Below are 136,169 nucleotides of genomic sequence, written 5' to 3'. Positions count from 1 at the left end.
GGCCTGTAAACAAATTTAAGCTGAATCAACTATTGCTTAGGAAATTAACACTGTTTATACATACACACCCTTTTGCACACATGCAGATATGTATATGTTCCTTAAATGCTATTATAGCTTTCTTTAAATAGCTTTTCCTTAAATAGTATCTGTGATACCTTGACTCTACACGGCAAGAATGAATATATCATTAAGGTCTTTTCAAGTTAATATGCTTTGACATGATTTCAGCAAAAGCTTATTGTGTTAAACAAATATAACCAAAACATTAGCATACTGGTTTGTTACTTTCAACTAGTACAGAAAGGTCACACTTTTTTGTTAAGCCATATTAGATTGAAAACATTAAGTACTTAGTCACTAGCCGTGCTAGCACCTAAATGCTAAGCCAAACCATGACTAATTATGAACAAGCAAGCATGCATCTCTCTGGAGCAAAAGTTGTGGCCTCTTTGCTCCTCCCTGGTTTTGCTCTGCCATGCTTCCTGGTTTAGTATTATGTTCAAAACTGCACTCATGGTTTGTCTCATTCCAAACAAATTGCAAACTGTAGCCAAGGTTTGCTCTTAGTTTACCATTTGTGATTTCTTTGGGGGAGACAAACCATGAGTCTGGATTTGGATGTAACATTAAACCAAACCATGGCTCAGCTCCAGATAGCAGAGAAAGAGCAAGTGGCTATGATTTTCGCTCTGAGTACCTGCATGCTTGCTTGCTCACACTTAGCCATGGTTTAACTGAGCATTATGTGCAAACTGTACAATGGTCTTGGGCTGAACTCTGCGTGCATTGCAGCATTTTCAGGTCCCCTTCCCAAAGCAGTTGCCATCCCCATGCCACTCCACAAAACTGTACAATTTGGGAATTGCAGTATGTTGCTGAATGAAGAGCCATGTTTTATGGAGAGAGGAGAGAACCAAGAAAACCCTGGTCATGGTTTATTTTAATGAGTCTTCTCTTATGTATCACTAAGTTTGGATCCAACAAAATGTACCTGCTGTCTTACTGCTACACCATCCAATAAGGGAGCAGGTGGCGCTGTAGCCTAAACCACAGAGCCTATTGGGCTTGCCAATCAGGAGGTCAGCAGTTCGATTTCACACAACGGGGTGAGCTCCCGTTGCTCTGTCCCAGCTTCTGCCAGCCTAGCAGTTTGAAAGCATATCAGTGCAAGTAGATACAGTACATAGGTTACCACTGCAGCAGGAAGGTAAATGGCAGTTTAGTCCTGCTGGCCACATGACCTGGAAAGTTGTGTATGTAGACAAACGCTGACTCCCTCTGTCTGAAGTGAGATGAGCGCCTGAGCGCCGTACCCCATAGTTGTGTTTGACTGGACTTAACCATCCAGGGATCATTTACCTTTTACCTTTTACACCATCTAATGTTTCTTAAAAGCTTGTATATTCCTGCAGTATCCATAGGTTGCCTGTTTAAGTATTGGTACTACTGTTCTCTGCTACCAACACAAACATCATACTGCATTAAATAACTGATTTAAATAAGCTAAATATTCACAATACTGCTATCTAGCATGCATATAGCATTTTAGCATATTCTGAGCAATTCACATACTTAGCCAGCATTACCGGTAGTTTAGCATGATGTGAGAATGAGCCATAGTGAACCATGAGTGGAAAATATATGATGCCACATGACATTTTAAACTATTATTTATTTGGATCAAGAGAATATATTACTGATTTTTAGTATTAAAATTGAACATGAATTTTTAAAAACAATTTTGTTTTCTTTTGAAGGCTCAAACTCAAGATATTGTTCCCACGATAGGATTCAGTGTAGAAAAATTTAAGACATCTAGGTAAGACCCTTTTATTTCATTATGTTTATATTCTATATGATTATGTATTAGACAAGAGAATTGTCTTTCTAATAGGCTGCATTAACTATAACATTTGATTTGGCATGGAGATGTAATGCTATGTGTAGTATTGTCATTGTGACAATCCTGTGGGGATGGGATCACAAATTGCTAAGACACAGATTTCTTGTAGAAAAGGTCTCACATATTTAAGTAGTACTGTTGAAATTTTATGCCTTTCATATTAATGATTTTGGGGACCCAGGTGGCGTTGTGGGTTAAACCACTGAGCCTAGGGCTTGCTGATCAGAAGGTCGGCGGTTCGAATCCCTGTGACGGGGTGAGCTCCCGTTGCTTGGTCCCAGCTCCTGCCAACCTAGCAGTTCGAAAGCACGTCAAAATGCAAGTAGATAAATAGGTACCACTACAGCGGGAAGGTAAACGGCGTTTCCATGTGCTGCTCTGGTTTGCCAGAAGCGGCTTTGTCATGCTGGCCACATGACCTGGAAGCTATACTCCGGCTCCCTCGGCCAATAATGCGAGATGAGTGCGCAACCCCAGAGTCGGTCACGACTGGACCTAATGGTCAGGGGTCCCTTTACCTTTACCTTATTAATGATTTTAAGTGTTGGAGAGTCTCTTTAACTAGATTTAAAAGCAAACATTGTCCAGGAGCCAAGCAGCTCCCAGGTTGAAGCTTGTCCAGCAGAATTGTTGACTTTTCCGTTTGAACAACGTGCCCCATGCCATAATAAAATTGCTTCTGAAAGTTGCCTCAACTTCAAGAGTGTCTTGCATTATAGCAAGGGTGGGGTACCTCTGGGCCCCAGGCCTAATTAGTCTTGGTATCAGCATGTTTACTTAGTAGTAAGTCTCACTGAGTTCACTCAAACGATTTAGTTAGTCAGAAAATAAATAGTTGCACTAGTGGGAGCCAGCATGATTAGCCTTCCTAGTGCAATGAAGGTATACTCCACCAATCAGCTCTGGGGGGTTGGGAGAACCCCCAGAATAAAGTGTAGGGGATAGAGAGAGTGATCTCCTTAGTGCTATTTTGGATTCAACTGTTGGTTTAAGAATCAATAGTTACTTTTTTGTTTTTTAAGTATCCAGTTTTGATATTTAATTGAATATGATGTGTTGGCATACAAGTTAATATGAAGTTTTCTGTTATCAAAAGCGTATCAATAAGTTGTTCAAAATGAGTCAGAAGTGAGCATTACTATGTTCAGTAGACTGGATAATAATTGTACATTCAGTCTGACCCCTGTGTTTTCCTCCCTCATGGTTTGGATTTATGGACTACTTAAAATGAGGCTGCATTTTAAATTTTAATATTGTATTTTAATCTGTATTTTAATTATTTCTTTTCTTTTCTTTTATGTCTTATTGTAATTTTATTGGTGTTAGCTGCCCTGAGCCTGGTTTTGACTGGGGAGGGCAGGGTATAAATAAAAATTTATTGTTATTATTACATAGCCATCAAAGTATTTCAGTTTTAATTTTATATTTTGTTTGTTTATAGTTTGTCATTCACTGTGTTTGATATGTCGGGTCAAGGTAGATACAGAAATCTTTGGGAACACTACTACAAGTAAGTTCTTTTTTATTGTGAGACTGAAATTTGCAGTATTTGTACATATTTAGAAACTACAAGTCTCTCATCATTTCTGTATGAAATTTATGAAGGTGAATTGGAGTAATTGCAAAATATGATAATGATACTTCTGTTGTGACTTAAGTTAATATTCATAGGCTTGAAAAATAAAAAAATGAATACTTATGCATAATTAACTTTAAGTTAACTGGTGTTTACAGCAGTCTTTCCTAACCTCATACCTTTCAAAAAATTTGAATACAATTCCTACAAGCTCCAGCCAGCACAATCATAATGGGAATTGGAGTTCAAAATATCTGCAGGGTACCAAGTTCTGTGTTGAAGTACCCTTGCAGCTCACTTGATATGAAAAGTTGGTCTGCCTTGCTTTAGAAGTACTATGTTTATAAATCTAAGCAAAGATTCATGTTTGTTTTGAAAATAGCTTGTGTTCCAGCATATGGGACATAATGTTTTTTCTAAGAATCTAGAAGGAATATGCTGCTACCAGTTAGTACAATAACAAACAACACATTGAAGTAGGATTCTGTTAATTCATTTTGTTACTCAACATTTTAGGAAGCATCTAATTTGCTTCTTTGCTTTCTCTAACACACAGAGATTGCCAGGCCATTATTTTTGTCATTGATAGCAATGACACACTAAGAATGGTTGTGGCCAAAGAAGAACTTGACACTCTCATGAATCATCCAGGTGAGAAGATCCTTTATCATTCACTCAGTTCTATTCCTACTATATGTCTTTGACATGAAACAACTATTTTCTTGGTAACTTTATACAGTATTTGCATATAAAACCTCCTTGTTTTTCTCCCCAGTAGATAACTAGAATAAAGATTTCAGTATGTTTTCTGTTAATAGGAGTATCACAAGTATAATTCAAGATAAAATTAATTTAATATAAGGATGCCAGAACAAATTTCAGAAATAGAGATTAATTGAACTTGCATAAATTTTAAACTTTAAGTCCCCTAAACCTAATGTGCTGTAACAGCTTGTGGGCAATTCAGTAAAAGATTTTACCACATTGGTTTCCGACAATTTGCACCAACAAGGCAAATACCTTTAGGTTGGGCCTGAGACACATCCCTGCAGCCCTCTTCACACATAGGATGCATCTCTGGCACCATCCTGAGCTTGCGTGACTCCTCAGCTAATCCACTTACGTCTGTTTGGACATCTGTAAGGGAAAGCCTACTACATCCATCCATTCATTCTGGAATCCCAATCATGCATGGTTCCAAAAATTCATGGAAAGCCTTTGTACATAGAAATCTACACATGCAAAGTTTTTCCTCCTGAGAAGTCATGTGAACTTGGTGAGGAGGCTGAAGTGTGAAGGGAGCTTGTGCTATACTTACTGTGAGAGAAAACAGTGACTTTGTTTTTTTAGAGGAGAAATTGATTCATGTATAGAAATATAATGAATGTAATGTTCACTGTGTATATTAATTTGGAAAATATCTATAGAAGGAAAACTACTGTTAGGCTGCATAACTTGTATAGATATCAGTGGTGTGTTACTGAGCCTCCCATAAATGTTTTTCACAAATCTTAAATTGATATGTTACATGGGATGGGGTCCAATGTAGTTGCTGAAATAATTCACTTTTATCTAACTGAACATTGAAATTGGGCAGGGGAATAATCTAACAACTGTATAATTCTGTATAAAACTATACTGGAGATAGGATTTGGCTTTTATATTAAAAATAGATGCATTCAGCAACAGCTGTAAGTAACAGAATACTGCCATATATATGGTTGTATTTCTATTCCATAATATAGTTATTTTACATCTGTGGAAGTAACTTCTCTGATGTTAGTAGACTTAATAAAAACCATGAAATAAGATTGATGTTGATGAAATTGTTATAGAATATTTATGATATATTGTACCCTATACTGTATATTGACTGCAAAGCTATAAACAAGATTATAGGTTTTTTCTTATCAAATAATTTTCCTGATTCTGTATTATTGATTGGAATATTTTCACTAATTTGTCTTCAAGTGCAACTTTAACCATGGTCAGATCTCAGCCCCAGAACCTTTTTTCAGAACAAGAATCGAATCCTCACCTGTGTGAAGTAATACAGTACTGCTATTACTACACTAAGTGTGTCTTTTCATGTGCCTTTTCCTCTCTAATGAGCAGTTGCAGTTAAGCATACACTGAGAGCTCAGTAAAACTGACTAGCAGGGTAGATGATATGGCTCCCAGACAGGCTCAGTGTCTCCTTGTTTTTAAAAAATAATTCCCTGCTTTTAGTACTTGCTAGATATAATCCACAACAAGTTTAGTATTTTGGTCAGTTCATATATCTTGTTACATTCTTGCTGCATGCAAATGTGCCACAATCTCATAGGAGATTTTGAAACCCTGTATCATATCTACAGCTTCTGAGGTTAAGTTTGAAAGAAGAGCGTCTTAATGAAACACTTATTTTAAAAGAGTAAGGATATGACAGTGCATACTTAATTATAAAGGGACCCAGGTGGCGCTGTGGGTTAAACCACTGAGCCTAGGGCTTGCTGATCGGAAGGTCGGCGGTTCGAATCCCTGCAATGGGGTGAGCTCCCGTTGCTCGGTCCCAGCTCCTGCCCACCTAGCAGTTCGAAAGCATATCAAAGTGCAAGTAGATAAATAGGGACCGCTCCGGCGGGAAGGTAAACAGCGTTTCCGTGCGCTGCTCTGGTTCGCCAGAAGCAGCTTTGTCATGCTGGCCACATGACCCAGAAGCTGTCTGCGGACAAACGCTGGCTCCCTCGGCCTATAGAGCGAGATGAGCGCCGCAACCCCAGAGTCGGACACAACTGGACCTGATGGTCAGGGGCCCCCTTTACCCCTTTACTTAATTATAAACTTTGCAGCCTTAGACATACATCTTTGGGGATGGGTACTTTCGGAACTGTACTGAAACATGCACTAGAGATGCCATGGCCCAGAGTCTCTATCTTAGTAGGATAAAACCTTCAAAAGATGGCATTAACAGGTGAGCAGTGTAGGTATATTGTCTCCTTGTAAAAAGGTGTTTATATAAAAGATGAATGGGTTAACAAAACATTATGTTACTCCTAGATCTTAAACACCGACGAATACCAATTTTGTTCTTTGCAAACAAGATGGACCTCAGGTTTGCTGTGTCTTCAGTAAAAGTATCTCAGTTATTGGCTTTGGAGAACATTAAAGACAAGCCATGGCATATCTGGTAAAATTGGCTTACTTTCATTTTGTCCTAAAATTTGTTTTAAGTTACTACCGGTAATGCTTGTATTGAGTGAAGAAAACTCTGTGATAACCAGTATACAAATACTGATTCCAAAAGCAAGCTGTAATCAGTGTCATGTTACACAGTTGTATAATGGTAATATCTATTTGTACAAGATTGGTGTTTGAATTTGCAGGATTGTTTTTCTAAGATAAACCAAGAAACTGACAGAATCTTATTAATCTCAGCAGCTTGGAATAACTCTGGAAAGCTACCAGTGTTAGCAAATTACAGCTTTCCATTTGCTTGATGTAGAGCAAGCGTCAGCAACCTTTTTCAGCTGTGGGCCGGTCTACCGTCCCTCAGACCATGCGGTGGGCCAGACTATATTTTGAAGGAAAAAATGAATGAATTCCTATGCCCCACAAATAACCCAGAGATGCATTTTAAATAAAAGGACACATTCTACTCATATAAAAACACCCTGATTCCCAGACCGTCTGCGGGCCGGATTTAGAAGGTGATTGGGCCGCATCCGGCCCATGGGCCTTAGATGCCTACCCCTGATGTAGAGCAACAATGGGTGGGATCAAGCTGTGTTTGCCCATCAGTGGAAAAGACCCACTGAAGCAATGATATTTCTCCTTCCTCACCTCCGCCTGCAGCTCTTACACCCCACCCCCCCACCCCCCAAAAAAACCTGCTCCAGAAGACTGTGGGCAATGACAAAGGCATAGAATGCTATTATTTGGAAAGTTATCTTTTCACCAACTTGTTGGCGAGTGTGCAACATTTCAAGTTACGTCAGGCTTGTGCAGGATGAGAAACAGAGAAGTTGGTTTCCCCCCACTGCTTCTGGAGGCTGAAACGTGAGCATGGGGGCTGCCTTAAATTATTTGCAAAACCTCTGTTTGGAGAAGCTAATACTTCCTCTTTAAGTACAGTAGTTGGTGGCAGCAGCAGTGGGGTGCGGGAGAGAAGTCCCCTAGCTACCCTGCTGCCATCCACTTACCTGTCCACTTGCCTATTTAAAGGAGAAACACAAGTTACTTCAAACAGTGCTTTTGCAAAAGGTTTTATTCCCCTACTCATCAGCTGATGAGTGAGGATTAAATCCTGCTGCTTTGGCTGAGCAATCCAATTCACTGGTGGGCACAGGGCATGCAGCCAAAGCAGGATTAAACCCTGTCCTCTTGTCCATCAGCTAATGTCACCAGTGGCATCAGCTGATCATCGGGTGGGTGTGGTTTGGGAAATGTGGCCTTGTGGGCTAAATTGGACCTCCTAGTGGACGAAGATGGCCAATGACCCAAAGGTTCCTTACCTCTGTAGTAAAGACTTTAGGGAAGAGGCAGATGAAATAGGAGACAGAAGCAAGGGAGCCAAAGGGAGAAAGAGATCACGGGTCAGAGGAAAGAGAGAGGGGTCAATATTGACAGAAATATGCTAAGAAATTGAGCACTTACAGTTACTTCTCTACTACTGCTACAGCCCTTGTAGTCTTATTTTCTCATATATTCCTATCGATTTGTGAGGATCTTGCTAATTCATTTAACTTTTTGTATTCTCTTCTGAACACTGCAAACACTGCTTCCACTTTGTTAGGCATTCCTTATAGGGCAGGAAAACGGAATGTGATGGTGTCATGTTAGATTTTGTTTTATTGCAAATGGTTGAAAGAAAGAGGAAATTGAGGTTTGCTGCTTTGGGCAGCAGCTGAGTATCTCAGCATCTTTCATGTACACTAACAATAAATATACTTCTGTGGGTATGATTTGATCTTGACTAACTATAGAAAATGTAATCACTTTTTCCATTAGTGTTTTTTTGTGCCATTAAAAAAGTTTATTCTTTTCTCATTTTAGTGCTAGTGATGCTCTTAAAGGAGAAGGTTTGCAAGAAGGTGTAGACTGGCTTCAAGGTACATTTCATCATGCTTTGCATTGTCAGCTTCCCTTTTCCATTCATTTTATAATCTTTTCTGTCATTTCATTTTACTTTTCCCTCAATCTATTTCTGCTATCAGATCAAATTACACAGTGAGTATACTCATCAAACTTTATATTTTTAGCAAAAAATACCTCCCTTTAAAACTTCCCATTTCAATTAAGCAAATATATGGGCAGTATTGTTACTCCTAAATTAAGACTAAGAAATAGTGCTTGTGGTCTGAGTACAATGCTATAAGCGTAGAATGTATGATTCTTTTATTTATGTTTACAACAGAAAGCAAGTAGCATTATGATGTAGATTACAAAAAGCTAAAGCATATTTAGTAAAATATGGCAGCTTTTATGCTGTGCATACCAGAGAATTTTCAAAATGACTAGATGATTTCTAAGTCTAGAAATACTGTAATTGCATTTTAAAGTCTCACTGTCTGGTCTCGTTGACTGAATGAGTCTTGATAAGTTTTATGCAGCATTCAAGCATCCCACATTATTATCCTCCACTATCCTTTGGTGTAAGTTACCATAATTAATGTTTAATATCTACTATTTTGGGGGCTTTAATAGTGATACTGTCTCTTCATTGAAATAATAATAATAATAATAATAATAATAATAATAATAATAATAATTTGATTATTTAAATGCTGCCCTTCTGACTGGGTTGCCCCATAACACATTATTTAGTAAATAAATTAATTTCTATAATCAACATTTATTTTTATTCCAATGGTTACTGTTTTGGAATGGAATATTCTTATAGGAAATTACTGGTTTACATAGTTAGAGTGGCCAACTCTTTTGCATGCTTTTTAGAAACTTTGCTCTAAGCTTTGGCCCTTAGTTGAGTACAGTGTTTTATTTAAAATACACCGCTAGATGTCAGCAGAGACTAGAAGATGAGAGGCAGAGAAGTGCCATTTATTATATTGGCTGTGTGAAGATCCCATGTTTACACACTGTAGTGCTGATCCATAAGAACATTTCTATGAAGGAAACACAGGTTATAGCTCATATTTCAAGGCTCTATAAAATAGTTCAGAAGCCTTAATACTACTGGAATTCTGTAGCTAGTATAATTAAATAAAAACAGCATTTTAACATCAACTTTATTTGTTTTACTTAGATCAGATCCAGGCAATGAAGACATGAAAAACCAGTGAGTTATGAAAATGTCATAAAGATAATTTGTAGATGTACATGGTGACCTCTTGAAGATGAAGACTTTTTATAGGTCTGTTTTCTTCTGTTGGCTTTTATAAAAGCCCAATAAAAATAATAATAAATATTTTTTGTAACAAAATGTAGTAGCTCAAATGCACATTCATGATACTGAAGGAAAAAATACATGTGGTTTGATAGAATAATAAAATCATTGTATGTAGTCTAAAAATGCTGGTGGATTTTTGAGTTGGGGGCTCAAGAGATCACATTTGACTTCCTGATTGTGCTCACCACAATGTTTCATTCAAAAATATGCAGTGAGATCAACCTTTACCAGAATGTAAAAGTTTTCTCTTGCTTAGAAAACAGCTACTTAAAGTTTACACACCATATTTCAGTAAATATTTGGTTGAATGGGTTTACTCTGAGCCTGCATGCAATCCTGTATTTTTATAAGCCGTTGTGGATGTTTATGAATAATATGTACTGTTGATATGTACTGGACTATATTGTGTTCTGTAAGAAGTGAAACAATATTTTCATAAATAAAATATGTTACTAAATGCCTGCTGTGCTTTTAAGATAATACGTTGAATATCAGCCAAGAACTAAAATAGTCTGTTACACATATTAAATCATAAAAAAAATTCCTTCAGTAGCACCATAAAGACCAACTAAGTTTAAGGTGCTACTGAAGGAATTTTTTTATTTTACTTCGACCCAGACCAACATGGCTACCTACCTGTAACATATTAAATCATATTTTTGTTTTATAAAATTTTGCAGTGTATTATCCATTTTTATGCTTGATTCCTTTAATGTTAATATTTCATTCATTAATACAATACGTAATCTGTACATCTTGACTTTTACATTAAACTAGGCTAGACCAAAACCATCTATTTAGCACTGTACAATTGGTTCTGGATGAGCTTCCTACTATGAAAGGAGAAGGTTCTAGTTCCAGTCCTCTCTTCAAAACAGTCTAATGTACACATGATTTTGTGAACTTATTGAACTTCGCACATTTTAAAGGTACGTCAAACCTGTGGTTACTTTTGATTATGTCTGATCTCTTCAAGTGAGATAGTTTTGCCTGGATTTCCTCACCCTCGCCCCAGATCCAGCCAGTGGGGAATCTGGTTTCTGAATCCACATCCAAAATAGTAATGCAGGTAACCAAATATATGTTGATATATAAATTGTGCTCCCTTCCTGTAGCTTATATATACTGGTATGATGCTTGATTAGCTACTGGACAGTTATGCCCTTCATTTTACCTGGTCACTGAACTACCGGTATGTATATCATTTAGTATTGTGTTTTCTATTTTGGGGTAAACAGAAGATGCAGTAGATGGAGGTATAATGGTAGATGGGGATCTAATGGTAGATCTTTATGCAATATTTTTAGTAGATTAACAAGGGTTTCTGGCCCCTTTACAATGAAAAGAACTATAAATTTCCTTTCTCTCCTTAAATTACACTGCTGAAATGAAATTAGGCTGCTGAAATGAAGAAAATTTGAGGTAAGCAGGAGTGAAATTTGTGTGAATGTATTATTGAACTCGGTTCAGTTCTGATAATGAAAACATATCCCTATGCTCAGAGGTCCTGGTTTTTAATTCTAATAGTATGTCTTCTGCACCTGGGTCTTGTTACAGATCTTGATGTTCTTCTAAAACACCAAATTAGATCTGACAAGCTTGACGTCTGGCCTATGATAACTTTTCACCAGTGCTTAATGCATAGTATGTTGATTAAACTAACCATATCACTCTCATTGCTGTGGTCTTCGTTGCCCACCTTTAGCTTTGTAACTGCATTGGCACAACTGCACAATAGTAAAATATAAACACTTTCTACCAATGCAACCCAACTTCCGATAGCTGGGCAAATGTAGTGTGGCAACTAGTTACCCTGCATTGCAAGCTTATCTCATGTCATTGGGTCCAAGGATACGTTTGTGGTGTTAGGTACTATTTCTTTGTGGATAATAATATTAATCCAATTTTTTTTAAATAATGCATTTTCCTTACTGCATAGGAAAGTTGTTCATAATAAAAGCTGTTCCTGTCTGCCTTCTCCAGCCCATAAGGCATTTGGTAACAGTTACCACTTAGTATATGCTTCTCAAACTCTCTTCTGATATGTAGAACAGAATTTTGACTTTGGGGGATACATAGAAATTGTATGGAAAGTGGGCAATGCATAGCAGAATGTTACTACAAAAGGCACTGTTCAGAGTCCTTGTAAATATTAATCACAGCAAATAAACATGCATAAATACATAATTTAATTTGCATGCCACCTTTCCACAGTTTGACCGCACTCAATGTGGCTTAAAACATGAAAAAGTACATAACTCCAATATAACAAAGGTAGTAATAAACAAATAAAAACATTTAAAAATACAAAGCCAAACTAAAGAATTTCTATATAAATCACAACAAAATCTAAAACAAAGATACAAAAAACCCCCAGCAACAACCACCAAAAAAAACCCCAAACAGCATTCCAGCCCAAAAGTCTGTTCAGCAATCAGCCTCAGCTTTTGTAGCTTGCAATCAGTCAGGGCTCCACCCTCCCAGGCCAGGTGGAAAAGGTCTGCAAGCAGGTCTTCCAGGACTCACAGGCAAGATGGTCCATATTTGAGCACCAAAGGTAATTAACAAAGAAGTACTGGATGTTGGCATGGAATTTTAACCTTACATGTAAGCTGAGTGAACAATTATGTTTAGACCAGAAAAATAAATAGGAATTTGCTGTTGCTGTTTTGAAATGTGTTGCTGTGATAAGTTCAGTTATTACCCTTACTTTCCAAAGGACAAAGAAGTCTAACTAAACATGTAGGGCATTTTGAAGCATTGTAAAACTGCCACAGCCTACCTGTCTTTAAAAGGGAGGAAGTTTATCTTCTGAGAGCTACTACAGACTGTCTTTCCATATCACTTTCCTAACTGCAAAAAGCAACAAAAAAAAAGTAAAGTAGATCTGTTGTACTAGGGAGACAGAAAGTTCTAATTGTAGAATCCTAACTTGTGGTAAAGGTAAAGGAGCCCCTGACCATCAGGTCCAGTCGTGTCCGACTCTGGGGTTGCTCTATAGGCCGAGGGAGCCGGCGTTTGTCCGCAGACAGCTTCCGGGTCATGTGGCCAGCATGACAAAGCTGCTTCTGGCGAACTAGAGCAGCGCACGGAAGCCCTAGACTCTGTGGTTTAACCCACAGTGCCACCTGTGCTTTAATTTCTCCCATAAAACAGTGCCAGCCTGGAGGCACCGTGAATTTAATGCTTGTATTTCCTTAATTTTGGCTATTGAAACATAATTCTAGGTTGTGACAAAGCTGTTCTTTAGGTGTATACACATTTACTAACTCTTCCTGTGTAAAACCCAAAACCTTATATGTTATATCTGGGTAAATGTTTTCTTCTGTGCTATTGATCCAAAGCATGATTTTCTGTCCCAAAGTTTGCTGGAGGCCTAATACAAAATCCTATGTTTTGCTGCTGGTGGTAACAGAGTATGGGCTCAAGCTAAAATTGGGCTGCAATTGACTATTATTTATTTCAGAAAATTTATATACCACTTGATTGTAAACCATTTTAAGGGTTTAAAAACAACAACAGACTACAGTGGTACCTCGGGTTACAAACGCTTCAGGTTACAAACTCTGCTAACCCAGAAATAGTACCTCAGGTTAAGAACTTTGCTTCAGGATGAGAACAGAAATCGTGCTCCAGCGGCATGGCGGCAGCAGGAGGCCCCATTAGCTAAAGTGGTGCTTCAGGTTAAGAACAGTTTCAGGTTAAGAATGGACCTCCGGAATGAATTAAGTTCTTAACCAGAGGTACCACTGTATACACTATCATTATCATTATCAATATCTGCAGCACAGTCCTAAGTGTTTGTTTAACAGTAAGGCATCCTGATAAATGAGCCTGTACCCTTTTTTTGCCACTGACCCAATTGGTAAGGAAGGGGAATTCTGGGGACATAGCTTCTCTTTCTGTAACTTTAGGGCTCCAGCATGTAGCTGGATTTGAAACCACATGAATAGCAAAGGGTGATATCCAATGTTTGTCAAAGCAGACCCTACTAAGGATATATGCATGAAAGCTTGCTTCTGCATACTAGTAACTAATTTGAAGGAATAGCAGGAATTACTACTAAATAAATACATATTTGTAGCTTTTAATTAGAATAAAAAAGTTTTGCTATTTAATTATAGCTCTCTCTGACTTTATATTTTATTTAAAATTAGGCAAGTTAAAATTTATTTTCTCAGTAGTATGTATTTTTTTTAAAAAATTCTTACTCAGCTTTGAACAAGCAACTTAAAATGTTTCAAAGGGCTCATGTGAGATGAATTTTTTAAAAAAAAAAACACAATCAAGATTATTTAATTTCACCATCTGTTCAAACTGCAACAGCAATCAGCCAGGAGGTCTCCCATGTGTGCAAACCATTCTAGTCTGAATGGCTGCAGAAAATAACAGCATGTCATGTAAGTTCAGTGTTCTTTGTCATTTGACAAATAATGACTCTACTGAAAACTAGCAAAATGAGCTGAGATACTTTAAAGGATAAGATACATCCTTACATCCTGAATTTAGTTCTGCTTTTACAGACTTACTGTCTTGGGCCATATGTTGTTACATCATATTCTCTGCACGTGGCAACTTAAGGCTTCATTACCATCTGCTTGATTTGCATGCATTTCCATGGTCCTTAATGTTGACAGCTGTGTTCAGAGGCCATTGCCACCTGCCACATGATAAATAACCTCTTATGTGGAAAATATGAATGGATAGTCAACAAATTTATATTGCCACATCTGCCTCTGTCATGGTCTTTTGATGACACAATAGGACAGAGGGGACACCACCTAAATTGGCCACTGTTTGCCCAGCCTAAATTCATATTCCTAATACCTATCCTAATGTTCACTCATTCATATACATACTTTTTTTAAAAAAAAAAAAAAACCTCCAGATTTTGGATGCAGAAATAGTCTAGCTGAGCTGGCCCAAATAATTAATCCATTTCTAATTAGTATTGGAATGGTGTCTTTTAGGAAAGGCCACTCCTTCCAGACTTTTCAACTGGATTTGAAGTGAGCCCAGTTGCATAAAGAATGAGCTTAGTGTGGTTGGGGGTGATGTATAAGAGGGGTTACTCCAGAATAAGTACTTTGAACAAGAAAGAGAGTAAAAAAGGCCATCATTAGGAGAACAAGAATTTAATCCATGCTACGTAGGACCATTGTACAATGTTCTGGGTTTAAAAGTTGAGAGAATGAATGTAGTGAGTATTATTTTGGAAGTCTACCAGCTACTCCTTGGACCGCAAGGGCTTGAAGTCATCCTTGAATGTTCCTGCATCTTTTGTATTTACTTATACATTTTTCAAATCAAAGGCAGTATAAACTATTTTAGGTTGCAGCATGTACAGTTTCAGGACTACAACTTGGAGCTATGAGAGGAATTCCAAATTGTGCACCTCAGGAATTTAATGGGAGAAAGGCTAACACCTTCACACACTAATGAAATTTGGATCATGTTCTTTGTTTTCAGTCACTCATTGATGTGTTCTCCATGTATTGGCTTGTTAAAAATATACCCTCTTCCATTAAGTGTGATGAAAATAGTAATCATAGTTAAGTGTTGTCATTTATCTACTTACTTGAGAATAAGCTCCATTGAACTCAATGGGACTTACTTCTGAGTAGATATATGCAGGATTATACTGTTATAAAAAACAATCCACGGGTCACTTTAGTCACAATCACTTTATTTGTGAGTGTTTACACTATACTCCAAATTGGTGGACAACAAAGCATGGAAACAATTAAAAAATGCTGAATATTGACATGCATGCCATATGCCAACTTTAGGGATTCTACCTTAACATGAGATTGTGTTTAAATCTGAAAACCAAGAATTTAGGCTGAAGAGTCCTGGCTCATTCTCTTCCTACTTATGAGTAAGAAATCAATTTCTATGGAAAGCTTTTAATTTTTTATTTATTTATTTTTTATTTATTCATTTTTTGATCCCAGGCTACCAGTAAGTATTCAGTAATGTACTGCTTAGAATTTGTAAAAGGAGTGCAACCCTTTTGAAGTGTGTTATGTATGCAGGTGGCGCTGTGGGTTAAACCACAGAGCCTAGGGCTTGCCAATCAGAAGGTTGGCGGTTCAAATCCCCGCGACGGGGTGAGCTCCCGTTGCTCGGACCCAGCTTCTGCCAACCTAGCAGTTGGCACGTCAAAGTGCAAGTAGATAAATAGCGGGAAGGTAAACAGCGTTTCCGTGAGCTGCTCTGGTTTGCCAGAAGCAGTTTAGTCATGCTGGCCACATGACCTGGAAGCTGTACGCTGGCTCCCTCGCCCAATAACGCGAGATGAGCGCCACAACCCCAGAGTCGATTACGACTGGACCTAAGGGTCAGGGGTCCCTTTACCTTTTTATGTATGCAAATTAAAAGGGAGCTTTGTAGTACCTCCATCAAATCATACACACACGTAACACAATTAAGCCCCAGTAAACTTAATGGGACTGACTCTAAGCAAGCCTGTGTGGCGTAGTGGTTAGAGTGGTTAAAGTGCAGGACTAGGGCTTGGTGACTGGGTGACCTTGGGCCAGTCACAATCTGTCAGCCTAACCTACCTCACAGGGTTGTTGGGATTAAATCAGAAGGGAGAGAACCATGTAGGTTGAGCTGCTTGAGCAAAAAAGGGGGATATACTGTAAATGCAATAATATAAAACCTGCATAGGATCCAGGTGCATATTTTGGCCAGTGTTTTCAAGGCCGGAGCAGACTGTAGTTCACCAAAAACCTGTGCCAAAACCGAAGCATTTTAAAGTGCCACAAAGCTCTTACAGGTAGGTAGCCATGTTGGTCTGACATAGTCGAAACAAAATAAAAAAATTCCTTCCAGCAGCACCTTAAAGACCAGCTAAGTTTTTTATTTTGGTATGAGCTTTCGTGTGCATGGTGTATCTGAAGAAGTGTGCATGCACACGAAAGCTCATACCAAAATAAAAAACTTCGTTGGTCTTTAAGGTGCTGCTGGAAGGCTCTTCTTGTTTTCTTGTCCTGCTTGCCTGCAAGAGGCTGCAACAAGACTGGCCCTCTGTGAGGAAAAGTTGTGTGGGTGTGGGTTTTTGTTTTTTTAAAAAAAACACATTTCAGTTGGGCGGCTGAAGAGCTGTTTGGGAGATGGCCCACTTTGCCCCCGAGCGGAATGCAAGTCGCCTCCGCGTTCCCGCTGCCGTCGAGAAGCCCACGTGCTTAGTGGTAACCATTGTTTTCTGTGCTGAGGGGAGGCTGTAACTTGACCGACCTGAAGCTCTAGGCAGAAGCGAGAGAGGGAGGCGACTGCAGCAGCAGCACCGGGAACGTCCTGCCCAACCCCTGGCCGACGAGCCCACGCTCCGGCTGCCTGGGGAAAGAGAGGGCGGGCCGTGGAAGAAGGGGCGTGCTCTGGAAGCGGCCATGGCTCCTCCTCGTGGGCCGGTCGGCCAAGGGAGCCGTGCAGCGTTTCCCGCCTCCACAGGGGGCAGAAATCAGTGGCTGGCTGCTGCTCGGCATACAGTACTTCCTTTTCCCCGCGTCCTGCAGCTGGAGGACCGGACTAAAAACTTGGGAAAGAGGGCTGCTGCTGCGGCGAGCACCGGAGGGGACCGAGGGGGGACAGCCGCCCCTCGCAGCCGCCAAAGCACGAGGAGGAGGAAGGAGAGGGCAGCAGCAGCCCTCCTCGTTTTCTGCCGGTGCCGGGGAAGATGTCCGGCGGGAGCAGCCGAAGGAGAAGCGGCTCCTCCTGGCACAGCAGCTTCTCTCGACTTTTCTCCAGGAGCCCGTCCAAGGAGCAAGAGGCAGCGGGCACAGCAGCAGCAGCAGCTGCTGCTCCTCCCCAGCAGCCGGGCGCACGCAGGTAGGGAAAGGGCGCGAGCAAGGCCGGCAGCGGCAGCTCGTCTCTTCCTCCTTCCTTCCTTCCTTTCTTCTTTGCTCGGCTGAAGAAGTTGCTGCCCTTCGCCGTGCGGGTGGTTGCGGCTCGGGCGCCTCAGCCCCTCCTCCGCGTTTCCCTCGTCCCCGGCCTTCCCCGCCGGTCCCAGCTCTTCTCTGTCGCGGCGCCCCATCGCTGGGCGACAGAAGCAGCTGTCTTGCTGCTGGGACTGGCGGAGGGAAGCGCGGCTGTGGGCGAAAGTGGCATTTCCTGGTTGGTACAACACGGCCAAACCGTGCGGAAAGGATACTTCTTCGCCGCCTTTCTCCACACCCCGCAAAAGTGTGTGTGCTGGGCGGCTTGACTGAGACTGGATTCCCCCTGGGTCACTCGAGTCCACTGCCTTGTTTCCTTTCAAGCTCTTTCTTTCCTCTCCTGCTTTCCCAAAGAAATCAGAGTTGGACCCTACTTAATTTCGATTTCAAGCACTTTCTCATTTTGGAACAATGCATTTGCCATGAGACATTCTAGTCAAAAGGCACTTAACGTGGCACTCCAGATGTCACTTGCAAAAAGTGAGTTCGTGGGAACTGACAGGGCAAGCGATGTCTTTCATATCAGTATATATATATATATTGGGAACTGCCTTTGGATCGTGAATTGTGATGGGCAGTAAGTAAATATTCTAAAAAATTAAATCTATTACTCCAGCAGTTAATAGTTACTGGCAAGTGCATCTCTGAGATTGAGCAATCTGAAGTTGATATTCCATATGGATGCCCTTAAAGTTCATTTCCTATAGAAGCAACTTCCCTCCTCTTCTCCTACCAAGCAGTTTTGACCAAAGAAGTACAGTATAGCTGCAATCCTAGACATGCTTTCCTGGGAATAAGCTCCATTTAAAGCTGTGACTTGCATCCTGCCTAACATGCGTGGGACTGTGCTGCTGCAACATAACACGGCTTTTAGTAAAGTACCATAATTTTGAATTTCTGTTAGGAATAACTTTTCTCACATACAGGAAATGCAGAGGTTCTCTTTAGAAACTAATTACTGTGCAATTATTTGTAATCACATTCCAGAGTCTGAGTTAACCTAGTCCTATTACAAACCTCCTGACCAAGCCCAGAAAATACTGTACCATGAAACTGCTTTACTTTAGCATACAGTAATCCCTCATTTCACATGCATTTGCAGTCAAAGGTGGGCTGGTTGAAATTGTGCGAGCCAAGTCCCAAGGAAGGCAGAGAATTTTAAAGTTCTTTTTGAACCAGGTTGCCCAAGCAGTGCGAAAGGAGCTTTTAAGCTCTCTGCCTTTCTTGCTGGGAAAGGCCCACTTGGTACACATTGGTGCTGGGAGTGCTCTCTTTCCCTTCACCCACTAGCCACAGGGCAACTGAAGAGGTTTGGCTATATGTGATTTACATGCATACGTGGAAACCGTGGAACCGAACCTGCACATAAGATGAACTGTATTTCAGACCTCTCCACTTTGCTTCATCTGGTGAATAAGCAGCTGTATATATTTAAATGGCGTTTTAAATGTTTATTCTGGATTTTAGCTAAACCATAATTAGAATCAAGTGTTTTTGTTGGTTAAAATGAAGGAATAATTCCTTCACAGAAATATATTTTTGTTTCTGGCTTTGGACATTTATTGTACAGGAAGTTGTAAGCCATTTGGCATCTTGTCTTGGTTCTTGTTGAGCAATGAGTTGTTAAGGTATGGCAAATAATAAGATGGAAGATTTCCTAGATTATTAAAAAATGTAAACAAAAACATTGTTTGTTTAGGAAACAGGCCACAGATTGGCTTGTAGTATTGAAGCTACTCTAAGTTGGAAAATTTCCCTTGTGTATAAAATAGAAGAATGTGGAGTAAACTTGTTCTGAATTGCACTGGACATATTTCTGCTTAAAATTATTTTTGAAACAAACTCTGGTTGCAGGTTATTTAGGGCTGCCATACACCTGGAATTTCCGGGACATAGCTGGAATACGGCAGTCAGAAAGAGTGCCTGGGTAGAAATGTCAGAAATTTCCTTTAAAAAAAAAAGAAAGCTCAACAACTTTTGTGTCCGGATTTTCACTTAATCTCTTATATCCATCAAGTTCATTGTGAATAGGATGCACGTCTATCTCAACTACGTGTAAATCTCCCTGGTTTACTGATTACTATCTCCAGAAGCAAATAGTCTTGACACCTTGCTGGGCTCCTTCATGAGGAAGGACAATAGTATAAAGTGAATAAATGAATAAGAATAATAGTACAGCGGTACCTCGGTTTAAGTACACAATTGGTTCTGGAAGTCTGTACTTAACCTGAAGCGAACTTTCCCATTGAAAGTAATGGAAAGTGCATTAATCCATTCCAGACGGGTCCGCAGGGTATTCAACCTGAAGCGTACTTAACCCGAAGCATGAGTGTAATTGGTTCTGGAAGTCCGTACTTAACCTGAAGCGAACTTTCCCATTGAAAGTAATGGAAAGTGGATTAATCCGTTCCAGACGGGTCCGCGGAGTACTTAAACTCAAAGTACTCAAACCGAAGCGTACTTAAACCAAGGTATGACTGTAATATCACTGCCGTGGGGGAGAGAGTTAAAGGTTTTCATTTATTTTCATTGACCAAATGCAGCCTGCAACTGTATATGAATGTTTAAAGTGACAGAGTATGAATACTGAACTAATGAATACATTAGATGAAAGTTTTAAGACAATATGTACAGTGTTAATGAGCCCTTTACAGTCTTGTGAGACAGTCATTTGATTCAGATTGTGATAATAGATTTTTCACTGTATAGCAGGTTTGGATGTGGTAAACAGATGTTATGTACATGAGCTATGCTTTTATAATTGTAGCATATGGCTGATGTAGACTGATGTGGGCTTTATTTATAAATATTTCTAGGTGGCTTGCAACATAAAAATACAAAAGCCATTAAGGCAACAGAAGATAAACACTACCGAGTATTTATGAGACAGTGCTGTCTTAAATTGAATTTTAAAACCGTATATGCATTTAATAACTGTTTTATTAGAATAAAGTTTATACTATTGGATTCTAGTTAACTATTGTTGTCTAATAAACATTTTCATTAATGGTTCATTAATGGTTAATAAACGTTTTCATTTAGGTTATAGTTACAGTTAAATGCTCACCATAATCTCTAGCTATCCTTGATTCCCCCTCCCCTCTATTGTCTATTTTTTATCGTAAGCTTTTTGGGAATGGAACAGTCTTCTTTTTCACAGTTTGCTACATGCACTTAAATGGATGTGCTGTACAAAAAATTAACAGTGCCCCACATCTATTGGCTGATATCCAACATTAATCTTAAGAGTACAGTGGTACCTCTGGTTGTGAACGGGATCCATTCCAGAGGCCCGTTCGCAACCTGAAGAGGCCACATCCTGAAGTGCCGCGTCTGCGCAGGCGCATGATGTAATTAAGTACTGCGCATGCACGAGCACCGAACCCGGAAGTAACCCATTCCAGGACTTCCGGGTTCGGCCCATTCGCAACATGAAAAGACGTATCCCGTAGCGAACGTAACATGAGGTATGACTGTACATCCATTTATTCCAGCAGGTCTACTATGACTATAACTGAGTTGGATCTCACCCTTAGAGTAGAATAATTTAGTTACTGTGCATCAGATGGAATGCCCCCCCCAAAAAAAACCCAGATAAAGTGGTACCTCAGTTGTTGAATGTAATCCATCCCAGAAGACCGTTCAGCTTCCAAAACGTTTGAAAACCAAGGTGCAATGGGCGGTCGGCAAATTCCATTGAGGAAATTGAGAAACGCGTCTCAGAAGCAATTCGACTTCTGAGGTGCGTTCAAAAACAGAAGCATTTACTTCCGGGTTTTCAGTGTTCAAAAACTGAAATGTTCGGCTTCCGAAGCATTTGACAACCGAGGTACCACTGTATGGGGCAAACCTTGCCCCCTTGATGCTGCTAAACTACAATTCCCATCATTCTTGGTCCCTGGTCTTGCTTGCTGGGGCTGATGGGAGTTGTAGTTCAGTCACATCTGGAGGGTTAAAAGTTTCCCACCCCCAATTTTAAAACACATTTCTTTAGCTCATGGTTGCAAATAAAAGAGCATAAATGTTGGCTTGTGTTTGGCTGAAGTTTAACTATATGGTTTAGAAAACTGACAATAGTGAATAGTGAAATGAAGTAGCAGTCCCATGGAGCTAGCACACTAAAGATCTTAGTGGTTGTTGCTGCTACTTTGCTGTGGAAAGATCTTGCAGCATATCAGCTGATGATCTTCACTGGCGAGTGTTCCTGTTTGCTGGCTTCATGAAGACAGCTGGCTGAAGGACCTAGCAGTTGTGAGGCTGCTCAGCCTTCAGAGATCTCTGTGTCCAGCAGTTTTGTGACAAAGCCTCTATGCCTGCTCTTTGCTGGAGAAGGCAAGCAGAATACTGTAGCAGAGAGGGCTTATTACTTAGGAGAAGAGGGAGGAGTTCTTCTGACAACCTCCACCAAACATATACAACCCTTTTCTAGCTGTCCCAAGGCAAGCATGTGTATATTAGACAACGTTTTGGATGATTATCCTGGTAGCCTAATACTAGTACTAACTATTAGACAATTCAGGGACTTGGTTTGGAGCAAATATGAGTTTGATTTAATATTCTGGGCAAGGTTAGGATGGTTCCTCTGGTAGAGATCTTCCAATGCCTAACCCCCTCCTAAGATTTCTGTCTCATTTGTCCATTCAGTGCAGATGAACCAAGTTTGCAAAAGGTCACTTTCTGTAAATCACTCTGCACTTTTTCGGACAGACAATTTTGAATAAATATGATGCTTGATTTATCCCCTTGAATTCTGGAGTTGCGTCTACAGGGTAAAGAAGTACAACTGCAGAACTTTCTGTGACCACTGGGAAATGAGTTCTAACATCTTGTAGTGCTGAAATAATTTAAATAACTCTTATTTATTTTGCAATGCCAGCTAGGATTTTCTTTTGCTATTACTGTAATTTATAGTCGAAATGAAATTGCTTCTTGACATTTAAAATTGCTACTGCTTAGATTTCACCATAGACATTATTTTCAACATCATAAATATAAGGGTCACTTTAAACATGTACATAATCCTGTTTTAATCTGCTGGATCTTTGAGCATATGCAAACATGGGCCAGTATCATGTGCTCAATATTTTGTATGCAGTATTAAGGTCAATATTTTGTTTTCAAATACAATATATTGCTGCTCCTTTCTTTGTGAGGTAATTGTTTAAATTTAATCAAAATTCAATATTCTCAAATGTGTTGCTACAAAGTAGCAGAAACATTACTTTTAATTTGAAAATCATGTTGGAATCTTCCTATGACCTATTTGTCTAATGTATAGCCTGTATTAATATTAGTTGCTATGTTTGACAGATGACAGTAGGAAAATCTCAGTGTAATCTGCCATAATCCTGATGCTCAATATTGACCTTGAGCTCTGTTAAAAAAAACAACATTCTGATGTTCATATGCACTGCAGATTAAAATTTTTGCTTTGCGTAATATTAGTCAACAATATGTATTTTTAATGTAACAGTTTAAATTTGGTGAGAGTTTTTTCTGCAATTCAGAGCCTTTATGGGAAGATTCTGGTGTTCTCAGTGGTTGTAATGTTCCTGTTTTTCCCTCTTTCAACAATCCTAGCATCAGTTAAGATTATTTTCATGTAATCTTGAAATATACCATAGATTGTCTTGCATGGATTTACCATGATTTAAATAATACCATGGATTTCAATAATTATTTTTGCGCAATTAAAACTTCCATGTTTCTCTTGCAGTCATTAAAAAACGGAGCTATTTAAGTTTTTAGTCCAAATTGGTCAAGAAGAGTATGCATTTTATTTTTGCATTCCAAATTGGAGCCCTAAATCAGAAATATATTCATCCTATTTAGTTCCCAGGTTGTGAGCCGTTATGTGAAGCAGAAACGGTTTCCTGGTTGCAAGCCCCTATGAAGGGGTGGTTCTTCCTCACCCTGTAGCCACCTTCCAGGAAGGTCCTGTTCTGGAAGGTCCTCCAGAAATCTTAAGATCTTTGAGAGGCTGCAGAGGAATCTGAGAAAACAGCACCCCCCATCTTCCATTTGCAGAATAAAGGCCCAGAAGTGAATAGGCCTGAAAAACAGCACCAAGCAGCTGATTGCTTTAGTGAAACTCAGCAGCTTAGTTGCACAAATACATAGCTGGTTGCCTTAGCTGTTAACCTCAATAGCAATAATTCTTTATCCTTTCAATATTCCTAGAACTGCCTTTTGCATTATTTGAACTTTTAAAATATTCCTAAAGTCAGAGAACTTCAAAATGCTCTCAGGAGGAATCTAAGGGAGAACATGTGTGAATGTAGCTAAATTAGAGGTACTTTCTGTAGTAGCTGGTATGGCAGATGCATCCATAATTCCATGTATCCCTGAACTTCTCCCCGTATCCTTACTATCCTCTGTCAGCCCCCCCCCCAACCATTGTGCTACTTAAATTAATGAGAGATACTGACACTAGTATTCTACTCAGTCCTAGCAGGGTTTAAAATCTTTCGCTGTCAAGCATCATTCTTGGAATGACAACACCCTTTGAAAGTCCAACCCAGAACCGCTGTCTTCCAGTTTTACCCCTCCCATACTTACCCAACTGCATTGTCTGTTCTCCTGCCAGTGCTCCGTTTCCTTCTAAGTTCCGAGCATTGGTGCCTAATACGGCAAACAAATGTTTGTATACATAATGTGGGTGGGGTGGTTCAATAAAGGAAGAGAAGGGATGGGCTTTTTCTTTACACATACAGAGAATTGTGGTACAAACAAAGGTAAGGAAATGCACTTGGACAGTCTTTGAAGATTTGAGTTCTCTTGTATATGGTTTGCACAGGCGATTCAATTCGATTTTCAGGTTATGTGATTGAACTGGGCCACTTTAGCAGCTTGGAAATAAAGTCTATTATAACATCTTGTATGTTCAAAATAAAAACTTAGTTGGTCTTTAAGGTGCTACTGAAGGAATTTTTTTATTTTGTTTCGACTCAGACCAACACGGCTGCCTACCTGTATCTTGTATGTTCTAATTGAATCTCACATTTTTCTAAATCTAAGGCTCTGCATTAAGACTTTAATCATTTTCAAAGTTGGTTCATATTTCTTACAAATTCAGAATACAGTATTTCAGAATAACTAATTTGGCTCCTGCCGTTTTAATGAAAATCATAAGCAACGTATATAAACAGGAAGATTGCCTGTAACTTTTTCCCACATCAGTCTTTGTGACCCTGGGTTCCAAAGAAGTTGGCTTTGAGTGGGGGCAGTGGGTGTTCCATTCCATTTTGTAAGAAGCTGAATTTTCATTTTCGCAATAGTATTAAGAGTACACTATCTTTTCGTTCTGTTATTGGGTGAATGTAAGGGAGTGCAGTCACATCACCACTTGCAAAGGAGAATTGGAAGGCGGGAGGTGGTGCTCAGCCTTTCCTCTGCCTCCCTATTCTTCCCTGCAGTCCTCCCCTCTCCCCCAGGTCTTCAAGTCCCAATATGAATTTATTTCCAATCTCAGAATTGGCTGGAGGAAGAGAGAGCAGGGGAGAATTGGCAGAATTGCAGGACAGTTTTAAGCACTCGTTTCCCACCTGCCAATTCTTATCTGCAGATGCCATCTCACCTGTGCATTAGTATTAAATGTAGTAACATGTTTTTCCTCAAAAAACTTATCTGAGTTAGATAGATTAGTTGGGCCAACTGGACAGATCAGTTGGCATAAATAGGAGTTTTACCTGCAGTGCAAATAGCAGGTGTGGGAGGCCAGATCAGATCTAGAGGGCAAAAGGTTAAAAAAAACCACCCTACCACCAATCTGGATCAACACCCTCCCCCATGTCTGTTTACTTTTTGGAAAGTATTCATGCAGTTGCTAATTGCAAGAATGGTGTCTTGTCTAGATTACCTAAGAGACAATTTAAAGTTAATTTTAAACAAGTCACTTTACAGAAAAGTTGTTGTTGATGGTGCCCATTGCGTACATTTATTTGTTTAGCTATTTCTGTTATCTTGTAGTGTTGCTAATTTTGTTGTTCCTGCCATTGTGTGTTTGTTTTGTACAGTTTCTTATAAATGGATGGAATTTATGAAACCAGATCGTTTCTACAGTGTATTACATTAGCTGTCCTCTGGTTTTAACATTCTAGAGTACAGCTTTGTTAACCTCTAAGAAAGGCTATAATTCTGAATAACCTTTCTCATTTCAAAATACAGGAATAACTTGCCTGTTCTTCTAAATATATTATTGGCATCAGCAGTTGTACGCTTATTGTTTACAGCTCTAGAAGGCAGAATCACTTAATGGGAAAAAGTAGAGTTTGGAAATAACCAACCTAATCACCTTTTTTCCTACACAGAGAATTTTTGGATTTAAAACAGTTCGTTTACTTTTTGTGTAAGTCATCAACTAACAAGAGGCCTTGTACAAATAATGGCAAAAATCCAGCATACAGTGTTGTATGTACTTAAATCATAATTTATTTCATTGGGTTTTAAGTACACTTGACAGCTCTTGATTAACAGCCAATGTAGATAACCTGACCACCCAGTTCTCAAAAAATGTTCTTGAAAAGGAGAAACTGTGTTGGCACAAGTATTAGTTGTTGTTGTTGTTTAGTCGTTTAGTCGTGTCCGACTCTTCGTGACCCCATGGACCATAGCACGCCAGGCACTCCTGTCCAAGTATTAGTTAATGAGCTATAAACCAGAGAAAAAAGCAGAAATTGTCATGTAGACCAGGGTGAAATAGAGATATGCTGATTTTCCATTAGTCCATCAAGGGTGTTAACTCCTTCCCCCTATGTGATGCTTTATATAAATCTTCCTTGTCATCTAAATATTCATTTAAGGTATTTTTGAAAAGTACTGGTTTTTAGATTCTAAAACCACCTCACATTGCTCTTTCTTTTTATGTATTACTTCTTAGAATAAATAAAAAGCAGCTAACTTCAGTTTTGCTACACAAAATATACATTCACTGAAGAAAACATTTTTTACTTACCATAACACTGCAATCCTATGCATGGAGGTAAGTCCCAATAAATAAAATGGGCTTTAACTTGCGTAGGATTGGGCTGCAGTTGTATCTTTTTTATAATATCAGTAGCAGAATTATGTGAAAAGTTTTTATTAACTGAATCGCACCACACATACCAAATTTACTGTCGGATTCTAATTCTTATGTTGGTGCATCCCTGCAACTGATTCAAACTCAATCCTGTCCTATTTATACTTGGGAAAAGCTAGCAGAGATAATGTCATTACACTGAAAACCTATTGCATGTCTTTATAAGTGAACTTACATTTTATACATCTCAAAATAATTGTCGTATGGCATGCTAACTTTCCCCATTTATCTCCATTTTTCTTTGTGAAGTTAATTTGTGAAATCCATGTGTAATTTTTCATGTGATGATTATATATGTGCAGCAGGTCTACATGCACTGAAAAGCAAGGACCATGGGTACATACATGTAAGAAAACCCTGCATATAAAACATCTTCTCTGAGTGTGTAACTTCAGCCTGTTTGAGTCCTATGGTGCTTAAAAAGGTAAAGGTACCCCTGACCATTAAATCCAGTCGCGGACGACTCTGGGGTTGCGGCACTCATCTCGCTTCACTGGCCGAGGGAGCCAGCGTTTGTCCGCAGACAGCTTCTGGGTCATGTGGTCAGCATGACTAAGCCGCTTCTGGTGAACCAGAGCAGCGCACGGAAACACTGTTTACCTTTCTGCCAGAGTGGTACCTATTTATCTACTTGTACTTTGACGTGCTTTCAAACTGCTAGGTGAGCAGGAGCTGGGACCGAACAACGGGAGCGCACCCCGTTGTGGGGATTCGAACCGCTGACCTTCTGATCGGCAAGCTCTAGGCTCTGTGGTTTAGACCACAGCGCCACCCGTGTCCCTCCTATGGTGCTTAGGTAGTCTAAAACTAGCAAATATAGTAGTTAGAATGGGAAAGCGTTTCTTTGTTGCAACCATACATATTCAAAATAAAGCAGCACTTACCCACAAAAAGCTAAATGGGTAATTAATTTAATGCATGAACAATGCAAAAATCCCTCTGAGTCAAAGAGAATTCTTGCTTGAAAGCTTTGTAGTCAGTTGGTCCAAACTTCCCTTTAACCCAGGAAGATACTGAAGACAGTTAGGATTGCTTCTGTGCCAACACCTTTACTCACTAAGTGACAGGACAACCACAGCAAATGGCAAACTTATAATTTGCTTAACCCTGCAATCATGATAGGCATATAACAAACAATACCAGAAATACAAGAACGGATTCCTCATCTCATTGGCAATTAACCATGCATGTACATAATATAAAATTACCCTCTATAAGGTGATAAAAGCACAGAAATATTATTCAGCTTCCTGGCAGAGCAAGTTTCAGATTCCTCCTAATACCTCTCCACTGAGTGACTCTACCCTTCTGTCTGAACCAACCCATTCATGGTGCTTACATTTTGAATGGACAAAATAAATATGAGGTTGAAGACCGGAACTGACAAAACAGTTCTGAGGTTATAGTAAGGAAAGGTTCAGAAATCAGTAGTGCTGCTATTTCAATGAAGCCTTTACTAAAGAATAGGGAAGGTGTAGAAATTCAATTCAGTTTGCATTTTAAGGCAAAGCTACCCAGTTCACACTTTCCAAAACAGTATGTGAATCTCAACACACTCATGAATTGAAAATAATATTTTTCTGAATTTTGTGATGCTGATTCTGTTCTCCAGCCGAATACTGCATATGTTTACTTGAGAAAAAGGTACATAAAATTCACAGTTAGTGAAAATAATGTACAAAAATGGTTGATAATAGGGATAATTGATTTAGAAAATGCTGTATATTAGGGGAAATTACATACAATATTGTATATATTAGGAGAAATTCACACTAAAATGCTGGTTACTTTTCATGAGGACTGGGGGGGGGAGGGATTGCAGACTGATGTGCATAACTGAACTTAAGATTGGAAAAATGAGAAATGGAGAGAAACCAAACCCATCACCTTCACCCATCCCTTCTGAAGAAATAGATTTAAGGAAGATTTTGAAAAGCGTAAATAGGGAAGCTGTCCAGACAGTGAAACAGAAAAATAAAGTTAGGATAGTGCGCCCCATTTCACCACTTGGGGCAAAATGAGAATTTTTGTTCTGGCACTGCGGTCACACACCCCACCAGCACCATTGCCCACCACCTCTGCCACTGGGAGGACAGGTGGGGTGCCCGCAGGAGTACCCTCTCAGGGGCTTCCGCCACTTGTGGCAGCTGCTCCACCCCGCTTCATGGGTAAGCCAGCCTGCAATAAAGCAAAAGGAGCTCACCTCTACTTCTGTTGTTGGAACTGTTTCACAAACTTTTAAAATAGCTTAACTTCTCTCTTTCTTTTTCAGCCTTGAAATCGATCAAAATGAATGTACTAGTGTGGCATTTCAGAGAAAGCAGAGCACCCCTCTCCCAGAGCTGCTAAAGGTCAGATTTGTGTTTGCTAATTTTAAAGGAGCCTTGATTGATATTGAGTCTCTAAAGCCACAGCGGGCACTGTGATTCTCCAATGGTTTGATTTTTCCACTCTTCCATTGTCTCTTGAGGCAGATGGATGCCAACAACAATTAAATAAGTATGGAGAAGGCAGTGGAAACTGAACATATGTACTTGTAAACATAAATTATGATAAGTTATGGTTAACGACTCAACAGGGTCGAGAAACATGCTAGTACACAGATTGCCAAACGTTTTGGACCAATGGGCATATTTTGAATTTTGAGAAAGTGCTGTGATTGGCACTCAACAAATTGCTGCCACAGGGGTATGCCATCATACAAATTTATTGCTGCTTCACTCTGCTCTCTTATAGCCTCATGTTTGCCATAAGAAGTCACCTATGTCCTTCTAGTCCTGACTGTGAAGATCGCACAAATACTGTCTTCACATCCACCCATCACCCCCAATACTGTGGCTGTCTAATAATAACAACAGGGAGCATTCCCAAGTACTGTACCAGGAAAAATATACTGGGTGACCACAGCACACTGATGCACACTGTCACACAGACACACACTCATAGAACATATACTGGCCACAGGCATGCCTCTTCCTCTTCCTCCTCCTCCTCCTCCTCCTCCTCCTCCTCTCTTTCTCACTCACACACACTCATATACTTTCCATATACGCAGCCACACATTTATCTCTTCCCCTCTCACACCACATGATCTTGAAGCCATGGTTTATTCTTGGCTTGTTGATTGTGGTTTGTTGGGGGAAAACACATTGGGGTCGCTGTTAAGACATAACAAGCCAAAAGTTTTATAATTGTTGCTCCTGCCAGCGAGAAACAATGCAGGAATGATTGGGTGGCATACTTTAGCACACTGAGCTATCCCAATAAGCCATTAAGCATGACTTATTGTTATGTACAAATGGGGTCAAAGAGTGCCTTTTAAAAATAAGCCTGTTGTTTATACCAGAAACTGTTACAACATTGTGGAACAGCAAAAAGCTAACATTTAAAAATCTAGCATTTAGGAAAGAGGCCAGGTAGAAGCTGCCTGACCGAGAAGAAGGACATGAGTAGAAAATCCAGAATGGATTAAAATGCCTCTGTATGTCCAAGGGCATGACTTACTTAGTTGCAGATATTAGGGACAGTAAGATTAATAAATGATAATTACTTGACCCTTCAACTCACTCTAATAATTAAATGCTAATTAAATGTTAATATTGTCACAAGTTTTGCCAATATTCAAACTTGCATTGTTTTTCAGACATAAATGTTCATTAATCAAATGGATGAAGTTTAAATTGCTTATACTTAAATCACAGGATTTAACTAAATTGTGTTCAAAGCACATAAGGAATTAATGTGCCAGCAGCTTTTCATTACAGTGGTGCCTCGCTAGACAAAATTAATTCGTTCCACTGGTCTTTTCTTATAGCGAAAAATTTGTCTAGCGAATCCCATAGGAATGCATAGAATTTTTTTTAAAAAAATTTTGCCCATAGGAATGCATTAATTGAATTTCAATGCATTCCTATGGGAAACCGCGATTCGCTAGACGAATTTTTCGTAAAACGCATTCATCTAGCGAGGCAACCTCCGCTCGAAAAATCCTTTCATTAAGCGGAAATTTCGTTAAGCAGGGCATTTGTTAAGCGAGGCACCACTGTATTAGAATCAGAGAAACAATCAACAAGAGTAGAGGAGTTGTGGGTGCTACAAAATAGCATGCTAACCCAAACAGCATCCTACATGGAGCAGATCCATCCTGCTTTATCGGTTTAAATAACTATATATGACACATTATTTGTTCCTACGGTTGTTTGTGCTCTTTATGTTCCCAAGTATTGTTCGTGTTGATCTATATGGTTCATTGGAGCCTTAAGTGCCTTTAAGAATATATGTCATCCACAGTTCACAATACGCCACATATGCATCCATTTCTCATGTTGCTGTTTTATGTGATGCCATTATAAGGCTGGTGACAGCAGTGCTTGTTCCTGGGTGAACGCCACTGATACAGATAACTGGTTCCCCTAAAGTTCCAACTTTCCCTTCTGATGCTATTGCAAAAAAACAACAACCCATAACTGGCTGAGGCTTTGTGCAGAGTTGATGGTGCCTGATTCTGAAAACTTCTTTTGGTAAGAGGCTATAAATATTTAGAAAATAATAACAACTCTTAGAAGATTTGTAGCAGCTTGGGCGTGATACAATATAATCACCAGGGGGAGGAAAACCATTATTCTCTCTTAATGTAAATGGGGGCAGAAAAATATATATTAGCCAAATAGGAAAATAGTGCATAATTGCAGATATTATAAAAAGCCTGAGGCAGATATTACTGAAGACCATATATATGAATCTTCATTTTGCCATGCTACGCAGGAGTTACTGAAAACATAACAAAGCAATTACGATGCCCATATTTTTGTTTTAAAAAACTAAGAGTATTTGAAAATATTTTCAAACTGGTTACTTTCACAGAGATTAAAGGTAATTGTTTACCTCTGATTTGAGGTTGAATATTCCCTCTTATATAACACCTTAGCTCAGGTATAAACATTTTATTTCCTGAAACCAAAGTCTTGTCTTGGTTATCTTATAACTTGACACTCCCCACTTAGCTATTTTTAAATAGCATCCAGTATGCTTGTTTCAGCTCTTATTTCTTCAAATAGAAACAGGTCTAAGATACAGCCATCATTTCTTTGTGAAAGAAAGCTGCTGAACAACATAAACCCATACACTTGTGCAAACATACTACTACTTACATGTTCATTCCAGAATGTACTGATCTCCTAAAGTGTTTCTTTTGCTAGAGTTCTGAAATGTGTGGTTTGGATGATTTTAAACAGAAGCATGATGCATGTCCACTACAGAGTAAACTGGATAAAGGATTATAATAAATAGGGTGTAGAATGAAAATAGCTGCTAGTGCTGTTCTGTAGCCAGTGTTGCACAATAGCTTCTACAAGAGTGTATGTGGTGTAATAATATCCGTTGATACTGAAAAGCTGTCTGATTTCCCACCACCACAAAAGCAACCCTCGAGGCATCTTTTCCCTTAAGCCTGCTCTAAGGAAGTTACGTTTCCACCACTGATGGAAGCAGAAAGGAGTCTTGTCAGTATGAGTCATGTTACAGTGCATTAGCCAAATTGCTAGCATTAAAACAGTGTGTACTATACATGCACTTCAGTTTAAATGGGCAGAGATTTGGACTTAGATATGAGAGTCCAAGCTTCAAATTCTTGTTCAGTCATAAAGCTCCCTGAGTCACCATCTCTCAGACTAATCTTCTTTGTTACCAACCTCTCATAGGGTCGCTGCAAGGATAAACAATATAATTTAGTTTCTCTCTCATCGTTATTAATAAAATACCTCTTTCCTTACAGATTTCAGTCTGTGACAGTAAGAACCTCTCAACTGAAGAGCTGAGCAGATCCACCACTCAGGAGGAATTAAAGAAAGCTAATAGCCTTCCTAGTTTAGTTCATGAAGGCAAAAACGCCAGTAATGACAGACAGCCACAGCCCAAAGAAGGATTTTTCCAGTATCTTGGGAGTTTGTTTGGTATTGCTTCAAAATCATCCTACAAAGAAACTGAGCAGTCCAACCTTGGGGATGGATGCCACAGAACTGGCAAAGACTTTGCAAGTCCAGCTAGTCATCAGGAAGGTGGACATGCAGACCATCAAAAACCAGAAATATTTGTCATTTCAACACCTGGAGGTGAACAGACAGCAACAAACAAAGAGGAACAGGCTAACTTTGTTAAAAGCACCAGTCCTGGCTCACAGGATTTACAGAAAGCACAGGAGCAATCTGCTGAAGCATCCAAGTAAGTTTTTTCATTTGTCTCAATAGAAAGGTATGCTCAGTATTACAAAATGTTTTAAGATATCATTGGGACATCCTTTTTTCATTTCTGAAAGATGCTTACAAGTGGCCACAATATTAGAATGCTATGGTAATTATGAGTTTTAATGGGTTAGTAACCATAATTGGAATTTAATGCACACCCTAGCTTCTCTTTTAAATTTTCCAATGAATGTCATAAAATGATGTGATCCTGATTTGCATGATTAAATCCTGGCTTCATAAGCCACAAGGCAGAATTAAGAAATCAACTTCAAACCAAAGTTGACTTCTAAATCTTGCCTTGTTCAGAAACCATTAACCATAGTTACGCAGGTATTGTGGTGGCAATCCATTTATCAAACTCCCCTTGGACTATCAAACACTGCTATTATTCATGTTTTGGCACTGGGTGAAGAACACACTTATTCACCCAGACATTTGGAGAGGATTGGCCAGACATGGCCAGCAGTAAATGAGTTGGTTGTAAGTTTACTATTATATTGTATTCTGATATTGTATACTTTTAAAATCAAAACACAAAGAATGGGTAGTTATAGTCTCCTGGGCTGTTCAACTGATGAGAGGAAGGAAGCAGCAGCAGCAAAGGGATTGTGTGTTAGTTCACAAAGGTAATGCATATCAAGCCAATATTTGATTGTGTGAATGTGTCCAAAGAGTTGCTGCATTCCTAAGCATTCAGTACAATAATTAACCTGTTTACTTAAAGCTAGATCATGTAGATTATTCTACATAGGAAATATTGTTTAAAAAGTTTGCCTTTATTCTATTTTTTAAAGCAGTAATATTGTAGCAACATCTGTGACAAAGAAAAACCAAACCAAAGATCATATAAACATATAAGTATATAATGTGAAATATAAATATCTCCTAAAAACTAAACTTTAGTTTAGCTCAAGAAATTCTCGGGCAGATCAGTCCAAAAGCCTGGGGAAGGAAGGTAAAGCAAGCCAATCGTATGCAAGTGCCATATTCAGAGCCCTGCAGAGGAATAGCGGGTGGAGAAGCATTTAACCTTTCCCATGATAGTGTTGAGGGGCCACATGAGGTCTGATCCCCTTCTCCAAGGGCAGACCTCTCTCTCCGCTCCCAGATATTCTGTGTTCCCTGGGACCACAGGACTGTACAATTTAATTGTAGAATATTTATGTTGCACTTACTTGTCAAATTGCATCCTTACAAAACTATTTTTCATTAGTTTTTGCAACTGCCCTTGAAATGATCAAGAAACCAATTCCTAAAGAGTATGAGAGGAACAGTTACTTAAATACCTGGGCGTGATGGGGAAAAAAAGTGAGGCCAAGGTCAAGGGGATGAAAGAATCACCATTGTTTCCACCTTGTCTTATTTTGTTAATTATTGTAAAGTTCCAAGACTTTCAATGTTTCCTTCTGCTTTTGACTTGGTGACTAGTATTTTCCATACTTTGCTGCTTTCTAGACTTGGAGATTTTCCTGCAATGCTTAAAAGAGGGGTTATTTCAGGGGAGAGGAATGAAAAGCCCAGAATGTTATAGGAAACATATTTAAGTTTCATTTTATTGGAGAATATCAAAACATTACATCAAAATTCCTGGGCGTATTGGATGTTGGAACCATCTCACTAGTATTTAGCCAATTTAAATGGTGCACAGTATAATATGCATAGATAGCGAGTAATTTAAATCAGAGATGCAAGGGGCATTTGGCAAATTATGCAAAAAGTATTCCTGAAATGTAGAAGTTCTTGAAAACCACTTTTGTTGTAGATAGAAAGCAACATTGAGATCGTGAGTTCTCAATTCTCTAATGGCCTGCCCTAAATGAAAGTGTTTTGCTTCTATAATCAAAACTTTGCCGAGAGAGTTTTGGCTAACTTTAGTGAAATTGGATCAGTGTTGTTTTTTTCTGTTTAGTCCATCTCTTGAAAACATGATATTTATATCCTGCCACACCCTGTGCAGCTAACTATAGTTAAAACATTAGGGAACTACAGTTCTGATCATTTGAATAAACTTCTTAGAACACAAGTACTGATTGCATATAACTGCCAAGTACGAAAACTAGTTTGGCAACACATGCCACATTAGTGTGTGATTTATGACTGGTTTTCATGCCATGTCGATGACTGCGTAGCCCAAGTTAGTCTTAATTTATTCCGAAAGTTCATGTAGCATTCCTGTCAGTGCTGTGACAGAAGGAAATGCTGTGCAAATGCAAATCAAACCCTTTCGCTGCATTATAGCGAATGGAGAAAGTAGAGAGCGGTTAAGTAAAAAAAAAAAAACAGATGAAAATTCTAATAGCCTGAGCATTTCTAGTGTGTGAGAGCAAGGGACAGAAAGATGGAACGTTAAGAGGAGTGGCACAAGATGGGTTGCAGATGGAGGAGGAGAGAAAGAGAGCTGTCAGTATATGAGCGTGTGCTTTTTTACGGCACAAAACCAAAGTTAAGAGATGCTATTATAGTAGAGCTGTAGGTTATAATTCTTGAGACATAGGAATATGTTTTATACTGAGTCGGGCCATTGTTTCATCTAGCTCAGTACTCACTGCACCAACTGGCAAATCACCATGATTTTTCTCAGTCACCAGAGCATGTGCTCTACCACTGAGCACATGCCCCCCACCATTTCATTGCCATGCTGCGGCAGGGGGTGGGGGAGAAACTATTGCTTTTCTTTTATGCAGTTGTCACTCAGATGAAAGGCAAACGTGACAATGCTTTTGTTTTAGTTAATATTGGGGTATGAGGGGGTTCTTGTTTTGTTTGTTTACAGAGCATTGGTGGTTCACTGGTAGAATTCTCGCCTGCCACATGGGTGGTCCAGGTTCTTTTTCCGGCCAGTGCAACTTGCACTAATCTGGAGTAGCTCAGGTCTTAATCTCAGGGTTATGGGTTCGAGCCCCATGTTGGGTAAAAGACTCTTGCGTTGCAGGAGTTGAGCTAGATGATCATTGGAACTCTACAATCCTGTGATCCTATAAGTTTGTATCCTGTTTTTCAGTCCTCTAAGGATCCTTAATGCAACATGTTTCTGTCCCTGGAAAGGATCATTTAGATTAGAAAATGTCAGAAAACCTTTGGTTCTGGAGCTGATGAAAGTGAAGCTATTACAAACATAGGTGTTTTTAACAGGAGGTTTCAAATATTTATTTCTACTAGCTTTTCAAATTTATTGGCATGTTACATATAGTAACAATTAAATAATAATAATAATAATAAAATACCCCGCCCATCTGGCTGGGGTTTGCCAGCCTCTCTGGGCGGCTCACAGCATATATCGCCAGGGATGGATGGCACAGCAGAAATAACATAGAAGGATAATCCTACACAAATATTATTGTAGTTTTGGTTTTGTTAGTCTAGATCAGTGGTTCCCAATTAGGGGTCCAGGGACCCCTGGAGGTCCGTGGAACACACCCAGGGGATCCACAGCCGCATCCCTTGCCTCCCCTCAAACTAATTCTTTGTCACTTTTGCATGGTAATAACACAAATTTTATGGTCTGTGTTTTTTGTAGTATACCTAAAATCGTTTGCTTATTAGGGGATACCCCACATTTTGTTCTAAAAAAATGCTTTGCAGAGGTAACTACCATAGAGTTATCAAAATTCTCAAAAGTAGGGGATCCGTGGCTTGGCTTTTGAAAAATAGGGGTCCTCAGTAATTAGCTAATTGGGAAGCACTATATTCTGTGGTCAGTGGCACATCTCTTTAACACCTATGCCCTTGAAGTGCCCCCCGCCCCCACAACAGAACTAGAAAATCCAACTACTGTGTGAACCTTTGCATTCTGAGGTTAATTTTGTAACCCCTGTTGGAAATGACTCTCTTTTCCAGGCTGTGAGCCAAGGAAGGTGGAATTCATGAGTTCAGCCTGCAGTACATTGCAGGCGACAGATGACAATATATCCCTTGAGCAAACCCAGCCAGTTGATTCATTGAAGCAGTCACCCCTGACAAATGTTTGACACTTTTTATTAGCTGTTGTTAGTCCAATGACTTATTGTTTGAAAAACTGGACAGTAGCGAAAGTGTTTTTCAGAACACTTCTTAGAACATAATTCTTGGAAGAGGAGTACCAGTATTTATGATGGGTTACTTGTGAGGCAGGTTTAGTACCATTTAATTATCTGAAGTCAAAATGTTTCCAGTCAAATGCTATTGTTCCCATTTGTTATAAATGGGAAATGTAAATACAGTGGAACCTCGGTTTATGAACATCTCGGTTTATGAATTTTCGGTTTACGAACACCGCGGACCCATCTGGAACGGATTAATTCACTTTCCCTTACTTTCAATGGGAAAGTTCGCTTCAGTTTATGAACAGACTTCCGGAACCAATTACACCCATGCTTCGAGTTAAGTACGCTTTAGGATGAGTACTCCGTGGACCCGTCTGGAACGGATTAATCCACTTTCCATTACTTTCAATGGGAAAGTTCGCTTCATTTTATGAATGCTTCAGTTTATGTACTCTGCGGACCGTCTGGAACAGATTAATCCACTTTCCATTACTTTCAATGGGAAAGTTCGCTTCAGTTTATGAATGCTTCAGTTTATGAACAGACTTCCGGAACCAATTGTGTTCATAAACCAAGGTACCACTGTATTTAAACATTGCTATAAACATGACATGCATCTTGTAATAACTCCTTTCTTAGAGGAACTTCAGGTGTTGTTATATGTTGCAAGGTTCCGGAAATATAAATGGCTTGTGTACTGCTTTGCAATGTACCGTATTGGCCTGAATATATGCCGCACCCGAATATAAGCCACACCTTTAAAATTCAAGGGGGGGAACAATACCTCAATATAAGCTGCTCACTTAAAATTCCGCAGGCACTCACACCCATTCCATTTTTTTGTAAGGTCGCGAATTTAAGCCACACTTTAACTTTTCACAGTTGGAATTTGGAAAAAAAAGTGAGGCTTATTTTCAGGCCAGTACAGTATGTATGTAATGATATGAAGTGGAACGTATATTATCTGTTCCTCTGAAACTCTTTGTTGTGGTATGCGTGTGCTACCAGCAAAAACAACACTTCTGCGCACATTTCTACCAGACATATACAGGGGCTCCATTTGAAACATTAGAAAAAGCTGAGAAAATAGCAAGTGTGATCGGCTTGCACTTCCTGTAATAACTTAAGTATAAATAATAAAGATTGTGTATAATAACAATCAAAGCTGCTCTCTTATAGTACTGATTGATAAGCCAAATGTGAAATTATAATGTCTTGCATATCCTGATGAAAGTCATGAATCGCTAGAGATAAGTGGACTGGTATAAGATGAAAAGTTCAGGTTTTGTATTTTATGCTTGCTTTCCACAATTAAGTTTAGAGGTTAACTTTAACCAAGAGTCAGAGTCATCAAAATGCCAACATTATGAAACATCAGCCACTAAACGATCTTGTACAATGTTATTCTTATTCCCTCTGAACCATTTGGTACAAAGGAAATCTTGATAAGGTTTCTTCTCTAAATGTTATCTATCAGTAGCCATTCCATCTGGTTGCTGCAGGGGAAGAGATAGGAGAGCAAGGTCTTTTCCATGGTCTGGCTGAAATACTAATCCAGAAATTTCTTTTTCTGTGGGCTACTAATTGAGTTTTTTAAAAACTCATTATGTGATCTTAAACACCATCACTTGGAAGAAAGTCCTGTTGATTTCAGTACAACTTGCTTTCAGGTATTTTATGTTTTGTGTAGACTGCTTAAAATATTTTGATAATTAAGCAGTATATAATTCCTGTTAAATAAAATTAAAATATGAAAAAATCATAAATAGGTTAAGAAACAACTCTGAACTACTTTCTTACTTAAAGCCCAAGCCTTTAAGAAAAACAAAGAGCAACAGCAATTCACAGATCACTATGAATGCCTGTAAAACAAGCAATAATTCAATTAGGTTATGTGTTGCATCAGCCCTTGATTTCTTCAATAAATTTAGATTATATTTATATTTAGGCAATTTTCTAAATGTCTGAATATAAAATATAACTGGAGAAGGACCGGCCAGTTAAATAGTCAGAGAAGCTGAGGACTTTCTCTCCTAAAATCAAGCTGGATAAGCATTAAGTCACAAGGGGCTTAGCTATGACAAATCCTGCCTCTCTGTCATAGATTATTTGGCACCTCCTCTTCTTCAGCTGCTCTCTATCAGCAGCCATGCCAGTTGACTTACAGCAGAGGGAGAGATGAAACACCAGGGCCCACTCCTTCGACTGGAAGAGAACAGCGGCCATTTAGCTACTGCTCTCCCTGAACTCTAGCTATTCAAGCTGATGTTTATGAGAACTATACAAAATGCAAAACTGCTGCTTGAGTCTCCTTGTTTTCTTCTACCCTCCCCATCCCTTTTTCCTTTTGGAACATGTATTAAAAATAAAAACAAGGTTTACAACAGGCATACAATTGCTTAGCAAATTTTAGGTGCTATAAAACAAGACTGTGAAAGTCACAAAGCCCATCTCTTCCAATGTATAAGGTTCATTAATTGAACTTTTAACCGCCTCTTTTACAACATACAATTATCTGCAATCTCGTTGTACACATATACACCTTGATCCTGTTAGACAAATGAGGAAGTATGTGCACCAACAGATAGTGCATGCCTGTTCTTTTCCCTGATCCAGCATTGAAAATTGTACATGCAGAGCCATTCCTAGAAAGCTAAAATACCCATGCAGTTTTTATGGCAGAGAAGTGTAGGACAGAATCCACCCAAATCCTGCTTCACCTTCTCCACCAAATGGTAATGATTGGCAGGACATTGATTTTGTTTTCTTTTTCAAGCCTCTGTGTGCTAGGTTGAATCAGAGTCTTAACCTCAAATCTTCAGCATGCTTTTATGTCATGTGGTGTTTACTCACAGAAATGAAGATCTGTATGGCTGCATTTCACAGTAATAGGCTGTGATCCAGGAAAATTTATTATGCATGTGCAAACACGTTTTCACACATGGAAGAGCTATTTTCCTCATGTATGTGGTTTGCCTAATGAAAATCAAACAGTTTCCACATGCACAAGCCATTTGTGTTCTAATTGTCTACTTGTTCTCCTTTGTTCCTCGTATCCAGTTGTATTTACGGTAAGTGGTGTATTTTGTGCACATAGTTTCCTGGGTCATGTGCTATATTTACAGATAATCTAGTACAGTAGTTTGAAACTTCGGTTCTGAAGGTTTCTCATTAATTTAACTATGACTCTCTTTTTTACTTTTTTTGAAGGCATAGCATCTTATTCTATTTATATCGAACTATATCTTTTGTTGACTTAGGTAATAAATACATTGTAAGTGAACAGTATATATTCAATAAACTCTATGACTCAGAGCATTTATTACTGGCTTTTTGGCTACACCTATTCTTTAGTACAATTTTAAAGGTCATTCAACAATAACTGGATGTAGGTTGCTATGAAATATTCAACAATGGTGCATGGTTGTTCTGTTGTGAAGCATCTGAGTCAGACAATGTAGGCAGAGCTTTCTTCATGATCAGGGTTTTCTTTCCCACGTTACATTGTTGACGGCATCATTCAGGGCTGCCATGACATAGCTTTGGCTATGAATTGTGCTAGATGCTCATTTCCCCCTGTAAACTAATTTGCTCCTTCCCTGCTCGAGGTAAATAGAATTTGTCAGTCTGAACTTTAAATTCTATACTGTAATTCCCTTTCTTGGTAGCTCAGAGCAATTGTTCTTTTATTAAAATAGATAATATATTTACAGAGTGTATTGAGCTGATTAAGTTTATGTGATACTTTGCAGGTTGGTGGTGGCCATGCCAGCGTTTCCAGTCTAAAATTAAATATGGTTCTTTTTTTCTTTTTCATGTGCACATAGCACGAGCGGTTACACTCCTCCCCATCTCCATGTGTAGTCTTCTCCATTCTGGGCACTTTGAACAGCAGCTGCTGCTGGAAATGGAAAGGAGAGAGCAGTCCTTCTTGTGGATCATTCACCTCCTCTAGGCCTTCACCCAATCCTCTTCAGATAGGCTTTTTCCCTATAAATTAATGTCTGTAGTCTACGATTACTGTGCTACAGTAGAAGGCTGTAATTTGGTGTATCTGTTCTCAGTATTGGTGATTAAGCAAACAAGTAAATGAGGATGGATGCTTCTCTGTACCTCACTGTAAGAAGTGCTGAGTAATACGGTAAACAAGTACAGTATAAAGAAACTTAGCACTCCATGGTTTGGCCCTTGTCTTAATGCCAATGGAGAATTGTGCTTTGCTTTCTAGGAATCTCAGCAATTTAAGTGCATTGATTTACTGTAAACAGAATGAAAAATGAGTCTAGAATAAACTTTCTGGTCATGGCATTGTAGATAACTTTTTGTGTACTTTAAAATAATAGTAGAATATAGGTTGTGAATTGAATCATGAATACAAAAATCTCTGGGAACAATAATAATAAAAACCTCAATATCTTTTTAAAAAATACCATGCCATTTTAAAGGTATTAATCTCTTTCAAATGTTAGCCTTTTTGTATTGGTGCTGTGGCATTCCACAAGGAAGGCAAAATCTTGGCTATAGAAGACTTAAACGTCTGGAGCAGCTCTGAAGTGGATAGACAGATGGTGCAGTTGGAATATATAATCTGCTTTTTTCCCCCTGGAGACTAAGAATGGCACCTGAATAATGTACAGATAATCTGTCCCTGCTGCATTTGTATTTTACCGATTAGAATTAACTGGGCTTTTAAACTGTATGGACAAGAAGAATGTCATATTTGCTTCATATCCCCTTGGTCTTATAACACGTTTAGTCCTTTAAAATTCTTTTTTTTTCTTGAGAGTGAGAGATTAAAAGGCTTTAATTCATGTATAAAATGATATTAGCCCCTGCTTGGCAGGGGATTGGATTGGATGGCCCTTGTGGTCTCTTCCAACTCTATGATTCTATGATGATTCTATAACCTCTAAAGATTACATCCAGATGGCAAGTATACATAGCAGAAAAGCACCAGTTTCTCTGTAGCCTTCCTAGAGCTGCTGATTCATATGACACTTCTAACATGCCACATGGGGCTCATGATGAGGTTTGACTTTGTTCTGAAGTGGCCATCTGATTGCTTCAGGCACAGCCAAATTGTAGTTTAAATTGCAGTGCTTCTGCTCTTGAGTTTACAGTGATATGGTGAGCCATGCCACAGGCTGGTCACAATGTGTAGTCGTCAAATGAATCCAACATTCACTCCAATTGCAGTAACTCTCTCTCTCTCTTTTACATGTGGCATCACTTCCCTCAGTTTCACATCTGGTGGGACCTCAGTTCAAAGACACTTGCTCATCACTCAGTAATTTACTGATGGCTTGCATGTATACAATTAGCACCAGCGATTAAATACTATAGACAGGGCTTTTGTATCATCTCATACAATAATATTAAATAGAGTCTGTTTTTCCACGAACTGGTCATTGAATGATACACTGAAGTGACAAGATGCTGTGTAGCATATATGTATGTGTGAATCAGTCCTGAGTTAAATGGTAACGGAAACGGGCCTTACTTACAGATACACAGTCATCATATACTTTTAATTAAAATTTTCAGCGGATCATAAATGCCCATGAACACAACAGACTGTATCTGACATTTGACCAAGTCCAAGTATTCCACTTATTTCCAGGAGGAAAGACTCAGAACTGTATCTGAGCTCTAATGGTAGACCATTACTTTAAATCACTACATGAATCGGGTAGGGAACCTGAGGCTCTCCAAGTGTTGTTGGACTCCAGCTCCCATCAGCCCCAGCCAGTATGGCCAATAGTCAGGAATGTTGGAGGTTGCAGTCCAACTTCCAGAGAGCCGCAGGTGTCCCAGCCCTGACATAAGCAATTAGGGTAACATGAACCTTTTCAGATAGAGACAGGCAAGTGGTACCTTTGAGGATTCTGTTGACCGTTTTATAATCTAAAACAGTGTAAAGTGGATAAAGTGAACTACTTTCATCTGCAAACCTCATCCAAGGGTGCATATCACTGGAGTTAGGGCACAATTATTTGACAAAAATAGCTTAACATACATGTTTCTGCCAGGGGTTGGGCATGATGACCCACAAAGCCTTCTCCTCAGTGGTACTATGAGTCAATAGCTATTTAAAAATCTCCACTAATTACACCTGTAATGGCATACCTATATATTATACATTTGAGTATTTTGACAGGTGGTGGTGGGAAATAACTACAGTACTATTCATGATGGCTATAATTCCTTCAGTATCAGAGGTAATACCAGTTGCAAGGGGCCACAAGTGGGAGAGGGCTATTGCACTTTTGTCCTGTTTGTGGGTTTCCCATAAGCATCTGGTTGGCCCCTGTGAGAACAGGGCTCTGGCCTAGAGTAGACTTTGGTCTGATCTGCCAAGACTCTTCTAAAGTAGAAACATTGCTTTAGATTTTTGAAATAAGAGAGGCCAGTGCCTATTGTACTAATCTCTCTGTGTCTGTTTATAGCCGAGTAATGCCTAGGAGCTTTTGCTAATGTTCCAATAGTGATATTTTTTTCTGTTCCAGGAAAACAGAATGTGAACTGGGTGCACCTGCAGTTACTTATGCAACATATCGAGGTTCTGCAAGAATTAAGCAATTGCTTAAGAAACAAGCGGAATTGGAGCAAGAAAAACAAACCCCAACTAGCATTAATAGCACTACAGTCAAAAACAAAGAAAATAGGACTGTAAGCCTTCCAAACTCAGAAACTACTACAACAAAGACAGAATCCTCGTTGAAAACAAACTCGGGACCTAAGACTAAAGATGACACAAAGGATTCACAAGCCAACATATTTTTGGCAGAAATGGATTTTGGGGGAAATTCTCTGGAAGTCTTGGGCAATTGTGAGCAAAAAGAACTGAAGAACAAAATTACCTCGTTGACAGAAATGGAAACAATCAAAAATTGCATTGAGGAACTGGTTTCTGTGAAACATATGGCAGTTTCCAACACACCAGAACTTAATAGGAATCTTCTGTTGGAGCCAACACTGTTGCAAAAGAAAGCCAATTTCAGTTGCCAGAATACAGATGCTGTTAGTATGAGTTCAGAAAATAGCAGATTGCTTAAAAATAGGGAGGAGGTGTTGGGGGAAATACAAATGGAGATTCAGTCAATCAATGCTACCACTGTTGGCTTTCAAAAAGGAATGCAGTTTTGCCCTTTTTCTAAAACAGAAACAAAAGAGACAATGCAAAAGGAGTTTTTTTCGCACCCCAAAGTAGACTTAGGTGATAATGAGCAACACTTGCTAGAAAACAAATGTTCCTGCAATAGTTGGACTGAGGATCAATTCAAACTAAAAGCAGAGAACCAAACATTGCATTTGAATAGTATTATAGGTAGCGGACAGGCAGTTAGCAGGGTAGAAAGTGAAACTGAAGAATCATACCAAAAAGTGACAGAGCAGGAGAAAAACATGCAGATCATTTCACCAGATGGACACTTACCTCTCCACGAACAAAAAGTTGGAGAAGAATTGCAGTTGGTGTTGCAGGATACAAATTGCAAAAAAGGTGATATATCAGCAGGAGTCGGTATGCTTGCTTCAGTCCAATCCAAAGAAATGGTTCAAGATGCAGATATATTTGGCAAAAGCGATCTAAAGAGTGAAGAGGCCACTGAGTTCATGGTACTTACAGATATACCAAACAATCATAACTTCCCCATGATGTCTGAGAATGGAACTAATAATTTTACCAATGATAATTTGTATATGCCTGTGACAAAATTTGACCATGTTAGAATGACAGGTGCTTCTCCTAACGCAGCTGAGGGAAACTATGCCAACACATCTTTGTTAGCTGCTGAATATGAAAATGTGGTGTCTCGGGTGGCGTCAACTGCCTTAGAAACAGGTGACACCAGCACTGAGGAGGCTGTGGGCACTATGGATGGTGCCCCTCTTATCCTTGGGGCTAAAGATGACAACTGCCATATTTCTCAGAGAGCTGAGGATGAAACTCTGATCGAAACATCAACCGGTTTAGAGAGTCCTCTTCCTCTCGCTGAAGACAAAACCAAGCCCATCAAATTAGAGAACTCGGAACTTAAAAGCAACACAGGCACTACTACGGTGGCCAAACCTATTCCATCACTTCTTAAAACTGCAGAAGTTGTGATATCTGCACAAAAAACCGATCCATTAGTTGATGAAATAAAAAATCAAACTGAAGCAAAAATGGCTTGTGAAACTAAAGAGGACATCACAATAGGTCTACCTCCTGCCGCCTCTTCTAAAGAGACATGCTTGCCTGAGATCTCTCCTCCTGTTGTGAAATCAGAAGAAAATAGTTATTTACCATTTCCTCCTTCTCCGTTACGTGTCTTGGTCGGTAACTCTTTCATCTCTGGAGATAGCAAAATCATTTTGGACCCTGTGTCTAAACCTGTCCTTAATTCTGAAGATCACAGTTTGTTGGGGGCTTTGTGTTCTTTGGCTGATAAACAGGATTGCACTAACCAGTCTCTAAGTGATTCTGCAGGGACTATCAATGGTAAAATATGTTGTTCTGCCTATACATGTGAAAATAACCAAGTTATCTCAAAGTCAGAGGACTGTGGACCTGGGAGCCGCCTTATTGCTGCTGAATCTGGGTGTGCAGGTCAAGTTCCTGGTACTTTTTTGGAATCTGAAAGCATTCCTGAAACTAAGATTACCTTTGACACTGCTGAAATTGCTGATAGTAGAAGTGAGATTTTACTGCGCTCTGAAGAAATGAAGAATATGTCTGCATCTTGCTTGGTAGACTCTAGATCTAACCTGGCAAAAGAGGATCTTCTTGTTTCTACAATTGAAAATTTATATACTTTCAAGCCTGTGTCACCCATTACTTGCTTTAAAGATAGCTCAAAGTTTAGTTCTCCTGCCTGTGAAACATCAGATTTTGTTTTAGACAAGAATCATGCTCTTCCTGTTGATTCTGAAGAAAAGAAGGGCAAGGTTTTACCTAAATATAAACCAAATACTCTACACTCTCAATCTGTGTCAGAAACAGATTACCCAGTCCCATTCTTGTCCCCAGTTGCCTGTGATGTGGAAGCTACAGAACCTGTAAAGATAGTACTAGGATCGTCTTTCACTACACAGCAGAGAAAAGAGGAGCAAAGAACTTCATGCCAGCGAAATCTTCACTACCTTGCTGTTGCTACTACTTCAAACACTGTTGAAATGGGTGATCAAGCAATTACAACTTTGTTTACAGAATCAAGCAGCCAGTTTTCTGAGGAAGCACTGGGTGATGTTGAAACAGGAAGGCAAGTACAAATTAAATCCCAAGACTTAACTGTTTTGCTCAAAAAGGCTGATGAAATAGTTGATGCAGTTCTGCGTTTAGCCATAGAAGAAATAAGATCAAAGCAAGCAGCTGGCGTCTGCCAGACTAATGACATTAAGGACAATTTATTAGGGCTCAGCCTTCAAAAAGATCAGAAAAATAGAAAAATTCTTTCAGAATCAAAAGAAATGCAGTCAAGGAATTCATCATTAAAGCATTTTAATGAGGGTTGTATCAGAAAGCTTTCTGAAGTTAAAGCAAAAGACACACTTGGCACAAATATTAAAGATGAAAAAATACCATTTGACATTACAGATAAAATTGACCTACATAGTTCAATAGCACTAAAAGCAAAAGAAATAATTGATGATGTTATTAATGCAGCCATACAAAAAGTGACATATAATCAGCCTGAGGACCATCTGAGCAATGGCATTCTTCAAAATTCAGCCCTTAAGTCCAACACTGAAGCATCAAAGAAGCTTACTACTGATACCGAATTAACAGCTAAACTTCCCAAAATAATTGAAGAATCTTTAAATTTAAGTCCAATATATGGAACTTCAGTATGCAATATAATCAGTGACGGTAAAGTAGCAAACTCCTCAGCATCTTCGGATATTAATATTAAAGACGACCGCAAGGAAATAACAGGTGGAGAACAGAAAAATGAAATTGACTGGTCTGATCCCTCAGCTACAGTAGAATGCAGCCCTCCTATAGTCAATGGCAAAAACAGTAAACATGTCAATTGTACTATGTGCATGACAGATGCTGGTGAGGAAACGAAGTGGACAATTGATGATGAATCTGAATATTCGTCATACTCAATAAATGAAGATACTGTAATGGATGAAGTGCATTTGCCATCATTTGGACCTTTAGATTCACTTGGAAATAATGTAGGAAAGAATCTGCCTGAATATGTCTTTAAAGAGGGTGACCCTGCAGAAGTTGTAAGAGAGGAACCACGTGAAAAATATTATGAAATAGAAAGTGAAAAGGTCTGTGGTAAAATGACGAAAACTTACACAGTGCCACAGAATGCTTATAAATTTGGCACCCAATTCAGTATGTCTGAACAGTCTGTAATGAACAGCTCAGCAAAGATTGGCTTGAACTCAGATTTTTCCTTTGAGGAAGAAGCAGTCGTTGAGACAGGTTTAACAGTGCTCAAGGAATATTATCGGGATGATGATGATGATTGTGGAAATGGAGAGAAATCCCCCAAGTTATTTGCTGATTCTGCACCAGAAGTGTTGGACAGCAGTTCTTTCATCATTTTGTATGAAGGTGCTCTTCAAGATGAAAGCTATTTCTTTTCAACAGAAGAACCAGATCATCCCTTATCATCCCTTCCTGACCAATCCCTGGATAATAATCAACATTTTCTTATGTGTGAAACTGTAAAAGGCAAACTTGAGTCTGTCCACCCTTGTGAACAAAGCAACCAATTAAACAATCTTTCTTCAGAAGCATTCGTGACAGTGGAAGCAAAGCGATTCAGTGTTTACCCTTTCTCTTTGTCTCCTATATATGAAGACGACAGTTCTCAAGAGGACTTGCTGTCCGCTGAAGTCTCACCAGAAGGTAATCCTATTGAAAGAGCCAACCAGTCCTTGTCAGTCTTATCACTTCTTCAGTCAGTGTCTGAACGGTTAAGATCTAGCAGCCAATGTAATGAAGAAGAGGAAGAGAGTATTTGTGAAGAAAACAAACTAGAGGATGAAAAAGAAGCATATCTTTCCAGTCAGGGGCCAAACAGCTCATGCACAGCAGTCCTAGAAAACATTCATGAGAGGACATACTCACATTTTCTTTCTAAAGAGGCACTTAATGCAGAAGAGACCTTATCTTTAAGTTCAATGCCTTCAGCTCAGCTTTTACAAAAATCTGATCGTGAAACAAGTTCTTCTTCAAAGAGTATATACTATGAAAGTCTGCAGAGTTCAAGAACTTGTTCAAGTGAGAAGGGAACTCGATTTAGGAATGTTTTGGTGCCAAAGGATCAGCAGCCTGAAAGTAGTGCCTTGCAAAGACCGGCAGCTTTTCAAGTGGTAAGGTGCTTTTCATTCATTTTATATGTGTAACGAAACTATTGACTGAGCATAGTGGGGTGGGGTTGTAGGTGTACATACATACATTTAGAGTATCCTGTTGCATGTATTTGTGTGAGCGTGTTCAATTTTATTTGTGCCAGATATTTCAGTTTTGGTTTTGTTACCAACACAGTTATCGTTGAGGTTATGTTCATGTAATAATTAAGCCGAGGCAATAGGCATAAACACCAATCTTTGGGATAAACACATTGTGGAGAGAGAGGATTTCTTATATTCATGGGCTATTGTCTGGGAGCAGCTTACAGACATAGTGTGGGAAATTACATTCTTTCAGTTCACCCAGTGTAGAAAGGATTACAGTACACTAGGCAAAGTAGAACGCTCATCTCTTTCTTGCCAGTTCTTCCCCAGCAAGGTGAGGTAGGGTGAGGGAAGGAAACTTCATGCATGAATCTTAAAATAAGGGTAAGAATATATTGACAAGTATGTTTTTGTTTCCATGTGTGCTGCTCCAAAGACGCTGAGGACCCCTCATCTTCTATTGAATAATATGAGGAGAGTGTTTTGTATTAACATAAACAGCCACACAGATCCTACTGTCGGGAATCATAGACTTACTAATGTTTAATCAACATTGGCTCCAGACACCTTTATGACCATTTTTAATGATGTCTTAAAAGTTCATTCTTTCTTAGGGCATCATCCATGTTTGTGCTGAAAGCTTTAAGATCAAGTTTTTATTTTATATACGAATCTTGTATTTTAAAACATTTGTTGTTGTTTTTAATAATTCTTATTAAGATTTACAATTTTATATTAATCATAATAACATTACCTCAAAGAAAAAGAAAAAATACAGTTCCCATATCCCCCCACCCCCGACTTCCCTCAACTTCCTCTTCTGGTTCTTTACATATTAACTTCTGCTTATTTTATTATACCTTAATATTACATTCTTTAAGTTAAATATTGTTCTGTTCTTCTCCTTTTTATACCATAATTGTTTTCAAATTGCCTCTTTGTTATTTTCCAATTTTTACATCTTAATCTGTATGTTCATTTTGTTAATTGTAAGTTTACTCAAACTCTGATAGTAAGTCCACTTCTTTACAATGTTTCTGTAAGTACAGCATAAATGGTTCCCAGTTGTTGTTTTTTGAAATCTCTATTGTCTTTGTCTCTAAGTTTTCCAGCATTTCCGCATAGTCCATCAGTTTTTCTTGCCATTCTTCTGTAGTTGGTATCTTGTTGTCTTTCCATTTGGGGGCTAGTAGTATCCTAGCCCAACACTTTTAATAAGTTTCCACGCTAGTTTGTCAGTACTGATTTTCACCACTAGTAAAAAATATTACTGTTTAATTTAACAGAAAATGAAAAGACAATTGCCCCACATATCCACCAACTGGGCACTAGCAGTTGGACCTGATGACCCTTGTAACATATGGGTATCCAGTGCAGATGTTTTAGCAGAGCATTCACATGCCATCAATTATTTGCCTTCTTCAGCAGTGTGTCTGCCATTGTGCAGTAGCTGTAGCATCTGGGCCAGAGAGAATTGCAGTATCAAGGCTATCAGTGATTACAGTGGCTGGGCTATTCTGTATTCCAAATACTGCCATAGCTGGCATACCATATACACCTGGTAAAAGGCACTCCTGTCTACAGAGGACACTGTTGGCCTATCTTACAAACAAAGGAGCCACCTACCCACAGAGGCTTTACCTCCCCAGAATTCAAACTCAGTTCATTTGCCCTCATGCACTGGCTAGCACAGCCACACACCTAATTCAGATGCTGTGGAGAAATAGATCTGTGTGTCATCCATAGATGTAACCCCATAGAGCAGATGCAAGTGCGCCAAGGAACATGTTCCTAAATCTACTCTCTGGAGTCGATTGCACAGTTACAAATAGAACCAATGTAACATAGTGCCTCTGATACCTATCCAGGAGGATACAGTAGTCAATACGTGGTACCTCTGGTTACGAATTTAATTTGTTCCGGTGGTCTGTTCTTAAGCTGAAACCTTTCTTATCCTGAGGCGCGCTTTCACTAATGGCGTCTCCCACTCACATCCTGGGGCAAAGTTTGCAACCAGGAGCAACTACTTCCGGGTTAGCGGAGCTCGTAACCCGAAATGTGCATAACTAGAAGCGTTCGTAACCAGAGGTACCACTGTAGCATCAAAAGCCACTGAGAGTAAGAGCAACAGGGTCACACTCCCCCTGACCCTCTCTCAATAAACGTAATCCTTGCATCAGCCAAGGGCGATTAACTTCTAAAACCAGGCCTGTGCCCAATTGACGTGGATCCAGATAATCAATGTCATCTAGGACCACTTGCAGTTGCTCTGCCACTGTCCTCTGCACTACCTAACCCTGAAAAGGGGTATTTGTATCTGGCCAGTAGTTATTACACACCATTAGAGTCCCATAGCATTTAGAAGCCATGAGGATAGCTATCCCTACCTTAAAGTCATACTGCTTAAAATATCTATTGTTAGTTCATTATATTATAGCACTTAAATAATTATTTCCTCATTTCAATTTCAGTGTCCTGTTGGCAGGGAAGGACTCAAATGCAATCCAAGACCTGGGAAAGTGAGTGTGACCTTTTCACCGTATAAGCAAGTATGAGATATTGACTATTTTGCCATGCACATTTGAGTGAAGCAATGGAAAGTAGGTAGGTAGGTAGGTAGGTAGACAGATTCTGCATTTTCCTTGGATGTAATTAAGATGATTGGCTGCTAGATTCTACTTTTTCCTTGAATGTCATTGTTGGCTAGAGCAAACAACTAATAAAAACATTGATTAGTTAATTTAATATGAAAAGTATAATCCAACTTTCACTGATTTTGCTCCATTTAAACCAGTGATAATATACTAGTGTACTGTAAATGATTTGTGGATGACCCATTTGATTTTTTGATTTGGTTTAGACTGCAGTCCTATATACTTGGAAGCAAGTCCCATGAAGTAAACATGGCAAAGACCTTAAAGCCTTTATAAAACTAAACACAACAAGCAGAATATTTGTTATATATGGGAAACTGAATTTGCTAGTGTTTCCTTAACACCACCGCATGTCATTTCAGATGGTTATTTGTGATGTTCACGGCAACACAATTGAAATTTACCATGATGTGATAGATGCTACAGCCTGGGTATTTTCAAAAGAAGCACTGATCAGAGTTGTCAGAGGATGGTAAGGAACATGCACTTTATGGGTGAAGTGACTGTTATACCATGTTTCCCCTTTTTTAAGACACTGTCTTATAACTTTTTTCCCTCAAAAAAACACACAGCGGCTTATTTTCAGGGGGTGTCTTTTTTTAAAAAAAGTGCTGGTACAACTGGGACCCACTGGCTCAGGACGCTCAGTGCTCTCTTCTGCGCGCTGCTGGGCGCGTTGTTGGCGCTGCCAGTTCCGAGCGCCTGCAGGGTGGGGTGGGGGTGGCAGTGCTTTAAACCCCCAACCCTGTAGAAAGCAATGGAAGTTATGGACCGTAACAATCCTTAAGAGGCGCAGGTCTTAAAAAACCCCTGGTATCACCCTTGAAGCACAGCCTTCCAAAGTCAGGGGGGAAGAGGTCTGTTTAGACAAAGGAAAGGATTGGGGGTGATTCTGCGCCCTGGGACCCACAGAACTACTTTAAAAATCCCAACCTGGGGGGGGGGGGGTCAAATAGTGAAGCCCCATAGCCCTGTAGCAACAGAAGGCACATTCTGAAGCACCCGAGCTGTTCGGTTCCATAAAAAATCCAGGAATTGTAAAATTAACAACAATAATGGGGGGCACTCTATCCAAAGAGTTAAGAAGGAATGGGAAAGTGTTGAGTTATATATGGAAAAATATGGAAAGGAAAGTTAGTTAAAGATAAAAAATAAATAATTATCGCAAGGGAAAAAATAACATCATAAAGGGTAATAATATTAAATATAAAATAGACAACACAACAGAAAAAGCAAGTATATGACTAAATGAGATTGCACAGGAGTGAGGGAAGTGGGGAGAGAGGGAGGGGGGTAAGGAATGGAAGGAGGCAATGGTTGGAGGAGGGTATAGGGGGATGAATTAAAGGAAAATTAAGACTGAGAAGCGCATGGTTTTTGTTTTTTAAAGATGCAAAGACTTGCAATCAGCCAAAGTATAGAGCCCAACTTCCAGGAGACTGCGATCTACTTGCGGATTTATAAACTGGAGGTGATCTACCCCCGTTTTATTGGTGTTCAGGTCAGAGTTGTTTTTAGAGAGAGGAAATATCCCATTTTTGAGGTTAAAGTAAAAGTTCCTGACCTTTTTTTTATAATGAGGAAATGCTGCTAAAACTCCGTTCTTCATTCCACGAAGGGGAGAGGGGGCGGGGCCGGGTGCTCAAAGACAAAAGAAATGGAAAAGGAGATAGCGATCAACTGCAGCCTCCTGGGGATCGACCAGCCTCGCATTCATGCAGCCGCCGGGAGAGGCAGGGGCTGCAGCCGAGTGCTGCTTCGCAAACAAACGGGGGAAAGTGCTTAGAACCCAGAGAATCCAGCTGAAAAACATGAAGCAGCAACAGCAATTGCACACACACCATCCCAAGCCAGCACAGTAACCAAGTCCCAAAAACAAGAAAGGACTCAGCAAACACTGCTGCGGCTGGCGTTGCTGCTGCTGACTTGGGGAGCTCAGTGCTCTCTTCCACACAGCGCCTATCACTATGGCTTATTTTCGGGGTACGGTTTATATTTCTCAAATGCTTAGAAATGCTGCTATGGCTTATTTTATGACTACGCCTTAAAAAGGGGGAAACACGGTATATGTACCTGATTGTAGTGAAGATAAATCAGGTTCCTGAAGTATGCAAAAGTTAACAACAAATAGATAGATAGATTTAACTGTAGTTAATTGTGGTCCTATGGTGAAATTAATATTTTAATGAACATTTGCTGTTTTTCCATTGTTTGAATAAATACAATTTTGTGGATTTGATAGAGAAATGTAAATGCAAATTAACCAGTTAAAGCAGGGATAGTCAACCTGTGCCCCTCCATATATTGTTGATTTCCAGCTCCCACACACCAGCCACATGCCTATAGTCAGGGATAATGGGAGTTGCAGTCCAGCAATATTTGGAGGACTGCAAGTTCCCTAATTTAAGGGAATGTTCATTTTGAATGCTCGGTTTTTAAAAAAGAAATCTGAAATTTAAAAATATGTCTTATCTGAACTGTATAAAATACTGTTACATTTCTATTGCAAAGAAGAGAAAGTGAACAAGTGTATGTTAAGTTATAGAACACCATATTTTAGGCATGTGAATATATTCGGGAATTTTGAAATTTTTTTTTGTAGTGGGTTCATGTGCAGGAAAATGGTTTAAGGTATCCAGGTACACCTTTGAAACATAATAAAAGAAAGAGTATACATATTGAATAACAAGTGTTGGAAGTGTCATAAAGAAGTGTGTATTTATTTCCATTTTTGATGGTTTTGTAAGTTTACTAAGCAATAGAAATGATTACTTGTAAGAGACCCATATTGGTTCCTCTATTTTTATTTTTACTAAAAAAATGTTCCTCTGGCTCCACCCGCTGCAGAGATGTGGGCTCTGAAAGCTTTCCACTGAAGTAATGTGGCCCACAGTCTGAAAAGTTACCAACCCATCTTACATGATTATAGCTACAAGACTATATCATCCTAAGCTCTGGAAAACAATATCTGTTCTTAATATTACTGAATATGAAGCTGAACTGTATTGATACACATAATGATGAAATTACAAAAGTACCAAAAAAATTTAAAAAAATTCCTTCCAGTAGCACCTTAGAGACCAACTATGGTAAGTTTGTTATTGGTATGAGCTTTCGTGTGCATGCACACTTCTTCAGGTACAGTGTAATAAAATGAACCATGGCTTCTTACTAGTATTGGTGCTATGTTAGCTACCTCTTGGTACATGATTACAGTGTTGTGCTTATTTTATTAATATAGCTGGATTATGTATGAGAAACCAGGATTCCTGGGTGAGAAATATGTTCTAGAAGAAGGAGAGGAGATGCTGAATGATCTATTGAATCCTCACAGTGAAAAACATCAAAAGAACTTCAGAGTTGGTTCAATCAGACAAGTAGTGAAGGTGAGTGCTCTCTGAAAAACAGATTCTACTGGCAATGACAGTAGAGTCCATTTCAATCCTCTCTGCTCCCATCCACCACCACCTGTTAATTCCTTTATTTTGGTTTAGGCCACATCCACACCATGCGCTTAAAGTCATGGCTTTCCACCAAACAATACTGGGGAATGTAGTTTGTTTTAAGGAGGGTGAGAGTTGTTAGGAGACTCCCCACAGAGCAACAGGTCCCAGCACCCTTAACAAAAGCACAGTTCCCAGAATTCTTTGGGGGAAGCCATGACTGTTACCATGTTCTAAAGATATGGTGCAGGTAGCATCCCTTTTAGAGAAGACTCGGAATTTCAGATACCTTTCTCAATCTTTCTTAATGCTGCACCTCAGACCTCCCTTTCCATATTGCCCATGTTAGGCATCTGCTAATGCAGTTGCTTTTGTGAAAGTTGGTTATTTTATAGTGCTTATTGTCATCACAGTCATATCCGACAACTCTTTAAAAAATGACCTCGGTGTAGCTCAGGGCACTGAAGCAACAATGGTTCCCCACCATTGTCAGTACTTCTCTCTGCTGTGTACCATTCTTAACCTCCCATTTGAAGCCCTTTTCATGGAACCATGTTTTATGGGATGTAAATAAATACAGTCAAGGGATGCATAGCTCATACAATCATGTTTCTTTTTGTTATCTGATGTGTTCTGCAGGATTGCAGTGTTCCTGAGATTGAGCTTTACCCACAAGACAGCACAGACCATGTTCCTGTCTGCATCCAGAGTGCAGTTGCTAATTTAGAAGAACTGGAAGTCAAACCACATACTCTTTTTGTGAAAGCAGGAGTGTGAGTGCAGGTTCCATTATAAATACATCCGTTTGTGAACCTATAAAATGATGTGGCATGTAAAATGTCAGCAATCAACAGTTGCTGGCTGTTTATAAGGAGAAGCGAAGAAACAAAATAATGGGGTGTTTCAGAAAGCAGCAGTAATTTCCAATTTATAGCATAAGTTATTATTTTGCTTATACTCTCTAGGGGGGAAAAACCCTCATAAATTTAGGTTACATTTTAATTTAACGGGCTTGCACCCCAAAAGGCATTGTCCTGATTTTAAAATAACTGCTTTTCTAAAGACAATTTCTGTTGCCATCAGTGTAAAATAAACAGATTTGACTAAAATTAATTCTGTTTGCTAAAAAATTTCTGTAATAATTCTGTACAATTATGGCTGCACCAAATCTTCATATAGCATACAACGTGCCACAATATTCAACTCTGAAATGTTCTTCCCATCAGTTTTTTTTGGCATTTCTTTTTCATTTTTTAAACCTAGTCATCAGTTTGTTTGTTTTTTGGCATTTCTTTTTCATTTTTTAAACCTAGTCATTGCCCCTCGACAGCTGCCACTGCATAATTTTTCTTTTAAAATGAAAAGTTTCTGGCAAGAATCACTTTTCCAGCACATAGCCACATATCCAGTTGGAATTGGCACCATTATTATTTTACAAAGTCACTTCAGAATGAGGGCAATGGGTTTTGGGAAGGAGGAAGTGCTGCAGAAACGTTTGGCCCTGTTTACTGCCTGCCTCCAAATCACTGAAAGAATACATATTTGCAAGTCGCCTCCACTTTCAGCTCAGCCTTAAATACAACTGTCATGTTGTCTAAAGCCATTGCTTTCATTATTTTTTTTAATATGCTATTTTGTTAATGCTATTGCTTTATTATTGTTACCCTTAAAAGTAGCACAAATAAAATCTGCCTCGGAATCTTTAGAAGGGGACAACTGGCTTTTTGAGTCCGTCAAAATTTTCTGCTCTCTTTTTCAGCTATTTGAATTTCTGTGTCAGCACTTCAAGCCTTAAAGTAGCCTAACTATACACAGAATCATGGGACTAATACAGTGGTACCTCGGTTTTCCAACGTAATCTGTTCTAGAAGACCGTTCGAGTTTCGAAATGTTAGAAAACCGAAAACTCAAAACGGAAGCCTCAAAATAGAAATCTTAATACAGAAAACTCAAAACAGAAGCCACATTTCCTGTTCGACTTCCGAGGCACGTTCGAAAACCGAAGCATTTATTTCCAGGTTTTCGGCGTTCGAGTTCCAAAACGTTTGTCAATGGAGACGTTGGAAAACCGAGGTGCCACTGTTTTTTTCTAAATGGTCAACTATTTACAGCAATTATGCTGTTGAGTGGGTTCAGCATGGAGAGGAGACAAAAGCCAATATGATAGCCATCTTAAAATATATGAAGGGCTATCACATAAATGATGGAGGAGCTTTGTTTTCTGTTACTACAGAAGATCGCACCTGAAGCAATGGGTTCAAATAGTAAGAAAAATCATTCATACTTAGCAATTAGGATGGGGAATCCTGATGGTATGAGCACTTTGACCATGGAACAAACTGTTCCAGGAAGAGGTGGACTCTTCTTCATTAGAGGTTTTTAAGCAGAGACTAGATGGAAGCAGAGACCTTTATGGAATTCTGTAGTAGTGAACTTCCTGCTTTGGGAGTTAGACTGGATGGCATTTAGAGTCCCTTCTAGCGCTCTCATTATATAATTATTTTTTGATGCTAGTAGTCAAAATAGGGCATTGGGCCTATTTTGTGTTCAGGGGCAATACACCTCCTGAATACTGAATTAAGCAACAGGATGAGTGTTGTTTTCCTTCATGCTTTGCTTATGGGCTTCCCAGAGGCATCTGACTAGCCTTGCTGGAGGCAGAATGCTGGGCTAGATAATTCTGCTGGTACAGATCAAAGGTTCATTTTTATTAATTAAACTGCACATGAATCAGCACTGTTGATTAATTTAATTGGGTTAATCAGCCACTTTCTCCTCATTCTAATAGATGGCTTGCCTATTCAGACATTAATTACAAAGGAGAGGTGATGGTTTTGGAAGAAAACCACAGCCCATGTGAAATTTCAGCAGCTGATGTAAAATCTCTTCATCCGTTGAAAATGGTGAGGCAGTAATAGTTTTTCAACCAATTATACACCAATCCATCCCCTTCTGCAACAATCGTGCATCTAAATCAGAATCTATTCCATGTCTGAGCACCCACATTGACTGAGATCAGCCCAGGGTACAGATCTGATTCAGTACACCATCTTTTGAGTCTTGAAAAAAAGCTAAGAATTAGCCTTTTGGTCAATAATTTCTCTAGATTAGACTTGACATTCTGTTTGCCTGGTGCTCCTGAAATGATCAGAACTAGATTAGAATAGATTTATAAAGTATTTATTCAGATTAATCATTAAAAAAAATATAAGATTCTAGTACCTAGTAGTTACTGCAGAGATCTGCACTATAATAGCCTCTGTTTGCCTTTATGGGATGTGATAATAGGTGGGGTTGGTGTTCTTAATATTCCCACGAAGTTTCCAGAAATGAAATTGCTGTTGTATGAATGAAATTAGATATGTAGTTGGTTTTGGATTCAATAGAAATCTAATTCTCTATATGCCCTATGAACATTTTTGCCACTGTCAGCAGCCATCTCCCCTCAAAACCTGCCAAAGATAGGAGTCCCTTCTGCAGGAAGTAAAGATGTTCAGGCCATGTGAATGCTGTCTTTCTTCATATTCACATGTTGAAGAATTCCTAATTCTTCTGGAACAATCAAGCACTCATAAATGTGTTTCTTATTTTGGAATCAATATTTAATGCCCTTTTAAAAGGCATGTTGATGATAACAACAGTGAGAGGAATAAAAAAGGTTTTATCCACTCTGAGCATGGAGAAGCTCTAATCAATATTCTTCCATCCTTCAGCAAATTTTGAGGGCAGTTTGCAATAGCACTTATACATATTTGCATAGAACTAATGGAACTGAAACATGCATTTGAATTTTACATACCTGATAATTTGTTATTTTGTTTTACACTATAGGGTGGCCTGAAGGTTCAGATGCCTACGAACATTAAGGTAAGTATGGATCCTGGCAACAGTAAACTAATCTGTTTTTAAAGACCTTCAATATCATAGAATCCTAGAACTTCAGGGGTGTCTCTTATGCCTAACTTTGCTATTCCTTTCTTAAAACTATGGGGTTGAATCTAGAGGTGCCCTTCCACAAATGGGAGAGCTTTTTCCATTCACAGATGTGACAGTGAGCCAGCGGAGGCTCCCACTTGAGAGAGGTTCAGGGAGATAATTTTTGCCATTTTCTTCCTTTCCCTCTGCAAATCCTCCACCATCTCCCACTCAATTCTAGAGGGGCCCAAAAATTCATAAAGCACAGGAAGCAACAGAGGGAAGTGGGGGGCGGGGAATGGCAAAAAGTGTATTCCTCCTGTATGAGCAGAATTCTTTTCTTGGGAACTCTGGATGAAAGCCCAGGTATTCATACAGAAGTTCAACTCAGATTAATTCATGCCACTTCAGATCATAACAGAACACATACAGAGCAGATGTACCACAATTAAGGTACCCGGGGTGAAAAAAGCATCAAATGATTGAAAATGGATAAGTAAGGATAATTTCATAGACTATACAGAATGCAGACCTGGATTTCAGAAATGTATTTTAAAGGATCAACTATTTCACATTCTGCAGATGATAATATATGAGACCCCATACTTTGGAGGATGGCATAAAGAGCTTTCTGAAAATACTGATTGTTTTCCAAACCTTTTTGAAAATCCTGATGATTTCCAGGGAATTGGATCAATACGTGTCATTGGTGGAATGTAAGTACAATTTCGTTTCCTCTTTAAAATTTCCTTGCAAATGTTCTCTGTGGCTGCCTTACCTGAGGCTCAAAAGTCCCTCATCTCATCTGTTCTTCTGCGAGCATAGGAAATCCCAACTCACCTAATTAACCCTGTGCCCTGAAACTCATCACAGTAAACATTAACAAATTCATTTTCCATTGAAATTGATGTCACCACCCATTTCTATTTACTTTGTCATGTGTGTCACTTTATTTAGAACATTTGGTGAACCCTTTAAAAAAATTACAATCCAGAGTTGTTTACAACCATGTTTACATTAAAACTGTTTAACTTTATAAATAAGAATGTTATTAAAACAGTGGATAATAAACCATTTGGTACCACAACATAACAAGAGAAAATGCCTGGGTAAATAAAAAATGTAGACAACCTCACTGGGGAGAGTGTTCCAGAGATGGATTACCACATCTGAAAAAGCTCTTTCCATAATTATCATCTAACTCACTTCAGCTCAGAAAGCAAGGGGACCTGGAGAAGCATCTCTGAGGGGATTTTAGTGGCAGGCATTTAGGTACTCAAGGACCAAGTAGTATAGTGCTTTATAGGTAAGTACCAACACTTTCAAATTGTGATTGGAAATGGATCAGTAGCCCCTGTCATGTCCACTGGCAAACATTGAATCCCACCCTAAGTATTAGAAGTACAGCATATGCCATTCATAAATGAATGGAAACAAGCAGTCTGGCATGTGATATTTATGTACAAAGTAATAAGTATGGAATAGTAAAGTAAATATGAAAAAAATGCATCGAAAGGTTGGTATAAATTAATTGAATATTAGAATGTAAAACTTAGTATAAAATACAAGGAAAGTGGTTTTTAGAAGTAATAAAAGCAGAAATTGAGGAATAAAAACTGACATATTTTTGTTATGGTTATGATTTTTCTTTTCTTTTCACCTGGATTCCCTCTGATATTGTTTAAACAGGAGCTTTTTGTTACATGCATTAATACATAGATCATTTTGCATACCAATATGTTATTTCTCAGGTTTTTATTTTTATTTTAGAAAAAGCTGAAGCCACTAGATCTGTTGGAACATGGTATTTTGTATGGATGGATATCAAAGTTGAATACTTAATGATTGTTGATATAGTTGTAGCACTCATTTATAACTATTATACTGTTTTTGCCCTGTGTGTTTTGCAGATGGGTTGCCTATGAGAGGGAACGATATAAAGGCCAGCAATACTTATTAGAGGAAGGAGAATTTGAAGACTGGAAATCTTGGGGTGGAGTGAGAAGTGTTCTGCTGTCTTTCAGATTTTTGCAAGCTGTAAGTACTTCTTCTGGTCCTCGACTATTTCCTTATTCAACTCACCCCCTTTCATTGGCATTGTAGATGAAGGCATACAGATGAATACATACAGATACATTTTTATAGTTTAATGAGCTTTTGTGCTTGGGAGGGTTGGTGTGATAGTTATAGTTATTTAAGTGATAATTCTTTATTCTTGAGTAAATCTTCCACATCCCTTGTAGAAAATCTGTTTCCATTTAACAGTTCTGCAAATATCTTAACTATTTCAAAACAGATTTTTCTGAGACCCAACGGTCACTAAAATGATTTGGGGTGCAATTGTATTATCAGATCTATTCCTCCAACATCAGAGAGAGAGCTCTAATGTAAGAGAGGGAGGGCTAGCATTGGAGCCTCCCCTCTACGATGTCACTGGCTCAACCAACTTCGGCGCTGGGGCTGGATAAACAGTCTAATGCATGGCACCTTCGTGAGAGAAAATAGTTGTTTGTGTTCTACATAACTCTTTTTGGAGACACTTTGACATACCAATTATTCTTGAAAAGATGGAAATAGACAAGTTCCTAGGCTGAACCTGACTCAGATGTTTGAGTTAAACACCTCTGTGGCAGGCTTGTTGTTAACAGTTCTTCTTATGTAATGTTAAATGAGGCTGCAATCCCATCATCACTCATTTGGACCTAGATCCATAACATCTAGTGTACAACTGGTAGGTAAGTAGCTCTGGAATGGTGCCATAATCTTTCTTTTCTTTTCTAGCCACAGTCTTGAAATTGTGACTGCTGAATTCAAGCAAAGGGAGAGGAACACCATGAATAATATAGTTCATTGGTCTCTAGCAGGGGCAAAATTGTTGTAGATATTCAAACACTCATCTTTCACATATAACTGATTTCATTTAAGAACAAGGCAAACTTGCAATCAGCTACAGAACTTTTACATAAAGACTGTCAAAGAATGTTAGCGATGTCAGAGAAAAACACACAAGCTGTATGTTAAGAAGGTGCTGTTAACATTTCATTGCTCAGGAACAATAATGGCATTTAATCTGCTTAGGAAAATATGTGTTAGCTTTGGATAGGGCCATTGTGATGATGAGCAGAAATATATGGAGGTGGAACTTGTTCAAGGAAATTCTGCAGGTCAAGAGTTGTGTGGCAACTATCCAGATGACCTGATGAAAGATTCCTCTTTCTTTCAAAACGAAGTCAGCTCTAAATGTATATCTGAAGAATACTGTGGGTTCATTATTAAGTAACAGCTTTATGTTGTTTGAAGAAGGGGGAAAGAGAATCTTGTATCTAATGCTCCCTAAAATTTGGTTGGAAATTCCAGGACTTCATGGAGTCTGCAATAACACTTTTTGAAACGGATGAGGAAAACGGCAAGTCGTTGGACATTTCCAATCAAGAAGTTCCTGATTTGGAACAGGCTGGATTTGGCCCAGTCACAAGATCAGTTAATGTGAAGAGTGGAGTGTAAGTTGTGTTTCGAATCTTTGTGCAGTAATAAATAATTAACTTGCTTGCATTCCAAATCTTTATTTCTTTCTCTTCATTTAGTTATCATGCTCTGCTTAACCTTACAGGGAAAGTTACCTATATCAATGGCTATTGGTCACAGTGTCTATATTTTGCCTCCACTATGTGCCAGTTAAGATGATATGATATGATATAATATAATCTTTATTGTCATTGCCCCTCTGCGGGAACAACGAAATCCACTCGGATAAGGGCACTCCACATAAATTTAAAATAACTACTGGTACAAAACATTAATTAAACAATACAATACAAAATGACAAGTAAAAATAAGATGACTTCAAAGTCCAGACTTTCCATTTAAGGCCAAAATTGCTCTAGAGAAGAAACTGGGAGAATGTTGCTATGCTCGGATCCTGCTTTGAGGCTTCCCTCATCTGACTGGCCACTGTGAAAACAGGATGTTGAACTAGATGGGTCACTGGCCTGATCCAACAGATTCTTCTTCAGTTCTTGTGATATATGATTGCAAATATAATGAACTTTTTGGCTTCATCCATAATGTATTTTACTTTCGCTTTATAGGCTAACTGGGAAAAGCTGTCCAGTGTCAGATAACATTGAACCACAACGCATAAATTTTAAATGCCTATTTTAAATTCATATTTGATGAACCAATGAAGAATGGACAATTCTTTTAGAGCAGTATATTAATTACTAGTATATTTGACTAGCAGTCTAACGAATTTGAACCTCAGAAATTCTCTTGTGTGTCACATCTAGATGGGTTGCCTATCAGCAGAAGTTCTTCTGTGGAGAACAATACATATTGGAGAAAGGAAAATATAAATGTTTTTTTGACTGGGGAGGATCTAGTGAAACTATTATGTCAATTCGTCCAATTAAGTTGGTGAGTTATCACATTTGATAGGAAATGGTGTATCATTCGCTAAAAATACTTTATTGTAATAATCCATAAACCAATGAAACAAATATTTTAAAGCTCTTGTATAAAAATGTAATAGTGAATTCCATCTACCACACATAGGACTCGCACTCCCTTTGGTTTTGAAAATTATTTACAATTTTCCTATCATACGGTACTTTGATTTCTGTTGTTGTTGCAGATTGTTCTGAGGTGGAATCAAATTTAAGTAGTGTCAAGATGTGCTGTCATGAGGATATTTTTTAGAGAAGAATAAATTGTTTGTTTGGGCTAAAGGTCTTGATAAAATTTATGTTTCCTTCCCCCCCCCCGAAAGTGTGCAGTCAATCCCTAAGTTGTGTAGAGGGGGGAATTCAGTGTGCATACTCTGCATCAAGGGCATATCAAGCCAACCTTGTGGTTAAATCTGCTAATGACTTACAGAATATCAGTATTTTTGTATTGGTTGCGTGCACACACACACACACACACACACATTGAATAAGCTTTCCCAAGTACCTGCAGCTTATCTCCTTACAGAGGAGAAAATCAGAACAGAATATGCCATGTACATATTATGTGTATCTATGAATCTCATTTCATTTGTGTAAAGTATGCAAGTAGAAAATGAAGTTGAGCTTCCAGCTTCTCAATAATATACTCATATTTCTGTGGTATATATTTCTGCTTTTTCTAGGAGCCACTAGGAAATCTTGAACCCAAACACTGGGTAAGTGCTTGTGAAATCATAATTATTAGCACCATTAATTTTGTGGGATATTGGGGTTAGATCAAGATTTACCCTTTTGTGAATGGAAGTTGCCCTCTGGAGGAAGCAGGTGCGGCTTTGAAGCCCCCCAGCACCACCACCCCGTGTATTCTGGGATAGTTCCCCACCCACTGAGAGCAGCTTTTCAGTAGTTAAGCTAAATAGACTGTTTCAAAGGAAGGAAACTTGTATTTAAATATTACACACACAGACACACACACACACTGAGTTAAAACTAAACATGAATGGTAATTCCTAATATAAAACTAATCCTGGGTTTATTTTTGCAAGCAATTTCCTCTTTCTTTTTACTGGAGAGAACTCAACTATTGTCCACTATTTTTTAAATCCCTGGTTGCTTTTCCAGTTTCTCTTGCTCTTTTGCCCCTAAGGGTTGGTGCCAATATTTTTTTAATTATATTTTTTTGCATCCTTACCAAGTTAAGCAAGTTACATGCTTACATCCAAAACTGCTGTGTTCTCTTGCTCTCTAGCAAACTTACATAATGTTTTTCAGTTGTACTAATGAGTCCATTCTCAGTTGACTAGCATTTCCTAGTCTACCCTGCTGGAGGCATACCCTGTGATGGAAGCCTACCACATTTTGTCAACTTCCAGGCCTAACTAGATGGTATATACTTTTGTTGCCAATTAGGCAGTGTACTAGAAAACTTCACTTTCTACCAAAATCTTGATTTAGGCTGCTTAACCTTAATTGCATTTAATTGGGAAAAATTATATTGCATACTGAGGGATGCGAGTGGCGCTGTGGTCTCAACCACAGAGCCTAGCGCTTGCCAATCAGGAGGTTGGCGGTTCGAATCCCCATGACAGGGTGAGCTCCCATTGTTCGATCCCAGCTCCTGCCAACCTAGCAGTTCGAAAGCGCCCCCAAAAAGTGCAAGTAGATAAATAGGTACTGTTCCGGCAGGAAGGTAAATGGCGTTTCTGTGCGCTGCTCTGGTTCGCCAGAAGCGGCTTAGTCATGCTGGCCACATGACTCAGAGACTGTCTGCAGACAAACACCGGCTCCCTCGGCCTATAGAGCGAGATGAGCGCTGCAACCCCTGAGTCATCCGCGACTGGACCTAACAGTCAGGGGTACTTTTACCTTTACCTTTATATCGCATACTGCACAGCTGTATTCCATAAATACAAACATTGCTAATAGTTTTCATACAGGCAACTGTTGTATCAACAAGTACATACTTGTTATCAGCAATCTTAGCAGAAATATCAGATCAGTTACAAATCAGCCATAATGCTATAGGGAAAATAACATGTTTTAAATACAATTTCTTTTTCTTTTTAAAACTTCAGAATGATAAAACATTGCTTCGCTGTGACAACTACTTATCATAATATATACATTTGTTTTCTAGTTTATGCATTTATGTGTTGAATATTTTTTTTAATAGCTTAAAGCTTTCAGCAGCACACATTTCAAGGGATCGTGTATAGATGTTACAAGAGAAGTTGCTGGTTTTGCATCATTTACACCTTGTTCTTTTAAGGTTCTTCGGGGATGGTGAGTTGATCTATTCACAATTTTTATTTTTTTATTTTTAATTAATTTTTATTAGAAATAAAGAAAATTGGTTAGAAACAATTGACATCCATACATACAATTGACATACATTCAATTAACAATTAACATACATGCCTCTTTCACCCTACAAATATCATACATACTCAAAATTATAATCAAGAAATCCCAATCAGTTTCATCACCCTCCACCGTCCACCCTTTGTGCTTGACTTCCAATCATCTAATCCATAATGTACATTTCTTCCCTATGTACCTCTTGCATATTGTATCCTTCATACATACATCTTACATTCTTTTTAATCAACATTTCGTTACATCTTACTTCAATTATTACACCATGTTATTTTATTTTCATCCTCTAATTTCTTATCCTCCTAATTTCTGATTTCAGGACTCCTCTTAATCTGTTATCAAATCTATTTTTTCAACATAATTTTTAAGATATTCCTTGAATTTATTCCATTCTTTTTCTACTTTTTCCTTCAAGACCCTTCCGATGTTTCCCATTAATCTTATCGTATTGTAGTATTCTATTAATTTTTCTAACCATTCCCATTTTGTTGGTACTTGGACGCTCTTCCAATTTTTTGCTATAACAGTAGCCTTGCAGCTACTGTTATATACAGATATAATACTTTGTCTTCTTTTTTCAAATTTTCTGGGACTATTCCCAGTAAAAATCCTTCTGGTGTCTTCTTAACATTCCCACCAGATATGAAAGATGGAGCCTACCGCTAGGTTGCACCGCCAACATGTATTACTTCAGTTTTTATTCATTTTGGCAATCCTGTCGGACATTAAATACCACCTGTGCTGTACAGTATTTTGAAAAAGTTTTTTTTTAGAGCATAACAAGGAGTCCATTTAATATCTTTCTGCCAAAGCTTTCCCCATTGTTCAAACATTATGTTCTTACCAAAATCTTGTCACCATTTGATCATTGAGGCTTTTACTATTTCATCTTTTGTTTAGTAGAATTAACAAAAGATGTATTCACAATTTTTAAAGCAGCTTGGAAAACAATTTCAATCAATTTTATTTATACCTTGAAAGTGAGAGGATTTTCAAGGCAGTTTACCAAAAAATAAATAAATGATAATGCTCTAATTATAATATTTGCTTATAAAATGTCTTGAAAATTATCTCTCTTTTAAGCTGTTAACTTTTCAGTAAGGGCATTATATAGTTGCTAAAGCCTACAGTCAGATTTCATGACTGCTAGTATCAAACTTCGTTGTATGCATTTATTTTCTGTTTATATACCACCAAACTTTTGTGTTTAGTTGTAAGTCCCTAGAATGAAATCAGTGTGTGTTGACAGATTTGTCTTCTGTTGATATTTTATTTGGAGAAAAACATAATAACCTATTACGACAGCTGACCTTTTCTTGGATTTATCCTTCTAGTTGGTTACTGCATTACCAGGGGGAAACTGCTGAGGATCAGTGTGTGCTGGAAGAAGACCTCTACCCTGACCTTACTTCCTGTGGTTGTCCAGCAGCTGCAGTCAAGTCCCTTAAGCCTCTTGAATATGTAAGATCTGTATTTAAAAGGTCTGTTTCATAGCCAGCCATATTCTGGGGAAGCCTATTAAATTCCCTGTAATTCGTATTCAGGGAAAATAGCATCTCGCAGAGAAACTGAAGAGTTGGGACTGCATATGTGCACAGATATTAGAGAGAAAACTTAACTTACTGAATAGTACTTTGTTTGGTGTGGTGGCAAGGGGATACTTTTTTAAGGGCAAAGTCTAGTGCACAGACAGGCATTGTTTGCAGTAAGTCCTGCCAGGGCCTCCTGCGTTGTGCTGACAATGGTCCTGTCCCAGTTTCATGTCTCTGTCAGAAGAAAGTGGTAATATGGGTAATTGACAGGGGTTTCCCCTCTAATTTTATTTACGGCATGTCTACTGCATGTTCCGGTGGCTCCGTTGTCCTGCATTTGGAGCAGTAGCAGCAGTGCAGGCAGGAAGCAACCATCTAATGAAATATTTGTTTGGATGTAAACAAATGATCTCCAACCTACAATTTGTGTCAGTGTAATTTGTTGAAAGGTTGCCAGGTCCGTCCATCCCCCAATTTCTAACAGAAAAAAAGTTCTGCAGCTTACCAAGTGATCCATAATAGCAAGAACAGTATTAGGTTATGATACAGCAATAGCTACACTTGTGTGGCGCTGCAAGATTCTCGTGACTGGCACCAAAATCCTAACTTATGTCTAATCAGTCAATCCTACTGAATTGAGTGGGGCTTACTCTTCGGTCATTGGGGTTAGGAGTGAGTGCAGCCTTGTTTAATGGGAAAATGATGTGGTGGCAAATGCAAAGTGGGTAGCAGCAAATATATACCAGGTTTATTATTTCCCTGCCATACTCACAGGCAATGATATAGGTTACCTGACTCGAGCCATTTCTAAACCTTCAGGTTAGGGGATAACTGAAGTTTTTATACGTTAAGTTGCCCTTAGTATGTATAAATTGCCGCAAGTAGACTAACTTTAGTACCATGTGGATTGCTAATCTTAATAGCTCTAAAAAGAAACTGGGGAACTGGTCCCCTTTGTGTTCAGCATTGTACTAGATTAGTTTTACTGTCCCTGAGTGTTTAAAAAAATGTTTTGAAATAGCTTTATAGCTTTCACCAATGAATAGGCTAATTCTTCTCATCTTATCGCCTGCCTATTCATGATTGTCCCTTCTCTTAGAGAGAGAAGGAGAATGGTAACATTTAAAGAATCAGTCTCTCATTTGGTCCATTCCTTCTATGTTTCTAGTGTGCAACTATATTGTCTTTTGGCTGTTTTGCAATGTCATTTTGCACTTATTAAATTCATACTGCTAGAATCCAGCTAATTTGAAATTCTTTGAAATTCGTTAAAATTTTAAGAGAGACTAGCATTGTTAAACCATTGTGTTGTGTCCTCAAGGGACTCTGTGGCAGGAAATTATGACCTCTGTACAAGGAGGAACGTCCCCTGGTTTCATTTACAAGCAACATGCAATTTAACAGTATCATGCACTTGCTGTTCTAGAAAGCTGCTTTTAGTAACATAGTTAGATGTTGATCTGAACACTCAAGAATGCAGTAATGGGCAGACATTATTTACTTCTGTGCACAATTGTTTTGAGCCTGTATTTTATACATTGCTTATTTTTGTGTTGCACTTGTTTTTATTTGCCGAGATGGCTTCTTTGCACGTGTCTACTGCAAAAGTAGAAGGGGACAACAGAGGATGAGATGGTTGGACAGTGTTCTCGAAGCTACAAACATGAGTTTGACCAAACTGTGGGAGGCAGTGGAAGACAGGAGTGCCTGGCGTGCTCTGGTCCATGGGGTCACAAAGAGTCGGACACGACTAAACAACAACACTGCAAAAGTACTTCATTTTGGCTAGAGAAAACAAAAATGATTCTTAAGCATCTCAGTCCATGCCCAGTTCAGCTTAGCCCATCCCCGATGGCTGATTGTTTATTTTATGAAGTGCTGATTAATTGATTATGCTTATCAGTACAACCAGCTTTTATTTGGTTTGTGTTGCCAACAGAATCTAAGGTCACATCACTTTTTTAGTTGTTTTAGTTGGATTTTTATTTTATTTTAAATCTGGCTAGGATTGAAAGTAAACACAAAATGATATAACAAAAGATATGTGATATTAAGCGTATTCATAATTACGGTACTAGAAGCTGTCACATAACAACTCATGATATAGCTTTGTCAATTTCTCAGTCCTTAGGAAAAAATAAAAGGATAGTTTGAGGAAGACTGTATGGTCCAACTCTCCAATTCTCTGATTCTATGAAAGTCTGTCATGTAGGTCAGAGTTAAATAGAATGTTATCTGTGGAACTGTCACCTGAGCATAAAATAATAGCCAGAGCTGCTCTTGTGCCTTTGGCAGAAGTGTAATAAGCAGGGATTAGCAGGAGAAGCTTTTCATGGGATAGAAATGATCATTGTTGTTGTTTAGTTGTTTAATCGTGTCCGACTTCATGACCCGCCAGGCACTCCTGTCTTCTACTGCCTCCCACAGTTTGGTGAAACTCATTTTAGTAGCTTCAAGAACACTGTCCAACCACCTCGTCCTCCGTTGTTCCCTTCTCCTTGTGCTCTCAATCTTTCCCAAGATCAGGGGCTTTTCCAGGGAGTCTTCTCTTCTCATGAGGTGGCCAAAGTATTGGAGCCTCAGCTTCAGGCATAGCTGCCAAGTTATCTCTTTTTTTAAGGGAAATTCCCTTATGCTGAATAGGCTTCCTCGTGAGAAAAGGGAAAACTTGGCAGCTATGGCTTCAGGATCTGTCCTTCCAGTGAGCACTCAGAGCTGGGACCTCCTACTGAGTGCTAATCAATTAGGAGTTGAAAGTGCAGATACAATGGCCAGTTTAAAAATTGCCGGCCCTAATTGTTTGACAATTCCACTCTGTGGTGGTGAAGAAAATTAGCTTTGTCAACACTACTACTCCATACTGATAATGGAATACATTAACTTACTAAATAATCAGTAGGTCCCTAATACACTGTATGATTATACCCCTCCTAGAAAATTGATGAATATCTTTCCTTCCAAAGGTTTCATTTAGCTTAGCAATCAGAATTCATAGTGACCCTATCCTCCTATATCTTACCTTTTTGCACCATTTGCTGCTTCTTTGTAAAGGAACCAAGGTCCTGTCTCTCTCTCACACACAACACAATCCTATGCACATTTACTCATTAGTAAGTTCCATGATGTTCAGTGGGGGTTACTCCTAGGTAGGCGTGCCTAGGACTGTTCCACAATCTCTGTTGTTGCTGACAAGCTTGCCAACAATTTTGAAAACTGTTCTGATCCTCTAGGCCAGGCTTCCTCAACCTCAGCCCTGCAGACGTTTTTGACCTACAACTCCCATGATCCCTAGCTAGCAGGACCAGTGCTCAGGGATGATGGGAATTGTAGTCTTAAAACATCTGGAGGGCCGAGGTTGAGGAAGCCTGCTCTAGGCTGTGCCATTGTTTGGCTATCTTCTACTTTCAGATTTTTTTCTCTGCTAGCCTTAAAATGATCTAGCAATCATGGTTAGCATGGTAAGAGCAATCCAAATATCAGTCTGTCATACTGGACACAGTTTGGATAAGTTGAAGATGTTCATGTTTTGAGCTCTAGTGGTGGTTCAGGGCTCTGCCACTATGGAATTCCTGTGTTCGTGTAAACCATGGGGTTAGTGGAAGCTACCGCTGGTAGTAGACAACATATTTCTCCCCCCCCCAAAAAAACCCAGTGTTTCAGAGGCCAGGAAAGGGGTAGAACTGGACCAGCCAAGGATATGCTGTATCCTAAGCTTGTCCAGCTTCTGGCAGGAAGCCAAATATGGGCTTCTTTGCTGTACTAGTCTGGACCTGGCATAGCAAAAAGGTGGTTTCCCCGCCTGCCCCCTTCCCCACCTTAAGCCCTTGGCATCATGAGTTGTGGGGCCCCAAATGCAGTTGTTCTGCCACTCTATTAAGCCTCACTGCTGGCTTCTAACAGTTTGCAATGTTCCTTAACTTGATTTGTTCAAAGCCAAATGTGCAGTGATACCTGTCCCTGGAGGGAGTTGTCACATTGCAAGCAGAGACACTAGTGAAATGGGGAAACTACCTTCACATTGACATTTGCTGTGCAGATGTTACCAGCTTTTCTCTTTTCTGTAGGTTTTTGCCGAGCCTTTGATCAGCCTTTTCGCTTTGGAGAATTGCGAAGGCAGAGAGCTGCACTTGCAAGAAGCAGTCAGTTCAGTTCTGAATAAGGATCTTCATTTTCTTACCCAGTCTATGTGGGTGAAAAGTGGACTGTAAGTATCACTTTATTCTACAGAGTAGAAGTCCTAACATTCATTGTGCCTAGGGTAGAGCAAGCTTTGGTTGTTTCTCCTTTGTTCCTTTACCCAGGACAAAGGGCAATAATCTCCCTCAAATAGTCCCAAATACCATAATGGCCCTGGATAGTATTGGATGGCATGGCAGAGTCATTCTGATACTTTCAAATGTTAAGTCAGGAACACACTTGCTAAGCTTTCTGTGTTGGTGGTCATATTTAGAGAATTTTAAGTTTCATGTGTCTCATAACAAAACTGGAAGTTGAGTCTGCGTGAAGAAGCTAAAATGTAGTGGGCAATCTGTACACATAGGAAAATAAATGTGAAGAGGGTTGAAGCAGCTTATATGCAAGCCTAGTTTGCTATGAGGGAAACTTAATGATCAGCAGCAGAATTTATATGAATTTTTGTTTCCCTATCAGATACCATGTCTATTTTAAAGTCTTCAGTGGACAATATCCAGCACCATGTCAGTCAATACAACAGGATTTCTGCCCCCCTCCATCTGGCCTACAGAGTCCTCCATTCCTCAGGAGCAATGGGGGGTTGGGGGGGGGACTGCAAAGTTATTGCACAAGCAGGATTGACACTGTAGAGCATCATCTAGTATTTCCATAAGAAGGAATAAACTCCATGGAATAAATACTGTATTAACCCAAGTGCTTTTGGGGGATACACACACAGTAAATGTGCATATATGTAAACTTCACGTAGTGAAATGTTTAGTCTTGCAGCACTTTATTTTGTAATGGCAGAAGTGAAGATCAGAGGAGTTATTTGCTAACATGTTTCAAGCAGGACAGAACAAGCAAAAAATGCAAGAATAAATGGCTATCTTAGATAAAAGCATTTAACTTGTAAAACAGGAAACACACAGCCAGCCTTCTTTTAGAATAGGTAGAGAAGAAAAATGAAAACCTGCTATATAATAAATTTCAGGTTTCGAACAACTATGATGCAATGTCTGTTGTAAAATAAATGTTGCTCTTTAAACAACATAAGGCAATATTGTGCCTTGAAAATACCCTTAGAAGTTACAAGTATAGGCTACAATGCCACATTACACATCCAAGGTATTTTTAAATGATGGAAAGGGGGAGTGTTCCATGAAGAAGAAAGCAAAAGTCTGCTGAACATATGCTAGGCTGCAACAACTAAAAAAGATTATCACTTAGAATTCTGGGGGAATATTTTTTTTAGGGTTGAATTAGAACTGAAATTAAAGTTGATTTGAATTTCTTCTGCCCATTCCCTTTTCCTTCCCCTATGATAGGGAGACATTAGAAAGATCTCTGGGGAAATGCCAACTTGCTGCCCAGAGCTGTTAAAATAACCAGAATCCTATCTGAATGGGAAGGTGATACTCCTTTGTGAACATCTGACGTGGTACAGTTTGGTCTGTTTCATTATAGTTGAAGTTGGTAAAGGCTGCTTGCTGTCTTTCCACACATAGGCTAATCAAATGTTTGGGTCCAATCTTGTACAGTACATGTCTATTTGGAAGTAGGCTTCCCTAAGATGTGCATAGAACTGAAGCTTTAGTGACTTAAAACTCAGCATCTAGTATAATGGGAAGCATGAGTATATTTTCAGTTAAAACACTTTACTGCATATTTTTGTCTAGTTGAAATTTTACTGCATTAACATAGTTAATTCACATTCTATTTTGAACCAGATGGATAGCCTATGAAGGGTGCAATTTTTTAGGGAAACAACTTCTCCTTGAACCCAGCAAGATTTCAAACTGGACTCAGTTTAGTGGCTGGAAAGTGATTGGCTCCCTTCGTCCTGTAAAGCAGGTACCAGTTGCAAAGTCTGTTTCTTCTCGCAGAATACATGTTGATCCTACATTTGGTAAATACAGGGAGTTCTTTTCTGCTGAATGGAACCTAAACCATGTCCAATTCTAGTATGCATTTAGTTGTGGAAGTACATTACCATTTTTATGCATGTGGAATGCAAACAGAGGTTGTATGTTTTCATCAGAAGGAAAAATGTATTTGTGCAGATTTGTAATAGAGATACATACTTGTCCCTGAAGTGTGTGGTAATTATTCTTTTCTGTTTCAGCCAGCAGTGTACTTCAGAATAAAGAACCGATCCCTAGACAAATACCTGACAGTTACTGGGAATCTAATGGATGCAAGAGCTACATCATTATGTCTTTCCGCATTAAATGGCAAGACTACTCAGATCTGGCGCTACTGTTCTGGACTTCTCAAGTCTAAGGTATTTTGCTAGCAGCTGAAACAGCAATGTCATGATCCTCAATTTTGTCTGTTTAAAGCCCGGCCATTTCTTCTTCTGCGCAAGTAGGGACCAGGATAATGTGATGGGCAGTGGAAACACTTTAGGTGCTTAGGAAAGCCGTCTAACCCTTCTTGCCTTTTTCCTCTCACAAGTCCATAGCTTGCTTCTTCAACAGCCCAGGTTCCAAACTCAATTTTCCATTGCATCCACAAATTAATGTTTCTAATTCATATGAATAAGGCTTTGAAATTGCAAACTTTCCAGGGTGAAATGAGGTAATGTATTTTAAAAACCAAACAGAGAGCACACTGTGTCACAAAAATATGGGTTTTGGTTTGTTTGTTTGTTTGTTTGTTTTAAATAGCAGCCTTCATGGGAGAACAATTATTTTGACTTCTGTATCATTTTCAAGTTCAAATGCATTAGCTCTGCATGTGATACATTTCCTTGCATGAATGTCTCCCTGGGAGAAGAACCTCTCTAAAAGTTACTTTAGTGTGTTTTTTATCATTGGAGTGTGCTAATTTGTACCAGACTTCTCAGATAACCTTTATCATGCATCTGCAAAAAACAATTGAATAAGGAAAATCATGCCTTCTAGCGAGTACACTACTAAAGATGCAATTGCCACATTTTGCTTTATGGTTGGGCCAAACCTGCCGTAATCCCCTCCTTTTTAAAAAGTTTCCTTCTTGGCAATTGTCCTGAGTTACATATGTTGAATTTGATAGCACTGTGATCACTGTCTGAGTTTGTTCAACGCTTAGAATTTGCGCCAGGTCCTGGGCACCATTTAAGTCCAATTGCCTTAATACAACTAGTAACAGATAGACCTGTGTCTGTAGAGCAGGGATGGCGAACCAGCAGATTTCCAGATGTTGCTGGAGAACCATGTTCCTCTGCCCCAGTCAACATGACCAATAATCAGGAATGATGGGTGTTAGGAGTCAAGCAACATCTGGAGAACCACAGTTTCCCAACCCCTGCTACGGTAGAGCATACCCATGCCTAACAATGAACTTTTTTTACTCATCATACTGTGCTTTAAACTGTCTAGCAACAACAGTGATACCCTGTACTCAGTGAATCAGTTGTTTATTTTGGTGGCATGATGGATCCAGCCTTCTTGTTGCTGGAGACTATATTTCTGCTACTGTACTTTTCTGTAGGGCATATCTCCATTAGAAATATGTAAATATTAGAGCCCACCAAGGCAACGAACAAATTCTTTCCCCCCATTTATCTAGGTTAATGATGCTTGCCTTGATGTCATTGGAGGCAGAGATGTTCCTGGAGCTAAAGTCGCATTGTGGGTAGAGCATGGGAAGGCAAGACAGAAGTGGATGCTCAACAAAGATGGGACCGTCAGCTCATACCTCAGTGACCAACTGGTTCTCGATATCAAAGGTAGACTTTAGCTATTGTTTTATATGCCCTTTTAACTTGGTACAAACATACAAGTCTTCACGCAATTGTATCTCACTCCCCTTTTAAGGCTCTTAAAATTGTCCAAATAATGTTTATAATTTTCCAACTTAGAGCAGGGTAGAACTACGCAATGAAAGTATTTGTAGGGGATCATGACAAAAATCCAAAGAGGTGAAAGCACAGCAAGTTAAAGGGTATTTGCCAGAAATTGTGACCCCATGTATAGGTGTTTATCCAATTATGCTAGAAGCCTATAAGCCAGAACAAGCAAGCTGTAGTGCTTGGTTTTAAAGGGAAGCATGGTGGAATGGAGAGAATCAGTGGCACACTATACTGTATCTGGGTACAAACGCTGTAGGAAAGCCAGGGGAGGGTTAACTGGAGGTGGTGTCACTGTGAAAATAAGATGCTGTGCTTAATTAGATGGGCCTTTGATCTGATCCAGCAGGACTCTTTGTTTTTTGTCTTGCCAGTAACAATGGTATCTAAAAGAATATTACTTTGCTCTGCTAGCAGCAGCAGCAGCTGCAGTTTCCATAAGCATGCAGTGAAACCAAATCAAAGATTCATAATAATAATAATAATAATAATAATAATAATAATAATTAATTTATACCCCGCCCATCTGGCCGGGTTCCCCCAGCCACTCTGGGCGGCTTCAAACAAAACATTAAAATACAGAAATCCATCATTCATGTGTTTATAAACAACTAGTATCTTGAAGCCCGTTAAATTAACGGGTGCTAGAACATGCAATTCCCCCCGCCCATTCCCCCCTCTCTCCCCCTCCCTTCTTTTCTTCACCCACACGTGCCGGGACTCTCCTGGGCTGCCACCGGCGCTGCTCCTCTGCCGCTGCTCCGCCTCCTCCTCCTCCACTGCTGCGGTCCATGCCTAGGCAGGGGAGGGGGGGAGGTAGGGGCGGCCAGGGTCCTCTTTCCTTCCTGCCCTCCCCCTGGGCTCGAGCCTGCTTTTGCGAAGGGTTAGCGGGGAAGAATGAGCAGCATCCCTCCACTGCCACCGGCTTCTTGCTGAACGCAGCGGAGGCACGGGGTAGCAGAGGAGATGCTTCACGGAGCAGGGAAAGAGGGGCGGGGGGCGGGCGGCTGCCACCCGCCCCTCCTTCCCTGCTCCCTGTCAAACATCTCCTCCCCCCGGGCTGCTCTTCCTCCCCCCATGCGCTGTCCCCGCTTCTGTCTGCCTCTGACCCTGCACCGTGAGGGAAATGGTAGGCAGAGGGGGGGGAGAGAGAGAGCGTGTGTGTGTGTGACGCCCGCTTGCTGCTGGTCGTCGGGGGGGGGAGCGTAGGAGAGAAAAAAGGGGGGAAGCAGCCTCCTTCTCCTTGCCTTTCCCAACCCACCCAGAGCTGAGCCCGCCACACGCCGGGTGGGGGGAGGGGTTGGGATGCGGCGATGTGGTGGGGGTGGGGAACGGCGGCGGTGGGGTCACGAACGCCCTGGCGGCGGCGGGGAACGCACGCTCGCGTCTCAATCCCTCACGGTCCCTTCCCCTCTTCCCCTTGCGCCATTAATCGGGAGGCGAGGCGCAGAACGACAGTTTGGAGGGGAAGCCGTTGAGGGAGAGAGAACTGCATTCCGCCGCCCCCCCGGCTCTGTGTGTGTCCAGTCTCTGCGTCCAATCCCTGTGTCCGTGGGGCACATGCTCAGTAGCGCGGAAAACGGGACACACGGAATCTGGATGCAGAGACACAGGGACTTTATTATATAGGATGATAAAACACACTATTTTTTTTGTGTATCCAATATTGAATTTGGATAATCCATTTAGCTACAATGATCATATTTTGCTTTGCTTTTGGGGGGATACTCTGCAGTGCTGCCTTATAGAGCCAAACTTGGCCCTCCAGCTGTTTTGGGACTACAACTCCCATCAACCCTAGCTAACAGGACTCGGGAATGATGGGAATTGTAGTCCCAAACCAGTGGGAGGGTGAAGTTTGGCCATCCCTGTTATAAAGTATGCCATTTCTGCCTGACTTTGAGGTCAAATTTTTCATGTCTGTCAGTGTTTGCGTTCCAAATTGCCATGCATACATTAGAATCTCAGCTTAAGAATACAATTACCGACACTTAATAACAGGGCCGGGGCATTAACAGAGTCTGGACAGACACAGGCGTCACTGCAGCTTTAATAATAATAATAATAATATATTATTTATACCCCGCCCATCTGGCTGGGTCCCCCCAGCCACTCTGGGCGGCTTCCAACAAAATATTAAAATACAGAAATCCATCAAACATTAAAAGCTTCCCTGGATCACGTGAATATATTGTCACCATCCTTGCTTCCAGTTTAGCTTGAAAGAGGGTTTTCCAAAGAAAACAATTTTTAAAGTAGTTTTCAGGTGTTAACATATTACAAGTACTGCACATTTAGTACAATAGAAAAAAATATGCTTATAATCAATAATGAGTTGACGTGAACTATTGACCTTTCTTCTCAAATGTCTCTTATTTTAGGGGGATATTATTATGACAAGAACCACATTGTTGTAAACCAGCTCGATGCCCGTGAATGCACACAGATATGGGTCTTCGAAATACTGTGAGTGTGTCTCACTCCACTATAAAGGCATTTTAAACTCTGAACGAATGTGGGATGGAAACACTGTTGAACAAACTACTGAAGTCACACAGCACTGGAGCGTGTTATAGAATGTGCCTGACTCTGCTAGTTAGGGAATCCAAAACTGTCACGTGTTTTAAGTGGCAATGGAATGCTAAATATTGTCTTGCATATTCAGCAGAGTCCTATTAAGCAATAATGCTACAGTGGTGATTATGCAAACATTCTCTACTTGCTAATTATATGTTTTTTACCCCCTTTTCCTTATCATGAGAAAGCTAAAAAACAAAACTTTAAGCTGAAATGCATCTCCCACAGTTTTAAGCTACAAGTAGAAGCTTTTTGATTATTGCACTGTTTCCTCATTGAGTGTTTTGCCTCAGGTAAATTTCATCATTGTAACCCAAAATGGCGATAAAAGAAATGCTTTGAGAACTGTATATGAAAAGACAGCTTATTTAATGTTAAGCTTAGTGCTAATTCTCCATTCTCAATAGTATTTTATTGTAGAGGAGAATTTATGTAAGAGATCTAGCGACTAGTTTCAACTATTCACTAAGCAAAATTTGAAATGGAGCTTGGTAATGCACAGAGCATTGCAACAGAGAAATATTGGCAAATCAGATTTAGTATAGAAAACTTTCTGCTGCTGTTCCAGTCTACCTACTGTAGCCACAATTCCAGCCAGTTAAAAATCAATGAGATTTAAAAGTGTTGAACTAGGGAGATTAAAGTCTATGATTGGTTTTTGCCGTGATTAACTTTGGCTGGATTGTGCTTTGGTTTTCCCCCCTTCCACTTATGAGTTACTAAAATCAGAACGTCCAAAGTGTTCGATAAACTTAACAAAGCTCCAAGCCTTAGCGTAGTTCATCCACTAGAGAACAAGTCAACACAACGCATTCAGCTGTTTTCTGGAAAGTTGCACCAGCACTATTTGTACCGCTTTACTTATGCAACTTTGTTTTTTTAAAATAATAATAAAAAAAACTTTCCAAAAATATGGAAAACCTAAGTGTAAAAGGATATGCAAATTCCAGTAGAAGATAAATTCAGACTTGGGGCTCTGCTTCTGCCCATCCTGTGAGAACCTATCCTCTTTGCTCTCATGATAGAGATTGTTTTGCACAATTCCAATTTAAGTTTGAGTTTAAAACTAAATTTTCAGTCTAATACTGCAGATGTTTCTTGCAGTTGTTCACTCCAGTGTGTCTGGAGCCCCTAGTATTTAAAATCCTTCTGACTGGCTGCTTTGGCAGGAAATGAGGAGCCACAGGGACTGAATTTAGCAGAATTTTAACCACTTTTAAAGGGCTTGAGGTATGCAACCTCTTATGTTAATAAATGAAAATAGTGGCCACATGTTCAGGGCTTGTTTGCACATGGAGCTTTCCATGCAACTGTGTTATGCACCTGGAAGCTGGATCTTTTTGTTATTTCTGTATACCTTAATGTATTTTTTGGAAACAATTGAACATCACGCTTGAATAGCTAAAACCAAACGGTGTAAGACTAGATTTCTCATATTTGCTGCAGCTGCACAGTTATGCTGTGAACTCAAGGAAAAAGTAAGAACTTTGGAGGAAAAACCTCTATTTTTATAATGAAGATATGGTATTCTTAATATATTAACATCTACCTAAGGGCTTGAGCCACAACTCTGCTGCATGGTGCCATCAACCACATACATTATGGAGACACAACAGACCTTGCCACATCTCCCGTCACTGCTTGCAGGAGCAGCAGGGGCTCCCTGGGCTGCAAACTGTTGCAATAGCTCAAACAGCAGCCTTGACTGGCTCTTGCACAACCTCTACCAGCAGTTCAGTCTTTGTATCCTAAAAAAAAATCCTTGTTTTTCTAGAGCCAAGGGAGCTGTGCAGGGTGAAATGCTGCATATGTGTGTGCACTGCATCCTAATAGCACTTTAGATTGTAAAATAAATAATACACCTACTTTTTCATTTTTACATCACTAGGATCTTTAAATGTATTTTCATCTGAAGCACTTATTTAATAGATGGAATTTGTGTATGCTAAATTCAAACAATTCTGAAACTATATTTAATACTTTTTTTAAAGTGCTTTCAAGCCTATGTAAAATCCAGTCAACCTCAAATAGGATGCTCTCATTTGGTATATCAGTGTTATGTAACTATGACTGCAAGAAAAACCCCACTTAGTGGGAGTAAGCCTGATTCAACGGAAATCTAAGTAAGCGTGAATGGAGTTGCACTCTTAAGTGCAGAAGACTTTTAGGATACAGTCGTACCTTGGAAGCCGAACGCCTTGCCAGCCGAATGTTTTGGCTCCCAAACGCCGCGAACCCAGAAATGAGTATTCCGGTTTGCGAACATTATTTGGAAGCCAAACATCTGACATGGCTTCCGATTGCATGCAGAAAGCTCCTGCAACCAATCGGAAGCCATGCTTTCGTTGCCGAACGTTTTGGAAGTCGAACAGACTCCGTTTGGCTTCCAAGGTACGACTGTATTTTGCTCTAGTCCCACCACAGGCACAGCTCCCAAAAGTGAAGGACTTACAGATTGGTGCTTTGAAAGACCAGTAACTTCATTAGACATGGTGGTATTAGGGACCAAAACAGCTCTATTGCACCTGTGGGACTATTTCTATCCACAAGGCTTGTACCTACAGAGAGACAAAACTTAGGTTGTAGCGTTTAGAGGGTCATTCTGACTGGAATGTACGTATGTATATTTAATGTATATAAAGTGTTGAAGGGGTAGATTGCCTTTATCCTGTTCATGGTATATTTATCGCAAACTGCAATAATCTTTTTTAAATGATGCAAGGGAGAATTCCCCTCCCCCTACAAACCAGAATGCCAGTTATCACATTTTGTCCAAAAGTGACCTCATACATAGTGTATATAGTTGACATTTCTCTGTGCTATTGGATTAAAAATACTTCAAAATAGTATCCGCAGTTTTATTTTTGTTACACAAGATGCATTGCTTTGTTTGCTAAATATCATTTCAAACCTTTCATTATATAAAGGTAGCTACCTTGTGGTGCCAAGCCATTACAAGGAAACTTGCATGATAAGTACAATATCACAGTATTTGGGGGTGGGGGGGCAGTCACTCTAAATTGTAAAGGATAGCAGCAGGCATAAACAATAGAACAGACAATGCTTTGCATTTGGGGGTGAGGTGGGCAAGAATGTGGTAAAGGCCTCCTGGGTTTTGTTCACAACACCAGTACACAATTTTAAGGATGAAGCAGCATTTAAAACGTATACTCACACCTGCCCCACGTACTCATCTATGGGAGGTGCTGCCCAGATATTAATTGATCAGTGAAGCAAACTGAACCACATGGTAGTTTTCCATCCAGTTGTTGCCTGGCTAGAAAGGAAGGCAAATGATAAAGTGTGCAAGAACCACAGTTATTTCAGTCTCTTTCTAGCCTCCCATGGTGCAAGCGCACACAATAGGCAAACGGGAAAGACACAACCCACAACCTTAGCCTACCAAACAAGGAGGAAGCATCACAGTAAGTAACAACGTTCCGTTCTTACTTATTGTGATGCTATACTGTTATCACATATTTATGTGTGTCTGGTTCTTCTCAATTTATACACCTTTAATAGTTACACTCGGGTAATTCTGTATCATATAGCATGGGCAGATAATTATAAACTGGCTTCTGCTCCTTTGTGCTTTTACTGTCGATTATTCATGCAACTAATTACATGATGCATCGTTTATGAGATGCAGTGCAATAGGTTGGCTTTTTCTGTACAACAAAGCACACTTTCACCCCCAAAAAGGGCCGATACTTTTATGTTTGCAGCCCATGGCACTATCCACAATTTGGGATGTCACTTTTAGAAAGCAAATTACTTTTGTATGGCAAGACCAGGCCTCCTTCCTTTAGGTGTACAGTGGTACCTCGGTTTAAGAACAGCCCTGTTTACGAATGATTTGGTTTACGAACTCCGCAAGGCCGGAAGTAGTGTCCCAGTTTGCAAACTTTACCTTGGTCTACGAACGAAATCCAAACGGTGGAAGGGCACCGGCGGCGGAAGGCCTCATTAGGGAAAGTGTGCCTCAGTTTAAGAACAGTTTCGGTTTAAGAACGGACTTCCGGAATGGATTAAGTTCGTAAACCGAGGTAGCACTGCATATATGTCACTGCTGACACCAGGAACAGCATGAACCATTCATTCCTACTTTGCACCAGGGATGCTGAACTTGCAGCTCCCCACATCTCCCGTTGCCTTGGGAGTCCAACAACACCTGGAGGCCCACAGCTTCTCCATTTACCCTCCTGTGTGGTATTTTTATGTTCAACAAACCTAATAGTACCCTTACTACGCGTACAAAAACTATGTAAAAAGCCTTTGTATGCCTGAGGTAACATTTTGCTGTTTCTGTGCAATGGCAGATTTAAGCACTTTTAACTTTGGCTGGCTCATGCCTTAGGTCCCTTCTATTTTAATTAAAGGCCACACTTGATTCTCCCAGCAACATCTAAGAGACCTATGAGTACTTAACTTTGGCTGGATCATGCCTCTAGACTACTTCAATGAGCGATTCACTCCACAATGATACCACCAAGTTCTCTTTTTCTGCATCTGAAGTCAGGTTCAGTTCTTTAACATGGACAGTGTTACTGCTCCAAATTTGCTTCAGCGCATCCATGTGTGATAGCGGAAATCGTAACCCATGAGTCTATAAAGAAAAAGAGTGTGTGTGTTATTAACGCCATATTGAACTAAACATTAGACACATTTCATACTCGCCAAAATGAATAATATATCCTGGGTCAGTAGTTACTGCTGTTATACAGATGGACACAGTTGTTATAATTCTATCAATACATGTTTCTATACTACATTAACTAGGCTAGCTAAATGAAACCTCCAGGCTCAGAGGCAGTATATGCTGAATATCAGTTACCACCTTCATACCACACCTGCAGGTTTTTGGGAAGGATCTGGCTGGTTACAATTGGGACAAAGTAATGGAGTAAATGGGTCCTTGGTCTGAACCAGCAGTGTTCTCATATTGCCAACAAAATGTACACAGCTTTTAAAATTGACAAACCCAAACAGCTGTTTGGTAAAAACTTAATGTACTATTGACCAGCACCAGGTGTGGAGGGGGCTAGAAGAAACAGATCTGAAAATAAGAAATTTCCACATGGACTTCATCAATAACTGACGTAACAAGCAGAATTAAAAACAAACCTCTGCTTTTCCATCCTCATTCATATCCTCATCCCCCATCATATGGGCTTGCCTCTTGTTCTTTAAAGAGTGATAGACAAAAACCATTTCTTTGCAAGACTCTTCCTAAAAAACAAGAGAAAAACAGATAAGACACTGCAATTTACCAGTCAACATCAAAGCACTTGCAAAACTTTAGAAGCCTTACCTTTTTTATTTTTAGCAGTAGTAATTAGGAAATTCCTTAGCTAAGGCCAACACTTGGTTATATTTCAAAGGCTGTCTTTGAAACTCCTACAAAACACTAACACTTTCCCTTTACAAAACAGAACTGAATTGCTATAATGTCAGAGCAAATCCCAGTCACATGCTGTGGGATTCAAGCAGCCTAAAAATAACATACACCCAATTCCTCACTGAGAAGCAAGTCTCTACAAGCACTTCCTCTGTACTCACCAAAAGGTCTGGTTCCACTGTAATTACTGTGTAGTCTTTAAACCGTAACCTGATTGTACTGTCTATTTTTGGTAGTGCTCCACCTAGACAAGGAAGAATAGCAATTAGTTCAGCGAGAGGAGCAAGCTAGCCTGTGCTGCGTATCTCTCTCTTGACTAAGAGCAGGTGAAAAAGTTAGTGCAGTTGGCTAATTCTTGTATATAACTCCTTAGTTCAGTCAGCTTGTATGTACAGTATAACAGCTTAAGCAGAGTCATGGAAGATCACAGGCTATTTCCCTAATTAGGAAAAAAAATGCAAAATGCCATCTATCACTGACATAGCTGCTGCAGTATTATCTAGGTCCCTCTCAAGATGCTATTTGAAATATCAAAAAAAGGAAAGGGAAGGGAATCTTCAGAAATGTAACATCTGCACAGGCTCTTTGAACCAATCCACACATTAAACTAATCTATGGCCTGGTTCCATATGTAATATATGTAAATAACTGGTTTACTGCTACATCTATGGAACAAACTGTCTTCCCAGTCCCCACACTTTATGAAAAGCACCCTTTGCAAACTTAAAATGTTACCTGGAGCCAGAGAGTCAAAGCTAGTCCCCAAGAAAGGAGGTAATCTGTTCATAATGAGGTCTTTTTTCATGTCGGATGACCTCAATTCTCTACCATTTTCCAGACGGTCTGCAAGGCATCTCAGGAAGCCACTTAATTGCTTGGATGAATCAGACAAATCCGCCTTCTAAACAAAAAGACCAAAAGGAATTTATGCTAGTAGTTAGAAACACGATCCCAATTTACTTGAGAATGCAGTCCAAAGATCTCCAGGCATTATAGATGTTGGTTCCCAACCTTATTTTGGTCATTATAAGCTGTTTTAAACAGTTTAATATTGTGCAATATTGTGTTTTAATATTAATGTTGTGTTTTTATTGTTGCAACTCAGCCTGGGATCCTAGGGTGAAGGGCAAGTAACAAATTGTAATCATCACCACCTACTGTGCTGGGACAGAATTGCAAAGGCAAGATTTTTTGAACAAACAAGTGTTCTGCTGTTTAACTCTTCTTCCTGTTGCCACAGTTATGGGAAGGCAGCAGGGAAGGCAGCAGGGACTAAGTTACAGGCAGCAGGAACTAATGCCACATTATGAAATCATAAAAATTGCTATTAATTTGGATTTAGTGTTCTTTGAAAGCTACTGGGTCAAGCTACAGATGGCAACTGGAAGGCTAGCAATTAGCTCTCTTTATTACAAGACCCAGAACAAAACTCTGCCTGCACTTTTGCCTACACTTGCTGGGACTATTATAGGTGCCAGGGTGCAGCTTGTGCACTGTTTGGTTTAAAAAGCTTTCTGGCTTAGTTTTGCAAACAAATGTGACTGCACAGTAAAGAAGATCTGCTGCTAAGAGACAAGGCTGACCACTTCCAACATTATGAAACTACTAGTGGAGATTATGGGAGTTACTGTGTTTAAAGTGGTGGCTATGAACTTTTCCTCTGACAGCAAGCACACACTGCTTTTCATTTTCTTTAGCTCTGCATCTTTACCATCAGTAACTGCCTTGGAATGCTCTTCCGAAAGTCAACATCCTCTTTCGCCGTATCCAACACTAGTCCAGGAACCACGTCCAGCAAAAAATCTCTCCAAGAGCTGCCATACAAGGGAGTGGGGGGGGGGGGAGACACACAAAGGCATTAATGCCAAGCCAGTTAATTCAGAACAATGTTTCTGGCTGAGGATAAAGAGAAAGCAAAACTGGTTTTGAATGTCAAGGGCTCATCTAGCACATCCTATTAACCCACATGGATTGAAACTGAGTAAATTTAGGAAAAATACTATCATATGTGTACTCATATCCTAGGTGATCAGGAACTTTGGTCTAATTCTTTCAGGGCATCCTAAGGAAGCATAGGTCATTGACAGGCTGCTAGCTACAAGTGCCTGAAAGATGCTCCACTGGCATTGCTTAGGATAGTGTAACACAGCTTCAGTGTGGTCTCCTGCAGAAAAAGCAGGGAGGTGAGAAACAGCATGGAAAAGTATAATGGATTAAATTGTCCACCTCAACAGAGGTACGGTAAATAAACAAATAATAATAATAATAATATTTATTACCCCACCCCTTTTCCCCTGATGGGAATCAAGGCCACTTTAAAACACAGAAAAGTATTCCTTAAAATACAGTTAAATATTGATAGAATTAAAACTGTCTAACATCTGTTTAAAACATACCAATAATTACAGTGGTACCTCGACTTACGATGGCGATCCGTTCCGTGGCGCTCTTCATAAGTCGAAGTCTTCGGTTGTCGAAGCGCCTGTTTTGCGCATGTGTGAAGCATGATTTTGCACTTTTGCGCATGTGATGAAAAGACTTCCAGGTTTGTCGACTTTGGAAGTCGAAACCTTCGGAAGTCGAGTCGTTCGGATGTCGAGGTACCACTGTACAATAAAAATAGCATGGCACCAGCCCTTTCATTAAAAGCAGTCAATTCCCCAAAGCCTGTTGGATCAAGGAGGTATTCACTTGCTGGGGGGAGGACAGTCTAGCTTCTCTAGGGAGGGAGTTCCAGAGTCTGGAAGCAGCCACCGAGTCCCCGCCAAGCATGCCTGTGAGGGTGGCAGGATTGAGAGAAGGGCCTCCCCAGGAAGATCCATCTGAGGGAATCTGATACTTCAGATAGCTTGGACCCAAGCCATATTGGGCTTTATAGGTGATAACAAGCACTTTGAATTGTGTGCTGAAACAGACCAGTAGCCTGTGGAGCTGTTGTAACAAGGGAGTCTCCTGCTCCCTATAACCAGTCCTGGTCAGCAATCTGGCTGTAGCTCTTTGAGCCAGTTGACGTTTCTGAGCACTTTTCAAAGAACATGATGTGACTAAGGCTGTGACCGAATCAGACATCTTTTAAGGAACAGGTGCAGCTGGTGCACCAGCTTCTAACTGTGCAAATAAATGCACTCCACCACAGAGACCTGGGCATCCATATTCAGAGCTGAGACCAGGAGCAAACCCTAACTGCAAAGCTGTGTTTTGGGGGCAAGTGTTACCCTATCCAGCATGGGCTGAATCTCTGTTGCCTGTTCTGCCTTCCAACTGACCAAGAGCACCTCTGTCTCCTCTGGATTAGGTTTCAATTTGTTCACCCTCATCCAGTCCATTAATGATAACAGACACCAGTTCAGAACCTTGAGAGCTTCTTTGGATTTAGGTGGAAAGGAGAAGTGGCAAACACCTTAATCCAGGGAATGTGATCTGATCAAGCCAGCATTATAGATGGGTATCCCTCCCAGGGATGGGCCATTAATTATTATTATTAATTAACCACCCTTCACCGTAAGGTTCCAGGGCAGGTTACAACATCAAAACACATTATAACTCAAGATTAAAAACAGTTTAAAGTAACATACAACTACAAAAAATAAGGCGGGCCATAAAAACATACACCTCAAGTGTCAAAAGGCAGGGCAAAGAGGTGTGTCTTAAACATTTGCTGGAAGTTATATAATGAATGTGACAGGCACACCTCTGTAGAGAAAGAGTTCCACAACTTTGGGGCTGCCAGAAAATGCTCTCTCCTGTCCTCCGTCCTTCTGAAGGAGAAACTACCCAGAGGGCTGCGTAGGAGTCTGTATCTAGCTACAACGACCACAGAGTTGCAAATGCCACTGGCCTCCACAAAAGAAACAAAGAGTTTCGTGACAAGGCCAATCAGCGCTGTGGCTATTCTATATGAAGTTCATGGTACCACAGCATGGAAATCTCTTCCTGAACATATTCAGTACAAAAATGTGCTTTGGAGCGAAGTACCATGGACTTCAAAAACCAGCTGTTCTGTTGCTTCTGGTCCCAACTTAACTATAGTTCCATTTGCTGCTGAGTCAGTCTGATTTTTTTTATTAAAAAAAATCACTTTGCTGCCTGAACATATAACTCCAGCTATGTTCACTACATGAACACAAAACCCCAGCATGGAACCCAGGATGTGACTTCATTATTCCCCTACTTCTTCACTGCGTCCCATTCTTGTCTCTAAATCCCTGCTTAATGTAGAGGAGATTCTTGCTCCAATTAAGTATTTCGCCTATTGGAAAGACATGAGGGATGATGGGAGTTGTAGTTCTGCAACATTTGGAGGGGCAAAGGTTCCTCACCCCAGATTTTCTAAGCTAATATATTTCCCTTAAGAACAAAACAATGAATGTAATGAATGTTTTATGTTGCTTTATGTAAACTGGTTAGTTTGGGTTAATTAAGCGGTATAGAATATAAATCTTCTATAGCTAAAACCAAATAAAAAGAAGCTTGCCAGATTCATTTAGTTTAAAGTCACTGACAAAACTCATACTAGAACAGGCATCCCCATACTTTGGGCCCTCCAGATGTTTTGGACTACAATTTCCATCATCCCTGACCACTGGGTCCTGTTAGCTAGGGATCTGGAGGGCCGCAGTTTGGGGGGTTCCTGTACTAGAAGAATAAGGCAGAGTACTTACTTGTTCTGACAGGTGCTGATGGTCACATGAGTAGAATGTGATATCCCAGGAGGTGTGTCAGCTTGATGTATGGTCCCCCTTGGAAAATACAGCAGGTCTCCTGGCTGGAAGAAAATGCGGGCAGGACAGTTAAAAATAAATTATTTTGACAGTTTATTAAGGGTACGCTGCTGTGCTTGCAAAATAAAGAAAAATTACTCTCTCAATAACAAAAACACAAACAGCTGAATAGACAATTCTGTCATGTTACAGAATTTTCCCCATTTTCATGTAGAGCTGTACTGCAGACATCCAAAATCCTACAGCTAAGCTACATGGACTGTTAGAAACCTACTTTTTGATAATGATAATAATAAAGTGAATAGTATTTAAGTTGCTTACAATGATCAATAATACTAAAAAGCCAGAGCAGCAGGTACTAGGCCAAAACAGCAGATAAAACACACTGCACAGCACTAAATAACAAATACAGAAAGCTCCAGAAATGCAAAAAACAACGAAGTACGATTAATTCAGACTAAGCAATAAAACAATAAGAACTCTAAGACAGCAGCAAAGCAAAATGAAACAAAGCAATTGTGTCATTGATAGATATTAATCCTGGAAGTGTGTAAATTTACATTATATTCACTGCAGTTTACTACAGACGCATGAATCATTGCCAGTTGATAGAAGCTCACAATACTACCCAAATTTAAATCAACTTCCAAGCAGTGGAAAGGCTTGTATGAAGTAAAGCTGGCAAATGTGACTGAAAGGAGAGGCACAGCGGGATGAGCCATGTCAAACAAGACAACCAACCCCTCTCTTTTGAGACCTAGAGGGGACAGGCAACCTTATTCGCCAACACTGAGCTAACCATGTCAAAAGTCTTTGACATCTCCATCTATAGCTCAGGCACCCAGGGGTGTTTCTGGCATGAATACCTTTAATATGAAGTCGTGTGTTGGAGTCCCTATCTTCTCCTCGGGCTCAGTGTTGTATTCTTGAGCTAAATGTGCAGTAGGCTTATAGAGTTGCCAGTGCTTCTTTCCTTCCAACTGTAGGATAAACACCTGCAAAGACAGTAAGTCAACAAGCATCAAAAAGCTTCACCATTCCTCAGACTTTCAGCTAAGTTCACTAAGGAATAAACATTTGTTGCAAGTGAGTTCTTTATTTAGAACAGAATACTTGTAAATGTTGAAAGTAGTACTAGGTTTTATTTCAAACAGAATCCACATGTGATATGCACACACATCTTCCATGTAATATTGTGGACGGATCTAATGACTTCCACAAAATTAACTTTATTTTGCTTTGCGAAACTCTTGTGAACAAGAAACATACTGGCAATTGTGGGTCCTCTTACCTCAACATCATCGTAGTGTGGTGGCAGGCCTTGGGACCCCGGAGGGGTAATGTAAATGTTAGATCCAACCAATGAGCCAAAGTAGCATTCCAGCTTCTCCTGGATTCTCCAGAGCTCATCCTAAAAAGAAAAAAAAGGAGAGAAGAGACAGAGAAACGGTTAATAATGCCAAGGCAATCTCCATTATTCTCCTATCATATTTACCAATTATATTTGCACTCTAATTGTTCCAAAAACATGTATCACTCTAAACAAAATGTCCACCTGACCTGCTTTATAAAAGGTCAGAAGAATAAAAGAGTGCAACTGTGTCTGTTGCACACACAGGCATTCATACAGCCGCTACATTATCTGAAAATGTGTCAGCAAGCTAGGTGAGAAGCAGGCAGAAAACAGAAGTTCCAACACATGCTAAATTCAGTCTCCTTCCTTAGATCCAGCTTAAGTGGTTTCAAGACACCTGCCAATACAAACCTCAATTAAGCCACTTATATGGGCAACAATATACAACTAAATACTGTTTTGCATAGTGTTGCTGGGCCATTCCTTCCAGCTAAGCAAATCCTCGATCCTTTTCACTTTCCCTTCAAATAAAGTTATTTTTATTGAAATGAATTGAGTTGTGCAAGCCAATGACTGCTTACTCAATAAAGCTTTTCCAACCACAGACATCCCCTGACTCTCCACTCCAACTGTCAGGAAAGGCCTCGGATGTGTGGCATGGAAGACTGACTATAGTATAGTGGGAGCAGGGAATCTGCAAAAATCGAGTTTAGCAGCTTGCACAAGCTCAGGCACCAACACATTAACTGCAGTGTTTCCTTATAAATCTATTTGTTTAGGAACTTCATTATACAGATTTTTTAAAAGGGCTCATTGCTTCATTTCAAAAAATAGGCTACTGGGCTAGGAATATGTAACATTGAGTTCATAGAATATTCTCGTGCACTGTCATAATCCCATAATCCACAAATTGAATTTGAATAGCAAACAAAAAGCAATTGTTTGTACTATGTATGTATCTTGTTCCCACTCATCATGTTACACTTCCTCTTTACCCAACAGCAATCATTATCATATAATTTATATATTAGATAATCCAATGATGATATCAAACCAGTATTTCTAGTATACAATGGTTCAGGATGTCTTTTGAGTTAGCATCCTCAGGGAAATCCCTAAGTTTGCTTAAGCAAGAAGAGAGAGAAAATCCCTAGTGGTCTACCAAGCACAGAGTACGCTCAGGAGCTACAAAATGCTGGACAGATGTGTGTGTGTCAGAAAACCTGGGGCAGAGGAGGGGAGAGAAATGACACAGAATGCCCTGAAAGACGACTAGGCCAGTTAGACCACACTGCAACATTTTATTTTTGGTCCCACCTGTTATACTTTAATCATGATTCAGTAAGGGAATTCTCCTGAAAACCATCTGTAGTCCATACACAAAAGGAATACTAATTTCTAACTCACCTCTTCCAATGGTGACTTTCCTCCTAAAGACTCAAAAGGACATCCAGAACCATTCTTTCTTCTACACTAGAAATACTGGTTTTATATCATCATTGTAGTTCTGAAAGAGCCCATGTTTTCTGCAAGACTGGCACTCAGTGGTACCTCCTTGGAGTACAGAAAAATGAATCAAGTAAGTTTAAGCTTAAATTGTATCATTTCCCCAAGCCAATGTTAAAAGCAAATGTATCAGAGGATGTTTTAACTAACAGAACTATCCAAAAGTCAATACTGTATACTGTTATGCATTTGGTTGGGAATAGGCTGTTTACCAGTTAGGACTGATATACAACAAACAATATAAAAACGGTTTTTTCTCTTTCTTCTTAGTGTCTTAACAAATGAAACTGATTTGCAAAAATGATACATGTTAAAATATGAGAGACACTGCACACACCTTTGTAATTCAAGAAACCTTTAATAAAAAATATTTTTTTAAAAAATTAAAAAAATTATGGCTTCTCAGTCAGTTTAGCAGTGTCCCCGGACTCTTCAATCCAGATTGGCAACAGCTGATTGTAAGAGAGGATAGGCTCATAGTCCCACAGCCTACTCCCTAAATTTCCAGAATCCCAGATTAAAACTCCAAAAGCAACCAACAACAACAGACACCTGATGGGTCATACCTTAAATCTCTGGGGCTGGTGAAATTGTATTGTAGCCTTTTTCTGGTCAAAGTCTTTCTTCAGCTGTTCATAGCTAACTTTGCCATGTTTGTTAAAAATCTTTTTTTTCCCATTCATACTTCTGCAGACATTAATGTCCCTTCCATAGTACAAACCCTCTTTGACCATGTCTTTCAGGTCAGTTAAGTGAAAAAGAGATTGGTAGTACAATGCCACAGAAGGCTCCTCTCTCTGAAGCAGCAATGGCTTCTGTTCCCAATATTCTCTGAAAAATTCATCTTGTTTGACAGGAGAGATCAAACTTTCAAATATGCTCTCTGGATGGTCACATTTCATAAGCCAAGGGCAGGTTGCTTCCACTTTTGCTTGTTTACATGGCAAACTTTGTTCCTTCTCTGTTGCAGCTCGTCTTCCTCCTTTCTTGGGCATGATCCTGCATACAGTAACAAAAGCATTAAGGGTGCCTCTAGATCATCACTATTTTGCAGAAGAAATTCAACTTTAGCTTGATGCAATTAAAGTGGATTAAGGCATTCTGTTACGCTAGCAAAAGGTATCCACTTAAAAACAACAACAAAACAGACTTTCTGCAGTTAGGAAAGTGAGAGGAAAATGCACTGAAAAGTGTGGGGTGAATGATTAACAGAAAGTGTAAACACCTTGAAAGTGAAACAGGATGAATGTGTGCTGTATAACTGCCCCATGAACAAATGCTCAAAAAGACCAGATATAATCTAACTTCCAAGTAAGCTTTGTGCAAGCAAATCAGGATAAATGATGAATAAGCAGGAGGAGGAGCCCTATGTCTGAGGTAAGACCAAGTTCAATCACACTTATTCCTAAGCGTGCACAGAATTGCAGCCTGGGTAAACCTGCTGAGGACTGGACCATCAAAAGGGGTGGTCATGTTTGCACCTGATATTAAATTGCTCAAAGTCCTTAAAACAAAAAGATTGTGAAGGGTGCCAAAAGGACCTTTCCAAACTGAGAGCGGTAAAATGGCAAATACAATTCAATTCAAACAATGTACAGTCATACCTCGGTTTAAGTCTGCTGCGGTTTGAGTACTTTCGGTTTGAGTACTCCGTGGACCCAGAGGTTTTTACTTCTGGGTTCCACAGAGTGTGCATGCGCAGAAGCAATCTGCGCAGCGCACTCATGCGCAAAAGTGCTCTATCGACGCTTCACACACTATCACTGCTCCGTTTAAGTGCTTTTCGGGGAGCAAACAGCTCCCCAGAACCAATTGTGTATTTAAACAGAGGTACCACTGTACAGTGATACATGTAGGATAAAAAAAACCCACTTAATTTCACATATACGTTCATTAGGTCTGAACTGATGGTGATAGCTCAATGAATCTGACACCAAATCTGTATATTTAAGGGTAAGTCAGTATCACCTTTTTAAAATATAAGTCAAAATTATCTCATACTACATACAGTGGTACCTTGACTTACGAACGACTTGACAACCGAATTTTTCAACTTACGAATGGGGCAAATGGCCGCACGCTTACGAATTTCTTGACATCCGAACGGAAACCGCGACGGTTTTAGATAGGGTTTTTTCAACTCACGAATTTTTAGATGGGGTTGCTTCGACTCACGAGTTTTTCTGTTTCCAATGCATTCCTATGGGAAATCGCGTTTCCAATGGCGCTTTTCGACTTACGAGTTTTTTGACCTACAAAGGTGCCTTCGGAATGGATTAAATTTGTAAGTCGAGGCACCACTGTATATGAAAGTCAGCTAACTGGAAACTCTGGTCCTTTCCAGAGGCAAATACAGATTGAGAAGACACTGTAATGAACATGTATGCATAGATTAGTCTTAACTGGTTTGCTTCTGCATGATATATTCCCTTTAGCATTTTTTCCCTAATACAGCTCACAGCTCCTCTTCTGGGTTTTCAAAACACAGGCTTTCTGGAAAAACTTAATCACATCTCAGCAGGGTCACCTCAGCTCATCAAGCCTCCATTATCAGATTGCATGCATGTTAGTTTTAAGATAAAGCTTTTAAAATGCTGCTCTGTTTGAGTCCCAGAGATCCCATGACATTTTCTGTGACAATGGCAATTGCCTGATGTCCTCAATCCACCCTCCCATTCTCTCAGCTGGGAGAACACTGCCTGCTTGTTAGCAGCTGGTTTCAGCTAGGGAGTAGCGTTAACAATGCCACAGAAACACATCATGGAAAGCATGTTGAGTTTTTGGAACTCAAAGATATTACACACACATCACCATTGCACCATTTAGCAACCTATGTGGTCCCCTGGGCAGGCAAAGTAATTCATTAAACATTAGTTCATTTTCCGTTCCGCTACATCTTAAACTAAATATTTTAATGGGTACCACTTTATGTCCCCCTGCGTTTAAACCTACTTAAAAGCTGCAGGAAAACGGGGTTAACAGGAACAGACAGATGCAAATGTAAAATAGGGAGGGAGAAAGAAGACAGCAATGATGTTTCCTTGCACATCTTTGAGGAGGCCCAATCAAAACATTAATAAGCTAAGGATGAGCATCACTGCTGTGAAGTATTTGGAAACGGGCTATTTCAGAATAAGCAACACTCAAGTGTTTTGAAACAGCCCTTTCCAAAAACAGCAGCATGTAATTCTTACGAATTTATACAGCACTTTTCATGTTCAAAGAAATTTATTTACGGTAGTATATTTATTTGCTACCCTTCTTCCATCCCAGAATTCAGTCTGTTTAGTCCTGTCCAAGCACTGATCAAGCCCAGGTCTACTTAGCTCCAACGAAGAGTGTGCATTTTTGTACATCATTTCAGTAAACCTTGCAATTAAGATGTATTGTTGCACCATATTGCAAATGGGTGAATGTACTTGCAGAAGACCACACAGCAGGCTCACTTCTGAGCTGGCATTTGAACAGTGAAACGGAATAGGTAACACATGTACCCATATTTTCCCCAGGATAGTCATAAATAGCCAAGCAATGGTAGCTATCTCCACAGCGAGTCGAATCAATTTGTTCATAACCAAGTAAGCAGAATACAGCTGATTTTTTAAGGGGAGTTGGGGAACCTATAGCACACACACCCCAATTTTGTTGGGCCTGCATTTTCCATCATTCCTGACTACCGATGACGCTGGCTGGGGCTGATGGGCATGAAGAAGGTGGGAACCTAGAACAAGCTGGTTCCAGCCAAAGGCTCATGTAATCCACTATTCTGTTCTCTCAGTGGCCGACCAGATGCAGAGTCCGAGGGCAAGAGCGCTCTCCTTGTGTCAAGTCCAGCAATATCTGGAGGGCCTCAGGTTCCCCCATCCCCAAATAAGGAAGGAAAGCGACTGCTGTGTGGCGGAGGCCCACCTCCTTCCACACCGCAGACCCTCTTGTTCTCATGCCCCGCAGAAAACCTCCTCCCCTCGCCTTAAAAGACAAACAAACCCAAAGGTTTTCCCCAGCTGCATCCTTTTCTCTTAGCGGCACACGGGAACACAATTCCCACAAGAGCAGCGGCAAATTGACAGCATATTCGAGCCCCTCGAGCCAATATCCACGTGCACCTGCCGCATTCCTAACTGGACACCAGCAGAAAGGACCGCCGCGCCCTCGCCCTCCAACGAAGGGGCGTGCATTTCAATCACCCTCCTTGGAATTCATGCAAAAGCTCAGGCTATGCTTCCAAAACGGGAATTTTCAAACAAATGAGGCGGCGGCGGCGGCGGCGGCAGCGGCAGCAGCTACCAAAGATAAGCAAAGAGCCAGCCGAGAATCACGCGGCGCGGCAGGAGCTGCTCTTCTTAATGGGTAGTGGGGTGGGTGGGGGATATTCTAGATTTGCAGCACGTCGGGAAACGGCCATACAGAGTACCCAATGCTGACGGTGCATTAGCAGCAGCGACTAGGTGCAAGTTACCACGTTGCTGTGGGATTTAGGCTGCTGGAATGGGCGCCCTGCCCAGGAAGAGCATGGCCGGCCTCGCTTTACACTGCAATAGATAGAAGACGGAGAAGAAGGGAGCGGAGTCATTTCTGTGGCGGAGGGTGGGGAGACCCGCAGGTGCTCTTCGAGAAGCTAGGCGCCCCTCATTTAGTTTATACCGACCTGCTTGGGCGCGCGGAGTGACACGTGCGTTGCAGCGTGAGCAGAAGCTGGCCCTCCGCGTGTTTCCTGTGCGGGAGGAGGGAGAGTCGCCTTCCTTCCCTTCTTCTCCCTCCCACCCGCCTGCCTCTCTCCTATCGCGGTAGACTTGTTGCTTTCTGCCCGCCTCCCAAACAGAGCAAGGCGGGGCGGTCGCGGAAATACTGTAAGCGTTTTCTTGTGGTGGCGGCGGTGGCGGCGGTGGCGGCGTTAGGCCTTGTTCCCTTGTGCCGGTTTAGCCGCCGTGTGGATGCGCAGGAATTCTGCAGGGAAAGCGCAGCCTTCTCACTGCACCCCCTTCAGGCTCAGGCTCTCTGCACCGGTTGTATTTCTGCCCCAAGAGGAACGAGCTTTGCGAAGGGGAGACGCTCGTAATGAGATTTTTTAAAGGCTGTGGGCGGGGTAGGAGAGAAGAGCACCTTAGCTCCCTTCCCCCGCCCCTCACGCACGCGTACGCCTGTTGTAGGCACCTGGGATAATACACTCTCATCACTGCGAAAAGGGCCTTGCAGGAGCATCAGGCAAAGGCTAAAACTGCACAGAAAGAACCCACACCAAGCAAAGTTATGTTGTGTAATGCGATGATAACTCTGTGCTGTTATTAAAAGTGTCCCTTTTGGCATAACAAGGTGTTATAAGAATTTTGAGGTCATATATATATATATAATAATTGTTCATAAAACATGTACATGAATGTACAGAAACATGTCTGAAGCAGCACAGGAAAACAGGCCTGACTGACACCATTTTGACTCTCTCTGACCAGGTGTTCCTCTGCAAGGAAGAAGGGGGGTGGGGGGAACCTTCTCATTGTCTCAGGAATTAAAGTGATAATCCCTGGCATCCTGATACCTGACTGCCAGACAAAAGGGTGTGATTAACTTGGCTGGGAAACAGGGAAATGTAAATATCTCTCAATTTTGTTGATTAGGTTCTGGGGGCAGGGGGCAGGGTCCAGGGTGCTCAGATTACTGCCACCAGACCTCCCCTTTCATGATGTACCTATGATGAATCTAGGGAGGGGGGGGTCTTGGGCTACACCCCTTCTGTGACATATGGATGATGCTTCTGGGGGGTGGGCTGAAACCAATTTCAAATCTCTTTTTAAGGGCAAGACATCTTTGTTTGGGGTTCCTTCCTTGTTCTCCTGTGTGAGAGGAAGGACCCTGTTGCAACAGCAAAAATAAAAGTGCCTTGCTTCGCACGTCCTGGTTTGGTCTCTGTTATTTGGTGGGCAGGAGACGCTTAAACTTTGTCTGCTTGCCAGGATACCTGGACTCTTCCTGGGTCAAGGATCCACTTAATTCTAGGGCCGTGTAGCTCTGCAAAATTTTTACAACAGTTTGGCGACCACTTCGGGGACCCAGTTTTGCCTTGAGCTCCGGGTTCACTGAGGAAGGGGAGCCCAGCGCGCCCTTGCCTCTTTTGCAGGGGGGTAAACCAACCTCAGGACCCGAGGCACTTGGTAGTAATTGAGAGTCCAAGCGGGACCCCCAGGACGAAGCAACGTTTAAAGGGACAAGGCTGTTTTTTTTTAGGAACCAGTTGGAAGCTGGAGACAACGGGATTCGACTGAAAGGATCGGTCGTGAGTATTAAAAGGGGACACCTTGGGTGAGCTAAGAACCACAGCAACTAAAAATCTATTTCTCCACTTGGACTATCCTTTTCTACTCTCCTCTTTGGACCTTAGTTGCAGCAAGGCTGCCAGGCACAGTTACAGAGTAGAACTGAGGTCCCGGGCAACAGTCTTTACGTTAAACGCAGAGCTTAGAAAGACTGTCCCAGCTCCCTTCTGCCAAACTGAGCAGAAGTCTGAGCAAACTGTCGCTTTTCTACCAATCTGGGAATCTGGCTATCCCAGCTCTGTTTCCTATTCCTCTGCTCTTAATCTTCGGGTGAAGACGCCCCCCTGCCACGGCGACCCTTGTTGGGTAGGACCCGTGACCAGGGAATGCAAGTGCGCCTGTTCCTTTCTACTCTGTATTCCTCAGTTCCGACCTGACATTGCGTAGGCAAGCGTTCAGTAGGACCTGAGTCTAGTGTGTAAGAGGCAGGGAAGTTGCTGTGGAACCCTCAGGCAATTGATGACCAGTGGGAGGGTTCCAATAGGGTTTTAGCTGCACCAGGCCGCCTAGTAGTTAGTGCACGCGAACGGCAGGCAGGAACACCACTAGGACGTGGGGGTGAGTCATAGACTCGGGAAGTTAAGAGTGTCCAGGAACAGGGTCGGGGACCCAGAACTGCAGTATAAAAAGACAGAAGTAAAATGGGTGCAACCCACTCTAAGGAATTCCTTTCCCAGACTCCCAACCGAGGCAAAGCACAACTGAGGCTTTGCTCCGGTAAGGACTTTGAGGATGAAAGTCCACTCCAATTCGTTCTCTTAAATTGGCATGAAATCCCCGGGGCGGACAAGCTTGAAGGGAACCAATTGCAAAAACTTTGTAAGAAAAAAACATAGGGTCCGATTTACTATGGACCACCCAGATGAGGGGAAATGGCTACCAGGAGGTTCCTTTAACATACAGTGAATCTCCGCTTTAAAATTAACCCTGGTGAACTCTGAATGGGAAAAGTTTTGTGAGGAATCCTGCAAAGTATGTTATGGTATAAAATTATATATGTTTGCATGTTACATGTTGTCTGTGTTGTCTGTTACGTGTATGTGCGTCTGTTCCTTGTGTCTGCTATAGATAGTTGTTTCCCTTAAAGTAAATGAGAGATATAATCCAGGTTTAGGAAATTAGGGGTTTGTGTTTAAAATTTGGCCATGACACCCACAGACTGCCTTTTTTAAAGCATGCATAGTTTAAAATAATATAAAAATTAAGGCAAGCTTGCTTAAATAATCTTATGTAAGGGCTTGATCAACCCAAAAACATGGCAAATATTTAAAAGAGTGGAGGTAGTGTGTAAAGGTTTGTTTTAAAGAGGCTGTAGAAGGCCATTGTTTCCTCTCCAAAAGTAAAAAGAGGGGGCAGGATGAAGGAAAATAACGAGCTGTAAGTTTAAAAATGCTTGCTCAATGCTTTGAAAATATTTTAAACTTGAAAATGTTCATAAACTCCAGCTATAAGTGGATAAGAGATGTACTCAAGGTTTAGAATGTTATGGGGTGTGTTTAAATTGGCTACAACATCCATAGACTGCCTTCTTAAGTGTGCATAGTTAAAACTGCCAACTTGTTTAAATTTCTAGTATAGAAACAATGTTGAACCGATCAATCTTAAACATTATAAATATGAGAATGAGGTGTGCAAATGTTTGTTATTGAGAGAGGCTCCAAAGGGGAGTCTTTCTCCAAGTGACTAGATGAATATTGACTAAAGGAAAATTGAACAGCTATTCCAATAAAGGTGATTTGTTTGTCAAAGGTAGAGCTTCCATAGCCAGGAATTGTCTATCTGAGTCTAGTTTTAACTTCAATTGTGTTGGACAGAAGGGTTATTGTTGGGCTCCTAATATCAGTCTCTTAAGAAAAAAACAACTCATCTGCTCAAGGGTTCTGTATAAAGTTGGTATTTTCATTCAAATCTTGTGAATCCTGTATCTTAGAGGGTTAGACTAAATGACCTCAGGGTCCCTTCTAACCCCCATTTTAGAGCTATGTGAAAGGCAATGTGTCTGATGTGGTGATGGGTTGAAATTCAGCCCAGCTCTGCTTTCTGGCAAGGAAAGATTATTGGTTTTCAGAGTTGGAACAAGAGTGTAATTGTTGTTTTTATGGAGTGATTATATAAGTTTTTATCACTTTCTCTATTAAGGTTTAAAGTTTAAGCACATATGAAAGTCTTCAACATTTCCCAATCTGTTTGTGAACTCACAATATTTAAGGTCTGTGTCACAAGGGAGCCATGTGCTCTGTATGTAATGTTTCACCATGTGACTATGGAATATGGTGTTCCTTCTAGGGAAATGTTATTAAAAGTAGAGGCTCCATAGCCAGCAAATGTCTATCTGAGTCACTTTAACCTTGATTCAAATGGACAGAATGGTTTTAGTAAGGAAGTAAATTCCCTCTTAAACTGTTTATCCAATCTTAAGGTTTGCTAAAGACTTCTATATAACGTTGGTACTTTTAATCTTCCCCTTCCTTATTTTTCCCTTAGTACACACATGTGCTTCCGTGATAGGGCATAGCCTGTGTTTCCTTCCCAGTCAGGCGTCTGTACTCAAATGTATGTGTATCCTAAGGGCAGTGATAGTGTTGAGATCCCCATATTTCAGAAGGGGGGGACTAGATTACTCAAGATCCCTTCCAACCCTTTCCAAACTTAGAAAAAGGAGGGAGAGAAAATGTGTTTGTAAGCACTGAAAAGTGAGTTTAAACCCTGGTGGTATAGTGAAATGGCCTGAATTCAGTCAAGCATTACTCTTTGGTGGAGAAGGATGGAAAGATAGATTTTTAAAGTTTGGCATGAAGAGTTTGAGGTGCCATTCAGAAAGAGGTAGAGATGGTATATCATGCATTGAAAATGAATGTCTGGTGTTATTTTTTCCACCATATTGTCAGCTATTTTTTTTAACTGCAAAACTCCAGCCAACAGTTCAAGTAAATAAAGGGCCAGAAAATTTTGTCTGGAATTGGTAAGGCTGAAAATCAATGAGAATGCAAAGGATTTTATGAATTCTGGCTCTATGGCCATATTACCCATAGATAAAGGGGCAGAGAATTTAGTCTGCCATGGCTGTAATAAATTAATTAAAAACAAACAAACAAACGAAAACATTTGCAATTACGAATTCACCCCGAACCCTGTAGATAAAGGGGGCAAATCAAGATTTATTTTGCCTGGGGTATGAGATGTTTATATAGTACAGTAAACATGGCTAATTAGTGCCATGACTTCATTAAGGAGTTTAATTTGACCAAACTTTTCTTGCAGCTTTCTGGTAAAAATATTGGGTTGCCTGGATATTGAAGTTTTATATATTAAAAGTTTAAGATTTATAAGCCTGCTTCCTAAGCAGCAAGGAACAGGAAATAAGAGGTGTCAGAAATATCTCAGGACACAAAAGCTAAAGAAATGGATTTAAACTGACCAAAGAATTTAATTTCACCACTTTTGTTGCTGGTTTGGTGGAAGTGTAAATTGCTGGGTTTCTGTGTAAAATCTAACCCTATTTTAAAATCTACTCTTTCCCCTTCCCTTCCTTTATTCAGATGGTAATGTTGTCAAGAGGTACAGCACTTTAAAAAAAAAAAAAGGGTATAATAGACTGCCGAATCATGAACTCTGTACATGCACAGAGGCTATGTCAGCTTGAAGAGGAAAATAGAGGAGAAAAAGGAGGTTTAAACTAAGGGGCGAAAAGGTTATAATCTGCTCATGAAATATTATTCAAATTTCTTAATGTAAAGCTTTGAACCACCGAGGGAAAACAACCTCATGTATGTTACTGGTCCATCAAAGTTAAATGGTTGCCAAGTTTCAAAATCTTAACATGCCAGATTCTTTCCACAGGTATAAATAGCAGAGTACTACTATAAGTCTGTCTCTTGAGTAGTTTATAAATTAATTAAGAGGTTCAAAGTTATGCTTTGCACATGAAACTTAAATTTAAATTTCTTTATGTAAAAATAAATAAATAGATAAAGAACCATTGAGAACCATCAACTGTTTAGAAGCTGCCAATTCCAGTTCAACATGCAAAACTCTGTACATTTTAGGAACATTTCCTGACTGATTTTCACATGAAATAATTTTCCCTTTCCAGCAGGATACTGAGATTCAGTGTGCAGAGAAATTCTTTCAGAACCTTAATGCAAAATTATCTCCCAATGGGGGGGGGGACGCCACCTAAACAAGCCCCCTCCACACTTGGAAATTCATAGAAAATTGCTGTCTACCAGTTGACAGACTATGCAAACAAAAGGCTCCATTTCTTTCCTAGCAGGTACTCAGGATGGATACTTATCTCTCATTTGCATTTCACCCCGAAGCATTACCCTATGTTAATATAACCCTCCCTTTTCTAATGTAGCAATGATTGAGTGTTTTGCCAATTTTTTTCTTCCACAGCAAAAAAAAAAAAAAAGAAAGAAAAAGTGAGGAGTGAGGAGATACAAACAGTAATTTCATTTCTCTTTGGCGCTTCTCTTTAGCTTATAAATAATCTGCTTCCATTTATTAAATCAGTTTTTCCATTATGTCTATGAAATTATTCTAACAATAACCAGGTATTGTTTTGTGACTGTATTTTGTCAGGTAGTCTTGCCTGAGTATTTCTTATTATGATGAATTTCAAAGCTTTTTCCGTTATTTTACCATTTTTCCATCTTAATTGGATATTTCACCTTCAGATCTTTAAGGTTCCTCTCCAATTTATAATGTCTTTGTATTATTTAATGATAATTCTTTTTTTAAAAAAATCTGATATCTTTGTGTCAAGTCCAATTTCATTTGAAAAATTGTTGTGTGAGTGGTAATCTAAATTTTATTGTTTTATTTTTGTATCTTTTTTTTGGTATTTCTACTTTTTCTTTCTGTACATACAAATGTAGCATCTAACTCATTCTTTCCTGTAAATAATAATAATAATATTAATCCCTTTCAAACAAGATACGTGAACCTCAAAGAGAATTCAGAACCACATAAGGAAAATGTTAATAACTTATCAATTGTGTCCTAATTAACAAACTTTTTGTCCTTTGTTTCCTCCACAGCCAAACTAGGTGAAGTAAATTAAACTGACTGAGCAGACAATAACAGCAGTAATTAAATATGAATGATAATAATAATATTTAGATGAATAAAATGCTTAACTATGATCTTATATTCTTTGCAGCTTCCCAAGAAGAAATTTCTAGAATATTCTCCCCTTTCTTGACTTTATCATTATTATACTATTTATTATTATTATTTTTTAACTAATTATATCTTCAGACCCCAACCCCCTGCAGGCCTATTTTCAAAAGGATGTTTTACAGGAAACCAAATTGACATTTTATCTCTTTGATCACAACCTAAGAAGGAGGACCTAGAAAGCTATAACGTTTCAGCAAGGTTTAGAAGTGCTGGCATAGAAGTACTGTTAACTTCCTCCCAGTGACTCGAAGGCAGACAAGAAAACCCCCTTGTTGGAGATACATGCAAAAGCAGCAAGAATTATCTCAAGTTCACCTGATTGCCTCAAGATATACAAGTGGCGTATAATTAATAATTTGAAGGTTTTGTGCATTATGTGTTATATAGGAACACTGAAATGTGTCAAATGACTTTGGGACAAAGGGGGAAAGTGAATTGCAAGGACATTCTCTCTCCTTGACCTCAAGACTCTGTGCCCTAGGATTTAAAAGCAGCCGGAATTGTCTCAAGATCATGATGGCCTCAAGACATACAACTGATATATGATTATGTTTTATGTTGTGTGATATTCGACAGAAACATTGAACTATGTCTGACAGTATGTTATTTCCACAAGGAGGGGGGGTGAACCAATTTTGTGTTTAATTGTTTTTTTATGTTTAATGTATAGTGTCCCAATGATTTTTTTTTGTATTATTGTATGCCTTTTAAAGGATCAGGATATTGCATAGTCCAGTATTTAGATTAGATCAACTTATGACCACGTTTTCTTGTCCCACCTGGCACTCTGCAGTGTGCCAGCCTTCTTACACAATTTTAGATTGTTTTAAATCATTTTACCAAGAATAAGCCCCAAGATCCATGAAACACCAGATAAATGAAGGTATTTATGTCTTGATTTAACAGGAATGATCCCTTTTAGAGTTAAATTTGACTAATTTGGACATGTTTTATGGGGCTGTATAAATTCTAATTGGGTCAGTTCTAATTGGGCAAGTGTATCCAAGGTGCAAGTAGCTTTCTTCCTTTAAGAGCAACTGGGCAACTCCCTACAGTGCAAGGCCAGAGCCTATAATAAAGGCCCATAGGAAGCCCAAGGCAAAGGCATCTCTCTCATGACATGTCCAAACCTGTGGCAGCTATGGGGGGTGCCAGGCGACATGGTCAATATGAAAGCCCTAAGGGGATTCACCAGGGATTGTTGCTGTTGTGCCACGATGGAGGTGTGCAACCAGAGGAGAGCTAGCTTTTGACACCTGAAGAACACACAAAAGGGTAAACAAACAAACTGCACTTTCCAGTCAATATTGGTGGACCATCCTGTTAAATGAAATACGTAGACCATTTTTGAGAAATGCTTCTCCCAAAGTACTAAAACAACACATCTGGTTATTCTTTTGTGGGGCAACAATTTTTAAGAAAAATTATAGCCCCAAATGGGGGATATTGTTATAAGAATTTTGAGGTCATATATATATATATAATAATTGTTCATAAAACATGTACATGAATGTACAGAAACATGTCTGAAGCAGCACAGGAAAACAGGCCTGACTGACACCATTTTGACTCTCTCTGACCAGGTGTTCCTCTGCAAGGAAGAAGGGGGGTGGGGGGAACCTTCTCATTGTCTCAGGAATTAAAGTGATAATCCCTGGCATCCTGATACCTGACTGCCAGACAAAAGGGTGTGATTAACTTGGCTGGGAAACAGGGAAATGTAAATATCTCTCAATTCTGTTGATTAGGTTCTGGGGGCAGGGGGCAGGGTCCAGGGTGCTCAGATTACTGCCACCAGACCTCCCCTTTCATGATGTACCTATGATGAATCTAGGGAGGGGGGGGGTCTTGGGCTACACCCCTTCTGTGACATATGGATGATGCTTCTGGGGGGTGGGCTGAAACCAATTTCAAATCTCTTTTTAAGGGCAAGACATCTTTGTTTGGGGTTCCTTCCTTGTTCTCCTGTGTGAGAGGAAGGACCCTGTTGCAACAGCAAAAATAAAAGTGCCTTGCTTCGCACGTCCTGGTTTGGTCTCTGTTATTTGGTGGGCAGGAGACGCTTAAACTTTGTCTGCTTGCCAGGATACCTGGACTCTTCCTGGGTCAAGGATCCACTTAATTCTAGGGCCGTGTAGCTCTGCAAAATTTTTACAACAAAGGAGACAGTTGATTGGTCAGTTTTCTATTGTTTTACATGATCTAGGGGAGCAGCTGCCCCTCCCTGTCCCCCCCCCACACACCCATGGAAAATAATTCTGCGTGCCACAGCTAGTTTCTGGGAATGAGGCACAGCTGAGACTGGTGTCTGATACATGGTTAATTCTCACTATAAAGGTAGTTGCTGGAAGTGTAAAAAATAAATACACAACTTGTGAGATTCTAGGCAAGCACCCTTTTCTAGACAGGGAGATTAGTTCCTCCTACCATCAGAAAAAAAATGCACACTCCAGAGAATGCCTTTTTAAAAACAAAATCTTTATTTTAACCCACTACTTGCATATATTTTTATATTTTTATCAACGGATATTTCCATACTGCACAATGAATTGCAAAATTATAAAACATTAATCAGACATGCAAAACTACAAACCATTTTCCCTAGAGTAGTTTCATTACAATGAATGGGAGTGCTCCTGTGTGTGATACAGTGATTGCAACAAAGGGTTCATCCACACTTCATTTTATTGTTACCCTACAACATTATTCCATATTTCTAGGCACAGCTCTCAACTTTCCATGTCTGTGTCAGAGTGTGTTTGTATGTGTATGGTGTGTGTGTGTTTGGTGCCAATGCTTTACTCAGCAAGGCCTGCATTTTACTGCTGAATCGGACCAAATGGCAATTGGGTTTTCCATGGAAAGCCTGGACCTGTGCATAGAAAGCACGGAGCAAAGGTAAGGATGGATGAGCCCAAAGAATAGGAAAGTTGCAATTAATTTGGTTAAACTTAATAGCAGTTCTATTCTGATACATATTATATGATTAATACCTTATATGGGATCTTTGACTTGGCTCAGAAGCAAGACAGAGAAAAAATTCCAGCATGGTTTTCAAAGAGGTGTCAAGGAGATAAGAGGTTTGCAAGAACTTAAATGTAAAAATCCATAAAATCTTCCTCTTTACATCTGGGGTTCACATGTTTTGTAAGATTTCTCCCTACTTAGCGACAGGTGCTTGCAGCCTCCTTATGACCTTTTTAAGGGCCAGTATTTATTCTTTGAGGAAATTGATCCATTTTGTAGCATAATGGGAGAGTTCCTCAGTCAACTAATCAAACACGACAGGACGCATATTCATGTATAATTTCCTGGATGTTTCCCCACCCTTTGAAAAAAACACTTGGGATAATTGGAATGGAAAAATAATCAGAGGAAGAAGGGTTAAAAAGCCCCTATATAACTATCCCTGCCATTTTTCACTTAAACTTGCAGTCTCCCTAGATTGCTTTGGTCCAGAAGAGAATACATGGAATGTGTAGTTTTGAGTGCAGTCCTATGTATACCTATATTGAATAATGTCCCAATGAAACAACTGGACCTAATTTTTGAGTAAACATGCATTGGATTGGACTGAAAAGCTACTGCTGGCTGCCACCATTTTTTTTTTTACATATATGACAGTGACTGAAATTACTTGGCCTTAATTAAATTGAGCAGAATAGCATTTATACTAGTTACTGTTTCAGAGATTTCTACCATTGTTTCCTGTTGTGAGCCTTCAATTAAAACTGATTATCTGTGGTTATTCCACAATGTGCGTCTTCCAATGGCTGGATAGAATACCAGCTGTCTGGTATTCTATCCAGGCAGTCTGTGGTTAGGTTCTCCAGCACAAGGTCTAATTTTGCTCCTAGTCAGCTTGCTAACTGGCATCAGTCTTCAATAATCCAAGAATGAAGGCTACTGAGCTTTATATATTTTTAAGTAAGCAAGAAGCAATGTGACAGTGAAATCATTTGGAGAAAGATCCTAGCACTGAGTGTATAACACTAGTCTGGATGATAGGTGGGAGTGGTGGGCCATGTCAGAAGAGGAGGGAAGATTTAGGTGTTGTATGATGTAGATCTATCCCCTCTTGGCAGCTTTAAAATAGTTCTGTAAGCTAGATGGCTGCATTGTGGGAAGCTGCATAGCTACAAATCCTGTGCATCACATAGCAGAAATAGGTATTTTACACTGCTGTCATACAAACTAGGTTAAAACCACTTTTCATCATTTAGGAATAATAACCCAGAGTGCATAACAAACTCAGAGCCATTGGGACTTCCATTTCAGATAATAGATTTTGCAAGCAGGGAGAAAAACCTGTTATTTGGGTACCAGACTCTCTTGTTCAAACTCTAAAGCATATCTTCTTACACAGATCATGGCATGTGTATTTTACTATGCATTTCTGGTGTGCTCATATGAAAAATATATCAGTTATAATCATTCATATATACAAACCCCAGTAAAAAAAGTTGAATACAATATATACAGTAGGAAATATAACCCTGGAGTATGTGTCGATGGCATGATTGTTCTGCAAAATAATCCTGCCCACATTCCCTTTCAATGATCTCTTCCTCTTGATGCGAGCTGCATCTAGAGTGGGGGTGCTGGGTGCTTGCCCTCGTGTTGAACTTTCTTCGGAAGGGACTGAAAAGGTGGTCAGGTCAATGTCGGTGGTGTCTGTGTCGTGATAGCAGCCATCAAAGGCCATTGCTTGCACTGCATCAATATTATACAATCCAGCAGCCTAGGAAAAAAGGGCCAATTACTGGTTAAATAAAATGACTGAAGAACAAGTGCTTTTTTTAATCCCACATACAGGAAACAGTTTTAACAGAAGACTGCCAGCAACAAGGATGTTTTCACAAGTGACACCAATGAGTGCTTTGTTGTCTAACAATATGAATGTCGTTCATGTAGGACAGAAAAGTGGAAGAGTTTTTTTAAAAAAATCAATTGAGATTCTAACATAAAGTTTTGTATTAAAATTACAGATACAGGAACTAGTTACAGGTAGGTAGCCATGTTGGTCTGACGTAGTCAAAACAAAATTAAAAATTCCTTCCAGTAGCACCTTAGAGACCAAATAAGTTTGTTATTGGTATGAGCTTTCATGTGCATGTGCACTTCTTCAGATACCTGAACTGATACAGGTAACTGATACAGATACAGGAACCATGTGTCTCTTATGACAACAACCTAGGATCCATAAATAAAAAAATTCCTTCAGTAGCACCTTAAAGACCAACTAAGTTTATATTTTGGTATGAGCTTTCGTGTGCATGCACACTTCTTCAGATACACAGTGTATCTGAAGAAGTGTGCATGCACACGAAAGCTCATGCCAAAATATAAACTTAGTTGGTCTTTAAGGTGCTACTGAAGGAATTTTTTTATTTTTGCTTCGACTCAGACCAACACGGCTACCTACCTGTAACTAGAACTAGGATCCATAGTTACCTTTTTAAATAAACTCTACAGAAGATTTGTGAAAACAAAAGTTATTTACCAATGGTATATATATCACATTCATATTTGCTGTGAGGTATGAAGGCCACTCCCCACAAGGCCCTTTCCACCTGGCCAGACTCACCAGCCTTACTGGAAGAGGCTCCTCATGCAGCCGGAGGAACATTGCCCGGCTAATGTTTTATTGATTTATTGATTTAATATGCTGTAAACCGCTTTGATATTTTTATTAAAAATATAAAGTGGTATAGAAATTAATAAATAAAATAAAATAAATAAACATGATCTATCTTGTCAGCCTAACCTGTAACAGTTAGAAAGAAAAGAACAGGGTGGTATTTAAATCGTATTCATTGAAATCAGTGACTTAAAACTCATTGAGTCTACTCCAAGTTTGACTTAACTGTATACAGTCCATGATACGTACAAGTCTTCCCCCACCACAAAATAATCAGTTTTTCTTTTAACCCACACAAATTAGTTGGTTCAGCTAGACTTATCTGCAACTTTCATTCAGGTAGGTAGCCATTGTTGGTCTGACGCATTAGAAATATATATTAAAAAATTGTCCAGTAGCACCTTAGACACCAACTAAGTTTGTTCTTGGTATGAGCTTTCGTGTGCATGCACACTTCAGATACGAGCTCATGCCAAGAACAAACTTAGTTGGTCTCTAAGGTGCTACTGGACAATTTTATTTCTTTATTTTTTAATATATTTCTACTGCAGCTTTCATGTTGGACTGCTGGGATGGGACAGGATTCAGAGGCAGTTTTACAGTGGTTCAGTTCCTTCTTGGATGGGGTAGGACTTAGAAGCACAGTATTATGGTGATTCTGAATCTTCTTGGACTGACAGGTTCAGAAAGTGCTGTTGGAGATTGTTATGTGATCCCTTAGCTATTAGCCTTTGGTGTTAAAAGGCAGATTAAGAAATGGGGTTCCGTCTACCTTAGAGTGGGTTCCACTCTTCTTTGATACTTAGATTTGCAGTGTAAATCCTGGCTTTAGCCCTGAACTGGATGCCCTTTTTTTGCCGCCAAGTGCATGCATGGTAACAGATGCCTTAGTTACATCTTGTTTGGAATATTGTAACATGCTCTACGACAGAGGACAAGATGGTTGGACAGTGTTCTCGAAGCTACGAACATGAGTTTGACCAAACTGCGGGAGGCAGTGCAAGACAGGAGTGCCTGGCGTGCTATGGTCCATGGGGTCACGAAGAGTCGGACACGACTAAACGACTAAACAACAACAACAACATGCTCTACATATACATGCCTTTGAAGAGTGGAAACTTGAACTGCTTCAGAATGCTGCAACCGGACTTAAAACAGTTTCACTGGCCCAATCCATTTTCAAGCATAACTGAAAGTTCTAGCTATGATCTACACTGTTCAACACAACTTGAGACCAGATTCCATCAGCAGTCAATTACATTTTATTTAAATAGGTCCATAAACTGAACTGATGTTTTTAACTTGTGGTTTTTATTGACTGTAATGATGTTCTTCCTGCCTTGGTTTTATATATATTTTAAGTATTGTAATTTTATTTTATTTGGAAATATTTATTTATACATTTATAAATATATTTATTATGACATTTTCTTTTATTTTTGTTGTTAGCTGACCTTAGCACCATCTGGCTGAAGGTTAGACTACAGAAGTTAACAAAGAAAAGAGTTTAACTGTAATACTGGAGTTTGAGAAGCAGGCAATCCTTGGTTAAGGCTTGGTGAAATAATGGAGTTCTAGAACACAATGCAAGAACAGACACCATTTTAACAGGCTTCCCAAATGCCTAAGGACTGTGAAACACAAATCACAGCACAGACATCACAAACAATAGTGTTTTCTGTGACTAGAAAGAACACAAACAAGTGTATACCTTTCCTCTCCTTTTTAGCTGTTTTCTTTCTTCCACTGTTGTGAGATAATTTACAGCTGCATATTCAATGACAGACAGGAAGACAAAGAGAAAGCTGATCCATAAGTATACATCCACAGCTTTGATATAAGACACCTGAGGCATTGAGGCACTTACTCCTGTGATTATGGTTGACATTGTCAGCACAGTAGTTATACCTGCCAGGAGAGAGAGAAAAGATGAAGGGACAGCATCAATAAGGTCTAGCATTTTGCAAAAATATGCAGTAATAATGTGTGTACAAATTGTTGGTGCCCCCTAACTTCCTTCCTCTACCAGCACATGGCATACCGTATATAAATATCACATGACAAATAACTGAATTGAGTACCCGGGATTTGTGGTGGTGGTACCAGATTTCAACCCACATACAAGGTTCACTGGCAACACAAGGTTAGTGAGGACAATGTGTTTCCCAAGCCTTGTGCTCTTTTACAGAAAACATTAGAGTTGCACCTATCTTTCTCCTTGAAAGATGTTTCCAAGCTCCATTTTTCTCAGAGGAGCAACATGCAGGGTCAAGGAAGCCTCATATTTCCAGTGTAGAAGGGCCAGGTTTTCAGCCAAGCTGCAAATCCCAGGCAAATATGATGTCAAGACTATTCTGGCTTACATTTTCTTATCAGTCTTCTTGTCACCTTTTAGAACAAAAATATCCCTACTATTTGGAGGAATCTTACTGCAACCGATAAAACTCAACATGGATTTTCTTTACTACCTATTTAATATAATTACTGTTAGTTTTACACATTTACTTTCCTGTGTATGTCCTAACTCTGTTATGCCTTTGTTTTATAATAATAAAATATTAATTTTAAAGAAGTTGTTTTTCTACTTTAAAAGCATAGTTCTTTAATGGATATTTTAACAAACTCTGTATGTCTGGGGCTTTTTTTTTTTAACCTATGGCCCTCAAGAGTATCCCTTAAGTAAGAAGCAAGACACCACAAATTCAGTTTCTTGGAATACCGCTCTGTTAGTTAGAATGAGTAATGAGAAATCAACCATTCCCTTTTAAATCTCTAGCAATTAAATATGGCCTGATTCTAGGTGAAGATATGGTGAAACAGTGGTTCTCAGAACAGGGTATTAATACCCATTAAAGAACATGCTTTTCAACATTAGCCACATTGACCTTTGAAGGGGCGGCAGGGGAGAAAGGGGTTAAGTAGCATGGTTCCTATGTAGTGGCATGATGAATAATTTAAGTAGAAAACATATATTATTTGTTGGGTTCCTAAAATGTATCCTTTTATATTAGGTCTTTCTTTTAAAAATTTAAAAGGACTGCTGAATTTCATACGCTCTAGGGAGATGTCCACCAAATGGTGTACATGTGGGAGTTAACCCTTCCCCTGCATCGTTTTTCTCAATGACAATCCCTCTAAGCTGTTTGACCCACAAGGGAAGATGCTATATGAGCAGTTCCCTTTGAGGGCAGATGGTAGCTCCAGGCAGGTGCTACCACTCCACAGTCCAGGTTCATGTCCCCCTCCCACCAGCTGCTTTTTAAAATAATGATATATGCAAATATGATCACACATTTAATGTGTTGACTAAGTAAAGGTAAAGGTTTGCCTCATAATGTAAGGTTTTGTTGGCATCTGAAACCATGTTGCCCAGATTAATTACCTGACTCTCAGTTTTCAGATAGTAGAAAGTTGTTCGCTTCCAGACATGTAGTATTTACCGTACTTTTCTGTGTATTAGACAAGGGTTTTTAACTCCAAAATACTGTAATGTTTAAAAACGGGGCTTGTCTAATACAAGGGGACCAGGTGATTGGTTGCAGCCACGAGCTACAGCTTGTAAGTGGCGATTTGGTGCGTGATTGTTGGCTGCGTCAAGGGCTGCCTTGGACTGGTTGCCGCTAGAGCAATTGGGTGTTTGGTTTCCGGCTTGTGTTTGCAAACAGGCAGGCGCTTGTCGGCTTCTGCCACGCGAGCGATTCTGAGCTCTTGTCTTTAGGGTTTGTGATTTTCTGCATCCCCCCCCCCAAAAAAAAGCCCAGAAACTCTGCGCAATCCTCCACTCAAAAAAGCTCAACAACTCTGGGAATATAGCCATATCCCCCCATTTTCTTAAATTATAGTTCCCCAACATAGGGGTAGTCTTATACATGGGTGCGTCTTATAGACGGAAAAGTACGGTATACTAGATTTGGCCAATTGAGAGGCTTTCTCCTCCACTCAAAAAAGCTCAACAACTCTGGGAATATAGCCATATCCCCCCATTTTCTTAAATTATAGTTCCCCAACATAGGGGTAGTCTTATACATGGGTGGGTCTTGTAGACGGAAAAGTACGGTATACCAGATTTGGCCAATTGAGAGGCTTTCTGTTTCGCCTGCCATCAGGGCTGATGCTGCACATTGCTCTTCCCTTCTGTCACCAAGGCTTCAGAGTTAGAGCACACACAGACTCAGCTCACCAACCATGAGGTTCCTAGTTACTGGGACTTGACAGTACGTACTGAGATGCATGTGAGCACAAACATCAGTACATTGTACCACCTCACATACATAGAAAATGCCTGCAACTTGTACATAGTACAAAGTAGTAAAAAAACATATTTTCTGCCACTCTGTCACTTATGACTAAGCTAATAAGTCTGGGTTTATTGCCCAGGTCAGCCATTTCTTTCACTCAAAGCAAAAGTGAAATCTCCCTCCAGGACAGATGATTTCGCAAGAAATGCTGAGTTGAGTTAATTAACTCTCCAGACGGTTCCCCGCCTACCTTTCCTCTCACACTGCTGCATCTCACAGCTCTTTCTGATTAATGAACAACTTTGGGTATAGCAAAATAGGCAAAGAGCACTTAAATTCCTTCTACTAGAAATGAAATAAGTGTTAATGTAGGAAGAGTAAGATAATGATTATATACTTCTGTGAGCTACCTATAAAGCCAACACAACCCAATTGCTACAATGTGTTTTCCACCATACCCTAAATATATTCAGATGAGAGCTTACCTAGTGATACCCTTGCAGGAACAGCTCTTCGGTCGATCCAAAATGAGACCCATGACAGCATCACCATCAGCATAGATGGAAAATAGGATTGTAGTACAAAAAAGAAAATATGTCTCCTCAGGGCAAAGTTTATGAAGAGTCTGTTGTACCAACCTGTTGAAATATGTAAATATATTCCTTAACATCCACATTCTGTTCTCCCTCCAATGAATTGTGACTTATTAATATACATACATTTACCACCTCCTTTACTTATTTAAATAGTGTTATAAGTGGGTCCTTTCCAAACCTGGGATCCTGTGTATGTGGGGTAGAATCTATAACCAGTTCCTTTGTTAAAGTAATGGCTTTGGAAGAACAAAATCACCACTAATTGACGGGAATTTAAAAAATATGCTATACAAGTACAGGCTAACAGCAGAATTGCAGTTAATCCACAAGGAATTTGACCATGTCTTGCATGATTAGTACTACCATTATGAAAATGCTTCAGGGATATTTCATAATAATAAATTCTCAGGTTATATTTGTTCTTGTTTCTTCATTAGCTTCACTTTTTTGCTGTTAAACCAAGCATCCAACTAATCAGCAGCACCGCACAGGAGACAGTGCCATCTAGTGAATCATCAGCATAATTCTGCAGGAACAGCACACATGCTGTTAAAGGAAGAAATACATAGCTTCAAAAATAAAAGCCTGTTTTTATAATGAAAATCACATTGCATTACAGTATATTGTAGTAGAAATTCTACTCTAATAATCCTACTTGGCAGAGCAATCAGAATCTGTATCTGCAGCCCCAGTGCTCATGCTAGCTGGGGTGGAAAGCAGGGGCAGGCAAAAGTTTGCTCCAGGTCCCACCACCCTGCAGCTGGCATAGCAATTATACCTGAATTAAGCTCTGTGCTGTCAAGTGATTGCAATGGAGTTGGCTCAGGATCCAACAGACCACAGGTTGGCTCAGTCCCTCCCTGTAAGACTTTGGGGCTTTCGATGAACAGGGAGCTCATCCCCAGCAGAGTGATGCATGATTCTGGACTGTTCTGGGCTGAGCAGAGGGAGCTCTCAAGTCTCATCCAAACCTTTGCCCAATAGATTGGGAGTTTGGATTGTGCTCTAAAGGTACGGTATGTCTTCCACATATTTCCAACTTGGAAAAGTTAAGTGAGATTTTAAAATATGCAATCATAGTGGCTAACTTTAATGGCAAATATAGTGCAGTTCTGTACATGTCTGTTCAGAGGTATGCCCCATGGAGTTCAATGGGTCTGACTTCCAATACGTAGGTATAGGATTGCAGCCTAAATCACTGTCTTTTCTACTTTTAATCATTCAGATCACAAGCATTGTCACCTGATTTTCGATATTGAACTTTTCGAGGGGGGGGGGAGTTACACTATCAATATTAAGTCAAAGCTGTTCCTCTATTACTGCAGCCAATACGGCAAAAGTACTGTACAATTAAATTAGTTGTATATAAAAGTTTGAGGAAATTGTTCTGTGTATAAAATATTTTATATTGATCTACCACAATTTACTGGCAGGTAGTCAAGGATTTTTAAACTAAGTAGAAGTTGGATCACGGTTCTTCACTTTCTTAATCCCTATGAGTTAATTGGCTGTGTGAACAATGTGTGAATTGGCCTACAATTCTACTCACAGGTCCTTGGGAGCAAGCTCCACTGAATATAGTAAGACTTCTTTCTAAGCAAACATGCATAGGATTGTATTGTTAGACTTGTGTTTTTCAAACATAAGTACCCTCTCTTCCAACTGCACTGCAAATCCCATTTGAAATGGAGTAATTCCACAATCAGTTTGCAATATGCAATGTGGTTCCGCTGTTCATTGACCTGAAGCATGAACATAATAACACTTTCAATTCTAGCCTTTGTATATAAAGTTCTAAAATTTGTGAGACAATTAATTTCAGACTAACATACTTCTTAATGCTCCTTTCCCCTATGTAATTTATTGTGATACAGAGGCATTAAAATTTCAATTATTTTCAGTTCCTTTTACAGTTCTCCTCTAATTTTCTATACATACCATGCACAGTGGGGGTGGATGAAACAAAATCAAAATTCAGTATGAATCCTGAAATGGCTCTAGGTCTCTTAGATATACCAAAAAAATGCATGGGTCACATAGAAAAATTAATAGGAAAATGAAAATATAGATACATGAACTGCGGAGGAGGAAAAAATCTTTTGAACTGGTTTCCTTCGTAACAGTCGTTCCACTGACTGCTATTCTTTGCTAAGATCAAAAGGAATTTAGATAGAACAAGAAAATCTATTACTGTCTGTCAGGCGCTATACCTGTACTGCTATAGAATGCTAGCCCACTAGAAGCACTGAATTCTTCAATGAAGAACTGGGAAAGGGAAATGTGCTCATCTGTGCTAAGAGATTCATTGCCGTGCTTCCAATACAGCATCAAGTCTTCTTCATTGTAGGCATCTGTGGGAAAATAGATAAATAAACTTAACAGACTATCACTTGCCTGTGACTCTTTTGCCTCTTGATTTTTACACCTTAACTCACATTGCATTATATTACCTAGATAGCATTTGAAAACACCAGACTCTGAACAGGAAGACAGCTTGGCTGCTTGACTCATTCCTTTCATATGAAGCCCATAACAGTGGGCAAGGTAAGCGAGGGGATTATAATCAATTTGATTTCCAACCATCTACAGCAGGCACCCCCAAACTTCGGCCCTCCAGATGTTTTGGACTACAATTCCCATCTTCCCCAACCACTGGTCCTGTTAGCTAGGGATCATGGGAGTTGTAGGCCAAAACATCTGGAGGGCCGCAGTTTGGGGATGCCTGATCTACAGTAAGCCCACCACATCCCAAGGCAATCTGTTTCACCACTGAACAGCTTTAACTATTAGGAGCTGTTCGGCAGTGGAATCTGCTGCCAAGGAGTGTGGTGGAGTCTCCTTCTTTGGAGGTCTTTAAGCAGAGGCTTGACAGCCATATGTCAGGAATGCTTTGATGGTGTTTCCTGCTTGACAGGGGGTTGGACTGGATGACCCTTGTGGTCTCTTCCAACTCTATGATTCTATGAACTTTTCCCTAACGTTTACGTGAAATCTGCATCCCTGCAATTTCCACCCATTGGTTCTTGTTCCTCTCTCTGCAGCAAAAGAGAACAAGTCTGCTCCATCTTCTGTATGGCAGAAACTTGCCTGTTGCTATCAAACTCCTGTTAATCTCATCTTCTCCCAGCTATGCCTATTGAGCTATTTCAACTACTCCTCACAAGACATGGTTTCCTGACCCTTTTCTATCCTTGTCAACCTCGCCTTGAACCTGTCACTGTCATAGGATGGTTCTTTTTAATTTAAGAAACTTGGTGGAGTAACAGGACAAGGCTTGCTCATGCTTTAACATGGCCTGGTGTGCCACCTTTGATGGCCAGGAAAAATATGTCCTGCGAGAGAGGGATTCTATGGCATGACAGATTCTGACTTTCTCCTCCAGAAACCTTTGTGCTTCATTAAAATCACCATTCATCGCCCTCCTCTTCTATGCTACCACAGTCCTCAAACAGACCGCAGCCATTTACTACATAGCAAATAAGGTATACAAAATTACACCTAAGCTAAATCAGACATATGAAATGACAGAGGTTTCCAATACAGTTCCCTCTTTGCTTATGGAGGGGGAGTGTCTGCCTCCTTTTATAAATATTCATTGCTTTTTTTACTAATCCAGTTCCCAAGAGTATTTGAAGACACACACCCCAAGTCCTTGAGACACCAAATGCATTTAAAATACAGTATAGGTAAGGTACTTCTAATAAATCCTATTTAAAAACACACACATGTAGAACATACAATACCATAGCTGAGCCAGACTTACAGCTTTCCAGTTCTAGAGAGCAGTTCTGAGTGTCAAGTGGGAACCTACTGAAGTCCATGAAGCACATGGCAGAAACTGTTATTCTGTCAGAAAAGCAATAAAGCAAAACAAAGGGACAGGCTTTACTGTTCACATCAACATTTTCATTATGTATGAGAGCCTTAAGTCAATGAATGAGGGATTCCAGTGGGGAGTCTTATGTTTTTAATTTTTTTAATGGTTTTTTTTTGCCACACATGTAAAGCTGAATGCACACAAGTTAAATGCATGTAAATTGCAGGCTTACTGTACATTTGTCTATGTACATCATTTTAGTAGTCTTAATCTTTCCATCACCTGAGCATCCCAAAGTGCAGCTGTGGTGGAATAATTCACTGAATTGGACCATATACCTGGTGCTTAATTTATATTATCCAATTTTCATACTAGACAGAATGGTTTCCATTTGGTGCCGTCTTCAGGCTGGGCAGCCTTACAGAATGAGCAGAGTAAAAAGCAGGAGAAAAGTATCTGGGACTACATCCTGAAATTAAAATCCAGTGAACAGACATGCAAGCCCTCACAAGAGCCAGGTCAGTTGTTCATGCAAATACCAAGCCTAACCAAGAAGCCTTTTTTAATCCTTCCTTGGGCGTACAAAGCCTGGAGCTCAAGAGGACTTAATTACCAGGTAACCTCCAGGGATATTGGACCAATTACATTCAAACTTATGTGAAATATATTGCTTTCTTATATCACATAGCAGCAACAGCATCCTGCTTAGCATTTATATAGCACTTGGGAGTGTTCAAAACACATTATCTCAGTAACATTTACAATAATACTGTACAGTAAATGAGTATTCTTATCCGTAATCGGCAGGGTGGGAGGGTCTGAGGTGAGATTCGAACCACATGGCTTCCAGATGATATACTTAGCAGCCACTAATCAGCCTTCCCAAACTGGTGTATTTGAGATGTTTTGGATTACTCCATATCTAACCATTGGCCATGCTGGCTAGGATTGATAGGAGTTGTAGTCCAAAACACCTGGAGAGCACCAGCTTGGATAATACTGAACAATATGTCTTATGAAATAAAAATATAATAAAAATACATTGTAATAATGCAATAATAAATAATTACATAACCATTTAAAATAGCAGCAGAAAATGGCAACTAATAACTCAGCAGAGCAGAACAAGCAGTTTAATTCTCAACAGTTTAAAAGTTGGGGGGGGGAACCTGGGGAAAATATTTTTTTTAAATTCCCTGCTACTGAAATGACATCAAAGTGAGCACCAGGCAAGCTTTCCTGGTGAGGGTATTCCACAGATAGGGGGGGGGACACCACTAAAAAGGCTCTTCCTGATTGCTACCACTTTACCTCAGAGGGCAGAGGCAGCTGAAGAGCATCTGTGACTGGAAGAACTAAAGTGGGAGAAGACAGCCACCCATGTTTCTGAACCTGTGGCCATAAAGCTGAAACTCAGCACACAGCTGATGACCAAACTATGCCATGGGCTCTAAGTGCCGTGTGAATAAACCTTCAATGCCTACAATTTCTGCAAGGTTCACAATGAGCTACCGCAAAGGTAGTCTGCACCATGGCCTCCAGATGCTGCTGGACTGCAGCTCCCACCAGTCCCAGCCAGCATCGCAAATAGGGAAGATGGCAGTTATAGTCTAGCAACATCTGGGGGGCAACACACTGACTATCCCTGAGCTAGTGTATCTTCTCACCTTCGTGTTTGTTTCCTGCGACTGGAAGATAAAGAGAGCACTGTGCTTACCGTAAGCTAAAGAGCACATTTCCATCTGGGTAGACACGTAACATAACATTCTCCATAGTTGTGTCATGGATGAAAGATCTTTTGGAGTGGACAAAAAATATATCAGGTACCCAGATCTTTTTTATTAGTCTCCCATCAAAAGTCATGCTTCTGTTTCTGGTACTGGGAAATGACAGCCTCTCATCTTTCCAGTAATGTCTGAGGTATAAAGTCATTGTGAAGTCCTTTATATAAAGAAAATAAAGAGGATTATATAAACAATAAACCACATTGTATGTAGTCTGCCATAACACTGCTTTCATGGGCTATTTCCGAAGATTCTAAAGGCAGGAGCAGGGGAAGGAGGATGGAGAAGGAAGAAAAAGGAGGGGACTCATGTCTGTAGGAAATGTCATGTGGGAGAAAGGTCTCTGTGTGGGGGACAGTTTTAGTTCTCTGATGCTGAGTGGGGTGGAAAGAGAAGGGAGGAATTGGGGCGGAGGCATGTGGAATTGAGTGGGAGGTAGTATTTGGAGGAATGATAGGGAATATGGGAGGTAGGGAGGAAGGTAGATGTGTATGCATGTGTGAAACAGTTTTAGGGCTCCGGTGACAGTGGGCAAGAAAACTTGAGAGAAGGAGAAGCAATTGGTAAGGGGATAATCTGTGTGCAAATGATGGTTGCACAAAAGAGGAGTTAAGGCAGAAAAGAGGGTGTGCAGAATAGAAGAGAGTGGGGCTGCAGAATAGAAGAGACATCTGATTTCTAGTCATTTTTGTCAAACTTCTGGATACTAGTACTGCTGTAGCGAAATAATGAAAAGCTTACCATGTCAACTTCTGAAATGCTGTCAATACTCTCCACTTGCACATCAATGCCCACTGGTATGGGTGACCCTTGAACATAACAAAGAGAATAAATGTGATGATCAGAGAGTTTAAGAGAACCTTCAAAAAGAAAGAAAAGAGAAGTATCAATCATGAAATGGATGTATGTGGATTTTTTAATTAAAAAACTGCTTTAAATAATGAAAAATGGGTATGTACCTTGTGAAACACTCTTACAGCAAGATTGTCATTAAAGACCAAACTAGAAGGTATGTGGAAACACATATATTTCTTTTGTTAACAAAACCTGCTCAGAAAGTGGTGGTTTAGAGGAAATCAGAACTAAAAGCCATTCAGAAAAGTTTAACCACTTAGTTTAAAAAGGTTTTGGCATTGCTTCAGATTTCTCCATTGTTTCAGAGTACATATGGTCTTCTACAATCCACAAATCAAAACCCTGAATTTTCTCTCAAAACCTGAAAACAGGGGAGGGGGGTCATAGATTTTTCTGCCACAGGATGCAGAAAGAAGCACTTAAGAGTGTTGCTGGATCCATAGTTGCCAAGTTTTCCCTTTTCTCGCGAGGAAGCCTATTCAGCATAAGGGAAAATCCCTTTAAAAAAGGGATAACTTGGCAGCTATGCCTGGATCAGACCAAAGACCTGTCCAGTCTGGTCCAGCCTTCTGTTCCCATTGACTGCTATAGCCTGCTTCCACTTAGGCTCCCCAGCAATTGGTATTTAAAGTCATACGACCTCTGGTCCTGAAAATAGCAGCCACGATGTCTAGCAGCCTTATTTGCCATAAATTTGTCCAGTCCTCTTTAACAGCCATTTAAGCTGGTGGCTATCACCACAACCCATCGCTGTGAATTACAGAAGTTGTGCAATGAGCTGTGACTATGAAGAAATAGCATCATTTCATGAGTCCTGTCTCTCCTCCCATTCAGCTTCCTTGCATGACCTTAGATTCTAATGCTATTATGTGAAGTGAAAAACAAAACAAAAAACCCTTCTCTTTTTTCATGCCATACATAATTTTATAAATTTCTTCATTTCCCCTCTTACTTGCCTTCTTTTCCTAACTAAAAAGTCTAAATGTTGTCACCTTTCCTTCTAGGGGAATTGCTACAACCCTCTGAGTATTTTGATTGCCTTTTAAATGAAAACGCTAAACATAAAATTGTTTACTACATCAGTTTCTGTCCTTGCAGTATATCTTTAAAAAAATCATCAAATGCCTGTGTGGGGTTCAGGATGCCACAATAGTTGTGTTTATGCAAGTACACCATCATTTCACTTCTGCAGCTATTGTCAGCTAATGGGATCAAGATACCATGTTCCCCATGTCAAATTTTAGAATGTAAACTCCTCAGGGCAGGAACCCGCCCTCTTGCACTCCAGTAAATGCCATGTGTGCTGATGGCACTCTATAAATAAACAGGCATTTCCTTGAACTTTGGCTTTTCATTTTTAAAAAATTCTAGGAAATCAAGCCTGAATAAATGTGGAAAGACCAGGAAAGCCTTGGAATAGTAATTCATGTGTTGGTTACTTTAAGACTAGATTACTGTAATGCACTCTGTGTGGGGGCTTCCCTCATGCTTGATCTAGAAGCTGCTGTTAGTACAAAATGTTGCAGCATGATTGTTGACAGGAGTGAGGCCTTGTCAGCATATAACACCTGTGCTCAGAGGTCTACGCTGGTTGCCGATTTGCTACTGGGCCAAGTTCAATCCCCACATGTGTCCACTCGACTGCCTAGATCAGCAGAATTGGCACCACTGCATGTGCCGCATAATACCCATTCCACATTTGTAAGGACTTGATGGTTTGGTGTGGCAGCACCTGCACTTTGAAACTCCCTGCCTATTGAGATTGAGGAGGCACCTTCACTGTATTCTTTTCAGCGCCTGCTAAAACATTCTGGTTTAGACATGTCTACCCAGATGCTTAGAAAGTTGAGGTAATTTTAATCTGTTTTAGTATTTTAACTATTGTATGTTTTAAAGTATGGTTGTGAAGTTTCCTTGATTTCATTGTTTTATCTTTTTGTAAACTGCGTTGAGGTTTTGTGTATAAAGTTTTGCAGAAAATATATACAGAAAAAACGCATGGGGGAGGAGAATTCAGCACAGTCTGACTATTTATTTATTTATTTATTTATTTATTTTATATGCCATCCTTCATCCAAGGATTGGTGGACACAGATGATGGATGTGGGGTATGAAATGTAATACTATGGATAAAGACTTGGCTGAACTGCTGAAAGTCTGAACAGCAGCACTTTACCCTGCAACATGTTACCCACATTGTTACAATAGCCCTGTAAAGTAATATAATAATAATAATTTATTATTTATACCCCGCCCATCTGGCTGGGTTTCCCCAGCCACTCTGGGCGGCTTCCAACAGAAAGATAAAACCCAGTAATCTATTAAACATTAAAAGCCTCCCTGAACAGGGCTGATAATAAGTAGGCCTTATTATTGGTAAAATATCGCAAAATGCAACCTTTTGAGTTTGCCAGAACTCTTCAATTCAGGCTAGATGGTAAACCAGGAAATTGGGGGCAGATGTTAGTTGAAGTCTTGGAGTAACATGGAATTGGAGAGGAGATAGCAGACATTCAAATGTGGCTCTTTTGAGTGCTATGTAGGTACAGGTATTAGCTACAGAGAACAACACCTGCAGAGAACAATAAAGGTAACAGTGGCTGAATTCCCCATGGCTGTTACCCAGGTCTATCTATCCTTAGGTAAAACACGCAGGTTCCATGGTAGGTGTAAAACAGGAATCAAAAGATACTTGGCAGTCCTTACTTTAGCAAAGTATTCTTTTGGAAGATTTGCTAGTGCTAGAAATTAAATACCAAGTAGTGTTTTATCCTATGTTCTTTTCATTTTTTGAACCTTGGGGAAGAAGAAATAGAGTTAAACATACCATTCTCTTTTTAAATGACCTCTTTGGCCCAGGCTCAAGCGGTTTGCTGCATGAGAAAAAACAATTAACAAGTATGAAAAAGCAAATTTACTTACCTCCAAAGCCAGGTCTCATTGCAAAATCATGGTCCTCTATACGGAGAAGCTGCTCAGATTTCATGGGCCGTACTTTGGTGCTGTCGATTTTCCTCGTCTTAATTTCTCGTTTGCTGCATTAACAATAGATAATTAAATGTATACCCCGCCACATGTTGCCAGAGGTTTCTGAGGGTGATCTATATAGGAGTTGCTGTTTTTAAAAATCAACAATTAAAACTGAGTATCACTAAAAGCAGAACAATTAAATCAGAGTGCACCATACTATAACCACAGAGCAATAGAATAATATAAACAGGTCCGTTTAAAATAACAACCTGCCTTACCTTCCAAATGGCTGCTAGAACAATGAATTTCAAGAAGGTATGGGCAGAGCCAGTGAGGTGATAATTTAGGGTTGCCATATCTTGAAGAGCAAAAAAGAGGACCACGCGCTGCTGCCAGCCCGAGCCAGGAAAAGAGGTGTGTCATCGCATCTCTTTCCTTGGTTTGGGCTGGGGATGGCCATGGCATGCAGAGCAACCCAAGCCGCCTGAGCTCAAAACCCACCCACTCCAAACCCAGAATTTTCCTTTAAAATGTAAAAACCCACCCAGCTGTGCATGTTGGCCCCCCCAAAGGAGGATATATCCAGGTTTTCTCAGACATACAACAACCGTAGGTGGGGAAAACCTATGTGATCCACCGCCCACATGCAGCTGTTGTTATTACAATGCTCAAATTCGAGAGGGGAAGGGTGGCAACCCTTATCTACTGATTTTAGGGGGAGTCAAGCAACATATGCATACTTTTCTCAATAATTCACTGTCAAGTGTTTCAGATAGCAGCACAGGGAAGTGGCTGCTGTAGAAGTTTTGTGTGAGAGAGAGGGAGGGAGGGAAGGAGGCCGAACAGGCAAACTGCAGTGTGGTTCTTCCTTCTATGACTGTACCGTGTTGAAGAGGGACAGTAATTCAACTCCCTGCACTGCCCCACCCCAACCAAAAAATGTGGACCAAATTCCTATTCATTGGATGCAGTATTCATCAATTTCATCCACTCCAAGGGATCATTCTGAACATTACTTCAACAGCATGGGAGACACTCCAAGGCAGTGTGGCTACTTCATACACTGCTCTGGTAATGCCAGAAGCTCCAGATCAAATGGGACATGCCCACAAATTTGGCTGCTGACAGTGCTGCCCCATCCTGCAAAGCTGCCTTGGGGAAAGTTGCATCTTCTCTACTTGCACATAGCCCAAGGCAGGAGGTTTTGAATGTGGTATTACACCTGTATATACAGGTTGATTGTGCATTAGGTTTATTTATTTATCTATTTATATTTATTTATTTATTTATTTATCTATCTATCTATTATTCTCTGTTTGCCTTTAAGCATGGCTGGCTATTATTGCCTTTTCTCATATATATATATATATATATATATATATATATATATATATATATATATGCGCTCCTTTCTGAAAGCACCTTTTGTCCATCAGGACGAATATTATCTATTCTGCCAGTGGTTGCTCAAGGTCTCAGGTACATCAGAAGTACTGTACTCCTTTAATGGAATGCCAGAGCCAAGTCAGAGTTTCTTGCTGGCCTGGGCAAAATAAAATATACCCCCCTTGTTTCTTCCTGTATGCTAAGCCGTATAACAGCAGCACATTAAGGAAAGCAGCTTTGTTTTCTCACATTCATTTTTAACATCTGTGAATTCATCACCAATGGTGATCAGAAACCCCTTAGTCAAACCCCATGGAATGCAGGCAATGTCACCTCCTAGAGAATGGACAAAAAGATTTGGCAGTAGCTCTTTCCCCAGGACAATCAGCATTACTGAAACAGGCACCCTGAAATGCTGGCACTCAAGGCAGTTGCCTAGTTCACCTCTATGGTTGGGCCAATCATGGCAAAGGACAGGTTTCTGGATCTTTCACACAAAATAATATCAACTGGACATCAGTGTGTCTGGAAAAGCCCTTGGAAGAGCCTCTAAATTACTACCTCCACTTTCCTGTCACTTGTGTATTTCCTAGCTTGTCCATCTTTTCTGTAATTTAACTGGAACACAGTCACAGAGACATCGCTAGAGGATTCTGCCCTTAGGGCATATCAATTTGATCACTTGGATTCTATATCCCAAATCTCCGGTGCTAGCTATGTCACATGAGAGCCTTTTAGAGTCACATGCTCAACAAAAAAAAGGTCATTCCTGGTCGCACGTAACTGAATGTTAATATAATGAGTACTTAGAAATTGATTTCTTTATTATGGCTCCAACTTACTCTGCAAATCCTGAGTTAAGCGGAGCATTTGGCTTACGTAATCAAGACTGCTGTGGCTCTTTCAGAGAAAAATTGTAAATGATCTGAGAGCTTGAGTTCACCACTGGAAGTTCTAGGAAATATTGAGTAACCCATATATACACACAGCAGTCAATGGGCTTCAGGGATGCCACCATGTTGCCCTGCAGCCGTACTTTGAATTAGCATTTTGGTTTTAAACTCACAGCTGTGTCTGAAATTAATATGATGGGCAGAGCATTCCTATAGGGGCAGAGAGGTGGGGGGGACTACCACTTCTTAATCCCTGCCAAATTAAAGATAGGGGCACCTTCTAACCTATCCTCAGATAGATGATAGATAGATAGATAGATAGATAGATGATAGATAGATAGATAGATAGATAGATAGATGATAGATAGATAGATAGAGAGCTAGAGCTAGAGCTAGAGATATATCCCTCTCATTGGTCCCATTGGTTTTTAAGGCTACAGTTTTTCCCCTTTTGATGCATGTGTCAGGAGAACAGGAGGGCTTTGGATCCTATTGATCTAAGGCCTCCTATCCACCCCAACATGCCCTTTCTATTCTCATAGCACAAATTGGAACACAGAGCGTGAAAGAGAAATCTTGGCTGCGCTTTCTGCTACTGCACTAAGGAAACCTCCAACAACAGACTTCCTCTGTCTATGACCTCTGTGAAACAAGGAGGAGGTCTGCAACATCCAGCAGCCCCTCAGTTGCTCACTCAGGGAGGTTAGGATTGCTCCCTAAATAGGATCATGGAAAAATGCTGACTTCACTTATAATTTTATGGGTTAGCAGGAACACAGGAAGATGTCTTGCATCAGAAGAGACTACTTGTTGAGTTAGCCCAGTATTATATACTTGGACTGATAACAGCACTTAAGGGTTCAGGAGGAGATCGCTCTTGTCACTAGTTATCTCCCGCTTGGACTACTGCAATGCGCTCTACATGGGGCTACCTTTGAAGGTGACTCGGAAACTACAACTAATCCAGAATGCGGCAGCTAGACTGGTGACTGGGAGCAACCGCCGAGACCACGTAACACCGGTCTTGAAAGATCTACATTGGCTCCCAGTACGTTTCCGAGCACAATTCAAAGTGTTGGTGCTGACCTTTAAAGCCCTAAATGGCCTCGGTCCAGTATACCTGAAGGAGCGTCTCCACCTCCATCATTCTGCCCGGACACTGAGCTCCAGCACCGAGGACCTTCTGGCGGTTCCCTCGTTGTGAGAAGCCAAGTTGCAGGGAACTAGGCAGAGGGCCTTCTCGGTGGTGGCACCTACCCTGTAGAACGCCCCCCCCCAACAGATGTCAAAAAGGAAAACAACTACCAGACTTTTAGAAGACATCTGAAGGCAGCCCTGTTCAGGGAGGCTTTTAATGTTTGATAGATTATTGTGCTTTATTCTTTTGTTGGAAGCCGCCCAGAGTGGCTGGGGAGACCCGGCCATATGGGTGGGGTATAAATAATAATTATTATTATTATTATTATTATTATTATTATTATTATTATTATTATTGGCTACCTAATAATTTTAACTGGGGGTGGTGGTGGCAGGGATTGAACTTTAGATCTTCTGCATGCAAAGCAGATATTCAACCCCTGAGTTAGTCTTCCACACAAAGCACTCTTCAAAAGGATGCCCTGGTCTCCCCACCCTAGATGCTTTCCCTCCAGAAATATCAGATTATCACACCTGTTCTAGGGTGGTCCCTAAATGTCAAAAAGTTTGCCTTATTTCAAAATATTCCAGCTTTGTGAAATAACCATTACCAACTCCACAATATACCATTGGACAAACACTAACTCCACTACATTTCCAGGGCTTCCAATGACTTCCATCTCGGCCAGTGGATAACTCTACTCCACAATGCATGCCTTTAGTTTGTTGTTCGTAAAAGGTGTGGTGTCCCACATTATACCCTGTTTCAAGATGTTTTGTGCCAGATGTTTTCTGTATCTCATTTTAGATGACCAGGTATGCTGATGACAAAAGGATGGCAAAGGATAGGCACAGTTATAAGATCCTACACCAAATAATTATGGTGGGAAATATATCCCTAAATAAGACTACATAGGGTTTGTCAAGCTGTGTCCAGCAATGATGCTATTTGCATTTTTAATGTACACATGCAAAAGGTGCATTTGTCATCAGGTCTAGCTTGGTCCAAAGTTAAACCTGGCACTGGCCTGCCTTTTAACCTAGTATCTTCTCCACTGGTAAAAAAAAAATCCAAGATTCATTTCACAAAATACATTAAATAGCAGTAACCTTTGGGTCTAGAACTAAACTCTTCACCTCAGGGATCATGACAAGCCCCTGAATTTTCATAAATACATCCATTGTTATGTAATCTCTACTTGCATTTACTTAAAGATTTTCTTCCCTTTCAGACAAGGGGCTGGGGGGGGGGGGAGTCAAAGTATACATGTCTAGTGCCACATGCATAAAGCCTCCCTCTGACTAACAAACAATGAGGTGATTGTCTCCTCCCTCATTTCCCTCTCCCCAGGTGATAAGTATTTATCTGTTCTCCCACCTGCAGCAGGCTTTGGAAGCCGATGCTTCAGGAAGAGAAAAGGAAGCAAGCTATATATAACAACCTACTTCTGAAAATTGTTGACTCTCCATAGTGGTTTATGAGCACAATCTGTTGGAAACATCATCGAAAAGCTCTAGATTTTGTTGTTCCTGCACAAAGCATACAGCTCCCAACCTGAATTTCTTGTGACTAGGATTTGCTCTCTTTTTCCTGGATACTGTGTTCTAAAACTGCAATGTACAGCAAAAGTCTAAGATCAGGAATTCAACTAGAAACTGAATAAAATATATTAACTAGCTTAAAGGCTGGGAATTAGAGATGCTGATAAAATAATTCCACGTATTAAAACACAGTTAACTATATTCCAAATGAAAGGCTCCTGTAACGTGATTAAAATCAGATTTGAGACTGATTTAAAAAAATCCTAATTAAATACTGTACTTCCTTTGTTTTTAGAAACAAATATCTACTACCACTGACATTTAGGGAAACAAATATAATACAAAAATTATATATAGCACTGTCTTAGAACTAAATACATCATGCAGAAAAAAAATAAGCTTTTTATAAACAATCACCTTAGCGTTTTAGCATTTTACGTCTCTACTTTCCATTACTGTATTTTTGCACCTAATAATTATTGTATAGTAAACATATAAATCACTATATGCTATATATAGGACCATGCACAATATACATATATGAAATGTAGAAAAGGAAATTTTACTAGCTTAGTTTATATGAATGCATTGTTCTGTTTCTGTTCCTGGATGCACACAAGAACAGTCCTTCTGATCAAACCAGGAGCAAGTCATCTTTGGGATGGCGGCAGACATAGAGTGTGTACATAAACAGAACAGCAGCCATGATGCCCAGTGACCATTTTGCTCACCTGTTATGTCTTTTCATGAATGACCTTTGAGGATGGTGGTGGTGGTAATGATGATGATGATCACTGTGACTGATTAAAAGAGAAGTAGGCCATATACAGGTGAGGAGCAACAGTTTTATTGCAAGGATCATGTCTTCAAGTCACAGAAGTAAAACCAATTCAATCAGCCCACATTAGTAAGCTTTCATTCTCCAGTTATTAAGAAACAACATATGATGAAGAGGATGCAAATAATATGAGGCACTGCAATATAGGAGAGGCAAAAACATCCCGGTTTTCATTCTTCTTCGAAGTATCCACTTATTCTTGAAATTTTAAAAATCCTTAAAATCCGCATCATACCACATCTTATGGTATTGCTATCCAGATGCTGCAGTTTTCCCTTTAGGACTCTATTAAGCAAAACAATATATTTAACTTATTCCCATTTTCATCCATTCTTTCGTTGTCTCTGGGTGTGTTCTTAGTCCAGTGTTTTAACACCCACTCACTGTACTCTTCAGTGGAGCTCTTGCACAGACAAAAGAGTGATGTCAAACATTTAATCCCTTTAATCCCATGCAGCGCCACAAGGAAAAAAGAGCTTTCATTACCCTATGAAAATCTGTGATTAATGAGAAAAGATCAGAAAATTAAGCTTACTTACCGCATATGCAGAAAATCATTTTCAGCCCATCAATAAAAATGCTTAAATTGTGTAAGTAGCATAGATGGCAAAAATTATCTCTGGCTGCATTATAGGGTAACAAGCATTTGTCTTGACTGGGACACTAGATGATGCTGAAGTGTTTGGCAATTCATTGGAATCTTGGAGATATTAAAGTTTCCTCTTCTGAAAGTAAGTAAAGTAGAGCTGTAGGTTAGATCTAAGAATACACACATGCAAACACACACACTAGTGGTGAAATCTGTGTGGAAATGGTAATTATAGTCCACATCTGAGAAAAATTACAGCTTTCCTGATTAAGCGGTAATAAATTTATGAGAGATTTGGAGGAAGCTGCTGCCTTCAGTTATGATGTACTTTAACCAAAGCATTTTTACAAGTTTTCATTTATTCAATAAATCCCAATGTTTGCAGCTAGTCGCATCCTCTGACTCATACAACAAATCAGAACTTAGAAGGAGCCAAAGCTCAGTTATAGAGAACACACTGAATGTACAAGGTCCTCAGTGCAGTTCTTGGCATCTTCAGCATGGGCTGGCATCAGGGTTGAGAAATACCCTCTTAATGAGATTTTGAAGAGCTGCTACAGGTCAGAAGAAACAGTACTGGGTCAGAAGGGCCAATGACCTGACTCGACAGTTTCATGTTTTCAGCTGCATCTGCTGATGCAGTTCAACTGTACTACTACCTTGTTCACCGAGAGTATTATTTGGTTTTGAATACAGAGCTTGATAATTTATTTAAGAACTGTGCTGGATCAGACCAAAGGCATCTAGTCCAGCACCCTGTTGTAATGGAGTCTATGAGCCATGTGGTTAGATGTTACGCTTCCTAAACAGAAATGACCTTATTCTATAGAACCTTCCAGTCTACAAAACACTGCGCCTGTCTCAATTGCTTCGGGGTATCCAAATTCGTTCGCTTTCTTTAGTGCATCCAGTGCTAGAATGTTAATCCCTCAGCTAGGATGAACACATGTGCTCTGTTTGAAGGGCTATTTAAAGATATAGAACCATAAGAAGAGAGAGAAGGGATTTTGAAGTTGTCCATCAGCTGCTAGCACTTGGAAAGCAGACTGAGCAGGCATACAGGCCATCTGATTACAGTCTTCCTCACTTTGGTGGCATCTATTATACTTCTTTTTAAACTACAGTGGTTAATTCTCAATTTGGATATATGCACAGAAATTAGCACATCCAACCCTCAGGCTGATTCTGTATAGTGTTCTCTTTTTCTAATCTGGGGAGAAAATGGTACCAGAGCAGAACATAACATCAATATAAATCGCCATTAAGAAAGCAGGTTAATCTTTCTGCTGTAATAATTCCTAAGAGAAGGTTTTTTTGTGTTGACATATAAATGCAACTTAATGGACAATGATTATAATGAGTCAGCCATTGATCTTTCCCCCACTTGCCAAATACAAAAAAATAAAATAAAATTGAACATCTGGCTTTGTGCTACCATTAAAATGTTTTCTTAACTTTATCCCTTCACTTTTTCCTCATGCAAAGCTCATAATGCTTAGCTTTTAAGGATATAACATATTCTGTGGCAGTCCTACAAATGGAAATTATTGACCAAAACATCCGCACGCCTGCGTGGGTGTGGGGGCTGAAACAAAGAATGAAATTAATTCCACAAATGCTTAGATTAATTTGTTGTTTTCTCTATACCTAGGATGTGTGGCAGGTGAACAATTTAAAAGCAAACATATATGTATATAACTATTCAAATGAGACAAATACTGAATTGTAGAGATGTGTTATAAGCACAAACTTAATGTCTTACCAGCTCAACTCTTGACAGCAAAAACTGGTCCAGATAAAAACAGTTAGTGAGCATTGGATTCTGCTTTGAAAATTATTTGCAGGAACTAGATTTTTTTTGCCTGGATAGTCAGTTTGGCATTGAACATCTGTAACTATTTCCCAAATCTGGTTGGAAGCAGGAATTTGTGTTCTGGATTCCATTTCACACAATATGAAGGTTCCCCAGAATCTCATGGTAGATAACTGGAGAGTAATGGGCAGAATCCAATCTTCGTGGAACTGGTGATAGGCCTGTGATTGCACAGAAGCCTCTATAACAGAGCTTTCCAAACTGTGTGTCGCAACACGTTAGTGTGTCAGCTGTAGTGTGTTGTGCGAACGCTCCCCATGCTTCTCCCAGGGCTGGAAAGGGGTTAGTAAAACTGAATTACTGTGTCACCATGAAATGGTACATGTCTAAAAAGTGTGTTGCCAACATGAAAAGTTTGGAAAGCTCTGCTCTAGAAGCTAATGTGAACTAAAGGTGATAGTGCAGGAGCTGACTCTTATGCCTACAAAGAATGCAAGTCAAATATAGCTATACCAATAATTCAGGAATAGATCATCATACTCATATTCAACTAGCATTAGTTAGTTTATCTTAGACAAAGGCCAATAAGGAGAGAACATTGATAGATATGTATAAAATCATGCCTGGTGTGGACATACATGAGGTTTCTCTCCCTCTTACTTGAAGATAATTGAATTAACCGTTCATTATCTAATGAAGCTGAATGGTAGAGGATTCAGGACAGCCTTCTTCACACAATACATGATTATCGAATTTACTGCTACAAGATGTGGTGATGTCTACCAGCCTTAGACAGCTCTAGAAGAATCTCCGACAAATTCATGGATGACTGCTAGTCATAACGGTTACATGCTACATCCAAGATCAAAGGCTGGGAAAACAGCCCTTGTGTGCTGTTTGTGGGCTTCTCAGAGTCATTGGCCAATGGCTTCAAGTTATAAGAAAGGATATTCCAACTAAATATTTGACATTAAGAGCTGTTCAACAGTGGAACTGTCTCCCTCCTTCCTTGGAGGTTTTTAAGCAGAGGTTGGATGGCCATCTGTCATGCATGCTTTAGCTGAGTTTCATGCGTTGCAGGGGGTTTGACTATATTTTTCCAGAAAGTTGTCAAGGGATTGCTGTGGCTACTCTCGTGTAAAGACGCTCCAGTCGGCTCTGTCTTTAAGAGCTTTATTGTGCATACTATTTACAGTGCAGAGACACCAGAAAACATGACTGCCTTGTCTGATTCAGAACCCGGCAATGGCGCTTGTCTGTTTTTGCGCCAGCATAATAGTCTGAGGACCCCAAAATGCCGCCCCCTTGCCCTACGTCTGGGTGCATGACCCAACATGGGCGCTGGAAGGGGCTGTGTTCCTTCTCCCGTCCTTTGGCTGGAGCATTGCAGAGGCTCCAACGCCTTGCTGCGCTGTCCTTCCTCCTCTGGCCAGCTGGGTCGGTGCAGGGGCTCTTATGCGTCTTGGAGCCCCCTCTCCACTCCTCTCCATTCCTCATTCCCTCCTCCTGACCCACTGCTTGAGCTGTCACTGGGCGAAGTGCTGGTCAGGATGACTGGGGGAGGGTCCCTGTAGGGAGCCCCCCTGACAAAAGTTATGGGGCAAAATGTGTAGGTACTTTTAAAGTGATTTATGTAAAATGAAAGTGAGTGTGGTGTGGCTACCTTGCATATTTTTCCTGGAACTGAGGAACATGCCCTTTTGCTATTAGGCAGCAACAGCATCACAAACACAAATACATACAGGATCATAGACAGTGTGTGCTTGTAAAATCTGGTGCTTCCAGAAGTCTCTGAAATTTGAAATGTGTGCACTTGTCCAAAAGGTTTTCGCAACCCCTGGTCTATAATACATATCAGTCAGAATTTTTCATTTAATTGTTTATATAATGCCATTTATGTACACAGCATTTTGCAAATAACAGTTTGACAGGCCCCTACAAACAAGCAGCATATAACTTATTAGAAAGAAAGAAAGAAAGAAAGAAAGAAAGAAAGAAAGAAAGAAAGAAAGAAAGAAAGAAAGAAAGAAAGAAAGAAAGAAAGCAGAAGACCACTGTTTGGACAGATACATGAATTTTGGTACTTTGGATATCCTACCAATAATGAATTCATTTCCCAAGTTTGAATCCTTATTTTAAAAACAGCTTCCTCCATGCACATAAAAACGAGTTATCAACATACTTGGAAGAAACCCCAAGTTGGCAGAAGTTAAAAAAAATCCTTACCAAACCCCCCCTTAATTTAGGGTGGGAGGGCACCCCAAAATAGCCCAGTTAAAAATGAGTAAGCTTAGGGGTCAAGGGCAGGGAGTGGAGTTTCCTAGAAGAGGGTTTAGTCACTTGGCTAGAACATTAACAGGAACACTCCCACTGCAACATTTTGTTGAAAGCCTCACTAGTACCTTTGCAGTACAAAATTAATAAAGTCACAAGTTTTTGAAGATGAGCAGAGGCATTTCTAATTCAGTTGGTGATGTTTCTAAAACTATAAGACTGGGTTTTGACTGGCTCCAAGTTTCTCATTTTCTTTGAAGTCATAGCAGCTGTGCATTTTCATATAATCAGATATTAGTGCTGAAGTAGGGGGAAATCACTCGGGTTGAGCAAGTATTTTGTGAAGCTATTTTGCTTTTAAATCCAAGATGCTTCATCATTCTGCTTTAGCAAGTCCAATCACTGAATTAATTTCATCCCTAAATCCTCTCATTTACTTTCTGCACAAGGCAGCATATCAAGTAAACTGTTTTAAAACAAAGGTAATATTAGGGGGAGATGTAAATCTGATGGTGGCGTGTGGAACTCTACAGGAGCTTACACACCTTCCTGATCTAAATCCGTAAGGCATATTTTATTACTCTTAAATAAAAATGAATGGCTTAAGATGGACGGTGCTTGTGAACAGAACATGCCAGATGCAGCTGAAGCTGAAAACATAATCTTAGTGTGTTACTAGGGAAACACAAAAATGTATTCCAAATGCCCTCCTCACCCTGCCTAGCTAGACAGTGAATTGAACTTCAGATACTTGTGAGCACACACAAAGACCCTGCTCCCTTTTATTCTGAATTCATTAATCTGAAATAACTACTATACACCTATTTACCACACAATTGCCCTCATTTCACATGCTAGCAAGGTTATGCTTAAAATTCTACAAGGCAGGCTTAGGCAGTATGTGGACCAAGAACTCCCAGAAGTGCAAGCTGGATTTCGAAGGGGCAGAGGAACCAGAGACCAAATAGCAAACATGCGCTGGATTATGGAGAAAGCTAGAGAGTTCCAGAAAAACGTCTACTTCTGCTTCATTGACTATGCAAAAGCCTTTGACTATGTCGACCACAGCAAACTATGGCAAGTTCTTAAAGAAATGGGCGTGCCTGATCACCTCATCTGTCTCCTGAGAAATCTCTATGTGGGACAAGAAGCTAGTTAGAACTGGATATGGAACAACTGATTGGTTCAAAATTGGGAAAGGAGTACGACAAGGTTGTATATTGTCTCCCTGCTTATTTAACTTATATGCAGAATTCATCATGCAAAAGGCTGGACTAGATGAATCCCAAACCGGAATTAAGATTGCCGGAAGAAATATCAACAACCTCAGATATGCAGATGACACAACCTTGATGGCAGAAAGTGAGGAGGAATTAAAGAACCTTTTAATGAGGGTGAAAGAGGAGAGTGCAAAATATGGTCTGAAGCTCAACATCAAAAAAACCAAGATCATGGCCACTGGTCCCATCACCTCCTGGCATATAGAAGGGGAAGAAATGGAGGCAGTGAGAGATTTTACTTTCTTGGGCTCCTTGATCACTGCAGATGGTGACAGCAGTCACGAAATTAAAAGACGCCTGCTTCTTGGGAGAAAAGCAATGACAAACCTAGACAGCATCTTAAAAAGCAGAGACATCACCTTGCCGACAAAGGTCCGTATAGTTAAAGCTATGGTTTTCCCAGTAGTGATGTATGGAAGTGAGAGCTGGACCATAAAGAAGGCTGATCGCCGAAGAATTGATGCTTTTGAATTATGGTGCTGGAGGAGACTCTTGAGAGTCCCATGGACTGCAAGAAGATCAAACCTATCCATTCTGAAGGAAATCCTCCCTGATTGCTCACTGGAAGGACACATCCTGAAGCTGAGGCTCCAATACTTTGGCCACCTCATGAGAAGAGAAGACTCCCTAGAAAAGACCCTGATGTTGGGAAAGATTGAGGGCAGTAGGAGAAGGGGACGACAGAGAACGAGATGGTTGGACAGTGTTCTCGAAGCTACAAACATGAGTTTGACCAAACTGTGGGAGGCAGTGCAAGACAGGAGTGCCTGGCGTGCTATGGTCCATGGGGTCACGAAGAGTCGGACACGACTAAACGACTAAACAACAACAACAACAGTTACGTGGACAGCAGCATCAACAGAAATACACACTGAGAGATATCTTAAAGAGTTCTTCAACTTTGGCATACTGGATTCCTTTCTGAGCCTATTATACGCCTGCTTCATCATGGTTTGGTTTGGTCTGAGGAAGTATTGAAGGTTTAAAAAACAGCTTGAGAATTAAAAGCTATTTCTTTTATATGAAAACTTGCAATGAAGTAGTGAAAGAAAGGAATTTTAGACTAAGGGGACATTGTTTTCTTGTATTTTCTGGTTATTTAAGTATTATTTAAGTAGTCTAAAATCTCTCAGAGAGGGCAGACAGTGTTCAAAAAGTTGGAGGTAGGCTGCAGAACTAAGAAAAATTACAACAACCAAAGAATGTTTAAAGCTTACCTACACAGAGCCAAATTTGTTCTGATTGAAAATTGCTTTGTAACCAAAATGGTAACCTGAGTAATGTAGCCCGCTCCCTGTATCTATCTAGATTTTAGTTGAATAGATGTCATTTTGACTGGACACACAGACAACATTACAATATATTGTGTGCCTGATAAGATGCTAGCATGAAAAAGCTTAATAAAAGAAGCTTTCCCAGAGGACTGCCAAAAACAACAGCTGATTCCTGATACTAAAGGCGGGGACACACACAAGGAAACATACTACAACAGATTACAAATTACATATACTGTTATTCAGTAATCCTCTTCTGTGTAGAGTAGGGATGTCTTATTCAATGCATGCAACAAGAAGACCCTACAAGCAGGATACTGATATGCAAAGAACACAAGAGCTGATCCACAGCACTATCTTCCATATCTGGAAACGTGATTTGTATTTCCAGGGAGTAATAAAGGGATCCCATGCAGATTAGCAGAGCAAACCTGTAGATTTGTCTCTGAAAGCATTAGGAATTCTTAGTGGTCATGGAATAAGAGGATAGGTGTTCCTAAATATTAGTAATGGATTAAAAAACAAGAGACAGAAAAAATAATAATTACAGTGGGGAGTAATTGTGGAGTTCCTCAAGGATCCAAATTCAGATAAACGGTCTGTTCTGGAATTAGGGTAAACAGTAAGGTAGTCATGTTTTTATGAGGCCTAAATTATCCAGGAGAGCAATATCCAGAAGACTGTGAAGGGTTCAAAAATATCTCTCAAAACTGATTGACCAAGGGTGAGACCTCACCAACCACATGGCTCCAAGCCCATGGATCCTAATAGAAATGTGGGAGTGGGAAGCATCAGAAGAATAGAATCAGTGGCTGGTAGAAAGGTGCTTATTCTCTTCCTATACCAAGACGTCTCTGCTATAAATGTCCACCCCCAGCTAGCTGCCAGTTTAGGGTCCTAGCTATGGAAAAAGCTGTGGACCCAGGTGGCGCTGTGGGTTAAACCACTGAGCCTAGGGCTTGCTGATCAGAAGGTCGGCGGTTCGAATCCCTGTGACGGGGTAAGTTCCCGTTGCTCGGTCCCAGCTCCTGCCAACCTAGCAGTTCGAAAACACGTCAAAATGCAAGTAGATAAATAGGAATCGCTACAGCGGGAAGGTAAACAGCATTTCCATGTGCTGCTCTGGTTTGCCAGAAGTGGATTTGTCATGCTGGCCACATGACCTGGAAGCTATACGCCAGCTCCCTCGGCCATGCAACACCAGAGTCGGTCACGACTGGACCTAATGATCAGGGTCCCTTTACCTTTACCTATACCAAAGAAGTCTC

General features: G+C 39.9%; 4 protein-coding genes across 10 annotated transcripts in view; 2 read left to right on the top strand and 2 right to left on the bottom strand.

Annotated features, from left to right (window-relative positions):
• Positions 1-10,327, top strand: part of ARL6 (ARF like GTPase 6) — a 13,467-nt gene extending 3,140 nt beyond the window's left edge. For both annotated transcript variants that reach the window (XM_035116641.3, XM_088668039.1), the window contains exons 3-8: positions 1,761-1,822; positions 3,348-3,416; positions 4,039-4,133; positions 6,522-6,651; positions 8,517-8,572; positions 9,727-10,327. In XM_035116641.3, coding sequence (XP_034972532.1) covers positions 1,761-1,822; positions 3,348-3,416; positions 4,039-4,133; positions 6,522-6,651; positions 8,517-8,572; positions 9,727-9,752 — 438 coding nt within the window. In that variant the 3' untranslated portion in view covers positions 9,753-10,327. The remainder of the gene's footprint in view (positions 1-1,760; positions 1,823-3,347; positions 3,417-4,038; positions 4,134-6,521; positions 6,652-8,516; positions 8,573-9,726) is intronic.
• Positions 10,328-17,321: 6,994 nt separating this feature from the next.
• CRYBG3 (crystallin beta-gamma domain containing 3) lies at positions 17,322-80,347 on the top strand. 2 transcript variants are annotated; one of them, XM_035116450.3, is made up of 22 exons: positions 17,322-17,703; positions 29,162-29,240; positions 32,663-33,108; positions 43,660-48,472; positions 51,028-51,075; positions 51,573-51,682; positions 54,452-54,596; positions 55,293-55,426; positions 57,442-57,556; positions 58,485-58,520; positions 59,151-59,284; positions 60,479-60,605; positions 61,926-62,068; positions 62,855-62,981; positions 63,694-63,726; positions 65,184-65,293; positions 66,721-66,847; positions 70,983-71,122; positions 72,822-72,945; positions 73,217-73,375; positions 74,644-74,803; positions 77,305-80,347. In XM_035116450.3, the coding sequence occupies exons 1-22, from the start codon at positions 17,552-17,554 to the stop codon at positions 77,391-77,393; spliced, it is 7,551 nt and encodes a 2,516-aa protein (XP_034972341.3). In that variant the 5' UTR covers positions 17,322-17,551; the 3' UTR covers positions 77,394-80,347. The 2 variants fall into 2 exon arrangements, with proteins under 2 accessions (XP_034972341.3, XP_088524155.1); XM_088668029.1 differs by having other exon boundaries at positions 17,388-17,703; positions 43,639-48,472.
• On the bottom strand, positions 26,218-95,614 carry RIOX2 (ribosomal oxygenase 2). Of its 5 annotated transcripts, XR_015949630.1 has the most exons (14): positions 95,128-95,614; positions 91,046-91,478; positions 88,911-89,030; positions 88,486-88,614; positions 87,560-87,663; positions 84,610-84,712; positions 83,634-83,799; positions 83,060-83,142; positions 82,625-82,729; positions 80,676-82,106; positions 47,930-48,080; positions 44,589-44,740; positions 44,014-44,128; positions 26,218-26,459 (listed from the first exon to the last, which is right to left on the bottom strand). XR_015949630.1 is itself a non-coding variant. In XM_035116451.3 (10 exons), exons 2-10 carry the CDS (start codon positions 91,472-91,474, stop codon positions 81,948-81,950), a joined length of 1,398 nt encoding a protein of 465 aa, XP_034972342.1. In that variant the 5' UTR covers positions 91,475-91,478; positions 95,128-95,614; the 3' UTR covers positions 80,345-81,947. The 5 variants fall into 5 exon arrangements, 2 of the variants coding, with proteins under 2 accessions (XP_034972342.1, XP_060129642.1); XR_015949631.1 differs by lacking the exon at positions 44,014-44,128; XR_015949629.1 differs by lacking the exons at positions 26,218-26,459; positions 44,014-44,128; positions 44,589-44,740 and having other exon boundaries at positions 47,755-48,080.
• A 10,288-nt stretch (positions 95,615-105,902) lies between these two features.
• GABRR3 (gamma-aminobutyric acid type A receptor subunit rho3) lies at positions 105,903-127,749 on the bottom strand. Its single transcript, XM_035115568.3, has 9 exons — positions 127,565-127,749; positions 121,828-121,940; positions 118,792-118,859; positions 117,984-118,207; positions 116,213-116,295; positions 114,660-114,800; positions 112,339-112,491; positions 109,327-109,523; positions 105,903-106,715 (listed from the first exon to the last, which is right to left on the bottom strand). The coding sequence occupies exons 1-9, from the start codon at positions 127,693-127,695 to the stop codon at positions 106,410-106,412; spliced, it is 1,416 nt and encodes a 471-aa protein (XP_034971459.1). The 5' UTR covers positions 127,696-127,749; the 3' UTR covers positions 105,903-106,409.
• Between the last annotated feature and the right edge of the window lie 8,420 nt (positions 127,750-136,169).

The sequence above is a fragment of the Zootoca vivipara genome, chromosome 4 (genome assembly GCF_965207765.1).
Source record: "Zootoca vivipara chromosome 4, rZooViv2.hap1.1, whole genome shotgun sequence".
NCBI lineage: Eukaryota > Metazoa > Chordata > Lepidosauria > Squamata > Lacertidae > Zootoca > Zootoca vivipara.
Note: the sequence above shows the minus strand (reverse complement) of the source record. Positions and strands in the feature narration are given on the sequence as shown.

What these genes read in the sequence shown, in the direction of transcription:
- GABRR3 (XM_035115568.3), bottom strand. Translation starts at nt 127,695, where the DNA reads ATGATCCTTGCAATAAAACTGTTGCTCCTCACCTGTATATGGCCTACT. An exon ending in AGCATTCTATAGCAGTACAG is followed by an intron (nt 112,492 to 114,659) that starts GTATAGCGCCTG and finishes ATATTTCAACAG; the next exon opens with GTTGGTACAACAGACTCTTC. An exon ending in TCCTGCAAGGGTATCACTAG is followed by an intron (nt 109,524 to 112,338) that starts GTAAGCTCTCAT and finishes CTCTCCTGGCAG; the next exon opens with GTATAACTACTGTGCTGACA.
- RIOX2 (XM_035116451.3), bottom strand. Translation starts at nt 91,474, where the DNA reads ATGCCCAAGAAAGGAGGAAGACGAGCTGCAACAGAGAAGGAACAAAGT. An exon ending in CACACGACTTCATATTAAAG is followed by an intron (nt 87,664 to 88,485) that starts GTATTCATGCCA and finishes ATTTTCTTCCAG; the next exon opens with CCAGGAGACCTGCTGTATTT. An exon ending in ATGAGGATGGAAAAGCAGAG is followed by an intron (nt 82,107 to 82,624) that starts GTTTGTTTTTAA and finishes TTTTCTTTATAG; the next exon opens with ACTCATGGGTTACGATTTCC.
- CRYBG3 (XM_088668029.1), top strand. Translation starts at nt 17,552, where the DNA reads ATGTCCGGCGGGAGCAGCCGAAGGAGAAGCGGCTCCTCCTGGCACAGC. An exon ending in ATCAGAGTTGTCAGAGGATG is followed by an intron (nt 51,683 to 54,451) that starts GTAAGGAACATG and finishes TTATTAATATAG; the next exon opens with CTGGATTATGTATGAGAAAC. An exon ending in CAATTCGTCCAATTAAGTTG is followed by an intron (nt 62,982 to 63,693) that starts GTGAGTTATCAC and finishes TGCTTTTTCTAG; the next exon opens with GAGCCACTAGGAAATCTTGA.